The 142,655-nt window shown below is 42.4% G+C and overlaps 1 protein-coding gene across 4 annotated transcripts; it reads right to left on the minus strand.

The window, feature by feature from the left end:
- Positions 1-1,307: 1,307 nt before the first annotated feature.
- CLIP1 (CAP-Gly domain containing linker protein 1) lies at positions 1,308-85,840 on the minus strand. 4 transcript variants are annotated; one of them, XM_065889594.1, is made up of 25 exons: positions 85,756-85,840; positions 81,199-81,770; positions 68,607-68,731; positions 66,365-66,587; positions 62,412-62,609; positions 61,680-61,783; positions 59,328-59,388; positions 57,882-57,914; positions 54,748-54,852; positions 50,002-50,946; positions 48,346-48,462; positions 45,917-45,974; positions 45,318-45,401; positions 44,260-44,416; positions 42,475-42,640; positions 42,161-42,376; positions 36,162-36,278; positions 33,966-34,072; positions 29,193-29,313; positions 11,338-11,390; positions 5,339-5,456; positions 5,111-5,261; positions 4,525-4,574; positions 2,318-2,442; positions 1,308-1,533 (listed from the first exon to the last, which is right to left on the minus strand). In XM_065889594.1, exons 1-25 carry the CDS (start codon positions 85,838-85,840, stop codon positions 1,308-1,310), a joined length of 4,317 nt encoding a protein of 1,438 aa, XP_065745666.1. The 4 variants fall into 4 exon arrangements, with proteins under 4 accessions (XP_065745666.1, XP_065745665.1, XP_065745667.1 ...); XM_065889593.1 differs by lacking the exons at positions 54,748-54,852; positions 57,882-57,914 and adding an exon at positions 37,443-39,710; XM_065889595.1 differs by lacking the exon at positions 57,882-57,914.
- Between the last annotated feature and the right edge of the window lie 56,815 nt (positions 85,841-142,655).

The raw sequence follows: 142,655 nt of genomic DNA on the forward strand, positions 1-142,655 counted from the left end.
ACACATAGTTGATAATCTTGAGGAAAATACATCAAAGGCATATATACAATTATAGAAGTTCTTATTATACATGTCTCATGGAAGATACATTTATTTATTACTTTTTACATATTCTAGGAGACATTCAAATGAAGATAAATAGATTCAAACTGGTTGATAAACTTCTTGTGGTTGAGGTCCTTCAGTTTATTTTTTGTGATAAGAAAATCCAAAATTATTAATGTTGAATTTCTCATCGTACATTCATCTAAAAACACAGTAAAAAAAAAACGTGTAAAGATTGTAGATTGGTTAATTTAGGTGTTTTATAGTGGCTTATTATCTAATTAACTGACTGCTGGGGCTATCTGCTGGAGAAGGAAAAGAAAAATCTGGAGAGAATTCTCCCAGTTATTTATATCTGATAAAGAAATAAAACGAGAACACGGAGAACAAGGAGCTGCAAAGCCACACGATGCTATTTCTGGCCTAGTCCGTTAGGTCCTGATGAACATTTTACGTGTTTTCTTTTTCATAAAGGTAAAAATCTGAAAAGAAAGACACACTGTGTATGTTTTTTCCCAAAATAGAGATTTTACAAAAATATATACATATAATATATAGAAGCTGAAATTATGCAAAACCAATAAACAAAAAACACCATAGAAGAGTAAGTGGGTGCAGCATGGAGATTATAAAATGTCCCCACAGCAGTTTGGGGGCTTCCCCCTCCCTTTACCTGTTTCATGATTTTATAATCACACCTAAGTATCATCAAGCCTGAAATAAAGGCACTACTGATATCAGGTAGTGCAAAGAGCTCAGATATTTCTTTAAGTATAAAATATTTTAAATGAGTAGATGAATATGCGAAGTGGCACATTTTTTCAACTCATTCCAGTGTCAAAGTTTAACCAAAACATCTAAATATACAAACGCAGCCTGGAAATATTTTAGTGCAAATATGAAAAGTAACAGCATAATTTAAAGTTACTTAAATAAGGTATTGTGAGGGTAGGAGTCGTTCTCTGAGGTCTCCCTAGGGACAATTAATGTAATGGCATCTGGTGCAATGTCTTGTTAATACTTTTTAAATTCAAGAAGACAAAATCAGAGGTGAAAACTCACCTCCTGATTATTCTAACTGATACACTTATAAGGGGAGACTAAAAGGGAGATTTGTTGAAGATCAAAATCTTTCCTTAGATTTGTTGATGGGGGGTCAAAAATAACACGAGTTCTCCTGAAGTCTGCACACACAATGCTGGTGGTCAGCTGCCTAAACGCTAGTGCATCTGAGAAAGCCCAGTTCCGGATGTGAGGCTTCATCAGAAAGTCTCGTCGTCATTGCAGTTGGTCGCCCAGTGCCCGAACACCTCACAGATCTCACAGTAGGGGCGTTCCTCGCTCCGACTGCCGTGGTGTGTGGAATGGGGGGGGTCCTCAGACATCTGTGCCTGGGTAGGACAATCCTCTGTGTCGTGGAGATCAAAGCAGTCACATATGTCACAGAAGAGGCGAGGTTTCTTCTTGGACTGTTTCTCCTGGTCATCACTACAAATATTAATGTGCATAATCAGAAACTCAGCTCCATCAGAAGAAATTCAAGAGACAGTATCACTTGTAATGAACAAAAAGGAAGCAAGAATTGTGGCCAAGTCGGGGAGCCTCAAGTGTTTAAGTACTACGGTCCACGTTTTAAATTTTCACATCAAACCATTTTCACTCTCCTGCCAGGTTTGTGGAAGTCAAATAACCACAAAGCAATTGTTCCTCCAATCCACTGGAGAGCCTTTTTTTTTTTTTTTAATTTTACTGATGACGTATAGTTGTTTTACAACGTTTTGTTAATTTCTGCTGTATAGCAGAGTGACTCAGTTATACATATATATATTCTTTTTAAAAATTTTTTATTGGAGTATAGTTGATTTACAATGTTGTGTTACCTTCTGCTGTACACACATCAGCCATACATGTACATAATTCCACTCTCTTTTAGATTCTTTTCCCATATAGGTCACCACAGAGTACTGAGTAGAGTTCCCTGTGCTATACTGTAGGTCCTTATTAGTTAACTATTTTATATATAGTAGTGTGTATATGTCAATCCTAATCTCCCAATTTATCCCTCCCCCCGCTTTACCCCCCAGTAACTGTAAGTTTGTTTTCTACATCTGTAACTCTATTTCTGTTTGTACCATTTGTACCGTTTTTTTAGATTCCACCTAGAAGCGATATCATGCGATATTTGTCCTCTGTCTGAAGAACCTAACTTTAAAAACACACATTTATTTAGATGGAACTAAGGTTCCGCTCAGTATCGCTGGACGTGAAATACCTGTCGTAATTGTTCATGTCGTCACCGTTCCCATTCAGGGCTGCTTCCGACATCATCTCCACCTTCATCTTGAGATCCTGATTCTTCCTCTGAAGGTCCACTATTACCGAATTTAGGAAATCAATCTGATTTTTTAGGAAAAAACAAAAGCAGATGTGTAAAATGTCTGAAATGTGTTCGCTGGAGCATCAAGAAGTCTACAAGCACACTCTCAGGCTGTGGCTGCAGAGTATATGCTGGAGTCGCAGGGGCCCACAGCAGCCGTGACTCAACCGTGTTTTAGATTATGTTCTCAAACACACACACACACACACACACACAGTACAGAAAGCGTAACCAGTTACTTATTACACTAAACTATAACTAAGCCAGGACTTTTATGTTCTGTAGATTTCAAAAAGCTCATGGAAATTCTCCTCCAACTACAATCTAACACTCACTTATTAGTCATGGTGAGATGGTAAATGGGTCTTCAGAGAAAAAGGAAGGCGTTTTAAAGAGAAGGCTTAAGCTCTCTTTCACCTGAGGAGGTGTGGCCACACACTGAAGCGGCAGCATTCAGGCCACCTGGGCCCAGAATTGGGGCAGTGGGATAACAAGATGACTGCCCACCAGGAGGAAACGCTCTTGTCCTAACCTGGCAAAGCAAGGGCACTTTAATTTAAAATCAGTAAGTTTCGGGACTTCCCTGATGATCCAGTGGTTAAGACTGCGCTTCCAATGCAAGGAGCGAGGGTTCGATCCCCAGTCAGGGAACTAGATCCCACATGCCGCATGACGCAGCCAAGAAAAGAAAAAAATCAGTAAGTTTCTTCCTTCTTCTACAGATACAAAGGTATCATTTATCTAAATGTCCATTGGGGAAAAAAATCCCATTTTACAGTATTAAAAAATACATCTGTGTGTGTGTATATACTCATACATACACATCCACTTTTTAAAGAAATATCTGGCCTTTTTCTCCTGCTGGGGTAGGTATGAAACAAAGCTAGAAATCACTAGCTTTGTGATTCTCTGCAGAATCTCCCTTCTGCCATTGAAGGCAAGACCCACTGAATCTCATCTCACTTCTCAAACTGTAGTTTCTAAAGACTTTACCCTGTTAGCAGATACATATCAGAAAGGGGGGAAAAAGCCACAAAATGGATGTAAGTACAGTGGGAAACCACACACACACACACACGTGCTCACAAATTAGGAAACATAAAACAAACCATTTGCTGATTGGAAGAAAAGCGTTGGCAGTGGCAGATGAAACAAACGTAAGCGGAAAGGAAGGGGGAAAGAGAAAACATTGTGAATTAAGTTTGTGCTCATCAGACATACAAACTAAGCAGAGACAATGCTATTCAGGGTAAATTAGGCTGTGCGTTGAATCCTTACATGCCTTTCAAAGGAGATGTCATAACTAAAACAAATCACTAATGCACTGAGTTTCTCTTTTATTTAAAAGTGAAAGAAGGCTTTCGTACCTTTGAATTTTGAATGAGACAAGTATGTCCAAAATATATAATAAAAATTGAAAATAGATGTTTGTTGCTTGTGGGCTATACATTTCCAAAAACAGAACAGTTTGCCTCCATATAATACCATTTTTAAAACTAAGGCTATTTTGATAATTTTGGCTTTAGGAAACAGTTTTCAAGAGCCCTGTCTTTTTAAGGTAAAGATGAGGAAGGAACCTTTTATGGAGGGATTCTACTTCTATGAATTTATCCTAAAGAAATATTAGTATATCTGTAAAATGATAGGTGTTCAAGACAGTTCATTATAGCATTGTTTATAATACACCTAAAAGATCAGAAAACATCCCAAATGTCATGTCAACCAATAAGGCCTGATTAAATTATGGTACACCCACATAACGGAATACTATACAGCTATAAAAAGTGAAGTGCAGATCAGTTTATGTAATATGCCCCCATATGTGTAAAAAAAAGGAGGTGGAAAGACTGTTAGTCTTGGCTTGTATGTACATTTAAAAAAACCTCTGAAAAAATAAAAAAGACATTAATAACCCTGATTACCTGTTTGGGGGGCTGGGAACTGAGCAGGAGATGGTGTTTGGAGGGAGATTTTTTTTTATTTTTACTGTACGTATTTTTAACGTTGTTTAATGTTTAGAACATATGAATACATTACCTATTCAAAAGATTAAATGATTTTTAAAAATAGCAAGCAAGCAAAGCAAAAGGAAGGAATATTACCTGACTCTCCTGGGCTCTTTCATCCTCTTCTGCCTGAGTATCAGTATTACCTTATATTTAAAAAAAGAAAAAAAGTGGAGGGGGGATTTTTTAAAAATTGCAATCTTATTTCCTTGTTACTGCATTGAAAGGGCCAGTGTTAGAAACGCATTCTCATCTGGAATCCGCACATGTGCCTCCCTGAGAACACGTTTGAAGTTCCTGTCTCCTCTCTGGACCCCTCGGACACGGTCGTCCTCTCTCAGGCCGGCCCACTGCGGGGAGGAACGCCGGTCACGGTCACGGCCGTCATTTTCTCCTCCCCGGCAGGGCACCTGCAAAAGCCGCGGCTGCTGCTGGGGTGGCAGTTATCACCCACTGTCTTATATAAACGTCTGCCGATGCTCAGGACCACGGGAAGGTCCGGAAGTGGGGACCGGCAGGCGCGCCCCTCTGTTTGGGGCCTCATCCGACTACAGGCGGGCGGGCCCGGCACAGAGCGACCCCGTCGGCGCGGCGCAGCAGCCGCCTACAAAGGGTGCGCCCGCCACGAACCCCGCGTCCGGGGGAAGCAGCGGTGTCGGGAGGAAGCACGTGGCCATTTTACCTGACGAGCTGCTGAGCTGCCTCTTGTTTTCTTTGAGTTGAAGCTCCAAGTTCTTTACCTTGAGCTCAAGCTTCGCCTTGTCGGACTCTAGAGACTGAACGACTGCGCGCAAGGACTTGGCGGAGGCGTTCTCTCCCCTGAGCGCTGTGACCTGAAACACACGGCTTGGCTTAGCTTCCGGTCGGAACAGGGACGGGTACCGCCAGGGTCCCCGAGGTGGTACTCTACCTCATTCCTCAGCTTTTCCAGCTCTGCATCCTTTTCTGTGAGTAAGGCACTAGTAATACTGATGGATTTCTGCAAGGAAGCTTTTTCTTCATCTGCGTCTTTTATTAGCTTGGATTCTCTAAAAGACCAAAGAGTTAAAAATTCCAGAAATCAACCGAGAGAGCGGTCAGTAGACAACTGTCCTAGAACAAACGCGCAATTAACTTTAGCTAATATACAGGGATAAAGTATCACGGGGAAGTTTTACAGGGGGTTAAGGCTATTACGCTTGCAGAATGTTACTTGAAATTTTACTTACTGTGAGGGGAGAAAAAGTTTACCTATGCAGAGACATGCCAGAATCTGCATATCATTGTATCCGTTTGAATTTAAAGAAACAAGTTAATAACTTTGGAAGACGCAGAATTAAAAAACAAGACTGTTGCACCCCCAAAGAATTACTTTAAAAATCTAACCCCCCCAGATGAATTCCGTTACTTCTTGAATAAATCATTATCAAGCAATACCAACAATTAAAATACACACATGCAAAGCGATTATACAGATGTCATGCAGAGCAGTTTTATGCTGGAAGTATCGATTGGTTCTCACTAATTTCAGTAACTTTCAGCAAGTTCCAAGAGTGTGTTTTGGAGATCTTCTGGGCCAAAACAGTAGCAGAGATTATTACCACTATTCAAACGGAAGGATTATTACTTTTCGTCCATAGACTCTGAAGAGGACAGACATTAAGTTGCTCATAGAAATCAAAGGTAATGACATAAAGGCTAGAACGGAAATGTGAAGATGGATTTCCAGGTGTAGAATGGAAGCCAAGGGGCATCTGGAGGGAGAAGGTCAGCACACGGGATGTATGTTCTCAGGCTGACCCAGCATTTGGTTATCAGCACAGGGACGGGGACCGGGCTTTCCAGGAGACGAGAACATTTATCTTGGAGTCAGGGGAGTGGGAAAAGAAAGGGAAAGATGAAGGGAAGACAGGGGAAGAGGGCAAGACACGATGGAGACAACCCCAGAGGGCAGGCTACTATGTGTTTATAAATGTGTGAGTGTATTTAAATTTTTGTGGTGAAAATTCAAACGTGCCAAGGTCACAAAAGCCAAGGAAAGACTGAGGAGCTGTCACAGATGGGACAACTAAATGCACTGTGGTCTCCTAGACTGGATCCTGGGAGAGAAAAAAAGACATGAATGGAAAAACTGGGGAAATCTGAACCATGTCTAGAGTTTGGCTAAGAGTACTGGACCAATGTTACTCTCTCAGTTTGTATCAAAGGACCAGGGGATGTAAGATGTGCCCGTGAGGGGAAGCTGGGTGAAGGGAATGTGGGACCTCCAGGTACAACCTTTGCAGCTCTTCTGGAAACCTCAGATTTTGAAATAAGAAGTTTTTAAAAAATGACATGCAGTGTGAAACAAGAGGAAAAAAGACCTTGTATCACAAAAATATTTGGGGAAAACACAGCTGGAGAAAAATTTCCTGGCCAGCCCTCAGGCCATACAACCTACTCATTTGCCTCCACGTAGGTAATCATCAGTGAGAGTTCATGGCTTAAACCACAACAAACCGAATTACTCCCGGTTCTATTAGAAGTAGCTGGGTGAATGCAGAGCATGTAGTGGTTCAGTATGTCTTCGAACCAACTGGAGGGATTGGAAACTGAGGCCCAGGTTAGAAATGGCAGAATGTATGTCTGGTTAGTGAGACCCAAGATATCCGGCACACGAATTACAGAATTCTCATGGTTTATGGTAAACTGAAATTCTATTCTACACGAAGATGAAAAATATAAGTGTTGTATTTATCTCATTGTGTGGCTTACACTTACACCCCAGAATAAGTAGTAAGAAAAGAATCTGAGACTTACAGAAAATGTCTTGAATTCAACACCCAAGCATTATATGAACACTTGGTGCTGTTAAATTACTAACTGCGTAACACCTCGCTAGGAAATAGGATCCTGTTTAAGTAAAAACAACAACAACAACAAAACAAACAAAACCCCAAAGATTTAAGTGAAAGGAATGTACACAGGCATTTTTTCCACCTGGGAAGTAAATATCTGATTTTATCCAAAGATTCAATAACTCTTGGGCTCTTTAAGTTTCTATTAAACTTATTTGGTAGTTCACTCTATTATAAAAACTGTTTCAAGAGATTCACTTGTAAATCCAACTCAAATTTGAAAGATGCGATTTTAAATGCTTTTACTGAGAAATACCAGGATTTGGGGGTTAACGGATTTAGATTCTTCTGTAATCAGGACTCTAGTTAGTCAAGCTCTCACAGGTTCTTTGTGTTAGGGAGGGATGAGGCTGGCATTAGCCGGCAAAAGGAAAAAGGAGCAGGTATCTTTGCTTATCGCCACACACGTCCATCCTCTAAGTGAGGCTGCTTTCTAAGAAGATGGCAAGCAGATGTTTCTCATACGAAAGTTGTCAAAAGATGCGTGGTTAAAAAAGGGATCTGACTTGTGATTTGTATACCAAATGAAGGGACAAATAGACCTTGGCAGCTCATCTTTGTGACAGGTCTTCAATGTTAGTATCTTAGGTGATTTCTAAGCCCAAATCCCACCGTGCAAACCAAGAGGGGCTAAATTAAACCATTTATGCCAGCATCACTGACACCTGAGTCACACATCGCATTGACAGTGAGGCCTGTGTTACTTTAAAGCCATGCTGGCCCCAGTGACTTGGCGTTACTAAAAGTATCAAGGGAAGATAAACATAACATGAAAGAAGGGTTATAGGGGCCAGAAATCTTTCCCCCAAGGGAACATATTACCCAGATTCTTTCCTTACTACTTACATAAGAAAGAAATTCCAGTAATGAAGCAAATACCTTAAAGTGTTACTGGGCAAGCTTTAAAAATGCAAGATAACAAGAACCAAATATTAGGAACATGAAGAGAACTGCAAATGCAGTAAGGAGAACTCAATTTGCACTGAAGTTCTGTGCTGTATATAGATATAAAAAAGATATGTGTGCGTGTGTGTGTATGTATATACTGCTGAGAATATTTTACAAAACAAAAGCAAGGCACAGAGGGACAAAGGCAGCCAAAAAATATATACAACAATTTTGTTTACTAAAAATATATGAAATTTATTTATTATAACGTGGATAGACTTTCTTTAGTCTTACCATTAAAGACACACAGATATAGCAAAGGAAGCAAGAGTAGGAAAGGGAAAAGAGAGGGGTGAAATGAGCATTGATCAGTAGCGCAAGCTTGGAGACAGTCAGACAGTTAGCAACCCACAGTGAGCTGAATGAGCTGGAGTGGCAGTGACCTCTTCAGGACTGGTGGACGGGGACCGTCAGCCAGTTTTCCTTCCTGACAGGAATCTTGCCTTGACACACACAGAATTAATCCTGACTCTACAAGTCCACAGCTAAGATGATGGCTCTGGAGTTCCTTCTAGGACATCAAAAAGCCTAGAGAAGGGAGAGGAGCCAAACAGGTTCCCAAATCTGCTGTAGGCTCTCTGGCCAGAGGGACACACTTCTCTACTTCCATCCATTGGAGCGGTCAAGGTTGGCTCTGCTTTATCTACCAGACGTGTTGGAACCTGTTCTGAAAGAGGTTTCCCTAACTTGGAGACCACTTTCCCAAAGAAATAATTACATTTTTAAGCTAAGAGAAAAACTTATACTACGTGTTGCTTGCAATTCGATGCTAGATAGCAAAAAGACAAAGTACAAAAGGGTGATACTAATTTCTTAACGATAAGTAGTTTCACCCTACATCAGGAGTAAGTACTGCACTTCAACATAATGAACAACAGAGTTTGAATGAAGCAATCATATACTATGTTGACTGTGTATGTTCAGTTCTCACCTCTAAATTAAACTGTTGGCTAAGGTCTTGGTTCTTGCAATGAACCACTACATTTCAAATATCTTTATGATTTAAGTACTTTCCAGATTCTTAAATTAAGAAAGTATCCAATTCTTTTTAGTATTCTATGCTACAGGTACTTAACTATTACACACATAGACCTACATACTAATCCTTTACCAAACTGACCTTCAGAAGGCATTTAAGGCCCCCAAAATATTAGCTAAAATATATTTGCATTCAGATTTCTGAAAGACATAACTTTCCATGAGGATTAATTAACAATTTGATTAAAAAACAGTTCTAAATATAAGAAACTAGGTTTTAACATTTTTCACTCCCAGAAAAGTTATCATCTTTATCTGCGTTTATTGATTAAGAGTAATAATTATCCAGGACCTAAAATGGGAGCAGGGTGAAATAAGAAGAGAGGAATGGACAAGTACCCAAATTTGTTCTATCTTTTTAAGCCGTGAAAAAAGTCACATGTCTAATCACATTTTGAGAGGCATGTAATTTAGTCAAAGTCACATGAAAAGGACTGACAAAGCAATAGCATCTTTATTTTTAAAAGAGATTAAAAAGTAAAAATAAATAGATGTACAGTGAGAAAAGAGCCCTTGTAAAAATCTGAAGTCCTGGGCCTTGTGTCTGCATCTGAGCTCTTGGCCAAGTTGCCTAACTTGGGGGGTTTTAGTTTCATCATTTTTCAATGCAAGCCCCACCATATATTTCAGTGGTTTGTTTAGAGATATGAGAAATTTGTGAATTACAAGGGCTACATAAATGCAAAGGGATTACATCAGTACTCACACCAGCCTGTTTCCCTTGTCAGAATGCCTCAGGAATAAGTGCTATCAGTTTGTTCACACACCCTTGACAACTGCATACATGGGGTTCTTTTTAAAGAAACAAAGCCTTATTCATGGAAAATTAAATATCCCAAGGCCCCCACGCGGGGGAGCTGTGCTTGTACCTGGGCCCCAGGTTAAGGCATGGCAGGCCAGTCACCACAGCTCACAGGCACTGGGCGAACACCTGGCTGGACCGGGGGTGTGGCAGTCATGAAACACACATGCATTCTGATGTGAAACTTTAAAGAACAATGAGTCTAAGGATGTCTTAAAAAAAGAAAGGAGGAAGGCACCCCTGAACTGAGGCCTAATTTCCTTTAGAAGGTAGCTTATGGAACCCAAATATCTTTGTGGGCTAAATAAAGCCCTCGACTCTGAAGCAGCCGCCATACTGGCAGGAGGGACAAATGTCAGCATAAACGCATGCATCAGTGGTCAGTAAGGGAGACTTCCTCTGCTCTGACAAGTAAGGATAAAATCTCTGCAAGACCATGAAGGAATTCTTTTTCTTTTCTATTTCATTTTCTTATTATTTTTTAATTGAGGTATAGAAGAATTCTTGATTATACTATTCCTAAAGGTTTATTTTTCTTTTTGTAATTAATAAGACAAAAAACGCCTGTCACTGTTGTGATGTACTCTACAGCAAACCACGGTACAGGCTGTGGCTCTTAGCAACAGTATCACTATGCCTACTTGGCATGCAGAGTAAAGCAGAGAATTTCTCTAGACACAAACTACACATTTTAAAAAAGCAGACAGAGACCGTCAGAAAGCATAAGCACCAGGCTTCTACATGATGACTCCTGGGGGCCCGTTTATCCTTACTCAAAAGTGCTGGAAGCTTCCATGTGAACAGCATTCGATCATCATCAAAGAATAACAAATAACAAAGCTCTTTTTAAGAAAGTAAGTAGAAACATTTAAAATGTTTCCCATTATTACTGAGAAAATGAAAGTTTTATATAACTGAATTTATTTGCAGATTAGGTAACATTATAGCACTTTAGTTACTGAAACTAGGAGGTAAACAGTGTAATACGAGACAACTTAATTTAGAACATTTCTGGACAAACGCAACTGAATGTGGCTTAAAAATCGAACTATTCTTTCAGTAATTCATACTGAAACTCTTACAAATTTGTCAATTATGAGTACCAAACGATCACGATGCAATTTTCTGAATATAAGAAGGTCGTATGTTTTCTACAAGTCACTGTACACAGCGTGTTCTAACATTTTCCTTATTAAACACACACACACACACACACAAAACAATATATACAAAAAGAAAGCCTACCTCTTTTTCATTTCTAACAACTGATTATTGAGCACAGATCTCTCTTCTTCCAGCTGGGAAAAAAACACACACACAACAAAAAGGTCAGTTCATAACAGACAGGCCAGTTTCTCATCCCCCAGGTCACATTCCCATGCTCCAGGACTGCTAAAGCAACGGGCTTTCCTCAGAGGCAGTGAAAAAGGACCAAGTGTACATCAGGGACCTGAGAGTTAAAATATTAAACAATACCAAGTACATGCCATATCTTAGACATTCAATAAATGTTTCCTTCATTTGTTAGACGAATGAGTGAAAACTTCACTATTAACATTCTGGTTCCTTTACTGAAACAAAAGGAGTCAAAGGTCACTAACTTGTGTAGGGCTAGGAACAGGTAATTTATTCTACACGGGCCTTATCTTATGCCTACTATACCCAGACATTTCTTTCTCACCTATAAAATAAGAAAGTTACAGAAGGATTTCCAGTGGCCCTTTAGTTCTAAAGTTCTGTTATTCTGTTAAGGATAGAAAACAAAAGATTCAGCTAGTCAACCTTGTGAGAAAAGATTCACCTCTACCCACAATCTGTACCACATACAGTTTAGCCAAATACAGTACCAATTTTAACTCACACTGTTAATAAAACAAAGAGGTGACAAAAGCTCTTACATGGTTTTTTTTGAATCAAAGGATAACACCAAAGACTATGTAATGGTTTCCAACCATTTGGGAGTGGCCCAGAATTTAAGTCACTAATTCACGATAAGTAGTCGTGGTCTTATTTCTGATTATGTGTCAGTTATGTACATGCTTTGCTATAAAGGTCTTTTATACTTTAAAAGTTCTTAAATATAAACATGTATGTTTTGAACATAAGTTTATCAAGAAATCTATAGAGGTTAACAGTTTTTTTCCACTGTAGACTCTCTCCTTTCCTAGTCCATTAAGATAAATGCTTTTGCTGCATGAGTAATTCACAGATATATTTAGAAATTTGTAAAGAGTAAAAGGAAGGAAAAACAGTGGGAGGCAAACTTTAAAGGAATGAAACAAGAGGGAGAACATCTGGAGAGTGGGATGTGGAGACGAGAGGGGCTCTCATTTTTTTCTTTTGTACCATTTTATATGGTTTATATTTATTTTTTAAACAAGGAAGCTGTTTAACTTTTATAGTTAAAAAAATTTTTAAAGAAATAAACAAACAAGACTGGGAAATGACTACAATGAAGATATAAATGGGGCTTCCCTGGTGGCGCAGTGGTTGAGAGTCCGCCTGCCGATGCAGGGAACCCGGGTCCGTGCCCCGGTCTGGGAAGATCCCACATGCCGCGGAGCGGCTGGGCCCGTGAGCCATGGCCGCTGAGCCTGCGCGTCCGGAGCCTGTGCTCCGCAATGGGAGAGGCCACAGCAGTGAGAGGCCCGCGTACCGCAAAAAAAAAAAAAAAAAAAAAAAAAAAAGATATAAATGGATAAATGACATGGCAGATAATTCACAACAGGGAAAATACAAATAATTAATAAACACTTGGAAAATCATTCAACACTGCAAAGAACAAGTATGCAGAGATTCTCCCCATTTCTTGGAGGCTGAATTTCTTGTTCCTGAATTTCCACAGAACAGAAGTTTAGGATACTTATTGTACTGATTCTTCATAGGAAATAATGGTTTTTTCCGCTTCTGGTCCAGGATCCAATCCAGGATAACAAGCTTCATTTGGTAGTCAAATTTCTTTAGCCTGTCTAGTTCCTCATTCTTTCCTTGTCTTTTGTGACCTTGACTTTTTTTTTTTTTTTGGCTGCAGCTTGTGGGATTTTAGTTCCCTGACCAGGGATTAAACACAGGCCTTCAGCAATGAGAGCTTGGAGTCCTAACCACTGGACCGCCAGGGAATTCCCTGACCTTGATAGTTTTTTTTGACCTTGACATTTTTGAAGAGCACAGAGGCGAGTAGAATGTCCGTCAATTTGGATTCACCTGATATTCCCACATGAGTAGAGTCAGACTATGCACTTTTTGGCAGAAACACCACAGAAGTGATCCCATGTCCTTCTCAGTATGTGATATTAAGAGGCACACAATGTTGATTTTCAGTGAGGGTAACTTCAATCACTTGGCTAAAGAAGAATCTTCCATGTTTCTCCACTGTAAAAATACTACTGTTTTGTGGAGAGAGACTCTGGAACTATGTAAACATTCTGTTCCTTAACAAAATTTCACCCACTGGTTTTAGCACCAACTGATGACTCTTGCCGAAATAATTACCACGATGGATACCAAACAGTGATTTTCTAATTCCATCATTTCACGTTCTTACCAGTTGGCATTTTACCATAAGGAAGAGCTTTCCCTTTTTTAAAAAAAAAGGCATTCCTATCTATCTATCTTTCTGTCTATCTATCTATCTATTTATGGCTGTGTCGGGTATTCGTTGCTGCCCACGGGCTTTCTCTAGTTGCGGCGAGCAGAAGCTACTCTTCGTTGTGGTGCGTGGGCTTCTCATTGCGGTGGCTTCTCTTGTTGTGGAGCACAGGCTCTAGGCGCACGGGCTTCAGTAGTTGTGGCTCGCGGGCTCTAGAGCGCAGCCTCAGTAGTTGTGGCGCATTGGCTTACCTGCTCCGCGGCATGTGGGACCTTCCTAGACCAGGGATTGAACCGTGTTCTCTGCACTGGCAGGCGGATTCTTAATTACTGCACCACCAGAGAAGTCCCAGGAAGGGCTTTCATTTTTCCCTCATTTACTTATTTATACCTGTTTCCATGGCATATTTATATATCATGGTTTCTTATTTTATTCAATAGGCTATAATCCATTACTATCATTATTTCTTTTTTTTTCATTATTTCTTTTGATGCTCAAATTATCTCAGATTTGGCCAGTGGAAGCCCCTCCAACATGGTTCTGATAGGTTTCTGACTAATCCCCAGTTCTTTAAGCACTTCCTTGCTTTTTGGTACACAAGATATTCCAGGCTCATCTTTTAGTCTTTCTGTCTCAGCCCTGGAATCAGCCATTTCTCTAAGGACCTTTTAGTAGGGAAGAGTATTTAGAAACCAAAATCTAGGTAGTTAGGTATGCTCATTGATATTGGAGTGTTATTACTTCTAAGCCCTGTCAGTGGACTTGACCAAAATTTGAAACTTCTGCTCTTCAAAAGACACTGTTAAGAAAGTGTAATGAGAATACAGACTGAGAGAAAACACTTGCAAAACTCAATCTGATCAAGGACTTGTATCCAGAACATATTAAGAGCTCTTACAACTACACAGACTACAAACCAAACCTTAAAATGGGCAAAAGATCTGAACAGACACTTGACCAAAGAAGCAGCTCAAAATCATTAGCCATCAAGGAAACGCAAATTAAAACTACACCTGAGATACTTGGGTTATCACTTCTAGTTTCATTTCATTGTGGTCAGAGAACATACTTTGCAGGATATGATGAGACTTGTTTTATGGCCTAGCATATGGTCTACCCTGGAGAACGTTCCACGTGCACTTGAGGAGAATGTGTCTTCTACTATTGTTGAATGGAGTGATCTAAAGATGACTGTTAGGCTTAGCTGATGTTCAAGTCTTCTACTTCCTTGTGGATCTTCTGTCTAGTTGTTGTATCCATTACTCAAATAGAATACTGAAATCTCCAACTATTATTGCTGAATTATCTATTTCATCCTTTAATTCTGTCAGTTTTTGCTTTCTGTATTTTAGGGCTCTGCCATTAGTTGCATACATATTTGTAATTGTTGTATTTTCTTGAGGGATTGATCTTTTTACCATTATAAAATTTCTTCCTCTGTTTCTAGTAACAATTTTTTTATTTTTCGGTACGTGGGCCTCTCACTGTTGTGGCCTCTCCCGTTGCGGAGCACAGGCTCCGGACGTGCAGGCTCAGCGGCGATGGCTCACGGGCCTAGCAGCTCTGTGGCATGTGGGATCTTCCCAGACCGGGACACGAACCCGTGTCCCCTGCATCGGCATGGGACTCTCAACCACTGCACCACCAGGGAAGCCCCGATGATGCTTTTTAAAAATTAATTCTGCCAATGTCTGCATTTTAATCAGTGTTTAACTCACTTACATTTAATGTTATTATGCATAAGGTTACATACTTTTTTTTCCAATTAATAGTTTATTTTTTTAAAGAAGTTTCAGGTTCACAGCAAAATCAAACAAAAGGTACAGAGATTTCCCATAACTCCGTGTCTGCACACATGTACAACCTTCTTCATTATCAACATCCCACAGGACAGCAGTGCATCTGTTACAATCAGTGACACATCATTACCACCCAAATTTCCATAGTTTACATTAGGTTCACTCTTGGTGTTGTATATCCTACGAGTTTTGACAAATGGATAAAGACATGTATCCACCATTGTAGTATTGTACAGAATAGTTTCACTGCCCTAAAGACCCTTGGTACTATGCCTATTCATCACTCCCTCCCCCTTTTGCCCCTCACAACCACTATATTTTTGTCCCCATAGTTTTGTCTTTTCCAGAATGCCATATCTTTGGAACCATACAGTATGCTGCCTTTACAAATTGGCTTCTTTCACTCTGTAATATGCATTTAAAGTTCCTCCATCTATTTTCATGGCTTGATAGGTCATTTCATTTTGGTGCTGAGTCATATTCCATCATCTGGATGTACTTCAGTTTATTTATCCACTCACCTATTGAAGGACATCTTGGTTGCTTCCAAGTTTTTGGCAATTGTGATTAACTCTGCTGTAAACATCCATGCACAGGATTTTGTGTGGACATAGATTTTCAGTTCATCTGGGTAAATACCAAGGAGCCCAATTACTGGATCATATGGTTAGAGTATGTTTAGTGTTGTAAGAAACTGCAGAGCTGTCTTCCAAAGCAGCTGCACCGTTTTGCATTCCCAGCCAGGAATGAGAATTTCTGTTGCTCCACGTCTTCATCAGCATTTGGTGTTACCAGAGTTTTGGATTCTGGCCATTCTAACAGGTGTGTAGTATGATCTCACTGTTAACTTATAATTCCCTAATGACATCTGATACTGAGCACCTTTTCACATGCTTACTTGCCATCTACATGTCTTATCTGGTGAGGTGTCTGTTAAGGTCTTTTGTCCAGTTTTTAATTGCGCTCTTCATTTTCTTGTTCTTAAGTCTTACAAGTTCTTTGTATATTTTGGCTGACCGTCCTTCATTACATGTGTCTTTTGTAAAAATTTTCTCCCGGTCAGCAGCTTGTCTTCTCATTCTTTTCATGTTGTTTTTCACAGAGTAGAAGTTTTTAATTTTAAGAAAGTTCAGTTTATCAATTCTTTCTTTCACGATCATGTCTTTGGGGTTGTATCTAAAAAGTCGCCTCCATACTCAAGGCCATCTAGGTTTTCCCCTGTTATTTTCTAAGGGTTTTATAGTTATTCACTTAACATTTAAGTCTATGATCCATCTTGACTTAATTTTTATAAAGGGCATAACACCTGTGTCTAGATTCACTTTTGGGATGTGGGTATCCACTTGCTCCAGCAGCATTTGCTGAAAAGGTGATCTTTGCTCCATTGTATTGCCCTTCCTCCTTTGTCAAAGATCAACTGTCTATATTTATGTGGGTCTAGTTCTGAGCGCTTGATTCTGTTCCACTGATCCACTTGTCTACCCTTTTGCTGTACTCGATTATCGCAGCTTTATACTAAGTCTGGAGGTTGGGTAGTGTCAATCCTTCAACTTTGCTCTTCTTTAATACTGAGTTATTTGGGGTCTTTTTGTCTCTCCATACAAACTTTAGAATCAGTTTGTCGATATCCATAAAACAACTTGCTGGGATTTTGATTGGGATTGTGTTAAACCTACAGATTGTGTTGGTAAGAACCAACATCTTGACAATATTGAGTCTATCTGTGAACATGGAATATCTCTCCATTTATTTAGCTCTTTGCTTTTGTTCATTAAAGTTTTGTAGTTTTCCTCAGATGGACCTGGTACATACTTTGTGAGATTTTTACCTACGTATTTCATTTTGGGGGCTGCTTACGTAAATGGTATTATGTTTTCAATTTCAAATTCCACTTGTTCATTGCTTTGACATAAGAAAGTGACTGACTCTTGTACACTGAACCTTGTATCCTGCAGCCTTGCTATAATCACTTACTAGTTCCAGGAGTCTGTCATTCTTTTGGATTTTCTATGGCACGTGATCTGTGAACAAAGAGTTTTACTTTTTCCTCCCCAATATGTATACCTTTTATTTCCTTTTCTTACTGCATTGGCAAGGACTAGCAGTACGATATTGAAAAGCAGTAGTGAGAGGGGACATCCTTGCTTTGTTTCTTATCTTAGAAAGAAAGCTTTGAGTTTCTCACCATTAAGTACGATGTCAGCAGTAGTTTTTGTAGGTATTATTTATGAGGTTGATGAAGTTCCCCTCTATTCCTAGGTGGCTGACAGATTTTATCACAATGGGTGTTAGCCTTTTCAAATGCTTCTTCTGTATCTACTGATATGATCTCGTGGCTTCTCTTCCTTAGTCTGTTGATGTGATAGATTACATTATTTGATTTTCAAGTGCTGAACCCAGCCCTGCATCTCTGGGATAAATCCTACTTGGTCGTGGAATTGTATACTGTGCTCCAGAAATGGAGGAGACGGCGGTGAACAAAACAGAAAACTGCTGCTCCTCCCTCAGTCAAGTGGTCTGACTGAGCCTACAAAAGCAGGAGTATGTGTAACGGTTCCGAACGTCAGCACATCCTTCACTTCACACAAGCTAGTATTTTTCTTCACACAAGCTAGCAATTTGTTTTAAATCTATCATTCCTCCTTTTAAACATTGTTGGGTTTAATTTGCTAATATTTTGTTGTTACATACTATTTTGATTCCCCTTATGTTACCTACTAGAAAAGGCAAAACTATAGCACCATAAAAGAGAGAAATGGTTTCAGGCATTGGGAAGTGATTGACTATAAAAGGAGCATGAGAGAAATTCTGGGGGTGAAGGAAATCTTGATTTTGGGGTATATTATATGACTATATATATATATGTCAAAACTCATCACACCATATACCTATGAAGGGTGAATTTTATGTAAACTATACCTTTTTTTAACACCTTTTTCTTTTTTATAAATTTATTTATTATTTATGTTTTGGCAGCGTTGGGTCTTTGTTGCTGTACGCAGGCTTTCTCTAGTTGCAGCGAGCGGGGGCTACTCTTTGCTGCAGTGTGCGGGCTTCTCATTGCGGTGGCTTCTCTTGTTGCAGAGCACAGGCTCTAGGCGCGCGGGCTTCAGTAGTTGTGGCACGCGAGCTTCAGTAGTTGTGGCTCACGTGCTCTAGAGCGTAGGCTCAGTAGTTGTGGTGCACAGGCTTAGCTGCTTCACGGCATGTGGGATCTTCCCGGACCAGGGCTCGAACCCGTGTCCCCTGCATTGGCTGGTGGATTCTTAACCACTGCACCACCAGGGAGGCCCATAAATTATACCTTAATAAATATAACTTCGGGGGAAAAGGCGAGTTTGAGTAGTGTATACAATATTGCTTTTGTAAAAAACAAACTATATGTATATGCTGTTACACACATGAAGAGCAGTATGGAAAGGTACACCCAACCATTTATAATGTTGCCTCCATGAAACAACAATGGGAGGAGTAATAACTTTGAAATGGTATGTATTTGTATTGTTTCATGTTACAAACATGTATGATTATTTTTAATTTTAAAATAACATTACAGGGCTTCCCTGGTGGCGCAGTGGTTGAGAATCTGCCTGCCAATGCAGGGGACACGGGTTCGAGCCCTGGTCTGGGAGGATCCCACGTGCCGCGGAGCAACTGAGCCCGTGAGCCACAATTACTGAGCCTGCGCGTCTGGAGCCTGTGCTCCGCAACAAGAGAGGCCGTGATGGTGAGAGGCCCGCACACCGTGATGAAGGGTGGCCCCCGCTTGCCACAACTAGAGAAAGCCCTCGCACAGAAACGAGGAGCCAACTCAGCCATAAATAAATAAATAAAGCAAACTGTCAACAAGTAAAAATAAATAAACACTATAAAATAACATTACAATTTAAAAGGAATAGGGAATTCCCTGGCGGTCCAGTGGTTAGGACTCGGCGCTTTCACTGCCGTGGGCCCCGGGTTCAATCCCTTGTTGGGAACAAAGATCCCGCAAACCATACAGCATGGCCAAAAAAAATGGGGGGGGATTTTATTTTTTAGAGGTACAAAGATATTTACAGATAAAATGACAGTATTCTAGGATTTGCTTCAAATTAATCTATGATGGTGTGGAGGGTGAGTGAGAGTAGAATTGAAGCAAGAGTGACTGGTTAAGACTCCTCGCTTCCACAGCAGGGGGTGCAGGTTCAATCCCTGGTCTGGGAACTAAGATCCCACAGGCTGTGCGGCCAAGAAAACAAAAAAAAAAAAGAAAGAAACAAGAGTGACCAAGAGTTGACTGCCTTTGGAGTGGGGTACATGGGGATTCACTGTTCTGCTCACTCTGCTTCTGTGCGTGTTTGAAACTTTCTGTAATAAAAGGCTGAATAAAAGCGAGGGTTATTTTACAGAAAAATATTAAGAAGATAACATTACGGTGAAGACAGTATACAAGTGACCATGATTTGGGGAACACCAGACCAGAAAATCTCAAACAGCTGATCTAGCCACAAAACTGTCTTATAATACAATAAACATGGTGGGTAATTTGTTTTCAATCTATCACTTAAGAAAAATACTAGCTTGTGTGAAGTGAAGGATGTGCTGAAGTTCGGAACCATTACACAGTCAGACTACTCGACGGAGGGAGGATGGGCAGGTTTTTGTTCACCGCTGTCTCCTCCATTTCTGGAGCACAGGTAGGCACACAGTAGGCACTCAGTAACTACGTGTCGCGTAAACGACCGGGTCAGAGAACCGGTAAGCTGGTGCTCTCCTCGGGTGTGGGTTGGCAGTGACACTGAGGAACCAGGGTTCTCACAGGAGGAACTCTCTGCTCAGCCAGTCTGAGCAAGCTGGCGCTCAGCTGCTGCTTTTCTCGCCGACTTCCCCAGGGAAGTGGTTCATGTGTGGGCGACTTCAGCCTCTTCTCTGAGCAAGTGTTCTGAGGTCCAAAATAGCGGCGCTACCTTGACAGCACAAGACACATCCCCATCCCCTGTGTCTGCGGATTTCTAGTCTCGCCTCCCACACAGACTCCTGCTCTTGGAAGTGGTGAAGGTAACGAGGAGAGAGGAGAGGAGGATTTGGTCAATTCTGTGGACAAGCCCTTTCAGAGAAGAAACAATGAACATTAGCTGTCTTGCCTCGCACACCCAGACACACTTCTCCATGTACACAGAGCAAGAAGGACAAAGAGGGGAGAAAGAAGCAAATTTAATTTGACTTGAATTTAACAGGAGAAAGAAAAATCAAAGTAAATAAAAGAAAATGGCTGAGGGCAGAAAAATGTTCTTTACCACAAAGATATATTCCTTTCTAAGAACTCCCACAAGGCTTATACATTTATTTTGTAAAATTTTTAAGTAGAATATATTTTTTAATAAACATAGATGTTAATATCATTTTCTTAGGTATAAGTTAATTTTAATTTTAAATAATATCAAACATCACCCTGATATAAAAATGAGAAGGCTTGCATACTTCCACGTTCTTTCAACTCTGTCACCTCAAATTTTGTTAGTTATATTCTCTCTGTATATTTTTCTTTTTTCTCCTTTGTCTTTGATTTGTTTTCTTTTTGTCTTGCAAATGCTTTAAGCTTACCTTCACCAAATGATCAAAATTGACATCACCAATAATAGGATAAAGCAACATCACCTGCCTCCGGCCAGGAAATGGTAATCACTTATTTAGTCTTCCTGCTAAAGATGGATAACCTAAATGCCACCTGACAAACCCAAAATGAAGGATTTTATACAACATAACTGGCCTGTTTTCAAAAAAGTCAAGTCATAAAAGACAAAGGCAGAAGAACCATTCCAGATAAAGACAACTAAAGAGACCTGAGTCAATGAATGGAACGCATGATCCTGGACTAGATCCTGAACTGGGGGGAAAAAAACCCACAAAAACTATCGATATAAAGGATATCACCGACAACTGCCTACACAGGAATAGGGCCCATACATTAGATAATAGTGTTCAACTTCCTGAATTTGACAGCTGCACTGTGGTTAGGTAAAAACAAATCCTTAGCCTAATCCTGAGCATTCTGTGTTTTATTTTTACAACTTTTTGCAAAGCTTGAAATGATTTCCAAATAAAAAGTTAAAATCACAACTCTGTTCCTCATCTGTGATTCCCTAAACTGTTAGCTTAGGTGTCTATTAACCTGGATTTAGTGCTCACCTCCAGTCCCTTTGCCAGGCTTCTCCTGAGCTAGTAAGTCCTGTATATTGAGTCATGTCCTGCTTGGCCAAATTTTACCAGCAAGTAGCAGCTAATTTCCAGAAGGACTCATAGATGCTATAGCTTCTAAGTTCTTTCAAGTTTGGAAACACCTGTCTTCTTACCTGAATAATAATTGCTTGGATATGATGTTCCTGATCATATTTTCTGTCCCTTAGGACTTTGGAAACAGTGCACTATGTTTTTTTTGTTTTTTGTTTTCTGGCATTGAATGCGGCTGCAGTGGGCTATTTTTTCTCCTTTTTATAAGGAATCTGCTTTTTCTGCCTGGGGACCTGAAGAATTCTCTGTATATTTTCAGAAACGTTCATTAGGTCTGTTTCTGATGTACTTACCAGTTCTGATATGGTGTGGTTTTGGTCTTCAATTTGTTTCCTTAACTCTTTCCTCTCTGCTCAGCTAGTGTCATTTTACCATCTTCTCTCTGAACAGTTGTTTTATTTACATCACTTAAGCTTTTATATAACACAAAGCAATATTTTACTCTGGGTAATGTTTTCTCATGACCTGAATCCCTCATCTCTCTTTGGATTCCTAGGTTCTTTTCTTTTCTTCTTTCCTCTTTTGGTACAGTATGGAGTCACTTGTTCATCTTACCCTGGGCTGCTCTACCTAGACCTTCTATTTGCTCACATGTAATGTAAATGAATTTTCCTTTATGCCCCTCCTACTTTATCTGAGACCTCCAAGCTACAACTGAAAAATCGGGCACTGCAGTCTATATATTTCTCTAGCCAGAGGGACCTGGGGCAAGGGTGGGGAGAGTGCTGTTCGGGTGACTATATGATCTGCTGGAGGTGTCTCTCTGAGCTTTTCCCTTTAGTGTCCTACATCTCATCTACTGCATCAGAAAAGAGGCAACTCTGTTCCTGAAGGAGTGTGTGCTCAGCTTCAGCTCCAGGCAGATATTACAAGTTGGCTCTTTCAACGTCTACTCTCACCTCCTCTGTTTCCTTCCCTTCCTCGAGGAATCCAGCCTCACTCGTGGTTGGAGGTGACACTATTACAGAGATCTGAACTGTCCTCTCCAAGTGAAAAGATAAACCACGTGAAGAGGAGCGCTCTGCCTTTCCCCACTTGTCCTTCTGCCTGCTTCCTCCCGGAAAGTTTTGCAGTGCCTGGGGGTGTAGGAGCCACTGAGGCTGAGAGGATGAAAACTAACTGCTGAGGACAGCAGCAGAGCAGAGAGCGGGGGCAGGGTTCCCTGAGGACATTCTTGAGTGGCTGGACCCACGGGGACTACCTACCTGTGAATTTATCATCATTTGAGTAAAAACCCACCCATTCCCACCCACCCCTGTTTACTTAAGCCACCCTGTCGGCTAGACGGGCTACGGAAAATGACAACTAGCCATTTTTCCTGCTCTGGTAGAGGGCTGGGTGGCAGAAGCAGCGCTGGCCTCAAAGATTTTTCCCTGACTGCCTACTCACTTCTTCAGTCTAATTTTCTCCCAACTGGGTTGGGCATGGGGATGGGGAGAATTAGAGGGAAATTTCTGGGGATTTTGCTATTTGTTTTCCTTTCTCTTACCACTGTGAACAGTTTCAAACAGAGTCACAGGACAATTTTCTTTTCTTGGTTGTCAGTTTCCACGTTTACAGCGTGAACCTGATTGGCTTTGCTGGATTTTCCTGAAGGTGTTTTTAACAGGTGAAGAAGTGTGTTCATTTCACTAGGTGTGGCCAGCGGGAGAGAGATTCTGTGACCCAGCTTCACTCGGCCCTACTCGCCCGGTGGCCACCCCACCTCAACTCCAGATTAAAATCTGATGGCCCATGACACTACTTTTCCAAAATAAAACACGACAAGCTAAAAACAGTGTTTCCTTTCTAAACATTCAGGTCTGGGAATGCAGGTTTATTTAAAAGGCAGGCAGTGATTCATGGATCAATTTAGATGATAACCCCAGGTTTTTGTATACTGTATCTGTTATAACCTCTGTTAGGAAGAGGTGTTGATGAAATACAGTTACTGAGCCATCTCATATCTGTCCAGTTTCCATAAGCCAACTATGACCTCATTTTGCAAATAACCAGGGGAAAAACCAGCGCTATTCCCATAGTGATAGTTCAGTGTATCTGCAACCCTCACAGAGGAGAATACATGTGAGGTTTGGCAATGATACATCAGACATTTCAAAACTGACTCCCCAAGGTGACTGTTTCTATAGAAGAACTCACATCATTCTGATTATTTTTAGTATTCTCTATGAGAAGAAATAATGCTCTGCACGGTTTCCGTTAAGCTGGACACCACGGGACCCTGCCCGAATTCACTGTACAGTCCACCATCCACACACAGAGCAAATGTCCTGCTCGTGTGGTGACTGGCTTTTGGCAACCACAGCTCTGCAACGGAGCCATGAAACTGGAAGTAAGTGGACTGGAAGAAAGCAGAAAGAGCGGTCACACAGTCTCCATATCTTACGCTGTAAAACGGGACCTGAGGGCCTGGCTAAAGACGAGACAGTCATTTCATCACCCGTTCACTCATTCACTCGTTAAACCTGCATGTCCTGCTCTAGGAGGCCCACTGTCTCCGAGCTGTGCAGGGAGAGAGCCTGAGTGGACCACACACCCGGCTCCGAGGGTCACGCGCAGAGAGCCGAGGAGACTGCGACCCGGACCGGGGAAGGAAGCAGCCACCTGCAGACGAGAGGTGACGACGCGGCACGGGCCTCCAGCAGTGAGGGACAGTGCACGAGTAGGGGAGGAGGGGGAGAGACGGACAAGCAGACACCAAACGGCCAGGGACGGGGTGCGGCGGGAGATGCAGGAGACACGTGAGGTGTGGAGGAAGCCAGGGGAGGAGCGTTTGAACGTGGATGGTGGTGCGCACCGTCTACAGAGCGTGCAAAGAGCCACGTGCGTACAGCCGCAGGGAAGCGACCGCTCAAGCCAGAGTCCTTGCCGGCGTGCACTGGGGCAGCAGGAAGCCGACTGCAAGGGCTGGGGAAGGAAAGGGGAGTGAGAAATAAGGCAGAAAACAAACACTAAAAGTTTGGAAGTAAAGATAAGCTGAGAAGATAGGGCTGCAAGTGTGAAGGGTGTGGCGAAATGTAGAAATGAGGAGGATCTCCCCACCCGTGGGAAGACCCAAAGGCAGAAGGCGCGATGAGACGCAGCAGCTCCAGGCAGGGGTGGAGGCTTCAGGAGGGATGGGGACAGTCTGAGTGGAGAAAGAGGCCGAGACACCTGAAGCAAACGGATACATGAAACGTGGTCGATCCCTTCAATAAAATGCGACTCAGCCACGAAAAGATACGAAGTTCTGACGCAGCCTGCAACGTGGATGAGCCTCGAAAACATTATCCTCAGTGAAAGAAGCCAGGTGCAAATGGACACGCGCTGTATGATGCCATTTACGCGAAACATCCAGAATGAGCAAATCCACAGGGGCGAAAAAAACAGATTAGTGTTGCCAAGGGCTGGGAGGAGGGAGGGATGGGGAGTGGCTGCTTAAGTGGAGTTTCCTTTCGGGGTGATGAAGATGTTCCGCAACTAGACAGAGGTGATGGTCGTACAACACTGTGAATGTACTGAGTGCCACTGAATCGTACACTGTGAAATGGGTAAGACAGTACATTTTGTGTTACGTGTATTTGAACACACACACGCACACACACACACCCCCAAAACCAACCCAAAGCAGCATGAAATCAGTCAGGACATCAGGAAGGAAACAGTGTGAGAGCAAACTGTCAACAGCAATTATAATGACAATCTTCAAAACCATCAGTCATAAGAAAGGCTAAATTACGTGAGCTATTAGGTTGAACCATGTGAAACTGCAGAACAATAGCTACTTCATAGGTTCAATCTAATACAGACTCTTTTAAAAGACGAGGCGCTCTACGTGACATTTTATGAAGATTTCTGTCACAGGCGATGCCAGATTAACTCCAACACTTCTGCTTCTCACAACCCTAACTGACCCTGGTTGTCACTCCCCTCCCCTCTTAAAAGGAAAAACCCTACTGGGTAAAGGGGACTTAGAGAGGAAAGGAGAGGGTCTGATGGGGCAGGCAACGAGGAGTGCGCACACGGGGCTCTGCTTCTGGCTTAGCCAGCTCCACCCTGGAGGGCTGCCAGCGAGCAGGTAAGCCCCACAACTGTTCAAACACTTCCTCTCGGGGGACATGGCACCCGCTTGCCAGTCAAGGCAGACAAGGGTTTCTAAGAAAGCACAGAAGCTATCATCACTCTCCATGCCTTTGACCAACCTGTCCTGCTCACTGTTAGCCCTCTTAATTTCGGGACTCCTTCATCACCTTTTAAGGTGATAGAGAGAACGCTCTACAAAACCACTGTCACAGGGGAGCAGGGATTCTTTTATTTCAACAAATAATCTGACTTCCAAATGACAAACAGGAAATGAAATAGCCCTCTTCATGAAGATGGCTTCTCAAGGAAATCAAAATCCTTAGCCCATATTCCCAGTGAGAGTCTTAAGATGCAGGATAGGATGTCCCTTGCACGCTAGTGGTTAAGACTCTGTGCTTCCACTGCAGGGGGCGTGGGTTCGATCCCTGGTCGGGGAACTAGGATCCCACATGCCACATGGCGAGGCCAAAAAAAAAAAAAAAAAAAAAAGATGCAGAACAGATTCTGGAATCTCGTGGGTTTTCTAAGCAAAATAAATATTTGAGGCAGAAAAAAATTAACGGTAGAACTGCAAGTATATTTTTATAGTACTGTTTGACCCCACCTACCCCACTCCTAGCTCAGAAGGTTTTTTTCTTTTAATTTTAACAATAATTACGAAGTACATAGAAATAAGTTTTATTCTCTGTAAGGGACAGGAGCAGGCAAACAGGCGTACGAGTTAGTCAGACACGAGTTCTGATCTCAGCTCCTCCGCTGCCTAGCTCTGTGTCCTTGGTGAGCTGCTTCAGTTTTCAGCTTCAGCTTCCTTTCGTCCTACAAGATAACCTTACTGTCTCAGGTATGTGGTGATGATTCTGTGAAACAGCGGCAGAGCATCCGCTCAGTACACGGTCAGCAAATGTGCTGAGCAAAGGGACCGGGATGGAACTCGGGTCCCGGGTCTGTCCCATGTCAATCTAGTCTCCACTGTCTTCACTTTATTATTTTTTTAAATATTTATTTATTTACTTACTTACTTTGGCTGCGCCAAGTCTCAGCTGCGGCACGCGGGATCTAGTTCTCCAACCAGGGGTCAAACCCGGGCCCCCTGCGTTGCGAGCGTGGAGTCTCACCCACTGGACTACAGTCCTCCACTGTCTTCACTTTAGAAATGAAACACTGACTATGTCTATAGTACTACAATTAAAATTCTTTTTTTTTTTTTTAAAATAGGGTTTCTGCCAAACTCTGTAGTATATTTCTGAACAAAGTTGATCAATAGTTCGGCTCAACTGCAGCAAGTAACAAAGTGGAAATTCGTGATTTTACATAAGTAAGCAGCACCCTAGACTCTTGGAGATTATGTAGTAAGAGTAATAAAAGCCGATGATTTAATCAGTCTTCTTTAGCCTAAGGCTGCTTCTAAGTTATTTTAAGTGGGGGGATCCTCTCCACTCTTCTGCAACGTGGACACGTCCAGGGAAGCAGTATCTGCAGTCTTCCTTGGTGTCCACCGTCACTGTTCACGATCTCTAGTGTCGCAGCCTATCATGGTTTAGTTTACGGCCGCTTGTTTCTCTCTCCAGAGTAAACACAGGGCCCTACAGAGGGCCAAACAACCCCTGCTTTTAAGGGAAGTCACTGCCCTGGTTGTTTCATGCAGGTGCTGCTTTCTAACATTCTTCGAAGTCACTGAGCTTCAAATGTTTAGTCCCAAGACCTTTTCAAAAAGAAGGTAATTCAGATACCAAGGCAAAAGAGAAAGGGCTGGAGGATGGAGAGGAACCCTGAAAACCTCTGCCCAGGGAATCGTGATGCTTCCCGCTTAGTCTTTCCGGTTCTGAGTGACAGAAACAAGAAATGTAATCAACAGTCCGGTTAAGGTCAAAACGTGAGACAGGAGGCTGACCTCTGTGTGTTCTTCCCATTGGTGGATTCCACGCTCTCCGTCAAAGACGTTCAGTGAGATGAGATAAAAGGAGACGAAGAGACTCAGCACTTGGCCGAGATCCTTCCCTTGCAAGTCCTTACAGACACCCTGATGTCAGAGGCACCCACAGGGTTTCAGATGCTCTGGTCAAAGGGCTTCTGTTTTCCATGAACCCCGCTTTCTCACACAGTGACCAAAGCAGAGTGCAGCAACCCTATTTACGTCAACCCCCTTTGATCCTTTTCCTGACCCAAATCAGAAAATGACACATGTCTCCCAATGCTATTGGCTGAACGAGGTTGAGCACATTACTACCTTCTTTGGGCTTCCGTTTCCTGTTTTACACGTGGGGGTAAGGACAGTGCCATCTCATGGAACTACTGTGAAGACCGAGAGGACAGCTATCATGTATTCGTACCTGTCACACAGTAAAATAAGAGCCACTGAATGGGAGCTACTATCACCAGCAGCATCACTGTTGTCCTGGAGTCTGGAGACATGGGCCGTTTCTCCAGTGAAGTAGAAAGCTCTAACGAAGACTTTCAAGTACGAAATCAACTCTCTGAAGAGCGCTTTCACTACAAATGGCACCACGTCAATGGACACTCAATCTACTCCATCCAAATGAGAATTAATATTTGCAAAGTATGCTTGGGGAAAAAAAATTCTTTTCCCCTTGACGCGCAAAGCCAGAAATAATGACCACACAGTAAAATTCTCTTAAAAATGTCATTTTTGGGGACTTCTGCTCTGAGGTCAGACGTGACTAACAGCCTAGCGTTTTGATTCAAGAATAAAGCGCAGAATACAGCATTCTTTAAAATCAGTTTTGCTTCAGTGTTTAATAAACTTGTCAGGAGCCTTTGTAATTTAAATACGGAAACAAGGGGGTTGTGGTTAGCCTATCGTTCATTCCAGGTGTAACACACGTTCCGTACACCAATGCACACAAGTGCACATGTAGACACAGTTCCATTAGGAGATGCTTAAACATTTTTTTTAATTTAAAGAAAAGCAGAGTCCTCTTTAGAAACAGCTGCCAACCCTCACACCAAATCTGTCTTCTTGGAACCTTTTTCTTAAAATCAATTTTGATGAAAGAAAAAAAAAAAAACCTTCGAGAAAAAAAAATTTTGAAACCCAAGCAGTAGGGAAGAGATACTGTCCCTATCCATTTAAATACATTTTTGCCATAAGATCATCTGATAAAGATCTTATTTTCTACTTGCCTGCAAGTTCCCAGCGCTTTTTTTGGTTTTGTTTTTAAAGGACCTGTCAACTCACTCCTACCCAAGTCCTACAGCAGCACGCTTGAAAACCAGGAGACACAGAACACAGGTGACTTGAAATCCCATTTGCACCACCCCACCACATGGAGCACGTTCTCTGAGGAGCCTCCGAGCGCCCTGCCCACAGCAGCAGACACCAGCGTGGCCGGGCTGGGAATGCCCACCCAACGCCCACTGACCTTTTGATGACTTGTGACTTCGTCCCTGCTTCTCCCCAGCTCCTCGGCAAGTTTCACGTTCTCTTCTTGCAGGGCTGAAAGCTGCTGGGACTTCTGAGCTGCTGCCTGCTTTAGGGTTTCTCTGCAAGGACAGTGAGTGCAGGGTTACCATAGAAACAAGACAGGCAAGGAAACTGTGGGAGACGACCAGCTTCACAGCACCAAGGAAAATATATCTGGGTCACGTGCCTGATAGGCTCTATAACAACAGAAGGCAGCATTCTCTACGTGCAGGAGGGGCCAAATGGCTTTAACCTCTCAGGAGGAGGACTGCTGCTCGCATGTATTCCATTTTTTTTTCAAACCTGATAAACACTACATCCACTCTCTCATCACCCACACTTACCCCACTTCTAAATACTCCCCATACAAAAAAGCAGGGTCACTCTAAAATAAATGACAGATGAAATGGTCAGTATTCCCCTTACTTCCATTAGAAAATTATACTTAAACCTATCATGTTGATAAAGTGATTTACTTTGCTGCCACGGCACTGTTCTAACTGTACAAATCTGTAATGTTTTTGTTTTTTTTTTCTGGCAGAAATGCATATCTGATGGTTCCATTTGCCAGTATCTGTCAGAATCAAGTGCTGGCGGGAACCTGGGTATATTTTCAGGACAATTAGAGGTGAAATGCCCAAAGGAAATGCAGCTTTCTAATTACATAACAAGTGTTTTGTTTTGATTGTATTCTTTCCATACTGCTAACTTGAAATTAAAAGAAGCAAATAAAAATACAGCTTGCTAACCATATTATACCATGAATATCAGCATATAAAATGTGAACAGGGTAAATGTATTTATTAAACATCTTCCCATTATTAAGCTTAATTGCAAATATACATCCCAAATTATCCTTTACACGTGGACATTGAAAATAGTTTATTTGATTGTTGGATTTTAGTTTTATACCATAGAAGGTTCTGATGCAATTATGAATTTTAAGTCTGTGCTGGCTACATTCCATTTAGGGAGCTATCATACGTGGCTGAATTCTGAATCAAGTCATCTGGGTATGAATCCATCTGCTGATGCATGAACACATCTATTTTTAACTTCAGTTGTCTAATGGGTGGCAGTGCTTGGCATCTTCAGTTTTCTTGATTTTTAATTCTCCATGTACCTATAACATACCTATGGGGCTGACCTCATGAAGATACAGGGGAAGATGTCTACACAAAAATCCTCTTAGCACATTAAATTTGGCATTTTACAGAGATGTTTATTTAGCAAGTGAAGAAAAACTGAGAAGGAATTTTAGCCTCAGGTAATTAGTCATTCAAAAGCTGGGAGGCCTGATTTTAATTATGGATCAAAACACACGCGCACTACAGCTAAAGTTCATCTTCTGGCCAAAATCCATCAGCTCTTGACAAATCAGAAGATTTTACTTATGATGAAATCATCAGAAGCCAAACCTTTTACTCCCAAGTGGTCACCACCCTCATTAGGGGCTATTTGGTTTCAGCATTTGTGTGGCCTGTCAGTGATAAGTTCAAGATCCTGTTCTCTTTTAAAGATTTTCATGCTTTAAAATTTTTTAAATCCTTGGTTTCTGTTAAGAGCCCACAGTAAAGAAAATTAAAACAAGGAGTCAAAGAAATATCAAGATGCCCTAAGATTTATAAAAATGATATTTGTTCAATGTTTTAAAACCTGCAAAACGATTTCATGTACATTTAATCCTCAAAGCCCAAGGAAGTTAATGTTATTATTTATATTTTAAAGATGACAAAATTGAAGCTCAGGTAAGTGAAAAGATTTGCCCCAAATCAAGTAAGCTGTAGAACCAAGAGAACTGGAGTTAAAACTGGCAGACAGACCTCAGTTGTGATTTGAATATAGAAACACCTCTTTCCAGTTTTCTTCAGACCAGAGGGGTATGTACATTCCATAGAAGAAGGAGGCTCTAACAGCCCAGCTTCTGGACATAGTCTAAGGAATAATTCTAAAAATACCTACACATATAATTCTCCCAATTTTTAAAGATGCTTTTCTTTCTACATTATAAGATAGATATCCTGCAACAGAAAAGGAGACTGTCACAGTTTTAAAACTGAGAGGCAAACATTGCTAATATTGACTTGCAGACATTCTACTTAGGAATCTATTATAAACCTATTAATTACCATGCTAAATATATTCTAGATTTATCACTGTGCCCGGTGAGTAATTAAAGGCAAAAATTAGATGGCTTATATCGTTTTCGCTGAGAGTCAAAAATTACACACCAGAGAGAAACCATTTTATTCTCTCTCTCCAGCTAAAAACAGGAGCTGGCTCACCAAAATCAAGTTTTCCTAAAACCAGCTGAGTAAGTGACATAGAGGAAAAGGAACATTTAGCTGCAAATGCCGGGATTCCAGGGCCGAGGGCAAGTTTCTGTAGGAAGTGGTTCCCGTTAGAACTCCTGGGTCTGCATAGGTGTCCTGGCAGGTGAAGAGAAACACCTGAAAAGCTCTAGAGGCCATGAAGATCCCAGGTATGTGCTAAACCTCAAAAAACAAACAGCTGCTCCTTCCCTAGCCCAGAGCCCTGGGGAACAGACTAAGGAACAGTAAAATGACTGCTTTTTTCTTTTTAAGAAGCACTGCTCTCATGACACAGTACATTTATATCAGCTGGTCCCTGAAATGCGGCCAAGTCTCAGGCAGGGAACAATGAGTCACTGGGGGTGGGGGGCGCTTTCAACCCACTCCTCACACCTCCCTCCAGCAGCTTCCCACGTACGTCACTGCTGTGTCTCCCACTGCCCCTCCGTCCTGCTAAGAGTCCCGGCCTTGACCGGCCAAGTTACTGGCACAAGGCACAATTCTCGCAGCCCTGCTGGGCCAGGACAATCAGAACCAGCACAGGCACTGTCTGCCCTGTGGTCTGGCTCCCCCTGGCCCGAACTCCTCCCTCAGGGATCAGAGACCCGGGAACTGGGCCCGGGGAGGAAGGTGCCGGCGAGGTGGACGGCAGCGCAGCCCACAGGCTTTTGCTCCGGCTCCCTTGCGGCCGCGGGCACAAGGCTGAGCTTTCCTTATTCAATGGGGTCGTTCAAAGGGCACGCAGAAAGAGTTTCCCTCTTGGCAGAGGTGAGACCACGGCACACTGAGCGGGGGTGGGGGACATGACAGAGAGACTGAGGAGAGTGACACTTAACGCTAGACCAGTGCGATGACCCTTACAGGAGACTCCCAGATAGCTCTGCAGGAAACAGGAATTCCACCCAAGGCTGGGTCCCCTCTGGCCCCGCCCCTCCACTACCCAGCGCAGCCCAGAGAGCTCAGAGGTGGGTGATGGCAGAGGGGGCGTGGTGAGGGTATCTTCTCCCTACACTCAGATCCTCCCTCACCAGCTGCCTTTTGTGATGCAGATGATGGGCTCCAGACACTCCGGTGAGCAGAGCCACTTTGTCACGGTGCGGGGGGTGGGGTGGGGGGGTGTGTGTGTGACCCTGAACTGTAGCTGAACCCACCCTCTCTGAACTGATTTGAATTCGTTTTTCCTATCACAGTGACCGTTTCTATTTGTGCTCTTTGCCTTTGGCACACCAGGAGATTCACGCCTCTCCTGGTGGCCGATCACCATAACTGCATGTACACATCGGTGCAAAAGGAACTGTTGGGAGCTGTTTAAACACCACCTAGAGAAACATCACTAAAACTAAGACTGACGAAAGGATCCATCACCAACGTCATGAGCTGTCCATCCCCTCAGATGAGCAGCTCGGATGAGATCATTTCTAGGAGGATTTTAAGAGCTCTCAGAAGAACCGGACATAGTTACTGATTTAATCCGAGCTTGATCATCACATAGTACTGAGGACGGTGACTTGGGAACAGCAGTTTGGAACTGGTGCTTTTGTTTGTGTTTGAATCTCATCTATTCGTTTGATCAAAACTGGAAATAAATAATACAAACCCTCGGAGGGCAGGGTCCACAAACAATTCACCTTTGTATCCTTCCTAGACTGTATCCTTAACTGTACCTAGAACAAAGGACATACTCAAATGTTCACCAGATTGTTGGCTTTAAATTTTAGGTTCACATGGCTGATACAGTGTAGTTCTCAGAACAGATAAGCAAAATGAAATCTACTCTGTAACTGTCACTTACAATGCCAGATAAATAACCACCTGCAATGATGATAAGAACCAAACTCGAAAGGTGGTATTGACAAAGGAAACATGGGCAGCCTGTCTGCCTGAAATCTAGGCAGCAGACTGATGGGTAAACCTTGATTGGAAAGAGTCTCCCAAAATTCTGCTCTTTTAATTTCCACACCAGAAGATTAGATTACTCTTAAAAACCAAGACTACTGATAATCTCAAAAGTGCATGCTTTTTTTTTTCCCTGTAGAAAGAGTTTTGAGGGATTGATTAATAAAGGGTCTGATGTTTCCTAATGTTGAGATTAGCTACCATGTAAGCATACTACTTTAAAAAGCTCTGATTCCCCTTGGATTTTCACAAGGCTTTAACCAAGTCACATTTGAATTCCAGCTGTCCTAACTCATCAGCCAGCACACATTTCATTTTGATCCTGTAACTTAGCTATAGTTCTGACTTCACAGTGTAACGTTACAGAGGTGACTTCTAGGGTTTGCAACAGCGTTTGGGGGGCAGGAGGGAGACTATTACTTTTGACTACGTACTTGTCAAGTATTCTAAAAATAATTAGCATTGTTTTCCCTTTTGCAATTTTAAATAAGTGCCATAATTTCTCTCAAAGGAGGTAAACTTACATTTCTTTCTTGAATTCTTCCATTTTTTGGTTCTCTACAGTCAGAAGTTCTTTTGATTTGTTCAGCTCTTCCATATTTTTCAAGTTGTTTTCTTTAAGTGTATCCAACTTAAACACCAAGAGAAAAAAACTTGATGAAATTATTTCATTTTCCAATCACATGACTGGACAGACAAATCATTCATGAAAAGGTGCATTAGAAAGGTGAAATTAGTCATTTGCAAAACAAACAAACAAAAAGATCACCTGGGTGAAGAGATTATAAATCATCAAGTCTATTATAAACTGCAACCTCCCCCTTACGTTAGACATGTCCTGTACACCTGGCCAAAATGTCAAACTAAATTGCTACATAAATTAAAGCAAAAGTTTTCTTTCACCTTGTATACAATTCTCAAAATTTATCATTGAACTTGCTATTCATGTATAATCCATCTTAAAAAAAAACAAAAGGAAATTGCAAAGGCATGCCATCAGCAAGGATTACTTCTCTGTAATGAAAATAAACCTCTTTCTTCCCCAAAGACTAGTCATTTAGGATATGATATTTAGCAATGTCGGTACCAAACTTCTATGGTCCTCATTATAAAAATTATTGGGATATTTTTAGATGGGAAAAGATTTAGTTATTCATCTCAACTTCAATCTAAAAAGGAAAAGGCCATGTAGTGAGACTGAAAAGCACTCACTCACATTCAGCCCTATCACCTGCCCATGGGGGACATAGCCAGCCTAGGTCCTGGCCCCTGGTGGGAAAGCCAGACACATTACTAGAATGAGCGGGGATGTCCAACCACAGGCTCTGGCAGGTGGCTGGAGTTCAAGGTGTGCATCCCCCAAGGATGGGGAGCTCGTCACGGGCAATCCATTACACAGGGTGTGCTTCTGGTGCCTTGCTGGCTTTCTAGGACTTTTATAGTTATCTCCTACAGCCAAAGGTACTTCTGTTCTGTCACCTGCTACCAGTCAGGAGCCCTAGAAAGTGTCTTGCTAGTTTTAACACCACCATCTCCCTTTTAATGCTCCCTAACATTCCAGATTCATGGAATGTTCAGTGGGTCCAAAAACTGATTCCTCCAGTCTGTATTCTGGCTGTAACAAGGGGTATGGTTTAGAAGCACACAATTCTCCCTGAATCTATCTTCAAAGGTTAGAGACATTCCCTAAAATCTTCTCATTTATTTTAGCTTCTAATTTTGGTTATCATCTATTATTTTTGATGCTTTTTTTATATTTTCAGCTTAAGTCCTCTTCTGTTAGGACTGTCAATTCCTAAACGTACTTTTTAAATTTTTTTAAATTTATTTTTTTATACAGCAGGTTCTTATTAGTCATCAAGTTTATAAACATACCCTTTTCTATGTCAAGTTTTATTTACCCTATAATTATCTCAAAATGTTCATGTCTTTATGGATTTCAATCATTGACCTTCCATCGTGAGAAGGCCTGATCTTTACAGTAGCTATTCAATGCGGCTATCCGGATTTTCCCTGGCTTTAATTTCTTAACCTCTTACCTGACTCTCGCTTTAAAAAGCATTTCAAGTTCTACAGAACTTCACATAACTATTTCGGCGAAGCAATCTGCTTGAGATTTATGTAACAGCTTTCCAAAGAAAGAAAGGGTTGGTATGAGCTGGGGGTGGGGGGACTGGGAATCAAAGGAAGGTGCAAGAATAAGAAATGCTACTTCTGGACAGAATCAAAATTATCTTGAGGCCGCAAATCTATCCAAGACCCAGAAGTGACTGATTCAACATGAGACAAAAGGGAACCAGTACTGAATTAGGCCAAGAAAAAGGCCTATGTCAAACTCAGGGCTGCGGGATGGAATTCAGTGGCTCAAAGTTGGGAGACAGTTGAGGAAAAAAGCATATGTGATTTAAGATAAAAAATACAAAAGCTGGAGAATGTTATCGGTACCTCCTCTCATTAGTTCTATCACTGAACAGTTATCACAGAAAGCCACGCTGTTAGGGTTTTCCCCTCCTTTTTTAAAGGTTGATCCTACTAAATAAGTAATGAAGTAATACACTTTATTTAATATTATCATCCGGGTGTACGTTCGACTCCACTAACATAGATCAAATCTGTGTAAGGCCACACTTCAAAAAATAAACAATCCTGAGTTAGTGATCAAACACTCCGTGAAGTCGATAAGCTGTCCTTTGTACAAAAAGCCATGTAAATCTGATTACTTCGTTCTGCAGTTTTTCATTTGTTTGCTTGGAATCCTCCAAGGAGGCCAGAGTTTCCGTCTTCTCTTTGGTCATCTGTTCCATTATCTGCATGGCATCTTCTGCTGTTTGAGCAGCCTAAATACGAGAAAGCACTGTGAGAAATGAGGGCACCCCTCACCAACCCGGGGAGGTGACTAACACTCAGGCCATAGGGCTCAGGGTCTGTGTGGTGAAGGGAATCACACAGAGACGGTGAGCCAGTCACTGATCCCATGCCGAAGCAGACAGACCAAGACATCAAAGGTCTTTACTCTGAAGCAGAACAAAGTTATAGACCCTTTTTGTGCCATGTTTTCAACAGGCCAACTGTAATATGCAATTTGTGTATTTTCAGACCCCTCTAAACCTACATTTTCTAAGTTCCAAGTTCCACTAACAACAGTGCTCACTATTCTGACTCACGTTGGAGAGAAATGCTTAGCAATAATAAAGAGTAACATCCTTATGTGGCCGAATTTTTCTCTTCATCATATTTATTGTTAAAAATTTAAAATACTATTCTTGCTATCTCAAATTTGGGGCTTTTGAGATCACTTGGAATTTAGGTTGGGAACTTCTCAAAAATAAAAAGTATTTGGGCAATTACAGTGTAAGGCTCAAGTGTTTAATGAGAAGCCCTGAATGACAAAGTCGATGAGAAGCTGTAGGTAATGAACATAAGCATGGCTGTGAATAAAAAAGATAACACGCATATGGAAACAAAGCCTCAGCTGATAAGATACTGAAGAAAATCACCTAAGTGAATTAAAATCTTTTTAGGCACTTGCTTACAATTTCATGTGGTCTAATAAAGTTTATGGCAATTCTGCCTTTATATCTTCCCTGTTACCAACTGTGGAGGTTTCCCTGGAATCTTCCAATTCGGAAGGAATACACACAACGAAACAATTAAAAGTCACATAGAAGATACCTTGTTTTAACATGTGCCCATTTTACTATTGTTCTTAAGCCTTTAAGAACCACGGTTGCCTTTTTCACAAAAAGTTCGCCCTACATAAAAAAAAAATCTATCCTTTTTATTCACAGTTTGCAATTTTTTCTAATGGAGAGGGACAACTGCAATTAGACATTTAGTAAAGAGTTGCCCTTTCAGGTGGTGACAAAGAGCTTGAGATATCTAAGCCAGTGATTAAATGGGGTGGGTTTCCTTCTGCAGAAATGAAGACAAATCCCTCAGCCACTGCAGGGTTAGTGCACAGGGTTAGGCCAGGTGCTCAACACTTGAACCTCCCAGTTTACCGTAAAGGACTGCAGAGTCTCGAGCTCTCTAATTTTAAGAGCGAGCTTGCTCTTGTCTTTCCTCAAAATACGGTTTTCATTTTGAGATTCTAGGAGGTTGTCTGAGATATGGCTGTTGGTTTTGGCCAACTGGCTGATCTCTTTCTGAAGGATGAAGTAGCTTTCGGCCAGCTTCTCCTTCTCCTTCAGGAGCTCGTCCTTTTTCAGCATCATCTCTCTTTTCTCAGCCAGGAGGTTCTTGTTGTCCTGCATCACCCTGGCCCACTCGGCCAGGGTCACCTCGTGGTTCAGCCGCAGGTCATCCAGCATCTTGGTGAGGTAGCTGTGCAGCTCCTGCAGCTCCAGCTTGGATTTGGATAAGGCAGCAAAATCGTTCTTCAGAGTCTCTATGTTGGTGGCCAGTTGAGCCGTCTCTGCACTCAAGAGTTCCTTCTCCTTAACAATCTCCGCCACTTTCTGCTCTGAGTTGGTCTTGTCTTGGATTAGCACAGAGTTCTCGGACTGGAGCTCCTTGGTGCGCACTCTCAGAGCCTCCACCTCCTGCTCCAGGAGCGCCACTCTCCCGTGGAGTCTGTTGTTTTCATACAAGGATGACTCTTTGTCCTGGGTCCTGGCTTCTTTCTCCAGGATTAGGGACTGCTGCGTCATGTGGATCTTCTCATTTAACTTCTGACACTCTTCTTGCAGGTTCAACCCATCCTTCAGCAAGATGTTCTTTTCGGAACAGCAAGCCTTGAGTTCAGCGTTCAAACTCTCCTTTGCTTGCAGTATGTTAGCGTGTTCTTTTTCTAGAGTCTTTTTGGCATTTTGAGCCTCTTTCAGCATCAAAGCGAGATCACACTTGGTGGCTGCGAGTTCTTGGTTTTCCTTTTTTCTCTCTTGAAGCTCTTTCTTCAGAGCATCAAGATTACGGAGCAGTTTCATCTTCTCGTGCACAATGATTCTTCTGTTTGCAGACTCTTGATCGTATTTCTTTTTAAGGTTTTCTATGGCTTTGATGGAATTCTCTCTTTCTGCAAGTAAATCTGTATTTTGCATTTCCAGTACAGATTTTTCTTTCAAGAGACGATCCTGCTGCTTTTTGAGCTTAGTGATTTTCTGACAAACCATCTCCTTCTCAGAAGTTAGGTGAGTGATCTTCTCGTTCAGGTTCATCTCGATGTGGGCAGCCTCTTCCGAGCATTTGTTGAGTTTTTCAGTGATGAGCCTATTTTCATTTAGAAGTTCTTCTTTTTGGGCCAAGAGCCTTCTCTCAGACGAGGCCAAGGTTTCTTTTCCATGCAGAAGCTGGATGCACTCGGAGTCTGTGATCTCCCGACTGGTCTTAATTTCTTCCAGCAGCTTGGTGAGGCTTGTGTTTGTGGCCTGAAGGTGCAGAGTCTCCAGCTCCGCCTCCCTCAGAGCTTTGCTGGCCTCCTGCAGCTGCGCGCGGAGCCCACTGGCTTCCGTGCTGAGCAGATGTTTGACCTGGAGGGCAGCCTCCAGGCTGGCATTCAGCTTTTCCTGATCTTGAAGCAGCATGTCCTTCTCAAACTGCAGATCTTTGCTGTTTTGGAGGAGATGGTCTCTTTCGACCTTTAAGGCTATGCACATGTTATCAAGACCTGACTGTTTCTCCAAAGCTGACTTTTTCTCAGTTGTGAGATTTTCCATCTCCTGCACCAAGTTTTTCTGATCTTTCACTAGCTCCTCATAGGCGTTCTGAAGCTTCTGAATAATTTCATCTTTATCTTCAGCCAACGCAAGGTTTTCAGTTACAAGCTTCTTGATATGATCCTCCAGGTGATCTTTTTCTTCCAGATTCTTCTTAGACTCAGCCATCAAAATATCTTGGCTGAACTGGAGTTCCTCTGTGAGTGCCTGCAAGCTTGCTTTGGAAGCCTGCAAAGACTCATTTTCCATATTCATCTTCAAGAGTTCTTCCTGTGCGTTATTGGTTTCTTTAAGTAATTTCTCTCTCTCAACAGCCAAAGCTGCTTTATTGAGCTGTTCCTGCTGATAAAGCTTTTCAGCCTCTTGCTTTTCCTCTAAGACTTTCTCCTTTGCTAAATTAAGAGTTTCGTTTACTGACCATAGCTTCTGTTGGTCTTCCTGAAGTAAAGTTATTTTGGCCTCCACCTCTACAAGCTTTGACAAAAGTGAACCTTTTTCTAACTTTAAAGCATTTCCCTCCTGTGCAAGAAGCTGCTTCTCTGATTTCAGACCCCTCAGCTCTTCTGACATTAGTTCAATTTCTTTTTTGGCTGATGTTAATAAGTAAGTTAGCGACTACAGAAACAAAAGACGGAAAGAATGGAAGCAAAATGAAATCAAGCAGACAAATGCAAGCCCGAATAACTTAATGTAACCTAAGCCATAAAAGTTAAAAAAATTTACAATAACTGTCATAGAAACAATCTGGATAACAGGGGGAAGAAACTTGATGAACAGAGCCCGTAAAAGGATAATGCAAAGCAAGTTTAGCTTTGCAAAGTGCTGATATATCTACTGGTTTATCTTTGAAAAAACTTTTGAAGTATTCCTGATAGACACCTAGAAGATACAAACAGTAGTTTGACTTTGACGTCAGGGCATGAAATTCTTTCCTGCCATTCCAATTATCCAATTGTTTCTATTGTAGAAGGGATTCATAGAATTTTTTAAAACACAATCCAAAGAACTACAAAAAGTGAGTATACTTTAACCAACAGAGAGGAGGAAGGGCAAGGTATTATAAACTGTTGCTTTTCAAACTAAATGCAGAACCTTACTTACTAAAGGACCTGGCCTGAGACTGATTTAGCTTCAATATTACATATAACTTAGTAAAAATAGAGACTAATTTGCTAGTCTTTGGTGACCAAAATAAATGGGCTTTAAAAAATTGTATTGGGGGCTTCCCTGGTGGCGCAGTGGTTAAGAGTCCGCCTGCCGATGCAGGCGACACGGGTTCATGCCCCGGTCTGGGAAGATCCCACATGCTGCGGAGCGGCTAGGCCTGTGAGCCATGGCCACTAAGCCTGCGCGTCCGGAGCCTGTGCTCTGCAACAGGAGAGACCACAACAGTGAGAGGCCCGCGTACAGCAAAAAAAAAAAAAAAAAAAAAGTGTATTAGTTTATAAAGTAAATTGACCACAATGTCTCTACCAGTGCTGTCCAGAACTTTCCACAATGATACAAATGGACTTTATCTGCACTGTCCATTGTGGTAGCCACTAACCACACGTGCGGTGCTTGCGACTGAGAAGATGAATTTGTAACTTGAACTAATTTAGATTTAAATGGCCACATGTAGCTAGTGGCTACTGTACTGGACGGCACAGCTATAGTTCATTGGCTCTCAAACTAGGGAACATGGGAGCATTGTGGGCTCCATGAATCTCCTGAGATTTCATCTAAAACTTATTGAGTGTATATATCAGCTTTCCTGGGGAAAATATCTTAAGGTTTCATCAGATTCTCAAAAGAGTCTGTTGAGTCCCTGCTGTTGACAACATTGAGATTCACAGAAATCGGATATCCAGACAACTTTGGAGGGGGAACAATCCTGGCGTTTTAACCAAATGATCCTTATAAAAACAACAACAAATAAAATTAATGAGCCTTTACACAAACCACTAGAATGCTGTGGTTTGGTCAGGCTGCAACATTTTAAGGGAAACACTAAAAAACTAGAGTCTGCCCAGATAAAGGGAACCACAAAGACAAAAACTCTGGAAATTATACTCAGTTGTTAAATGGCTCATAAACCTGGAGACACATCACAGGGAAAAGAGAAAGCTTTGATGGACAGCATGTAGAAGAAAGAAAATTTAGGTATCTTATACAAGACATATATTACATGTCATGCTACACTTTTTATAAGTTTTAAATGGGCTCTGTTTCAAGTCCTATGTATGCTCTTTTCTATTTTCTTTCTACTAAACTCATATATATATATATATATATATATATAAAAACATTTCTCTGACACATTAAAAATAATTAAAGGCAAGTATTTGCTTTTCTTTGAGCAATTTAGATGGGAGTAGGAGGGTTGAATTCATTATGTTACCAGAGTCAAAAAACATACTGGGACACTGGTACGATCCTGACACCATAAAATGAAATTCGGTGTATCAAGTTCTACTCTACTTAGCAGTAGGATGTTTCCTCACAGCCCTGAAATCCAGCTTCCTTGTTAATGAGCTCGTAGTGCCTTCCTGGGGACATGTGAGAACCCTCTCTAGAGCTCTCCCTTCTACTTTATCCTCTAAGAGCTCTGTTCCTCCAAGCAGGCTCCATTCCCTGCCCACCTGCCTCATGTGGCCTCTGCCTCTTGCTTTTCTGCAAGATGTCTCTCCTAACCCTGGTGCAAGGTGGCAGCAAGATGGCCAAGATTAGAGGAACATGCCTTCCCGCAACAAGGAGTCTACTACAGGCAGGCAGACAGAGGTCAGGCAACAGCAGACTCTTCGTGACAGCTGGGGAGCAAGCAGCGCAGGGGGTGGTGGCCACACAGTACATTCGGGAGAAAGACCTGTAGCCATCACCCTCCCTGAGAAGGAACAGCGGCTGGTACAAAGCACTTGAAGATACAGGAAATGTAATTCACCCTCCTGCCACGCACCCTGAGGGCCGACACTGGTAACGGCCACTGAACCCATCCCACGTGCTGCTGCTTTCCAAGCCCCCTTGCAGCCCTGACGTGGAACGCAAGCAAACCGTAATTCGACAACACGATTCTCCCCACCACGTACTCTGGCTTTGTCGGCTTGCCTTCTCAGCTCCTCCGTCTCCTGCAGCAAGTCGCTGTTCTCCTTTTGTGCGGCCTTCAGCCGCTCCCCTGCATCCAACAGCATCTTCTGGAGGTTCTGCAGAACTTCTTCATGCTTGGCCTGTGTCTCAGAACTGGCTTCTTCATACCTGGCTTTCAGCTCTTGACACTCGTTGTGGCTCATTTGCATTTTCTTTTCCTGCAGACACCCCGAGTCAGGAGTGAGTCATTTGGTCATGCCCGTTCTGCCCCTCAACCTCCCCTGCCAGCCAACCGTCCCACTGATTCTCTCCTTACCAGGTCTGACAATTTTGTCAGCAGTTCTCTCTTTTCTTCCTCATGCTTTTTAGCTGCTTCTTGCTGGCTCTGTTCAGCTTTGAGAGTTACTTCCCCAATACTTTTCTGCAGAAGACTTGCATTTTCATTAGCCTTGGTGAGTTTTAGCTGTAATTCTTCTACATTTCTAGAACAAGTTTCAATACAAGGCGTCAGATTTTTCAAAAGAGTACTTTAAATTCTAGAGTTGTACTTTAAAATATTAATAATTGTCTTAATGATTATAAATGTTATGAGCAATTAATAACATCTGAAATAAGCAAAAAACAAAAACTGACTTGTCCTGAAGAATAATTTTAACAATTGTGATGGTTACAAATACCTTAGAGTAACTACTCCTCTAACTGGGAACATTTATTATTTTATGTCAGAAGATCAATAAGGAAAAATGAGTGAAAAGCACATTAGAGGAGGTAAGTATTTCGAGGTTTCCAAATTTTAGCAGACTAGATTATCAAAGACTCATTTTGGGGTTGCTTGAGAACAGAAGATACGAAAATAACAGTAATGTGACGTTCTAGCTCAAAGAGAACCACGTGGTCCCACAAAGATGTAAGAGGGCCATCAACCTGGAGAAAAGGCTGGCTCATGGACGGGAGAACAGGAAGGAAACTTGGACGGTGCCTCTGGATAAGCACCGACAGAAATGGAACTTCTCCAAGGCTCTGTGCCACAATCGGCTGGGCAGCTGTGCCCACCTCACAGCAGGACTGCCACAGTCGGCCAACCAAGGCCCATCTGCCCGTCACCCACCAACGCTGGGCCGTGCGTGAGTGCACGGCTGGACGTAAACTAACTCTGCCAAGTATTAATGCTTTCAGAATCAGAAGTCTACTGGGGCTAATATGTCCTCTAAAAGTTTTTGCCTTATAAAATAAACATTTGATTTTTATATGGCAGCCATTAAAAGAAAAAAGAAATCAAAGCAACGAGAGCCTCAGGATAAAGACGAGAAGAGAGATTACGATAACAGAAGCTTCAGTGCTGAGGAAGCAGGGTGTAGTGACGAAGAGCAGCAAGGGCTCTGGGACCAGACCACCTAGATCTGAAACCTCAGGCAAGTTACTTAACCTCATTAAGCCTCAATTTCCTTTTCTTTAAAATAGGAACAATAGGGGCTTCCCTTGTGACACAGTGGTTAAGAATCCTCCTGCCAATGCAGGGGACACGGGTCGAGCCCTGGTCCGGGAAGATCCCACATGCCGCGGAGCAACTAAGCCCACGCACCACAGCTACTGAGCCTGTGTGCCACAACTACTGAAACCTGCGCGCCTAGAGCCCGTGCTCCACAACAAGAGAGGCCACCGCAGTGAGAAGCCCGCCCACCGCAACGAAGATCCAACGCAGCCAAAAATAAATAAGTAAAAATAAATTTAAAAAAACAAAATAGGAACAATACACTCACCTGAGAGGATTATTAGGAGAACCAGAAAATATACTCTACACAAAGCTGTCAGCATAGTGTATGACACGTGGTCAGCCCCTCACACGTGTTATCTATCATTACACTGAAATAGGTTTAAAGTATTTTTAACTGCCTGTAAAAGATGTTATTGCCGTTGGTAAACTACTACCTTTTCTTTAGAAGTCACCAGAAAGTCTGCAATACACTGCGATAACAGAGAAAGAATGAGATTCAGGCAACTTTAAAACCTAACAGTCCTGAAGATTTAGGCTCCCCTCCCACCCAGACCTTGCTCGAGGGCCTAACCCAAAGCAGGCGCTCTTATTAATACTCATACGTACCTTTCTTTCAGACGTAATTCACCATTCATTTTTGTCAGCTGAGAAGAACTGTCTCCTGACATTTTCATTATTACTGCAATGTCGTTTTCCAGCTTTTCCTTTGCCTTTATCAACTGCTCTTCCCTTTCGTCTCTCTCTCTAAATTTTGCCTCCATGTCTGAATATATATAGAAAAAAATAGCACTGTTGTGTTATAATCAACAAAAATGTATTAACTACACCCTGTATGCCAAGCCTTGCTCTGGGAATATTTGCAAAGAGCGATCCCTGCCCTCATGAAAATTACATTCTAGCAAAGAAGACAGACAATAAACAAGATAAATAAAGAGAATAAATAGTACAATAGATAGTGGTAAGTGCCAAGAGGGAAAAAAATACAAGCGGAGAAAGGAGTCAGGAAGGAGTCGGGGAGGTTAAAACCTTAGACAGAGCCTCTCTGAGAGGGTGACATTTACGTAAAACCCTGAGGGAAGAGGAAGGCAGGCAGAGGGGAAAGCAAGAGCAAAGGCCCCAAGGCAGGAACATGCTTGACAATCAAGTATCACCAAGGAGGCCAATATGGTCGCAGTGGAAGGAACAAGGGGAAGAATAGTACAGGACGAGAGCACAGAGGTAAGAGGACCTGATGACAGTAAGGGCCACAGCTTTCAATGTGAGCGAGACGCGAGCCACTGGGCCGTTCTGAGCAGAGAAGCGACCTGATCTGACTTATGTTGAAGGGATCCCCCTGGCTGCTGGGCTGAGAACAGACTGCAGGGGTCAAGAGCAGAAGCAGGCAGCCCAGGTGACCAGCTGTTACTACAGCTTCGATTAAAGATGCTGGTTGACTCGGATCCAGGATAGCAGGGGGAGTAGTGAGATGGGGTGGATTCTGACTCGTTTGAAAACGAGGCAGAGAGAATTCGCTAAGGTTTACAGACCTCAAACAAGTATTTTATCACAATATAACACGAGTGAAGAATTTATGCCTGAATAGTAGATATGCTGTGACAACACACTAAAATTATCTCAAATCTTAGGAAGTCTACTACATTTAACGTGTAGAGACGTCTTCTTACCTGTTAAATTTTCTCTCAACTTCTCCAATTCAGAAGACAGCACATTAAACTGTTCCTCTTTTTGGTGTAATTTATTTACAGTTTCTATTTGGGATGAAGTTAAAAGTTTAATACATTTCATAGTTAATAAGCCATCTAAAGCCTGACTGTCTCAAAACCAAATCGAATCAAAAGCTTGAGATTTGGGATCACGGGAATACTCAAGAGTCCCATTACAAATCAAACCACTGAATAACGAACCTAAAGAAACAAGCAAGCAACTCTTTCTTGTCTCCCCAAACCTGCAGATTTGGCAGGCACCGGGCATCCCTTTTCCAGGCATCTCTTTCCTCCTTCCACTTAAAACTCAATAAAGCTATCAATGACTGAAGCTTAAGTAAGACAATACTTTTCCCAAGTACACCTACATTTTAATACGGAACAAGCTTTAAGTCAAAAAGAAGAATGAATGGGAGCTTGAGGCCTCAGGAAGCCAAGGGAACCCAGTAGTACTGTGCGCTGCAGGAACTTCCAGGCTACAGGCAGCCTCTATTGTTATGCACCCAAGGCCAGCTCCAGCTGGAGAACAAGTGAGCCGCTCACGTTCTGCTAAGACATACCTTGCATACTTCTCTGAACAGAGACTGCCTGCTCTGAAGCATCAGCAAAATTTTCTTTCTAAAGAAAAAGAAGTGGACATTCAGAATAGAAAGATTTCAGATTACAAAAATAAAAAGTTTCTGTGACTACAACATTATCTATTTTTTGTTGCTAGCCTTGTTTCATTAAAGCTAACTTACGCTTAAAACATGTAGGCATCAATTACTACCATATGCATACTGTGCACGTGTACACACGAGGTTTGCATGTGTGCTGCATGCGTGGGTGTGCACGTATGTCTGTACACGTGTGGATGTGCACACTTATGTCAGTATATGCATGTGTGGATACACATGTGGTGCCACATGTATGCTTTTTTTTCATGTTGCTACCCTCAAGTAGCAGAACCTCTCTTCAGAAATCTGCCTGAGACAGTGAACAGAGTTCCGAAATTTGTTTTTTTTTAATATTTCTTTTTTTCATTGAAGTATAATTGGTTTACAACATTGGGTTAGTTTCAGGTGTACAGCAGAGTAATTCAGTTATACATATATATTTTTTCAGCTTCTTTTCCCTAATAAGTTATTACAAAATATTGAGTATAGTTCCCTGTGCTACACAGTAGGCCCCTGTTGGTTATCTATTTTGTACATAGCAGTGTGTACACGTTAATCCCAAACTCCTAATTTATCCCTCCCCCCAGCCTTTCCCCTTTGGGAACCATAGTTTGTTTTCTATGTCTGTGGGTCTGAGTTCTGAAATGTTTTACATCTAAGAATAGTCAGCACCTAGTATCTTAAAACCAGATCTGTGTCAACTACCTTAAACCAAAAAGTCCATCGCTCACTCACTATCTTTTCTAAACATGACAGGAGGGCAGGATAAAACCACTCTCCTGATTTTCCTGCGACGAACTTTGAGGTAGATATAACCAAGTGAATTTTTAAATGAGTCTTTCTAATTAATATTTTAGTTTAAAAATGGGCTCACAAGCCACAAGTCCATCAAAGCCCACAAGCTGTCCACCTGTGTTACTCCCAAAGCCAGACCTCAGGCGGCATGTTTTCAGAGGACGTAGAGGAATACTCTAACTTAGAAAAAATAGTAAGCCATCCTGAAAGTTTGGGGAGGAGGGCAGAGAAACGACATGAAACTCAAAACACATTTTCTTAAAGGACACCATAGCAAAAAATGGTAATTTCCAGGTCAACTTTTCTCAATACGTAGCTGAAATATGCTGTATCATAACTGTCTGATAAAGCTCTCTACAGTGAAACTGTGCTGTTCAACTGGCAGCCACCGGCCACGTGGGGCCTCTAAGCACTTAAAACGTGGCTAGTGCAACTGAGGAACTGAATTTTATATTTTATTTAATTTTAATTAATTTAAATTTATAGAGCCATATATATGGCTTGCATATGGTAGTAATTGATGCCTACATGATTTAATGAAGAGTGCGGCTATATAGTTAACATTTTAAAAAGTAGAAATATGTAATATTGGCATTTAAATAAGAAAAAAAAAATCAAACACTTTTTTTTTTTTTTTGGCCGTGTGTCATGTGGGATCCTAGCTCCACAACCAGGGAATCAAACCCATGTCCCCGAATTAGAAGCACGGAGTCTCAACTACTGGACCAGCAGGGAAGTCCAAAAATCAAACAGTTTTATTCACCACTGGTATTAGCAGAGAAGTGTAAAACGTGGAGAACAGGAAGGTACATGTAAGGCCCAAGACAACTGACCCTTCATAGCTAATGTTTCTCTTATCAAGTTTTCTCCATGAGCCTACGCCTCTCCTTTCCCATGACATGTGGGCATCACCGGCACCTGCCCGTGGTCATGAGCCTTGACTAAGCTTGTGTTTTTGATGTAGGAGGCAAGGCAGAAGGGAGAACAGTTGAGAAAAAGACAAAAAATGTCCTACAACCTGGGATTAAGCAAAGAGGATATATATGAAAGGAAAAGTAATTTCCTGAGGAGGAATAAACTGAGGTGTAAGAGGGAATTCTGTGAACTCATTAATTAGACAGCACCCTGCCTTGCTAACAGAGGGTGCCGATGGTCCAGGAGAGCTTGCTGGCTTGCTGTCACAGGGCAGGTAGGACAAGGCATAGGGCAAGACCTCACTATATGAGAAACCTAATGTGCTGGGTATATAACTTGGAAGGTTCCTGTGTTTGGTGAAACTAAGTAGTCAATAACGTGCCAAAGCAATGCATTACCAAAGGCAAAGGACAGATTAAAAAAAAAAAAAAGTAATACTTACCTTTATTGCTAGTTTGGGTTTGATCCAGTTCCTCTCAGTTATTCATCAACCAATCAATACTTTGCAAGAGAAAGGAAATAGGTGCAATACGTCTTTCTTTATAGAAGTTTTTGTTTTTTAAACAGGAACAATTTTTGAACGGCCAGAGACCCTGAGATTCAGATTCCCAACAGGTACTTACCAAAATCTGAAGTTCTTTTTCCAAAGCCTCTTTCACTTGACTGACTTCACTCAAGTTTTCCTGAAGTTTATTAAGCATTAGCTCTTTTCCCTGCAGCTCTTTGGTGATGTTACTAGCCTACCATACAGAGTTACATGGTACAGAAACCAGTGAACGAAAGGAAACAAAAAAGAATGAGAAAGAAAACATAAAACAAATATAAAAAAATGTATGAGATACAAACATAATCAAACAAAACTGAAAGGAATAAAGGCATGGGTAAAAAGTCGTTTTGGTGTTTTTTTGTCTTTAATTCTAAGAAGCCAATGACTTTTCATACAATCAGTTCTAGATAAGACTGTCCAATGGCTAATTTTAAATAATCAAGAGTATTTTTCGATACCTGAATTTGCTCTAAAGCAGAATTTACAGATGCTTACTTTCTAAATGAGACAGTTGAGCAATTTCATCTTCTGGACTTTGGAAAACCTCAAGACAGGAATGGTGGATTCATGTGGACTGTGTTTCATTTTCTGTCTTTTTGTACACGCTTAAAGTATTTCAACATTTAAAATAAAAAATAAAATTTTAAAAATGTACTACACAACAGTCGTCAGAAATTGGCTTTCATTAAATCTTAATGTAAAAAAAGTAGACCAACACATTAGCTGCATATTCCATATTAATTTAATTTTTGTGTTTTGATTGGTATTTCAGAACCAAGTGAGGAGATCTGAGAAAAATCTCCTACGACTGTCATCTTCAACTAATGTGACTTAGCAATTTTTGCCATTTGTCTGTCTTCACCTCTCCCCATTTAACCATCACAACCCTTCCTTCTTTGCCAATAAAGCAGCTTCTCCCGCAAAAAGCTCAGCACATTCAGCATCAATACCAGCGCCTCCACTAGTGGCAGGAGGACTGGGAAAAAGGGCTCCTTCCTTGAACAATCCTTAAGCATGAAGGTGACATTTAGCAAGGCTAGTTAGTAAGAAAGGTAGCCAGCCAATGTCTCACATCATTTCCTATGCCTTGATCAAAAAGCACACTTGTCCAGTCTTTCCTCAAAAAACCAGGGACTAGATCACGTCCTCATTGTGACATAGAAAAAACTCCAATGAGACATAAGTAGCAACGCAAAGGGCTCCAGGCTCTTCACCTTCATTTTGCTGTGAACGTCATTTATCATAGCATGTTAATTCGCACCAGTCAAGTGCTCTCGGAGTTCACATTCTGTTTTACGTGTAACCTTACGGACAAGGCAGTCATGTAGGTGGGAAAGGAGGAGATGATCTTACAAGTTTCTATCTTACTCTTTCTATTCATTCACCTCAATGCCATCAGTTTTGGGGAGTTCTCTATTTTAAAAAGTTTAAAGACTGGAACCAGGCTTAAACAGGAGATCACAGCAAGCCCAGAGATAAAGTAGTAAAGTATTCAGATACTAGGAAACCAGGATCAAGCCACATAGTTGAGCCATTATTTTCTCTAATCTCCTCAGATGGAACCATACTCAAAATACTCAGAAGATACTACACTCAACTGGGAAATTCGTCAGCACCAGTTTTAACTAAGTCAAGAATCTGGAGGGTGAACTACCTCAACTGAAAAACAAGATACAATGCAAAATAAGGACAAGAAATGGAAAAGAAAAAGATGGAGGATGTTGATACAAACCTTGCCACTTTCAGCATTCTTTTCGAGCTCTAAATTTTTAATCTGTTTCTCAGCTGCCTCAAGCTGCTGTCTAAGGTTCTCGATTTCCGATTTACCTTCGGAACTGGCTTTCCGAAGAGCATCAATATCCAAGAGCTTTTCTTCGGCAGCCTTGAGCTGTGATGTAAAATTATCAATAACCTTGGTTTGTTCATTGCATTTGGCTTGTAGTACCTCTAGCTCCTTTACCTTTAGCTCAGCGTCCTGCAATTTGTTTAAGGTGTCCTCCATTTCTACTAGATGCTGGTCTTCCGCTTTGTCCAGCTTCGACTTGACAGCTTCCAGACTGTTCTCTTTCTCTTTAATGACTTTCATCAGTTTAGCCCTTAGGGCTTCGAGCTCTTTAGTGTGAGCAGACCTTTCCAAGTCTTGTTTATTCTGCAAATTTTCTATTTCGCGCTGGTAATCTAGTCTCATTTTCTCTATTTGTGTTTTTAGCTCGGCAAATTCTGCCGTCTCCGCGCCGACCCCCTTGCTGAAGGACACCTTCAGCCCCTCCATCGCCTGCTGGTGGGATGCGATGGCGGTCTCCAGCTTGGATTTCCACAGAGCTATCACATCCGAATTCTCCTTGTTGGCGTGATCAAGCTTGCTTTTCAGTGACTCGTTCTCTTTGGAAAGCTTCTCTGTGGTGGCCTGAAGAGCCTTTATCTCCTTCTGATGCGTTTCTTCCCGGGCTCCAAAATGCTCCTTCAGAGAAGTGATTTCTTTCTGATGGTCAGTATGGGTGGCTTCTAACTTTTCTTGCAAAGCGCTTATCTCTTGTAAAAGGGAGAGTGACATGTCGACATCCTCAGCAGGCTTACTGGACTCCAGCCTCCTTCGCAGCTCAGCTACTTCCTGTATTCTGAACGCTAGGTCTTTTTCTAGTTCCATTATGCGGGACTTTTCTGACACTGTGGCCACCTAGTATCAGCAAAGAGAGAGAGATCATTTAAATAACAAATCACTGACGATTTTCTTTAACCTTGAAGACCTTCAGTAACTACCCCAGCTCAGGGAGCAGTCAAGCCACCAAGAATTTCTATGTGTGGATCTAGTTGTGATAATGGCTTAAGCCCAGTTCCAGGAGCCCCAAATCAAATTTAGAGTCTTTGGCAAACTTTTCACCATTTTGAGATGCTAAAGGAAAATAAAATTGATATTGAGTTTGACTCACCCCCAAAATATTTCTTTTCCCTTTAAAGAACCTTAATCAGGAAAGTACCCACTAACTGTAGTAAGTTAATAGAAACAGTACCTTTCAAGGTTCCCCTACATCTGCCTTTTGGAAGAAGAATCCTTATGTTGCCTACTTCAACCAAGATGTATGAATGTTTGTCTATCTGATGGAAGTGACTTTACGGAAGTGTGCTGTCCCGTACAGCAGCCGTTAACCACACACGGCTACTCGGCACTTGAAACGTGGCTCCAAGTGTCAAATATACATCAAATAATGAAGACTCGGGAAAAACAGAACACATCTTGTTAATAATTTCTTTCTCTCTCTCTCTTTTTTTTTTTTTTTTTGGCCACACCACGTGCCTTATGGGATTTTAGTTTCCTGACCAGGGATCAAACCTGGGCCCTTAGCAGTGAGAGCGCAGAGTCCTAACCACTGGACCGCCAGGGAATTCCCAATAATTTCTTATACTGATTACATGAGGAAGTGATAATAGTTTGGATATATTGGTTTAAATAAATAAAATATATGACTAAATTAATTTCACCTGCTCCTTTTTACCTATTAAAAAAGTATGTTAATGTGGGTACCAGAAAATTTTTAATTATATATATGTGGCTCATGTCATAATTCTGTTGGATAGCACTGGTGTTAAAGGTGTAAAAATATCTATGAAATGTTTCAGTGAATATCACGACAACTGTAGAATAAAAGCTTCAAGTGGATAAAGAACTAATTTACTAACCTTTTTTAAAAAGGGCAAAGAAAGAATGATTACTTACCTGCAATGATACCTAAGAATCTTATACAGAGTCCCTCCTCGCTTTTAGATTTTGTAATTCCTTCACCATCTTGACGTACATGTCTCGCTCCCCTAATCCAGTGGTTCTCCGACCTTAGTGTGCGTGTGAGTTGCCTGGGACGTGTGTCTACGGTGCAGGCCCAGTTTTTCCCACGTGTGCTGATTCTACCTGAGCTCTGGGACAGAACCCGGGAATACGCTGCTATTTAAACTCATACCCCCAGGATGAGGAAAAACACTTTCCTAACCTGCGTCCTTTTGTTCTTAGGAAGTTATTTCCCTCTGCTGTTACGCAGTAAGTTTAGTACACAAAATATGTGGGAAATGGTAGCTTTGGGCATAAAAACTAATTATTGGACTAACCTGGGAAATAGAAGGGAACTTGAATGATTTAAAGACATCAGTGAATCCCAAATTTCATGGATCAGAAGTCCTCCGGAGTGAAGGCTCTGCTCTCTCACTGCCTTTATCGGGACAGAAGGTAACGGGTATGTTTTTCCTTCAGTCCCTCTGTCCACCTACAGGCTGTGAGATGGATAAGGACTGAAGTGTCCACCAAGAACAAGAAAATAAAGCACTTGGGGCTCCAGAACTGCATGATCAAATCATTAAGTATTTCAGAGCTGGCTATAATTGTTGTTTCAGGGCTATGGGTGCTTCCAAGACATTAATTCATTTACATACTCTTTTTCGGGGGGGGGAGGTGGGGAGTCCACAGATAAGGTGCATTATTAAACCCCATTGCTACAAGGTCCATAACATAAATAAATTTAATCCAACAGGGCACTAATTCTTAATCAGTCACAACAAAACCGTCAAACTGAGAAAATACCACATAAAAAATAAGGGGAAATCATAGTGTGGTTATGCAACATTTCCACAGCAGTTCCATTTTTTAATTTTATTTCCCAAAATCTGCCCTCAGGCAAAACTATCTATGTGTCTGCCTTTCCCACCATAAAAGTCAGGTATCATTTCTTATTCTTGCTAATGTTTCTACAGCGCCAAGCACACTGTTTATAAACTGGGCTTACTGGCTTAGAGGAATTCTGAAGCACTTCCCAAAAAGGAATGTAGGTGATGGGAAACTTAGATGGGTCAGTGGTTAGTTTCACACTTGGCAAACCAAGAACGAGGATCAACAGGAGACAAGGCTTGTTATAGGCAGATGACAGCTTGCTTGAATCTGAAATACTTAAATAAACCATGCTGTCAATGGATGCCTTCTTTTCCACAGAAAACAAAACAAAAACAAAAACAAATCAACACTGTTTGCTGACAAAGCTGTAACGGAGATTTGTTCAGAAGTAAAAAAATACATCCTTACTTCAACAGCCAGCCACACCACGGGAGCTCAGTCTTACTATGAGTCCCTTGTATTTCCCAGATCAAGTCTTTGGCTCTCGGGTAACAAAGAAACGGCACCAAACTACCAGGATTTTTTTTTTCTTACCAAATACACAGACGATATCTTTAGTTTTGAGGCCGACTGAGAACATTTTCTTTCTCTTAAAAAATAAAAACTCGTGACTTAGAGAAAGAAATATTACTCGATTTTCTAGATTTTTTAGATCAATGATTTCTCAAGAAGAGAAATTTCTACAAATACTAATAATTCAAAAGGAAAAAAATCAGGATACCAAATTTGATCAGAGACAGAATCATTTCTGAAATTTTAAAATTAAGGATCTGTCTGATTTAGCTATTAACAGTCAAATTCGTGACTTAAGAGGTATATAATACATACATGTTTTCTTATATGTGACTCAGATTAGTTCTTAAATCTTTTACCACAAAACTACTTCCATAATAGACAGACTCCATCCTGTAGTGGTTAAGAGCACAGACTCTGGGGTCAAAGGGCCCAAATAGAAATCCTGGCCCCACTATCTGTATTAGCTGTGTGACCTTGGACATCTTATTTAACCTCTCCGTGCCTCGGTTTCCTCACCTGTAAAATGGGGACAATACTACTACCTCCCCTGGGGTTGTGGTAAGACTGAATAAGTTAATACTTGTAAAGTGCTTGGAATAGTGCCTGGCATAAAGTAAGCACTATATGCGTGCTTAAATACATAAATAAGTGAAAACATGACTAATGCACTGGTTCTGAGAGCCAAACGCAGTGAGCTGGGGGTTGTAAGAAGCCATTCTGTTCCCAACACACTTTTTCCTCCTGACCACTGAGATTCTAACCTACTGGGTAACAGAAATTCAAAGAGATCGGGTGCGAAGAAAAAAAGATAGCTGGGGTGAAAGTCCCTAACTCTCATTAAAAAAGAGCCAACGTTTCAATTCCCTTTGCCTAAGAGGCCAGGGAAGAAGGCAGGAAAAGAGAGCTAAAGTGAAACAACAAAAAATTATTTAGAAAACCCACTAGGAATATGAGAACAAGAGGACCACTGACTGCTGGTGCAAACTGGAGAAAGGTATTTCCCGGTATTAATACGAAGAACCTCAAATGCAGCTGTGGACGTCCACGCAGTCTACACAGTCGCTGGGTTTCAGATCTTGATTTTGGTTGAGTTAACCAAAGGAATGAATCTTCACCTTGGACCAAAGGTTCCACATAAAACACCTGTGCCCACCCATCAGCCTACACTCACGAGCACCTGGGCAGTGCCAAGACCAAACTCAAGTTGAACCACTGGGTCAAGGCTTAGGCCAACTGCAGGGCCCGTCACCCGCGGTGTCCACCGTTCGCAAACATGGGTCTGCTTCATTAAATAGTGAAAACCATTACCCTAGTGTCTTCTAACTCCCTCTGGAGTTTGTCAGCTTTGGTCTTTTCAAAGAGCAGGCTCTGTTCAAGCTCCTTAATGCGGGCATGCTCCAGTTTGGTCTGCGTCTGTCAGTAAAAAGGAAGAGGAAGAAACACAACAGTGCCACCGTGACATGCCAGCACAGGAGGAGAGGGCGCGGCATGCAGGCTGAGCCGGCAGTACCTTCCGCCGAAGGATGAACAGAAAGGGTGATGGAGGAGGGATGAGGGTGGACAGAGATGAAGAGGCTGGGGGTGAGGATGAACACTATGGACAAGAGGATGAGGTGGGCAGGGGACATGGGCTAGTCTACTGAGAAAGAAAAAATGGAAAACACATGAGGCAAGGTGAAAGGTGTCAGATGCATGCAGCCAAATATGTTATATTGATAAGTGAAGTTTATCAGCACAAATTAGAATAGTTAATATTCCCCTAATCTATCATTTTCCCTCCTCCCCACAACAGCTACTTGACATTAATGTGTATGTAACTGACTCGGTGACTTAAAAAGTGAATTGACCCTCAAAACGATCATTATCACCCAAATATGGAAAAGATAACGTCATAAGTCTCTAAGTGTTCAGTTAGTCCCTAGAGCAGATCTTTGCACTTTGGCGTACAATTTGACGTGAGCGAGGGTCAAGTATTATACCTAACGAAGGAAATCTAGGACCTAGAGCTAAGGAAATCACACCAGTGGCCTTTTTGCTGAGATGAGTGAGAAGGGTCTGAGATTCTCGGCAACATTCCCGTATATGACAGGTGAGGAGTCACTAAAGCTCTCATTTCCTTCCAAGGGTGGACTTTCCAAAGACTGTTGCCAGAAAACAAAGCGGTGGGGGGGGGGGGGTGCGGGGATCAGATTTAAAAGAGAAAATTCAGTAATAATTATGCTTGAGGGCCTCCATCCCTGAGGTTCAAAGCAGGAGCAAAGTTGAACTGCAACTGGTAAGGGGCTCATAATCTTGATCCTAAGACAACTCATTCTTCTCAGTTCAGAGGTAAGAAACGGTGACTCAACAGAAAGGCATGAGTTTCAACTCCATGCAAAAAGAGCCGGTAAGGTCTTCACATGTTTCAAAACCTCAGACTCCCCATCATCAGTTACTTACATGGAAGCTGATGGAGGAGCCAGAGGGTGACCTCTTTCTAACAGGCTTGAGTGCATCAGAATCTTAATCAATTTGAAATAACCTAGATCAGTCTGAACGGACCTCTTTCCCCACTCACCTCTCCCATCCAAGAGGTTATCAACATAATCAACTGATAAAACCTGTTGACAGAGCTGCTCCCAGCAGCTTCTAGTTATTTTGTGGTTCCAACCGGTAGGATCTATCAGTCTGGACAATTAAGGGCAACAAGGAAATGACGACAAACTCTAAAGTGACAGAAAGGAGTGCAAAGCTTAAGGTGGAATGTTTTACATTATAAACATCTTTGCTCACTCCAGTGGTACTCTGGGGATTTCAGTGCATTCAAGAGGTCAGTTTGCTTGTGAACCAGGTATTAAAAAACCATCATAGAATATTTAAAAAGTAAATAAAGTTTTTTTTTGTAAAAAGTCTTCACCTGCTTCAGCTCTTTACATTCAAGAAAAATGAAATAAAATTCAAAACCTAATTGTCTGGGTAGTCCCCTTCGTCCATATGTACCTTAGACAGAGGTTGTTCAAGTTACCTGCTTTTACAAGAAAAGAATCTAATCCAGATCTACACAGTTGGGGTCACAGCCTCAAGAACAGAAAGAAATCCAAAATTAACAGGAAGAAACCAAAGGCAACAGAACCTTTCTTCCCTTGACACCGAGTTCAGTGTCCTCTGGGTGAAAGGTCACTACTTCCAGATAAAAAGCAAATGCCCACTGAATGTGATCTTCTCCCCATTCCGAGATCCTCCAGGTGCCTCCTGACTGGTGAGAGTGCACACGAATGATCTGGGCTCCACAGCTGTACTTGGTCAACTACCAGCAAGGAAGCTAGGGATCTGCTTCCCTTCCACGGAGCACAACTCTCCCATTAAAATTATTCCTTTCTTAGAACAGGACCGAGTATCCCAAGAGGAGAGCCCTGGGGCAGGGGATTGAGAGAGAAAGCCAAGGCTCCGCGAGAAGCGCACAGGAGAGGCGGGAGGGAGTCCCATGCAGACTGGCTCCGGAGGTAGCAGGAGCCTGTTTTGGAAGCAGAGAAGAGACCCAGATCACTGAAGGAGCTTTTCACAAAAAGGAGACCTTCAGAACAGAGGCTTTTTAAAAAGTTCAGTCTCGAGTTGTCTAGTTCAGCTGCCGGGAGGTGGTGGGAAGAAAAATTCTGTTTTAATCTTGTTCTCTTGTGGTGGTACCTCAAAGGAAGAAGTTTTTAGGTTTTTTTCAACTGGCATCTCAGCTGGCAGGGTACGCCGAGAAGCCGTGCTTTTGAGGCCACTGTGGTACGAACTAAACAGAGGGAGGAAGGAAAAAATACACCTCCGTGCCTAGTGGCACTGCTACTAGAAAAATCTCTCTTCAAGAATAATAAATTTAAAATACACAACATCTTCACTGAAGAATGCTTGCCTTTAGCCTCAAACTAGGGAAAACACGGCCCCAACAAACTGAAGTTTGAATTTCTCGTCAGCTGCACTGGCAGCCATTGGCCAGCAGTGGGAGCTCACACAAAAGGCAATCAGCCTGGGACTCCATTCCTTTATTTTTATGGGAATAAATTAAACTTGGGGAAACTTTCCCCCAAAATTTCTGTAACAACTTCATCTAATATGTTTTATGTTTCAGTCAGGTATCATCTATTTTGTAATAATTCTATTAAAACTAGAAGGCATTATGAATTAAGGGAAGAAGGCCGGGCCCCATACAAAAGTCTTTTCTTTCTTTTTGCCGAAATTCTTTAAAGAAACGTGTGCCTATGTGTTAAACAAATGGGTTTACAGAACTTAGTCATTACATACAGTTTCTTCAGGATTCAAATGTAACTGCTTTGAAAGCCCACATGCACAGAAATATTAAGGACAATGTCTCAAGATCAGATTATGCAGTTAGTATTTGAGTATATCAATAAGCATTTTAATCTGTAATCAATCTGTGTTAACAAGGGAAATATCCACACAGTTAAGTGCCCTCTTACATTCTCAGGATCTTCAGAAATCTGGCTCTTTTGCTATCAGTAAAAAAATAAAATAATTAACAACAAAAGAGAGATTCAACTAAAGTTTCAATATGTGTTAGGGTTTCAAAATAACTGATTAATTACAAGTTTACCAGACAGACTATTCTAGCCTAGTGCTGATGTAAATATTTTAACTGCCCCTCCTCAAAACATCATAGGCTGTATTTGACATGAATTAGATGATATGAAACTTCTAATGAGATTTTGGGGTGTTTTTAAATGGATGAGAACAACACAAAAGTCAGCTAAAGGACTGCGACTCTACATGAAATGAGGGAGGAAGATACCCATCAAATTACTAATAATCCAATAAATTCTGGGCCTTATAAAGCTAGAACTCAGAATATGTTTCCCTTATTCTTCATTGACTGTAAAGATACATTTATTCCCAAAGAAATCAGTCTTATTTGGAAGGGCTCTTGAAATTGAAGCATGGTGTGGGCAATCAATAGACTAAAATTGCAACAGTAGCAAAAATGTGTATTCTGAGAACTGCACAGACAAGTGAAACTTTTACTAAAATATTACAGCTTAAAGTACCAAAAATCTGCAAATTTGAAAATTTTTAACTTTATATTTGTCATACATCTAGCAGTGGTTTGAAAAGCATCAAAACTATTTAATTCTGGTGTCTTATTAAAAACTAATACGAATGACTGTTAAGAGAGAGAAACTTGATGCTAAAGGAAAATCTCTGTGAATTTAAAATACGCCATGGAATAAAGGAGTTGAAATAAAATTGTTCTTTTTCTGGTAATTACTAGAAAAAAAAAATCAGGGCTTCCCTGGTGGCACAGTGGTTGAGAGTCCGCCTGCCGATGCAGGGGACACGGGTTCGTGCCCCGGTCCGGGAAGATCCCACATGCCGCGGAGCGGCTGGGCCCGTGAGCCATGGCCGCTGAGCCTGCACGTCCGGAGCCTGTGCTCCGCAATGGGAGAGGCCACAACAGTGAGAGGCCCGCGTACAGGGAAAAAAAAAAAAAAAAATCAATTACTAGAACATACATTTATTGTCTATAGGGTTACAAAGGATTTATCCTGCTCAACTGAAAAGCAAAGCTGAGACTGTTCTGAACTATCGTGATGAAATAAAAAATGTTCTTTAAACTGCCATTTCAGATCATCGGAGGAAGGTGTAGAGTCTCACATAGGACACACTGCCAGATTTATGACTTGATTAACTCCAATTCAAGGTTTTGAATTCTGAAGCATGAGAAAAGGGTAGTAAAAATTTTACTCGGCCACTGGAGTTGGGACGGCACAGTGACAGGCTCGAGGGCAGCCACAGCCCACAGGCCGGGGTTCCTGCCGCCCCCCTCTGCTGCCTGTTCTGACCACAACAATTTTATCCGTATTTCTCAATACTGTACCCATAAAGGCTATAGAGAGCTGGTGGGGTTTTACCTCAAGATCGCCCTTAGTAATTGATTCTTCTTCAACCCGGAACTGAAGGTCCTCAACCTTCCTGTGGAATAAAATCAAAACAAAACACGTAAGAAAGTAACTAAGAAACACCTCTGCCTTATCCCAAAATTATATATATATAATCAATGTCCTGATGAATGTATCAGATGATGATGGAAAGAAATGCCTTAGAGACATAGAAAATAAAGAAATGCATCTTTAAGCCTCTAGTTTAAAGGGAAACTCTAAAGTTTTATCCAGGTATGGATTCCAGAAGGGATGAGGTAGAGTTGAGAAAAAGCAACTGGTTCCCCAGGTCACAGCCGCCAGAAATGGATCTAATCAAGGCAAGATCTCTTCTCCTCCTCCACCCCCTCCTCCCAGAAAAAAGAAAAAAAGACAAGATCAGCCTGAAAGGAAAAGGTTTGATTACCACAGAAACTGGTTTGAGAATGGAAGTCTATAATTTCTACTTTCCAATAACAGAACATAGGGGAAAATGGTACAGAAAACAAATCTCTCTTTATACCACCCCACATCAGGCATTCTAGCGTGAGGTTAGCAGAGATGCTACCCATGCAGAGATCCCCAGGACAACACGAGTACCTGTTCCAAGAGTGGGAGAATAAGGCTGTGAATAATTTGGGAGAGAGGCAATCAAGGATCCTATTTCTTTGCTTCTAAAATGCACATTTCTTTTTCACATTTAAAAATCTCTGATATGGGGCTTCCCTGGTGGCGCAGTGGTTGAGAGCCTGCCTGGCGATGCAGGGGACACAGGTTCGGGCCCCGGTCTGGGAAGATCCCACATGCTGTGGAGCGGCTGGGCCTGTGAGCCATGGCCGCTGAGCCTGTGCATCCGGAGCCTGTGCTCCGCAACAGGAGAGGCCACAACAGTGAGAGGCCCGTGTACCACAAAAAAAAAAAAAAAAAAAAAATCTCTGATATGGCACGTGGGTTTCAATTAATGCCATCACAAAGTCAATGAAATATGATACTAGGAAGATCTACAAAATCTGGGTAACACCCACATTGTGAATCTTTACAAAACTGGATGTAAGAGAAGGAAGAAAAGGAGGACAAATCTACATGCAAAAAAATCTTTCAAATTCACTAGCATTTCTAACAAAATTAAGAATAAAAAAATTCTACTTGGTTAAGTCAGAAATACAATCATAGGTTAAAGCCCTCAAGCTTACTGGAGAGCTGGGGGACATTTCTACTGCCCAGAAGTCAGCAGAGCAACAGCCGGTTTAAAAACAGAAGCAGGGCTTCCCTGGTGGTGCAGCGGTTGAGAGTCTGCCTGCCGATGCAGGGGACATGGCTTCGTGCCCCGGTCCGGGAAGATCCCACATGCCGCGGAGCGGCTGGGCCCATGAGCCATGGCCGCTGAGCCTGCGCATCCGGAGCCTGTGCTCCGCAACGGGAGAGGCCATAACAGTGAGAGGCCCGCGTACCGCAAAAAAAAAAACAAAAAAACAGAAGCAAGTGGTACAGATGCCTTGGCCTTCAGAAGGGCCTGTCACTATGTCTCGTTCACTCGTAGCCATTTTTAGGATGCAAGGAGAACTTCCTGTGTATAGTGCTTCTCTCTCCAGTGGGACAGCCATTTCCCTAGTAAGGCACTGTTACTATCCCCCTGTATCCCCCAGCACAGTAGTGCTCGTGACCATCCTAAAGAGCCCTGCATTACATCGCTGCGATCAGAAATGACAGGAGATGGCATTAAGTGCAACCAAGGACAAACAACGTCCCATAGCCCAGAGACAGTCAAACCGTTTCCACGCAGACACTTTTCCCAGAGATCTTGTTTGCTAATGGCCTCAAAAGACCTTTTATAAGAATCAAACTTGCTTTCTCTGTCTCACACAGTTTAGCACCTGATTTCATCCTGACCTGGATAATTCTCTAATTGAGAGTTTTGTTTTCCTATAAAGGTAATGAGTTTCCTGAGGTCAGGGCCCCTCTGTCACCCCCCAGACACAATACGATTTCATTAGATATGCAGAAGGAGTTTCATAAATACCAGGTAACTGGGCCTAGAAAATCCATTTTCCAGGAGTGGCTCTAGGCAGAAGCTGGGTTTGAATTAACTGACTCAGGCCATCCTCTAGAGGATGTTTGGCACACAGTAGGTGCTCAATAAATAGTTGTTAAATTAATCAGGGCACATTTAGCTGGTTCCAAACTTCTCAAAAAAGTCAAATCAAAGCAAACCCTCCTCAGCACGAGGAGTTCAATCTCCACTGAACACACAGAGAGTCCTTTGGTTCTAAGGATTTGACACCAACAAGGCTGTTGATGGGGAAGTTCTCCCGAAGGCTGTTTAAAAGGAGAACAGTTCAGGATCACCTTCTCTCCTCTTCAAGTTGGTTGAGAAGCTCCACCTTCTCCCTGTCAGCAGCTTCCACCATTGCTCGCAGCTGGTCCATCTTGGCCTCCAATTCCAGGACATGCTGGGGAAGGCAAGGGTGTCGGTGAGTGGCCTCCTTCTGACCCAGATGCATGCCCAGGGATGCCTCCAAAGAGCTACGGCTAAATGGTACCACTGTGGGTCGGCATTACTCAAAAAACCTTTTCGCATTAAAATGCTTTCTATGATCTCTTATGATAGGTTATTCTCGGCAGCACTCCTGGGAGCTAGATGATGAAAAACCACACCATTAAAGAAATAAAGGGGCAATGTTAAAACAACGCTCATCTTTTTTGAGCTGAAACTCGTACAAAGCATAATGTACAAAACAGGAGCCGTCGCCACTGGTAAGGTCCTAGTACACACGCTCACCTGACACAGACAGGCCAAGAGACCTGGACGTAAAGACCAAAAGAGCGCAACAGACTCGAGAAGAACAGAACTTCATCTTTATGATGATGCAAACTGGTACCCCAGGGCACAGCTTTCAAACAAGCCCAGCAAAGACATCTATGCTCCTTTCCAGTGCGCTCGAGACCAGCTCCCCGGCTCCAAGCACCAAGTACACTGTTCAGCCTCCTCCCTCAATTTAGAAACCATCACAGTCTCTGCAACAAGATCAGCTTAGAACCTGTCACCATCTCTGCAACAAGGTCAGTGCCAGACTTCACCTGGTCGTGTCCGTCCCGGGCCAGAGCTAGCTCCTGCTCTATCTCCCCCACGTGGCTCGTGGCCTTGGCCACCTCCGCCCTCTCTAGATCCCGTTCAGCCAGCAGCTGCTCAATGTGCTGCTGCTTCTCCTTCAGGGCCTCCTGGAGGGCAGTGGTGCCGGAGATCTTCCTGGCGTAACGGGAGGAGGTTTCGGTCAACTGCAAAGGAAAGTTAAAGAAGTGAAGGGCGATGATGCTATCAGGGATGCAAGGAGGGAGCGATGCATGCAGGCAGGTGTCTCCTCAGCAAAGCAAAAGCACTGCCCCGGCTCGCAGGCTTGCCGAGGCTTAGGAAAGGCTTTTCATCGAGGAAACAAGACAGCGTGTGCCTCCTGTCTGCCAATTTCACAAAGAACCCAGCAATGTAAAGAAGCCATGGAACAACCGGGAAGATGTTTAGAAGAAGTGGCTCAAAAGCAAAGGTGCCCTGAGCTCGGCTGACGGGGCCGGGTAGGAATCTAAAAAATTCCTCAGAACCCAGGTAACAAGCTTCTCTAGACTCCGTTTCGGCCTGAGCTTCATGAATAGTTATCTTCTTGTTATGACGGTCTGGCCAATCTTTTGATCCTTAGAGTTCGGGATTAGACCTGTTTTTCAACTTCTTAAGCTTCTAAATACCATTACGTGACCAAGAGGTCACGCTTGGAGTCACAAACCTTCTTTCAATTGATTACGTAGCTGGATCTCTGTCAGGATTTTCTTCATCTTTCTTTCAAGATGAAAGGCAGAGGTGACTTCACCCAGGAATCCAGCCATGAGGACCTGAATCCCAGTCACCAGAAAGACTTATAAAGACAAAAGATTAAAAGGAAACCTGTATGTGCCTTCAAAAGCATGTGTGAGTGGGTGAATGAGTGCGCAAGTACACGTAAGAGAAAGGAGGAAAAAGGGCATGGGAGAGAGAAAGGTGGGGGGAGATAAACCTGTGGAGAAAGAGAAGCAGGGGAAGGAAGGAGGGAAAAAAAATGGGGACTGGAGAGGGAACGGGGGGGGCGGGGGAAACAAGAGGGGAGGGAGGAAGAGTGGTGGGCTGAGGCGTGGAGAAAACGTGTTTCAGCGCTGTCACCCGTTCATCTTTGCAGCTTCACACACCCGATACCTCCTCGAGATGGCTAATCGTCATGTAAAAACACAGAGGATGTAACCTTCCATTAAATGTGCATAGGTAATGTGGGCAAGCTGAGTAACACGCTTCCAAGCTGGGCTCCGGGGGCTGGGAGGTGGTCCAGAAGAGGCCACAGCCCTTGGTGAGCGTCTGTCCACGGCCATTTACTTGGTGATGACTGGCTCCAGGTCGACGCCGCTCGACTTCGCCCTCTGCAGTCAAAGCCTCGCTTGCTGCTTGAAGGCTCTCCTCGTCCTCTGTCTAGCTGAGCCCCCGGCCAGGACGCAGACTGACAGTGAGGATCTGCCGTCAGTTCAGAGTTAGGCAGTTTGACAGCTATGAGAGTAAAGTACACCCAAACTGTCCTTCGTTGTTTCTATTTAGTGAAATTTCTTGAATTACTTAAGTATATGGGGGTGGTGGGGAATTCCTAGTCTCTCTTTTAACCATCTGACCTTGATTTTCCAATTTTACTATGTGGTTATACTTTCTCGTACTAACGTTTCTTCCTGAAGACACTAAATCTGAGGTTCCCAAACCCCGCGCAGAGGTACACCCCAGGGTACTGCAGCAAACTCACAGGGAGACACAAGGAAACAGAGCGACACCCGTTGGATACCATGCAAACTACTAGCTGGAGGGAATTCAGTTTCAACCTTGGATTGTACTACATTCCTTTCCATAACGTCATGTCTTTCCGAAGCCGGGTTTTGGCTACTGCCAGACCAAAAGCAAGTACTGTGCAAAAACCAATATGGCACAGGAAGTGAGGGTGGCAGTGTCCAGGAAGAGTCCAAGGTCTGACAGGATATGCAATGCCCAAGAAGAGCATGCAACCTAATACTAGTTCACTGTGGTTATTCAAGAATGAATTAAAAATATTCTTTTTCCTTTCAATTAATGTGAACCTTTTTTTTTTTTGGAAGAGCTATTAAATTGTTAGGACATAAATATTAAGTTGTTTGGACCTAACTACTTAATAAACAGAACTGTTAGCTCTTTCTTTAGGCCTACGGGCACTGTGAAAAAATAACTGAGACTAAAGGTTCTGTGGAACCAGAAAGGCTGGGCACCTCTGTACTCAATTCTTTCAGAAGATCGCTGTGCATTAAGGAATGTCCCCACTTTATATATATACACAAGGGATCACGTTGTTGAGGTGCATTTTTAAGAAGTCACGCTTTCAATTACTCTGTATTTTTGGTATATTCTTTTATGGTGATTTTTGGTTTAGAAACTATAGCCACGCTATACAAAGAGGTACAGAAACAAGCTGTTTTACAAGGCAAGGAGACTCATTTCTCTTTTGCTAGTTTTCTTCAAAAGAAAATGAGGTGAACTAAGAGGAATCAGAACTGTTCTAAAGAGTAAGAGGACCGGTTGGGGGAGCAGCGGGGGCGCTTGGGCATCTCCAAAGAAACGGACACTTAATTACAACGTAGTAAAAATTACACAAGAAATAATTCCTAATCCAGGGTAGATACTTTCACGGAATTGTTCCTGGATTAGTAAACTCGATTTCCACTTTAGAGCTTGCTGACCCACTCTGAACAAGGCTTCATCCAAACAGAGGGGTTTCTTCATCCATTTCACTCAAACATTCAAAAAGTTCTTGACAAGCTTTTCTCATAAGTCCATTTGTAATTTTTCTGTTGAAGATGCAGACTTTTATATGCAAAATGACATAGTACAAGCAGGTATTTATTTTACTTGAACATAAGAGGAACAAAGTCCAGAGAAGCATAACCCCTACTTTAAAGAAAGATGCTTCCGCTGTTGCCTTCCCTGCCCAAGGTCAATGGAGAGAAGGCAAAATGAGATCAAGGGCCAGCCGTTGCCTTCCCTGCCCAAGGTCAATGGAGAGAAGGCAAAACGAGATCAAGGGCCAGCAGCCTTACTGCCCGATCATGACACTTCACATTCTAACTCCTGTCTGTCGTTCATTGTCATAAAGCAGAGATCCTGAATTCAGACTGGAGTACAAGCTCATACTGCCACTTCAAATTTAAACAGTATTTGCCTCACTTCCAGTGAATAAACTAAAGGGTGGGGGGTGGGAGGGGGCAAAGCCAAAAAGTCATTGCTTTGACACTAAAAAAAAAAGCATGACATTAACAAACAGAATGAGATGCGGCCTATTTTGATTCTGATAATTTTCTGTTGCTGATCTAAATGGGAAAGAGAGGGAGAAAGTAAGAGGGAGTGGGGGAAGGGGGAGATGGAGACAAAACAAAACATGGCTTTTCCTAGCATCCTTTCAAGTTCCCTAAGTTCCCCTCTGCATCCTCTGGCCTGAGTCAGGAACGCTCCACACACCAACTGCTTTCAGTGGGTTAGACTGTATGAACATAATACTAAAATTCTAAGAACATGCCTTTTCTCAAACGACTGTAGTTCCTAAAATTGTTTGATGTCAAAGAGAAAGAGACCCAGGTCCTTGAAGAAAAGGATCCCTCCAATTCTCCTGTCCTTCTGATGCCAAAATAATTTCAGAATACTCAATCATCCCATATGTTAGACTAAGTAGTAGTTACTATAGATTCACCAAGAACTGTTATATCTTAAAATCTAAGGAACCTGAAAAGGGCTGTTAAAAAAATTCTTTATTTCAAACTTGTATTCTTGCTAGAGGTTTTTGTTTTGTTGCAAAATTTGTAAGGACTTTCACAAGCTACAGAGAACATTTAGTACAAGGGCAAGGGGAGACTTAACATCTCCTAAAGCAAAGCAGGCAAACCGACGGGGTGGGGGTGGGGGCATTTACAGTGCCTGGGACGCAGAAACACGCAGCGGGAGAAGGGAGGCTTACCAATCCTGTCCGACTGGGCTTGCTGCTTACAGAGGAGGCCACAGAGCTCATGGAGCTGAGAGAAGAGGCAGAAGGGCTGCGCGTCAGGCTGGCGGGTGTGGTCGCCATCACCCGCCTCACGGCAGCGGCCTTGGCTTTGGCTGGTGTGGTGGAAGGGAAGCCAATCCTGGTCACTTTGTGGACAGGAGCAAACAGGCCGTATTTGGGTTGACACTGAAAATACCTTTGGGGACAACAACAGGAACAGTAACAAGAAGCAACTTAATTACAAGAAATACAACTATAACCAAAAAGCTCTCCTGACTCGTAACTCGTGACTGGTTTGCTGTGAATTTTACCAACCAGCTGGGGTGGTGCACCAGCCCGTGGCACGCACTGGTGTGCAAGCTGATAAATAACCATAATAATAGTTTTTTTTTAATTTATTATTTTTTAAAATTATTGATTTATTTTTGGCTGCAGTGGGTCTTCGTTGCTGCGTGCAGGCTTTCTCTAGTTGCAGTGACCAGGGGCTACTTTTCGTTGCAGTGCGCGGGCTTCTCATTGTGGTGTCTTCGCTTGTTGCAGAGCAAGGGCTCTAGGCTTCAGTAGTTGCGGCACATGGGCTCAGTAGTTGTGGCTCACAGGCTCTAGAGCGCAGGCTCACTAGCTGTGGCTCACGGGCTTAGTTGCTCCGCAGCATGTGGGATCTTCCCAGACCAGGGCTCGAACCTGTGTCCCCTGCATTGGCAGGCGGATTCTTAACCACTGCACCACCAGGAAAGCCCCACAATAATGTTTTAGAAAACACACTAGGAAATAACAGTATGATACACAGAGATGGAATCACTCATCTGTTACTAAGATTTTACGCAAAGGGAAGGTATTTCTACTATCTGATAAACACACAGCAGAGGAGTGATCCCACTTAATAAAACCCTGCCAAACAAAGGGCAAGAGAAATCAAACAAGCACCTAACTCTGGCAGATTCACTCAGGTAAAGGTGGAGTAGTATCAACTGGTACTGACACTTGGAGATCTCACAACTCTAGCGAATTATAACAACTTAATATGAAGGATATCAATGATACGGCTTCATTATCGTTGCAGCACCAAGAGATTTTTTTAATCTCCTCGAGGCATTAATATTGTATTTGGTACATAAGACCTATACGTTTATAATCAGTCTGTAAACATTTTATAAGTAAAATGTTAACTACAACACTTTATACTACTAACAATAATGCATCAGAGACCACAACTGTGCCCAAGGCCTTCAAAGCATCTGAAGTGTGGGAAACGCCTCTTGCATTCATCTGCATGACTTAACTCCCACCCTATCCCTGTGAGGTGAGAGTGGGGTTATCCTCACAGTGGAATAGGTGTGCTTGCCGTCAGTCCTCTTGCCACAGGATGGAATCCTTGTCACCAGATATAAAGACACATTTTGCGTTCTCGTCCTAACAAAAGCAGCTTCCTTCTCCTCACTCCCCCTACCCTCCAATGCCCAGAAACTCATTCAGACGTTGACTGCTATCAAAGGGAGAGCAGCCAAAAGGATGATATAGTATTTCCTTTCTATTTTGAAAAATAAAATGAAAACACTATAGATGATACTATAATTGTAGAAACATGTCATTACACACTTGTCTAAATCCATAGAATGTATACCAAGAATAAACTGTAATATAAACTACAGACTTTGGGGGATAATGATGTGTCAATATAGGTTCACCAGCTGTAATAAATGGACCACTTGGGTGCAGGATGTTGATAACGGGGGAGGCTGTGCATGTGTGGGGCAGGGGGTAGAGGAGGGATATCTCTGTACCTTCCTCTCAATTCTGCTGTGAACCTAAAACTGCTCTAAAAAAAAAAAAAAAAAAAAAAAGCCTTAAAAATAAATAGATAGGGCTTCCCTGGTGGTGCAGTGGCTAAGGATCCACTAGGACAGCCCACGCACAGCAACGAAGACCTAACACAGCCAAAAATAAATAAAATTAATAGAGTTTTAAAATAAAATAAATAGATAAATAAACCAAACACTTGCTCAGAATCTACTCAGACGCACTGCACATATTACTAAAACAGACAGTCGAAAGACTCTGATTCTAGTCGGGGGGAAAACCTGTAGATGAGTCTTAGGAAATAAAAGTGCAGCTCTTCAAAACACTCACGTCCATTTTATTATACACGGTTGGCGGGATCGGCTTGAGCACCTTTACGTGCAAGAGGGAGACGAGATTCCAACTGCCAACAAACCTTGTTCCAGCGACAGCCCCATCGTTCTTCCCAAGAGGCTCATCCAACTCCACACCACACCACTCCCCCTTGGCGAAGTCTGTCTCCCCAAGAAACCGGACGACGCCAGCCTTCGTGCCACCAACCTGGAAGAAGAGAACGTTAAAAGGAAGAGATGAACATAATTACAATTTCACAGCTTAATCCTTTGCAGCTGCAGCCAATACTGTGTTCCATCATTTCTCCAAGCAGCTCTTCTCTTAACCTCCTCTCCAACTCTTCAAAGAGTTCTCTCCAAAGGTTAGCAAAGTCCACCTGGGTGACTTCAGTCGCCAGAGTGATCCGATACCTGATATAGTCCAATAATGAAATTGTCTAGGTGATGCGCAGTCATCAACATTTGGTCCAACTTAAAAAATACCTTATCACTCCGGAGGGAGGTTTCTGCTTCAAAATAAATATTTGCTACAAAAATAAAACACCTACGTCATTAAAGAAAAACAAAATTCATGCATAATCCACTGTAACAACTGCTGTGTTTATGTTCCCAAATGTCCTTTACATCATTATCCAGGTAAAGCAATAACACGTACATGTTAAAGACAAATATTCACACATCCACACACATGAAATGTAAATTCTTTAAAATATTTTAAATATTGATATTTTCCACTGTGAGGCTCTCCATTTCTTCACAACTATTAAAATGACTGTTCTTCACATTTTACGTGAACTGTTCAAAGCTGTGAATCTTTTTAAATGTCTCTTTGTCCCAGCTGTTGTTTGACATAACATGCAAACATTAATTATTTCCAAAATTATCCCATCAGCATTTATTATTTCTTCCTTTGCCATTATTTTTCTATTTCAAGTACTCATTTTATCATATCCTCTCTCACATGCACATAAGAACAGATCTGAGTCTTATTACAGTTTCAAAAGTTCAGTAACTGTGCTACTGCCATGGCATTTTGGTTACTGCTACTTCACAACCTGCATGATATTTCCTGGGGCTGGCTTTCCCTTATTACTATTATTCTTCAGAATACTGATTTTCTTGCTTTTAGCTAAGCTTCTTTTTTCTTTTTTTAAGATTTTTTGGCTGAGCCTCAGGGCTCGCGGGGTCTTAGTTCCCCAACCAGGGCTCGAACCTGGGCCCCAGCGGTGAAAGCACAGAGTCCTAACCACTGGACCACCAGGGAATTCCCTCTTTTTCCTTAATTAAAAAAAATTCCCCAATTATACAAGAGGCGAGTCACCGCAGGCAATTAAGAACATTATGAACAAAAAATAAATGTTATTCCTGTAATCTCAACACCCAGGGACACTCACTGCTGACATTTAAGCTTTGTTGAAAATGGAAAATGTTAAAGTCTCAAAGCTATATACTTTTTCTCTGAAAGACAAACTCTTTGTGAAACTGATTTAAGGAACCAAAGCAGTTACAGTTTAAGGTACCCTAGGCAGGAGAGCATGTGAAGGGTGACAGAGGGCAGGCAGTCCCCGGACAGTTCAGAAACATCCTGGTGTCATGACAGGTGTCACTGAGGAAAGATGGAGTTGGAGGCTGGAGAAAACTCCACGCAGGAACCGTTGTGTCCAGCACCGCAATCCACAGTGCACAGCAGGAGACACTCAACAAACATTTGCTGAAGAAATGAAAGGTGACCTTCTCCATAGGGAACTACACAGAAAAGGCCATTTTTCCATGTAAACCAACAAAAGGAAAAAGATATCCAGTGGCTGAGGCTGAATTTCATGGCTCAGAAGAGAGCAAAGGAAGAAATATGCTAACACAAACTAAGTAAGCATGGGCTCCAAGTTGAACAAATTCAAATGCCAGCTCTGTCTATGAGTTAGTCAAGTTGCTTAGTTTCTAAATCTTAGTTTCGGAACTTCCCTGGTGGTCCAGTGGTTAAGAATCTGCCTTTCAATGCAGGGGACGCAGGTTCGATCCCTGGTCGGGGAATTAAGATCCCACATGCCGCGGGGCAACTAAGCCTGCGTGCCACAACTAGAGAGAAGCTCTTGAGCCACAACAAAGAGCCTACGTGCTGCAGCTAAGATCCAATGCAGCCATAAATAAATCAATCAATCTTAGCTTCCTCATAAGTAAAATGGTGATAATTACAGGATTGCTGTGAAGATTAAATAAAATAATCCACATAAAACTGTTTAGTCAGTGCCTGACAGTGTGAGAGTCTGCTGTATGTTAGCAGCCAGTGTGTCCATGCTAAGGAAAGTACTAGTTGTAGATCTGGCAAATGGGACTTTTTAGCACTCTTATTGGTGACCATGGAATGTATGAATAGTAACCTATATAAAATTGGCCTCTGTTTTCTCTGTCCTCTTACACACCTTTCAGAGCAGCAGACTAACCAGCATCACATGAGCAGAACACAGCACATTAGCTAAAGATGATGCAATCTTTCCAGATAATCTGTTGAATTCTTTGGGGGTGAGTCTAAGCTACTGTCATGCCAACTGTTTTTCCAAGAGGCGTCTAACAGGCTGTGGGCAGTAAATTCTCCAAACAAACCGTGGCTTCACTCAGATCAGAAGCTTTATAACAAATTACCACAAACAGATCAGCAACTTTTTCTCTAAATGCAGGTAACAGAACATACATCTACCCCCCGCCAAAAAAAAAGCCATAAAGTTTGTTTCAAATGGATGACTACTAGTTCCTAGAATGAGCAGTTTTCTTATACTTTTTCTCTCACCTAACTTGAAATTCTTGACTCATATAACATAATATGCTTTCCTTTCCCCTCTGAAAGATCCTTAGTAATTATTCAAAATATCTTTAACACAGACAGAAAGTCACATCCAAAATCACTCACTTTTCTACTTAATCATTTTACAGTCAAATTTTTTTCTAAGCATTTAAACATGGTTTTATAAAGTTAAGTTTTACTTCTCATGTGTTCCAGAGAACCCAGAGTATTATAGCATGTGCACTTACATTAAGTATAAGCCACAATTTTCAAATCTATGTTTTAGGGGCAGATAACAGGATTTTTAAAAAATATTTATTTATTTATCATTCATTTGGTTGCACTAGGTCTTAGTTGTGGCAGGCGGGCTCTTTACTTGTGGCAGGTGGGCTCCTTGGTTGCAGCTCGCTGGCTCCTTAGCTGTGGCATGGGAACTCTTAGTAGCGGCATGCATATGGGATCTAGTTCCCTGACCAGGGATCGAACCCAGGCCCCCTGCATTGGGAGCACGGAATCTTAACCACTACACCGCCAGGGAAGTCCCAGATATCAAGATCATTAAAGATAAAAAATTTTACAACATTGAAACAAAAAAATGGATCCCTACGGCAAACACAAGTAACTACCATTCATTCTCTTTACTTTCAGAATATATACATATAACTCATAACACTGTGGTCAACCTAAGTCAAAATTAGAAGTCACTACTGGAGACCAAATTAATTTAAACTAGAAACTCAGCTAAAGGAAAACCTAGCTGTGGTCAGGCTTTAGCAAATCTCAGGTTTTTCAGCTCTCATTCATTCATTCAATATATATTTCCTGAGTGCTTGGGCCCTGAGGATACAAATATAAACAGAATACAGTGTTGGTCACTGACAGAAAAATTCAAGCAAATATTTCTAGTGAAAAGTGATAAGCTCTTTAAGAGGTTTCTACAAAATGCTGTGGGAACAAACACCGTTCTTGTAAACGCTTTTGAAAAATAAGAACACTGATAAATTCTGCTGGGGACGTCCCTTGTGGTCCAATGGCTAAGGCTTCACGCTCCCAATGCAGGGGGCCCAGGTTCCATCCCTGGTCAGGGAACTAGATCCCACATGTCACAACTAAGAGCCCGTGTGCCACAACTAAGGACTCCACGTGCTGCAACTAAAAAAGATCCTGTGTGCTGCAACTAAGACCTGGCGCAGCCAAATAAATAAATAAATATTTAAAAAGAAAACATTCTGCTGGGCTGATGAATGGGTCCACAAACAGGAAACAGGAAACCTTTCATCCTCTCTCAACTCTCCCATCTATTCATCAAATCTCAAACAAGCCATTTAACCTCACTGTGTCTCAATTTATAAAGCTATAAAATGTCCAGTGGGTGGTAACGAGGGACTGTGCCACAGGGATTTCGTGAGCAACTGAATTTCGTGAGGTGGCTTCTTAATTTAAAAAGGTAACTATGGCTAATTGGTATTTACCCATACAAATTTAGCCCTGACTTAAAACTTAATCACCTGTGAGATGATGACGTCCATATTTCGTATTACCTCAACTAGAGAGCAATCCAGCTTAGGGCAGCTCCACTGGGCAACTCCTGCAAGAAAGGTAAGATTCGCCTGGCCCGGTTTTTATCCACTGGTCCTAATTGCATCTCTTGTCATACTTTACAATGTTACTCCTCCCCTTTAAGGGTATAATGTGACAACAGTATTTAAAACCCTTTGATTCTTTTGACAATATTTTAGGAACACCTACTGTGTGCCAGGCACTGTTCTAAGTGCTTGGGAAAAGACAGTGAATGAGACAGAAAGTTTCCAGACTCTCATGGAGCCTAAATTCTGGTCAGAGGGAGATGGGCAATGAACAAATAAATAAATGAAAAGATCATTTTAAATACATAGAGGGGGACTTCCCTGGTGGCACAGTGGTTAAGAATGTTAAGTGGTGGGCTTCCCTGGTGGCGCAGTGGTTGAGAGTCCACCTGCCGATGCAGGGGACACGGGTTCGTGCCCTCGTCTGGGAGGATCCCACATGCCGCGGAGCGGCTGGGCCGGTGAGCCATGGCCGCTGAGCCTGCACGTCCGGAGCCTGTGCTCCACAACAGGAGAAGCCACAGCGGTGAGAGGCCCGCACACCGCAAAAAAAAAAAGAATGTTAAGTGGTTAAGAACCTGGACACAGGTTCGAGCCCTAGTCCAGGAAGATCCCACATGCTGTGGAGCAACTAAGCCCGTGAGCCACAACTACTGAGCCTGTGCACCACATCTACTGAAGCCTGTGCGCCTAGAGCCCGTGCTCTGCAACAAGAGAAGCCACCACGAGAAGCCCGTGCACCACAACAAAGAGTAGCCCCCGCCCGCAGCAACGAAGAGCCAACGCAGCCAACAATTATTAATTAATTAAACTATTGCTATTAAAACAAAAGACCTGACACAGCCATAAAAGAAAAATAAATAATAAATGAATTTTTAAAAACATCCATTTGTAACTGTTTAAACATTTAATAGGAACCAAAAAAAAAAAAACCTACGATCCCTGAGGCTGATGAAAGAGCTGAATATTTAGGTGCCAGAGTCACGCTCTTGTAAAGCACTGAGATCAAAAAGTACCCCACTTGACCACAACGGTATTAGCCAAGTTTGCTTTTCTAATCTATATGTTTCAGAAGCTACAAAGAGTCTCAGCCTCAAGATATGTTTGTAAGTATGCTTAAAGAATTCACAGAAGCAGTATTAAAAGTTAGAAGATGTGATCTAGCAACAGGCATTGCAACATGAGACTCTGGCCCAGGCAGTGGTCCAACTTTCCTCTCTTCAAGTCCCAAAGCTAGACAGCATAAGGTACCTCCTCGACCCAGAAACTCCCAAGCCCCAAGAGCCTACACAGAGTCCTCAAGGCAGAGATACCAGCTTTGACATGTTTGGCATAAAGATACTGGCTTAGGTTTGCAAAGAGAACCTAATTTCACACTGACCAGCCAGTGCCCAGGTACTGAGCCCCGCAGAAAACCCCCAGCACTGTGAAAACAGCACTGGTGTAGGCAGACAGGGCGCCACCGCACAGGAGAACAGCGTGATGAGATCCACACGTCAGGCGCATCACTCCGTAATTGTGTGAAGACCAGAACCAAGGAGAGACGGGGCTAGCAGCATGGACAGCGGTCTGGGGGTCCAGGGGAAGAGGATGATGGCTTAATGCAAGGCAGCGCAGGACAATGGGGCTGCAGAGAGGAGGACGGATAGTAAAACCAAAGACATGAAATCCAGCGGGCAGGTGGATGAGTTTATGCATTCCCAAGCCTCAAAAGTGAAAATGGCAAAAGCACACGAATCCTACCCTCTCACAGCTGAAAGCGACGAGCAGGAAGAGGAGCCCCGCTATCAGCTATGAACTCTACTGAGCCCGGCTGTGCACAGAGAGGAGGAAGCTGCCGAATCTAGCTTCTCATCAACAGTGTGATTCTCTGCGCTCCTTCCCAGACAACCCTACAAGGCTATGCTAAGCTTTAAGGCTTAGGAAATTGAAAATGGAAAAAAAAAAAAAAAAAAAGGAAAACTAAAATCAGAAAAAATGATTCAAATGATTCAAATCTGCAGCAATCCTCACTGCAAAGGAATTAGGCTAAGACTGTGGTGCTGGAAAAGATCTCAACATTCAGCCAAGGTGTCCAGGAAGAGTTAACATAATGTTAACATAATGTGAACATCTGGAGTCTTCTCAACCTTGGGCCATACAAAATAACAGATCCTTCTACTAACAACTACTCTATCAGCAATCAAGGGAAGCTCAGTTCCCTAGAGCTCAAACACCCCACCCAAAAAGAGCCCAAGAACCCCCCAGGTAGATGATGAACAAACGCCCAATATAAGTGCAATACCACAACCAGACTTGTAGATTTGGGGGTTATCAGTCACTGGTAAGAAGACTGAGAAAAACAGAAGAAATCAAATTATTAGAAAGGGCACACTTGTACACACTTTGTGGGAACATAAAATGCTAACGGCTTTTTGGACTGTACGTTGGCAATATTTATTATGATTTAAAATATTTATGTATTTTTTAACTCAGAAATTTCATTTCTAGGGAAAAAAGGCGGGGAGCAATCTAAATGTCTATGATTAAATTAGGTGCCCCAAACAGTGTGATATCAAACAACAGCTTATTATTTTAAATGAAGAGTTGTATTTATTTACTAGCATAGAAATGCCCCAAATCTATCAAAGTATACTGTAAAATGGTGTGTATATAATATGACCCCACTATATGTGTTTTAAATTTACATGTTATAATAAGTCTCACAAATAATGCTGAACAAATGAAGACACACAGAAAAGTACATACTAAATGAACTGTAGTTATTTAGGCTCAAACACAAGCAAAATAACTTATAAGATTTTTTTTTTAAATCTCAGGAAGATGTTTTTCCCTTTCACAGTATCCAAAAGACCTACAGATTTACACTATAGGATTCTTAGTTTAAGAGCCCTGCGAGCAGCTCGTAGAAAGATAAAGCTTGTCACTTTAAAAACAAAAGCCTAAAAAGTCTCCTTCTCATACTTGGTCATAAGCTAAGCATTCAGCATAGAACATACAGTACCGGACACAGAGACAACCATCCTGAAACAGAACGGCTGGAAGTCAGTCAAGTTCTCGAGAACCTGACATCACATCCCTGAAATAGTGCCTACACCCGAAAATGCAGCAAGACCATCTCCAAAACATTCCGAGTAACTGGTCATCCCAGGGATTCCCAGTCTGGAAAGAGGTGAGTCTGAGAGTCAGCTGGACCACAGCATCAGCCCAAAGCAGCTCATGCCACAAGGCAGATGAAAGCAATCTTCAACTAAGGAGATCTGTGGAATATTCGTGAGGACAAATGGGAAAACAGAGGGGCCAGAGGGAGATGGGAAGGAGGCAGGTGGGTTTGTTACAAGCAGCTCCAACTGACCCTCCTTGACCCAGCTCATCTACCCTACAGAGGCCCACCAGCGTGGAGGGGGGCGAGGACAGGCTTCCCCAGGCCAGGACTGCCTCCCCCAAGATGGGAGTGCCCAATACAGTCATAGCTCAGGAGCTCCCACCTGGATCTTCAAGAGGTCATTGGGCTAAACCTCACACCTGACGCAGAAATCCCCTTTCCTGCTCTTCCGGCGATGAGAGCAAGAACTGGAGAGAGCTGCATGGAGAAGGCAGCCTCCACTCCTGCCCTCTCTGCGCTCGTTCCAAGTGGAAGGCGCCACGAGGGCACTGGGGGCAGGACTGGGAATATTCTATACTGCTCCTCACGTAACAGTGACCTAACGAACTTAGTTCTATTGGAAGTTTTTTACTGAAGCATAACTGACTTACAATGTCACATTAATTCAGGAGTGCAACGTGGGGACCTGATACTCTCATATATTACGAAATGATCACCAGGAAAATTCTAGTAACTGTCTATCACCATACAAAGTTATTACAATATTACTGACTACCTTACCTATGCTGTACATGACATCCCTGTGATTTACTTATTTTATGACTGGAGGTTTGTACCTCTTAATCCCCTTCACCTAATTCGCCCACTCCCCCCCCATCCCCCTCTGGCAGAACCAGTTTGTTCGCTGTATCCATGAATGAGTCTGTTTCTGTTTCATTATGTGTGTTGGTTTGTTTCATATTTTTAGATTCCACATATACAAGGAAAATCATATGATATTTGTCTTTCCTCTGACTTATTTCACTTAGCATAATACCCTCTAGGTCCATCCATGTTGTTGCCAGTGGCAAGATTCCGTTTTTTTTATGGCTGAGTAATATCATTGTATATATATATCACATCTTTATCTACTCATCCACTGATGTACATTTAGGTTGCCAACAGAAGTTTTCTTTAATTAGGAGAATTCCAATCAAATATTTCAGATTTCTAAATCTAATTCCCTTTATACATGAATTTTGAAGTAGAAATGTTTTACATTCCTAAATCAAAGATTTCTATTATCTATTCTATTTAATGTGCTGCCTTCTATTCAAGGCAGCACACTGAAGTAGAAAAAACATATTAACTGGGAACAAGAGGCCATAATGATACGTATACACGTACATCACATATGACCTGAGGCAAGCTGCATTTCTTCTCTGGGCTTCAGTATTCTAAGCCAAAAGAGGCATTTGTTGATCTCAAAAGAGCCTTTCCAGATCTAAAATACTGTGATTCTAAGGTACTCCTTTAATTTCTCCTAGAAATACTAACCAAAACAGTAAATAATTTTACTGCCTCTAAAAACACTCTCATTAGACTTAAGACTCTTAGAGATTCAAATTCTGTTCCAAGTATGCTAGGTTTGAACATGTAATTAAAATGTTCCTACAAATACACCATTCAAGCCTCTACAAACCAACCTGCATCTGCAGATCCTCCTTCCTTACTATAAAAATGGAGGAAATCTCCGTCCGTCTCAGTCGAAGGCAAAGCAATCCCCGTGTGCGCTCAGGGTGCCATCTCTTCCCAGGAACCTCATCCCAACACTGATTCCCCACCACCACCACTGTATCTGCACCCTGTTCCTCTAGTCCAGATCAGTTTAGTCAGGATGTAAACACCCCGGACTCTGCCATCTTTAGAAAACATCTTCCCTAGATCCAATATTCCTCCAGCATCAGCCTGACAACTCTACTCTCCTTCAACATCTGACTTCTTCAAAGAACGGTCACCCAAATCCACTTTCAACCACCCCTGATCTCTTCTTTACGAAGCAGCTGGAGCGATCTTTCCAAACTACAGATCTAATCACATCATTTATCAGTCTTGTTGCTCTTAAGGTCAAAATCAAAATCCTTAACACGGCCTAAATTTACAGGCCCTATGTCACCAGTCCCCGCAGACACCACCTAGTGAATGAGTCTCATCTCCTACCCCTATGGGCTCCTCCGCCTGTGCGGAGTGACACTGGCCACTTCCCCAAACGTGCCAACTCCCTCCCATCTGGGGAGTTTGCCAATCCCTCTGCTAGAATGTTCCCTCTTGCCACTACCATTCCTCTGCCCGGCCAATTCCTACTCTCCTTCAGGTCCACTTCAATCCTTACATCCTCATGGAAGCCTTTTGTTGTAAGCTAAACCATCCGGACCTTATCATTTTGTCTGTTTTATCAGCCAAGCAGCACAATACCTGACTAGAAATTTAATCAACTGTTTCTTACTCTGGTGGAAAAGGAGAGCTACTTGTTTTGAAAGCGTGCCATATGCTATCCCATTTCATTTACAGCTAAGCACTTAGAATGGAATTGCATATAACCTGCAGTCTAACCTACAAAGCTGTCCTGTGCTAAGGTAACAGGCTTCTGATTTAACCAAAGCTTACTAGACAAATATGTACCATAAGTCTTAAATATTTTAGGCCCTTTGACCTAGTAATTCCACCACTATAAATTTATCCTAGGAAAGTAAGAGAGATACACACAAAAAATTTTAAATGGCATCCATGACAGCAATATCTATACAGTAAAAAGTGGAGGAGAGGGGAAGGGAAGTAAACATCAGTAAAAATGAAAAGAAGAGTAAGCATCAGAAAACCTTCACTGTTGGGCTTCCCTGGTGGCACAGTGGTTGAGAGTCCGCCTGCCGAGGCAGGGGACACGGATTCGTGCCCCGGTCCGGGAAGATCTCACATGCTGCGGAGCGGCTGGGCCCGTGAGCCATAGTTGCTGAGCCTGCGTGTCCGGAGCCTGTGCTCCGCAACAGGAGAGGCCACGACAGTGAGAGGCCCGCGTACCGCAAAAATAAATAAATAAATAAATAACCTTCACTGCAACAGTGGTTAGGATACATGCTCTCACTGCCGAGGGCCCGGGTTCAATCCTTGGTGGTGGAACTGAAATCCCACAAGCCGCTCAGCGTGGTTAAAAAATAAAATAAAAATAAAATAAAATTGGTATAGCAAGTGAGTATGAGCTCAACAAACAAGTTACAGATTGAGCCGCAGAGCACTGACATACTGAAATGATGCTCTAAGTTCTGAAGCATCAACTGCTGTAACTCATGACTATTATAACCAGAAGAAGGAACCTACTGACCTTGAAACTAAGAGATCCAGAAGGACCCCGTTGAAGGTAACAGGTATTAAAGGGCTCCCACAGGTGCATGGGGCCTTCTAGATTCATGATGCTACAGGACTGGGGGACAGAAGTCCCAAGCTCTAAATCTAAAACCTATAGTGAACGTACTATACGACTACAGGGAGTCACTGCCTTTTTCCGGGCTTAAGTTTTCTTGTCTGTAGGACAAAAAAAATCACAAAAACTTCCAATTTCAAAATTATACTATCAATCATCAGCTCTCCGTGACAGGTTCTGGAGTAAAAATACCTAAATTTTAATTGCAGAAGCACCACTCTTCAGGTTGTATGACCTTGGGCAAGTGATTGTACTTCTTAGGACCTCAGTTTCCTCACCAATTCTATGGGGGCTACTCCATATACTGCTGACACATTCAACGAGATGCACGGGACATTCTAAAGGCTAACAGCCATTCTTTTTTTCCCATTATATTACTGTAAGCCTCCAAGACTGATGGAATTTTTACGGATACAAAGGAAACTGAAGAGCACAGGGTCAAAGACTTCAGACAAACGTCATACCTTGAACTGAACTGACTAAAGTGTTGAAAAAGTCAGAAAATAGCTTTAAATTTTCATCAATGGAAAAACAGCTACCATTTCTTGGGAATTCTCTGGCAGTCCAGTGGTTAGGACTCGGTGCTTTCACTACCGAGGGCCTAGGTTCAATCCCTGGTCAGGGAACTAAGATTCCACAAGCCACATGGTGTGGCCAATAAATAAATAAGGTTCTGCTGTTTAAAAAAAAAAAAAAAAAGTTACCATGTCTTGAGTGTTGACTGGATACCAGGCACTGCTAAGAATGTCATATGCATCAGCTAATTTAATCCTCACAACAATGCTAGATGTTAGCACTATTATTCAACCTCATTTTCATAGATGAGAAAACTAAGAAGTTAAATAATTTGCTATGGTCACAAAGGCAGAGCTGGACTCAGCTTGTGTTTTTAGCACTGCTACACTGCCTCTCGTTTAACACAAACAAACAAAAATAAATCAGTCACTGTGTCATTCAGGGGTTCTAGAATGTACAGCATGTAGACCTTATACATTGTTTCCTGCTTATTAGCAAAAAAAAAAAAAAGAAACTACAGTACATTTCTTTTTTCTTAATATTTATTTATTTATTTGGCTACATCGGGTCTTAGCTGCCGCGCACTCTTCTCTCTAGTTGTGGCGTGCAGGTTCCAGAGCGCACGGACTTGGTTGCCCCTCAGCACGTGGGACCTCAGTTCCCGGACCAGGGATCAAACCCGCATCTCCTGCATTGGAAGGTGGATGCTTAACCAGTGGACCACCAGGGAAGTCCCTCCTTTCTTTTCCTAGACCTAAACCTGATCATTTAAAAGGCAGAGAAATTCTGAAATAACATCCTGTGATCTCTGAGTTTTCCAAGACACTCAAAGAAACAGGATCTCATATTTACCCACACACTATCCTTAAAGCAAAAATTAAAAACCAGAAAGAAAAAAAAAACCTTTGTTAAAAACATCTAAGTCCACCTCTCAGCTTGTTTTGTCAAGTAAAGTTACCTTAATATTTACAAGCTAAAAACTCAATATTCTTTTGACTAAACGAAGATAAAACTAGAATCGATCCCTGCAAACCTACGCTTATACTACGCACAAACTACGTAGCCAGTTTCTAATCTGTTGTATATTTACACATAAATGGAACCAGAAAAGCTGATTACTTACTCTATAAATGAATGGTCATCCCTACAGAACAGATTCTGAGCCCGCATGTGTGTAGTTCAACCCGTCACTCAGGTCAACATAACGACCTTGGAAGGTTCATGGACTCACCAATACTCGGTCTCCAATTTTGAGCTCTCTTTCTCCTTTCTTGATTGAGCCGGCCTCCGAAAGGTTGGAAATAGATTCACTGGTGGTTTTTGTAAGGTTGCTGATCTGAGACGTAGCTGAAGGTTCCTTTGCGGTTGGCTGGGGCGATTTATGGGGAATATTTGAGGGGGTGGCTGGGGAAGAGGACACCATGCTGGCTGTCGAAGTGGACAGAGGCGAAGTCGTTCTGGAAGCATGAGTTGTCTGCAGGCCATCGGCTTCATCTTCTGCCTGCACCTTCCTCGTCAACTTTGAAGGTCGGGTGAATATGCCCTTTAAAGGCTCACACTGGAAATACCGAATTCCTGCCACTGAACCATCATTCTTGCCTATGGGTTCATCTAAAACGATCCCGGCCCATTGGCCTGGTGCAAACTGGGTTTCTCCCAGGAACTGGATAAATCCAGGCTTATTCCCATTCACCCAAACTCGCTCCCCAACTCGAAAATCATCCACAAACTCCTCTTGTGTCTCAGCAGACGGAGTGCTTGACGCTTTTTCACTGGATATTGTTTTTTCTATTGGAGCTGCAACTGAAAACAGAAGAAAGGATCAGAAAAGATTCAATTTCATATTTAAGCAGACAACCCCTAAGTTAAAAGGAAAATAAACTAGACAAAGGGCCAAAAGCAACAGAAGTAGCCACAACTCTTCAAGAGGTACTCTGTTTATCTTTTTTTCTTTTTTTCTTTTTTTTTTTAGCAAGGAGGCAAAAAGTACTTGACCCATCACTACCATTTTCTTTTTTTTTTAAATTAACTTATTTATTTATTTTGGCTGCGTTGGGTCTTCATTGCTGCACACAGGCTTTCTCTAGTTGCGGCGAGCGGGGGCTACTCTTCATTGTGGTGTGCGGGCTTCTCATTGCGGTGGCTTCTCTTGTTGCAGAGTACGAACTCTAGGCACGCCGGCTTCAGTAGTTGTGGCGCACGGGCTTAGTTGCTCCGTGGCATGTGGGATCTTCCCGGACCAGGGCTCGAACCTGTGTCCCCTGCATTGACAGGCAGATCCTTAACCACTGCGCCACCAGGGAAGTCCCGCATCACTACCATTTTCAATGCTGTCAAAACTCAGTGAGCTGATAAGACTTAGTCCTTATCTGCAATTAAGATTGGAAGAAATCAAAATTGGGGAAAAAAGGAGTCCTTTTCCCAGAATTCATAATATAGGTCCGATTTCACTCTTCACCCTGTATCCTACACATGATGAGCAAATGCCCATTCAGACCCACTGAGACGGGCTCTATTCCCCCATGTGAGTGGTCAGTTAAAGCTGACAGGACTAGGCCCATTTAACCACAAACATTTGCAATTAACTTGATGCAGGAGGGGCTTCAGTGCCGCAGTCCCTACCATCATTATTCCAAGACTACTCCTTTGCTAGCAGAAATGGAAATCACAGCAGGGAAGAAAAGAGAGCATCTGGCCTCACTTCCTGTAAAGGCAAGACAACTTGGCAAACTCTACCCTACGGTAAAGACAGAGTTAAATTCTGCCAGGAATGTGATATTTACACTGGAAATACACTCACGCATTCACCCAGCAAGCGTTTATTAAATATTTAGCGTGAACTGGCAAAGAGAGCCTGAATTCTTAATGTCTGCCATTTACTGGGCATATCGTGATCCCAGGATGTTCCATGACCTCTCTTAGTTTAGTTTTTTCATCTGTAAAAGGGGAAAGAAGTAATATCTATCTTGAGGGGTTTTTTACTTTGAATGAGGATTAAATGAAATAATGTATTTATCCAAGTTATGCATCTTTCTTGAGTTCCTACCACTCCGGAACTAGTCCCAGGCATCGTTCTTCACCAGGGACAAAGCAAGACAGCACAGTCCATGCCTTCATAGAGCTCAGAGTCTAGTGGTGGAGAAGCAGACAGTCAAGGCACGCATCACGTAACTTCAGGTGGTCTAAGTGCTGTGAAGGAGACAGTGCCTCTGGGCAGAGCAGTCAGGAAAGGCCTCCTGGAGGAGGTGGTATCTAGTCTGAGGCCTGACTGACAGGAGTGAATCACACAGACTGGGGAGCAGAGTGGCCCAGCGGAGCGAGAGTGCGTGCTGAACATCTCTTTACCCTACATAGAAAGGGGGACTGTGGAGTTTCCATTTGTGGAGGGTTTTTTTTGCTTGTTTGTTTGTTTGTTTAGAAGACAGTGGATGCTCTCAGATAGAACAGATAATAATCTGCCAAAGACAGGGGCCAGTTTTTTTTTAGCATCAGTTCTGGTTTTGCACGTCAACAGTTACTCTTCCCAGAGTGCTGCAAGCATGAATTTCTGAAAAACGATGTTCATAAAAGTGTCTTGAGGGCTTCCCTGGTGGCGCAGTGGTTGAGAGTCCGCCTGCCGATGCAGGGGACGCGGGTTCGTGTCCCGGTCCGGGAAGATCCCACATGCCGCGGAGCGGCTGGGCCCGTGAGCCATGGCCACTGAGCCTGCGCGTCCGGAGCCTGTGCTCCGCAGCGGGAGGGGCCCCAGAGGTGAGAGGCCCGCGTACCGCAAAAAAAATAAATAAATAAATAAAATAAAAGTGTCTTGAATTCCTTGGCAATCACTTCCTTTTAAGCATGTAAGTTTTAGTATTAATAAGCTGCTTTAATCTTAATTTAAAAAAACCTAATGTGTGCCAAGTAATACTGGAGAAACCAAGTTGAATTACTCATGATCCCTGGACTCAAGGACTTCAAGTGCTAAAAGGTATGCCCGAAAAATACTAAAAGTGAAAAAGACAATTCTAACAGGGGTAGATATAACAGTGGAAGGCCTTATAGAAGGGTTGGCATTTGGAGGGGTCTTAAAAGAGGAAGGATTTTGAGGAGAAGGGGATGCCAATTTTGACTGACTTCCCCAGAGCTAAATAGTCCTTAAATAAACCCATTTCTTCACAATCCTTTGCTTTATCAGTAAAGCTTTCCTCTAAGATGTTGTTACCGAGTCTAAGCTCGTACTACTCACCACACAACAGGCAGGTAACCAAGAGACGAATTGTTGGGGCAAAAGAATAACGACTTTATTCGGAAAGCCAGCAGACCGACAAGATGGCGGGCTCGGGCCCCAAAGAACCATCTTGCCTGAGTTTGAATTCAGGCTCCTTTTATACTAAAAGGGGAGGGAGTAAAGTCAAACACTTCCTGGTTCCCATCAGCCTCCGGAAGGCATGGGTTAATTTCTTCCTCCCTGCAGTCATTCACAGGTGGGCCTGGTCAGGATGTTTCCTGTGAGCCGAACACAAAGGTATTTTAGCTTAATGCTCATTACCTGGGAAGCAGGGTTCCAAGAGATGGGCCATTATGTATAATTTAAACTTATAGGCAACATCCCTTTAGTGAGTAACTTGTAATAGAATACAAAAGGTTCTTCCCTATTACAATGTTCTATGGCCTCTCTGAAAAGGTTTTATCCTGATACATAAAATGTAAATAACTCAGGATCTCCAATGAGTCAACACATATTTACTGAGCTCCTGTTTCATGCCAGGCAATTTTCTAGGTGTGTGGATGGAATACAGCAGTGAAAAAAAAAGAAAAAAAAAGCAAACCCAAAGATCCCTTCCCTCAAGGAAGACCTATGAACGTCTTTATGGAAGAACTTGAAGAAACAATGTTGTACTTAATAGATTATGGTGGGCACCGGTCTGGAAAGGCTGAAAACATAAGATCTAATAGTATACAAATCACAGAAAAAGATGGTAAAAGCAAGCATCAGATGCTTCTCTCCTGCCTCTCTTACTAAAGACCTTAGGTGATCGTTATGGGATGGAAATGGAAATGCTGAAGGAGGAGATGGAGAACAGATGAGGAACAGGTTGTTAACGATAATAAAAGACACAAGTTCATCTACAAAATGGGGAAGGTTCTCCCTCATGAGCCAGACTTGAGCTACTGTACTACCTGCCCCCCTTGATGATGATGGCCAATTTCAGGTCAATGACTGTCATCATATCTTTTAAGCCAGATTAGTCTTTGTTTTCTCTATATATCCCTAAACCCCAAGAGAAAGGTCCTGATGAGTTCAGGAAGACACATGGGCAGAAAAACTGAAGAAACACTTTAACACTGCAAGGATCAAACACTGAAATTAACTTGACAACTATTTCAGAACCTTACACTGAATCAATGAAATAGACTCTTCACTGATTAAGACTACTAAATATAAAATTCTATGTCTTTTAATTGAAACTTTTTCAAGTATTTTCAACAATATGAAGTTTTATAAGATTGTCTTTTTGTTTTGTTTTGTTTGTTTGTTTGTTCGTGGTTTTTTTGCGGTATGCGGGCCTCTCACTGTTGTGGCCTCTCCCGTTGCGGAGCACAGGCTCCGAACGCGCAGGCTCAGAGGCCATGGCTCATGTGGGATCTTCCCGGACTGGGGCACAAACCCGTGTCCCCTGCATCGGCAGGCGTACTCTCAACCACTGCGCCACCAGGGAAGCCCTAAGATTGTCTTTTTAAATTTTTCAAATAGAAGTCTTCACATAGGATGAAAAACTTGCTGTTAATGAGAAACGTAAAGCATTACCAGAAGCAGGTGTCTTCAAGGCTGTGCTTCCAGGCTTAAGGATCTTCGTAGGGGCCTTAAGCCCGCTTGGTTTTAGCATACTCATTGTCCTTAGTATATCAGAGCAGTTTTTCCTTTGCCTGTTGCCACTATCTTTCCCCAGTCATTGATAGAACTGTGGGTGTTTCTATAGTGGAGTCAGTCTCTGGGTTAAATCTGCAAAGAGAAAAATATAAAAAGAGTTCAGAATCTATAGGAGAAACAAAGTAGAATGAGTTAATGCAAGTAGCTTTCACAGCCTAAACTTTTCCTTATGATAACCATCTCCACAATGAACCTAGGAACCTAGAAAATTCCAAATATCAAAAATATGAAGATGCTGCTGAAATAGATTTAAAAGCAATTTACTATCCTAAAGACAAGTAGCTAAGGCTGGCGATATATTCACTTTTCTTTATAGTATCTAATAATACCAGATCAGTACAGTGCCTAAAAACCACACAACCCATAGAAGAGGGTTCAGAAAAATGTGCACCAAACTAAATGGGGGGGAAGAGAAGGGAGTTTTCAGTTTTCACTTCATTGACTTCTATGTTGCTTAAGTTTTATGACCACAAGCCCGCATTAACTGTATATACTGTTTAATCCACAGAATTATACAATAACTCAGTATAAAGCCAAGTATATGTTAAACAAGAGAAAGGTTCAAATTCAAACCCTGTAAGAAAAAGCCGTATCTGGAAAGTACTAAAAGGAAGTTATCTTTGTCGTATCTACAGAAACACAATGAACTTCTGATTTACTCAAGACCAAGTGTGAATCTACAACTTCTGGCTCAGGCAAAACAGTACCTTGCCATTTGCTCTTTAAGAGAGGAGGAAGACCTTGGGATTTTGGAATACAGAAGAATATTTCTAGACATAATACCCAATAAAACAAAATTCAAAGAGAAAAATGCTATTTACTGACTCTCTCAAACGGCTGCATTTTGCATTTTTTTCTGGTAGTCGAGCTTGGATGATGACGCACAGACCTCACTCTCTGGCTCTCTTTACAAGCAATGCCAAGCATCAGTAAACAATCTGGCCACGGCTAACAGAGGAGCTGCTATGGTCCCTGTAGTGAGGTGAATGGTGGCCTCCCCAAAAGATATGTCCATCTGGAACCTATGCATGTGACCTTATTTGAAAGAAGAGTCTTTGCAGACGTTAATTCAGTTACGTATCTTGAGATGAGCTAGCTCGTCCTGGATCACCTGCCTGGGCCCTAAATCTGATGACAAGTGTCCTAATTAGAAGAGGAGATCACAGAGGAGACAGCCAGGTGAAGACCCAGGCAGAGATTGCAGCCATGTGACTACAAGCCAAGGATGGCCAGCAGCCACCAGAAGCTAAGACAGAAGCATGAGACGGATTCTCCCTCAGAGCCTCCAGAAGGAACCAACCCTGGTGATACTTTGATCTCAGACTTCTGGCCTCCAGATCTGTAAGAGAACAAATCTGTTGTCTTAAGCCACCTGGTTTGTGGTCACTTGTTATGGCGGCCCCAGGAAACTAATATAGCCATGTACGTTTTTCTATTCAAAGATAATCAGACTGGGACTTCCCTGGCGGTCCAGTGGTTAAGACTTTGCCTTCCAATAGCGGGGTACAGGTTCGATCCCTGGTCGGGGAGCTAAGATTCCCTCATGCCTCGAGGCCAAAAAACCAAAACATAAAAACAGAAGCAATACTGTAACAAACTCAATAAAGATTTTACAAATGGTCCACATCAAAATATCTTCAAACAAACAAACAAAAACCAAAGATGATCAGACTGAACGGAAATCAAACCGAGACAGCAGCCTCATTAGGCTCCCTCTGAAGACTCCCCATGGTTCTCAAGAGGGTCCAAGACGGCACAAAGTGTTTTTTACAAAGTCAAAGGTAAGCTGTGTGGCTTGGGGGAAGACTGGGATTAACAGAGAAAGCACTGCTGTGTGCCTGAAGACAGGGGTTGCCGATCCTGGCTATTAATACAAAATTCCTGGGCTCCTGTCACCACCATCACCCTCACCGCCAGGACGGAGGCAGTGTGCTGGGAGTCTGTGTGCCAGGCCAGGTGGTCCTAACTCAGAGTCGGACCTGAAGCCACATGCCTTACTGCCAGACCCTCACCATACACAGTGTGTAAGCCGCAAGCCGAGCTACCTGCTCCTGCTACTGCCTTAGACAGGTGGAGGGTTTCGCTGAGTCTCCTCTAGGCTATTTACTCGTGCAAAACTATTTGAGGAGGCTGGGGACAAGCTAAGTGCAGAGATTACCATGGGGTCTTGTGTGTTGGCTACTCTTCACCCTGGTCCCATATCATAAAGTGACAACGGTCAGGTAGTTAAGGACAGAACAAAGCTACTATAGCGGCGAGAAGAGAGGATGAAGTACTTAAAATATTTCACTCGGGCTAAAGACTGAATTCTTGGGCTCAGGTCAAGCACTCCTCCCTAAAGAAAAATTCTGAAAACTGCCACTAGCGACTAGGCCAGCCTCAGCCAGTTTCAAACCTTGCAGCTCAACATGCTAAGCTCACAAAACACTGGCCAACTTAAAGCCTCGGCCTAAGAAACAGAGGCGTGTGTGGTTATCAGGAACCCAAGAACGGTCATAAACCCAAAGTCTTATGTCTTCTGTTGTCTAATCTTCATGCCTCTAGCTCTCGGTCCATCTGAGCTACTTGAGTCCCAAAGCAGGGAACTGTGACCAAGATTTAATGAAGGAGAAAAGTGTAGTCTGTCTCAATAAGAGAATTAGGAGCAATTTAAAAAAACACTCTGTGTTTTTTGTGTCTTGGACCTATTTCTGAGCCTTCTAGTTTTCCACACTATTTTAATAATTATGGCTCTAATCACTGTTAATATTTCATAGTACAAGTTCTCTCTCATTCTTTTAAATTTTGTAAAATATACAGAAAAGTACATAAAACAGATATGTACATAAAACAGATATGCAGTTTAATGGGTGAAGCAAACAGCTATGTAATCACAAACCAGATGCAGAAAAGCCACTACCAGCACTCCAAAATCTCCCTGTGTGTCCCCTCCAGCCTCGCCTTTGTCTCCCAGAGGTAACTACTATTCTGACTTTATGGCAATACTCCCCTTTTAGAAAATAGTTTTACTGGTTATCTGTGCAACAATATGATTAGTTTGTTCTGCCTACTTTTGACGTATAAAAATGGAATCACACTGTACGTTGTGTCTGGTATCTTTCACTCAACATTGCTTATACTATATTTGCGTGTTGGTGTGACTTATTCATTTTCATTACTGTATGATGTGCCATTTCCTTAGTACCACTTTATTTTACTGCGACGGATACTTCTATAGTGATTTCAGTTTTTGGCTATTATAAGCAATGCTGCAACGAGCATCTTTGTGCACATAAACACATTTCTGTAGGGCATTTACCTAGGAGTTTAATTGCTGGATTATGAGGTAGGCACATCTTTAACATTTAATATCCCTCTCCTTTTCCCCTGCTGTGTATGAGTTCCAGTTCACCAACACTTGATATGGCCAGACTTTAACTTTGGCCAGTGTGATGTTGAGACATTCATTGTGGTTTTATTTTGCATTTCTCTAATTAGGAACAAATTTGAGCCTCTGCCTGTGTTCACTGGTCACTGCAAGTCTTCTTTTGAAAAGTGCCCATTCAAAACTTGTCTCTGTTGTGTTCAAGTCAGCTGTCTTTTACTCATTGATTTGTATATATTCTTGGTACTAATCATTATTGAGTTACATCTGTTGTAAATATCCTCTCCTCTGATTATTTTTCTTCTCGTCATGGTTTTTTGATGAATAAAAATTCTTCATTTAAAAAATAAATAAAACTAAAACCCAACAATGTTGGTTTTTAAAACTTCCAATTTAAGTTTCTTCTTCATGCATTATTAATGAATGCCAAGTCAGGCTTGCTTTAAAAAAATCAATTCACTGGGGCTTCCCTGGTGGCGCAGTGGTTGAGAGTCCGCCTGCCGATGCAGGGGACACGGGTTCGTGCCCCGGTGCGGGAGGATCCCACATGCCACAGAGCAGCTGGGCCAGTGAGCCATGGCCGCTGAGCCTGTGCGTCCGGAGCCTGTGCTCCGCAACGGGAGAGGCCACAGCAGTAAGAGGCCCGCGTACTGCAAAAAAAACCCAAAATAACCCTGCCTTATTTGTGTCTCAAAATAGCTGTGAAGGTAGGTGAACAAATATCTTTATGCCCATTCACGGACAAAGAGAATTAAGGTCTGAGAAAGTAAGTGACTTTCCCAAGGTCAATCAAATTAGTGCTGGCGCTTTTGGGACCTGGTACTTTGCTGAACAGATTCACTCTCTGAAGGAACTCTTCCCACAAGATGGTCATCCATTCATTCAACAAATATTTCCTGAGAAACTACTATGTAAAAGGTACTCTTCCATTTTCTCACTGGCCGGTGGGGTAAGCAGGAAAGGAGAAACCGCTGGGAGGCTCAGAGAGAGTGCTGAACACACAAAAATATTTGTCTTTGAGCAGAGAAACAGGAGCTTACTAGGGAAATGTAGAAGGAAAGCCAAGCAGCCCAAAGTACACGTGAGGCTTGTGGTCATGAATTTAAAGTGAAACCAGTCTCCCGTTATTTTTTCTCTAATAACAAGCTTCTGCTCAGGCCCAGATACGAGGAAGATAGACAGCTAAGTTCAACTACAATCAAAATTCTGCCAGTTAAATTAAAATAGAAGGGAAAAGCAAGGGAGGTGATGGTGATTTTAAAGGAGTGTTTTATAGGAGTGATTAAAATGGCACTGGGAATCTGAGATGAGTAAAAAGGGAAGTGAAGGGGCTTCCCTGGTGGCGCAGTGGTTGAGAGTCCGCCTGCCAATGCAGGGGACATGGGTTCGTGCCCCGGTCCGGGAAGATCCCACATGCCGCGGAGCGCTGGGCCCGTGAGCCATGGCCGCTGAGCTTGCGCGTCCGGAGCCTGTGCTCCGCAACGGGAGAGGCCACAACAGTGAGAGGCCCGCATAACGCAAAAAAAAAAAAAAAAAAAAAAAAAAAAAGGGAAGTGAAGACAGCGTGGGGTCAGAGTGAAAAACTGGATCAGAGGTCTCAGAGAGGATGAAGGATTGTCACAATGAAGACAATGGATACTCAAATGTGCATACAAATCTGGGGATCTTTTTTTTTTCTTTTAATGTATTTATTTTATTTATTTTTGGCTGCGTTGGGTCTTCACTGCTGCGCGAGGGCTTTCTCTAGTTGTGGAGAGCGGGGGCTACTCTTCGTTGCAGTGCTCGGGCTTCTCATTGCGGTGGCATCTCTTGTTGCGGAGCACAGGCTCTAGGTGTGCAGGCTCAGTAGTTGTGGCGCACGGGCTTAGCTGCTCCGCGGCACGTGGGATCTTCCCGGACCAGGGCTCAAACCCATGTCCCCTGCGTTGGCAGGCGGATTCTGAATCACTGCACCACCAGGGAATTCCTGGGGGTCTTGTTTAACTGCAGATTCTGACTTGGTAACTCTGGGGCGGGGCCTCAGATTCTGCTTTCCAACACTCCCAGAGGATATTAATCCTGCCATTTTGAGGACACCCCCTCCCCTTTGAGTAGCAAAGGGTCAGTGGATCAGAGGTGGTGTTTAGAGTGAGAAGCTTGAAGGCTCTGACCGTGGGGATGGAACTCAGAGGCCTGAGCGCTGAAGGGATTACGGGTAGGACTGTGGGAGTCTAAAATACGGGGACTGGAGGAGGAGATGTGGATAGCAAGAAGGAGGCAGAAGCTATAAGGAATGAAGGGAAGAGGCGGAGGCCAGTGGATATCAGCATGGTAGAGCCTCGAAGCGGCTGCGGTTTTTGAAGGCCTGAGAAGCAGCAATTTACAGCATCAGACAACACGGTCAAGTCTGAGGTAGGCCCTTGAGAGGGCTGCAGGGAAAACAGTGTCTTCAGAGACCAGCCAAGTTCTAGACAAGGTAAGGAGCGAAAGAGACTGTTCAGAGAAGAGGCTGGTGACAGAGAGAGAAGACTGATAATCGCAAACATGAACTATAGAAGGCCAAGTTCAAGAGTTTGGAACTGGGCTCAATTAGCAGATGAACCCAGCAGTACAGAGGTGAATAGTTAAGTATAAAATTATCTGTCTTACGTGGTACTTAAAAAAAAAAAAATGGATTTGTGAAGAAAGCAACCTAAACATGATGAACCTAAAATTTAACCCAAAAATGATGCTATGTTTTGTAATAATCAGTTATAAAAACAACATCGAAAGTCAACATCGTGGTAATGTCCAATGTCTTAAACTGGGTGGGGTGTACATGGGCATTCCCTCCATTGTTCATTATGTGCACACAGATCTCCTGGGGATCTTGTTAGACCGCAGATTGTTACATACGTATACACATACATCTCATGTTGAGTAATTCAACATAACGTGAACTACACCAGAAGAAGGAAGAAAGGTGACTGTGCATTGCCAAATTAAAAAGAAGCACAGCCCAAGAAGTCTAGAGAAAGAGTTAAAAAGAAAATGTGTATTTTACTCACCCTGGGAAAAGGTTCTCTGGAAAATAAACATAGGGCGTCTATGGAGCAGACTTGGAAAAGCTGGGTGAAAATCAGCATTTAAGGACATTTGAGACAATGCTCCAAAATCCTTTGCTCACATATGGGTTGGGTTTCTAAGAGCGACCAAAGGGAATTGTGCCTTTTGGCATTTCACTCGTTATAAATACACAAAGCTATATTTTATAAACTTCAATCTCTGAATTTGTTAGTATGAGTCTAATCTCTGAGTATATGGATTTAAAAAAAAGAGTTTCTGAGCTTACAAAGTGGAGGGTGAGATCGCTAAGACAGGAGTGACACAGAGACAGGCGGTCCTGCCAACCCTGATTTTTGTTACTTTAATGCAGTGGTTCTCTAAGTGTGAACCCTGCATGCCTAGGGCACCCAGAGACCCTTTCAGGGAGTCAAAACTATTTTCATAATATTGCTAAGATGTGACTTGCCTTCTCCTGCAATGTTGACATTTACAGAAGCAATAGTGGGTAAAAAGTGTAGATGCCGTAATCAAGGCAGTAGAGGCACACTGTACTATTCTTTTCTGTACTCAGTGCTTCCAGGGAAAAAAAACTACTTTCACATAAGAATGTGATAAAGCACTTGATAAAGCATAAAAATGAATAATTTTATTAAATTTCAACCTTGAATATGTGCCTTTTTAATATTCTGAGTAACAAAATGGGAAGTCCACGTGAACCACTTCTGCTACACACCCCTGCACAATGACCGTCTCAATAAAAAGCACACGTGCAACCGAGGGGCAAGCTCAACCAGCCGCTCTGTTCACGGAACACCATTTCCACCTGAAAGAATCCCTGACAAGCTGTGGTTACTCAGACTCGGTATCTCCAGCAGACATTTTCTTGAAAGTGAACTATGTGAGCCTGTCACTTCAAGGAAAACAACTATTTGTTGACAATGATAAAATTTAAGCTTTCAAGAGAAAGAATTCTGGAAAACCTATCCTCTGCTGTGAGCTTGAGAGCTTTGCAATACTACAGATTTTTCTGATGAGATCGATGGTGTTAACAAACATAATTTTTAATGTGCCAATGTTTGGAAGATCTCATAACTCAGTAAATCAATATTTTCCAACCAGAAATGTTACAAAATCCCATATGGGTTAAGGGTTCATTCAAAGCACAAATTAGACCAATGGATTTTTACGTAACAATAGAAGTTCATTCATATAGTTTGAAATGCCACCTTTAAGAAACTACAGCCTATCAAGTTTTTGGAGTAGTATGTTTTTTATACATAAATTTATTTCATTTATTTATTTTTGGTGTGTTGGGTCTTCGTTGTTGGGCACAGGCTTTTCTCTAGTTGCCGCGAGTGGGGGCTACTCTTCATTGCGGTGGCTTCTCTTGTTGCAGAGAACAGGCTCTAGGTGTGCTGGCTTCAGTAGTTGTGGCATGTGGGCCTCAGTACTTGTGGCGCACGGGCTTAGTTGCTCTGCAGCATGTGGGATCTTCCTGGTCCAGGAAGATCCCACCTGTGTCCCCTGCATTGGCAGGCGGATTCTTAACCACTGTGCCACCAGGGAAGCCCTGGAGTAGTATTAAAGAAGAAAATCCATAATTATCTGAAAATGCTCTTCCTTTCCTATAAATCTGTGAGGCCAATTTTCTTCATGTACTTCAATCAAAACAATGTATAGGGACTTCCCTGGTGGCACAGTGGTTAAGAATCGGCCTACCAATGCAGGGAAAACGGGTTTAAGCCCTGGTCCGGGAAGATCCCACATGCCGTGGAGCAACTAAACCCGTGTGCCACAACTACTGAAGCCCACGCACCTAGAGACCGTGCTCCACAACAAGAGAAGCCACCGCAATGAGAAGTCCACCCACCACAACGAAGAAGAGCCCCTGCTCGCCTCAACTAGAGAAAGCCTGCACGCAGCAACGAAGACCCAATGCAGCCAAAAATAAATAAATAAATGCATTTTTTAAAAAAAAAGTTATCACTACAGATTAAATGCAGGAGTTCACTTCTATTAAGCTTGTCTTCTGTTAAAGCCAGACATTTAGAGAGATTTGCAAAAATGTAAAACAATGCCATCTTCTCATTAAATTTTTTACTTTAGAAAATAGTTATCCTTCATTAAAGAAATATAACATGTATGGGTTTATTATTATGTCTAATAAATTAATAAATATTTTCAGTTTTACTTCCTAGTATGGTAAATATCAATAGATAAAACCTACAAATAAAAACTCCTTGGAGACCTCAATAATTTTTAAGAATGTAAAGGGGTCCTAAGGAAAAAAGTTTGAGAACTGCTGCTATAGGCATTTTTTGCTTTACATTTTGAGTCACAAAGGGCTTCCCAGTTTATAAGGCCTCCCAAAAGCATGTGCTTCTTCAGATAATTTTAGATCTGGACGCCAAGTTAGCAAGCACAGGATTTACTACTGTATTACCACTGATACAGCACTGTGCTAGGGGTTGATTGATGTAAGGAGACTGAACTTACAACCTATAGGAAGACCAGATGTGTGTACATAAAGCAACATGAATAGTGATGCACTGACACTGGGGTGTTTGCATATGTAAGACAGACATTTCTCTAAGGCAGATATCAGAGGGACCGGAGCTCTGAATCAGCACTTTTCAAAATGTGCAGCAGTGTCACCTGGGAACTTACTAAAAATGCAAATAATTTGGGACCCTCCCCAAACCGACTGAAACGAACTCTGGAGGGGGGCCAGCTATCCACATTTTAATCCCTTCTGGTAATTCTGAGGCTAATGTTTGAGAAACACTGCTGAACAACCAATAAGATCAGAGGTTCATTTTCTCAATTACATGCACATGAATCACCCACATGATCGATTTGGCAAATACCCCTAACAGAAGCCCTGGTGCTTTCACTCTATGCTTTTGTTTCAGGTTTTTCACTCAGCCTTGAATGCCCTTTCCAAGCCTAGTTATTTTCATCTGCTGAAACTTTACTCAAGGGCAAATTCAGGGATACAGCCAGCCCACAAAACCTTCTCCAATGAAAATGTGTTCATCCTTCAATTTCCCATAGAGCTGAGTCTGTATCTCTTTCCTATCACCTAGCACACTGAGCTGGCTGTACACGGCCTATTGATTCTACAGGTTACACATGCCCTGGGGGGAGAAACTGTATTTTAGTCATTATATCCCTCATGATACTTTATAAACTATGCTCACTACAAAAAATGAGAAAAACAGTCTCAATCGTTTAAATGAGTTTACAAACCAGTTGGGATTATACCCAATATTTAAAAAAGTTATTCTTGGTGCTTGCTACAGGTGACAGAAAAATATATGACACAGGGATAAGCTCAAGAATTTATGATGCAGTTGGAGAGAAAAGACCCACATATATGAAAAATAAGAACACAATGCAACTTGTGTGTCAAAGGAAAGTAACAGCTGTTGGCAGTCAGGAATTTTTAAAAGGCAGAGAGAAAAATTTCAGAAAAGACCGAGGAAGGGAGAGGAAAGGTATAAAGCATGTGAATAAGACAATGAGACGCTCAGTATGGCTGACATTAGGAGATTCTTGTAAGAAATCAATTTAGAAAGTTAAATGAAAAGGAGACTTTAAAGAGCCTTAGAGGGTGATGGTCTAGTCAGGTGGGATGGGAGGTAGGAAGGGAGCGGATGTGTGTATGCATGTGGCTGATTTGCTTCACTATGCACACAACGTTGTAAAGCAATTACACTCCAATAAAATAAATAAATAAAGAGCCTTAGAGGGAATTCCCTGGCAGTCCACTGGTTAGGACTCAGATTTCACTGCCGTTGCCGGGGTTCAATCCCTGGTTGGGGAATAAGATCCCACAAGCCACGAGGTACAGCCAAAAAAAAAAACTTTAAGACTCTATTGGTACAAGATAAAAGACGTCTAGAGTTTCCCTTTAGGCCCTATATGTATTTCATTTGTTCATTTCAGTTATCTTAACCTAACCACCATTACCAAGCAAAGATTTAAACCGAAGGTTGGCGGCCCCTTTTCCAGTGGCATGCCGAGTCTTCATTCACTCCAACCATGGCTGTTTGTAACAGCCGGGGGCTGGCTGCTGGGGTAGGTCTTAAATTTCAGGGAAGAACCACGAGCATCAGAAGACGATGATTAAATTGCGAATACAAAGAAAGGTTCTCATCTAAAACCCTTCGGATAACACCTTAGCGAGGATAAACTTGGAGAGGCTGTAAAGATTGGATACCACTGAACACAAATGACAAATTGCAGACTTCTCTACTACTCTTCGCACTGCGGGAGGGGAGGGGGATCAGATATTCCACAGCCTACTTTGCCTCGATAACTTTTGGTATCTTAGCGTAAGCTGCCCATCCCAGTTTACAAGTCAGGCTGAAAGCTAAATATTCTAGGTCTGCATTCTCCAATATGGTAGCCACTAGCCACTTTAAATTCTTTTAAAACGTAATCAAGTTAAAAATTCAGTTCCTCAGTCACACCAGCCACACTTCAAGCGCTCAAGAGCCACAATGCAACGTATAGAATAATTTCCACCATCACAGAAAGTTCTAATGGATAGCACTGTGCTAGAACCTCCAAGAACCCTCTACTGCCAAATGAACAGTGTCCTTCAAAGTGACCACCTGAGGAAATGGTAAGTTTATTTGAATAATACTGCTTTGGTCAAAATATTTTTAACTCTTCTTTTATTTTTTTTATTTTTTAAATTTTTAAAAATTTATTTATTTTATTTATTTTTGGCTGCATTGGGTCTTCGTTCCTGCGGGCGGGCTTTCTCTAGTTGCGGCGAGTGGGGGCTACTCTGTTGTGGTGCACAGGCTTCTCACTGCAGTGGCTTCTCTCGTTGCAGAGCATGGGCTCTAGGCTCGCGGGCTTCAGTAGTTGTGGCACACGGGCTTTGTTGCTCCGCGGCAACGTGGGATCTTCTAGGACCAGGGCTCGAACCCGTGTCCCCTGCATTGGCAGGCGGATTCTTAACCACTGCACCACCAAGGAAGCCCCCTTAACTCTTCTTTTAGAAATAACTTCAGAGACAGTTTATAAGTTTCACTTTATTAGTGAACCAAGGCGACAGTGACCATCTCAATACTCTTCTTTGGACTTGGCTCTTAAAACACTACTAGCTGTTTCCAAAACTTGAATCCAAAAACCTCAAAAATATCATGACGTGCAGCTACTGAACACAGCAAAACTTTATCCAAGGCATATGGGCCAATTCCAACAGTTTGGAAAAGTATTCATGAATGGCTTATCACTGTAATTAATGAACACCTCCCTAAATGAAAAAACTAAGTTCTGGTGTATTTTTTTCATTTATTTTTAAGGCAGTCACAGCACTTTATTATCCCACCTTCCAAACTATAATATTGCAACATATACCACACACATGAACCCCCAGAATCCTTTATTTACACCACTGACTGATGCCATAGTTCTAATATTTTTCAAGCCAAAAACCGTTTGTAAAATGTTCATCTCTAGAATTTAACAACTCATTTCTGAATAGTCAATGATAGCTACTGTTTTGCTCATACATTCTCAAATGGGAGACAGAGAGAGACCTACTTCCAAGAGCCAACTATGTAGCAGGGAGAAGAGCCCCAGGCCACAGGCAGCTCAGCTACACAGTCCCTTCTGCCTCCCTCCCTCTCAGTGAAAGGGTTACATTTCCACCTAAAAACCGGAAGCTTTGTTGCCAAACATCAACACCAGAGGAATAGTTTTTTTTGTTTTGTTTCTGTGTAACCTACAGGCTTAAGAAGACAATAAAGCCAAGCCTGGAATAAGCAAAAATTTTGAACTAGATTAACAGCCTCTGTTTGTGATTTAACTCCGAGATCTGATCTAAGTAACAAATATAAAAGGGCAAGATATTTATTTCAGGGAAGCAAATAACCTTAAAAGACCTATCCTCTTTGGTATTTCTTAAAAAGAAATGTGTGTTGTATTTCTTGAGAATGTCAGCTTTACTCAAAGTTGGGATTTCAGGAAGTAGGACTATTCTTCCACCCAACAAACAAATTGTCTTTTGGGACTTCCCTGGCAGTCCAGTGGTTAGGACTCTGAGCTTCCACTGCAGGGGACGCGGGTTTGATCCCTAGTCCGGGAACTAAGATCCTGCAGGTCACAAGGGGTGTGGCCAAAAAAAAACCTCTTCTACCCTCTATGAAGTCAAGGACAGGTACACATTTGTCTAGTGTGTTAGAAAATACAGGCATCTGGGGAGGTTTCATGAGATTAAAGCAATGCCGCGACATAGAAAACACCACAGATACTAGCTATTACTAAGAATCCAAGCACCCCACTTTCCTCTCAGAAAGAACCTCTCTCACTACACATCACTGGACAGGAAATTACATACAAATCACTCATCACTGGACAGGAAATTACATACAAATCACTCTCCCATTCTAAACAAACAAATTTTCAGAGGTCGAAGATACTGTTCAAGACTATAACCTTCTCAAAACACAGAACACATGCTTACTGCAGTTATCCCTTTTAATAAGCAATTTAAGGAGCAATCACCTATCATCTGCCGCATAAAGGTAAGAACATTGAAAACATCCAGATAAAGAAAAATTTTACTTTTTCTTTATCTGGTTGTTAGTTTAACTGGATGTTAGTTAGTTAGTAGGGAGAAAAGACCCTACTAATGAAGCCCCAGTTTGGAGGTGACGCTACTGCCACCTAACACTTTATGCAAGACACAGAGAGCAGGTACTGCTCCAGCCACCTCAGGAAACTGCCGCAGTGTCATTTCAAGATGCCTCTGGGATCACTCCCCATCTGCTAACACCCACCACCATTCAGACCCCATCCTGATAACCCTTCCATGAAGAGGTCTTGCAAAGTGAATAAAAATTCAAAGTGAATGAAAATTCAAAAGTTAAAGATTCAAAAAAAAAAAAAAAAAAAAAAAAAAAAAAAAAAGTTAAAGATTCAGTTCTATTCTCCCTGCATAAAGAATATATGCTGAAGGCTTCCCTGGTGGCACAGCGGTTAAGAATCTGCCTGCCACTGCAGGGGACACGGGTTCGAGCCCTGGTCCGGGAAGATCCCACGTGCCGCGGAGCAACTAAGCCCGTGCACCACAACTACTGAGCCTGTGCTCTAGAGCCCGCGAGCCACAACTACTGAGCCCACGTGCCACAGTTACTGAAGTCCACACGCCTAGAGCCCATGCTCCACAACAAGAGAAGCCACCGCAATGAGAAGCCCACGCGCCGCAACGAAGAGTAGCCCCCGCTCGCCGCAACTAGAGAAAGCCGCACACAGCAACAAAGACCCAATGCAGCCAAAAATAAAAATAAATTTATTTTTAAAAAATATGCTGAAAGCACAGAAATGCTTTCAATAGTGAAAACTGATCTAAAGCAGTTAAATATTGTCCCCATAGATAAAACTGACTTTAAATTGGCAATTTTGAGTGTCTACGACCTACGTGTACAGGACGACTCATTTCTAGAATGCCAATTGAAAGAGACTTATCTGACACATCTGGAAGGGAACACACTCAGCAAATCTAAAAAAGCCTCCTAGTCTCAAAGAAAGTAAATGTTTTAAGACTCTAGGTCATGTGTGTTTAGGAAAATAGGGACATGTGACTGTTACAGAGGGGAAAAAATAGGGAATACATAGGACAATGCTTTAAAAAAGAGGTCTATTTCAGAAACTGGGATGTTAAGTCTCCCGAATACTGACATGCTTTTCGGGGGAAAAAGCAGTAACAACAACAAAAAGATTTTGCCCACTTCATCTCTCAACTCATGGGAATCAAACTTAGGAAAAGGGTCCAATATCTACTTAAATAAAAAACTAGGAGGGGGCCCTCCCTGCCAGTCCAGTGGTTAAAGACTCCACGCTTCTAATGCAGGGTGCATGGGTTCAATCCCTAGTCGAAGAGCTAAGATTCCCACATGCCGTGCAGCCCCCCCCCAAAAAAAGGAGGGAATAATTTATCAAGTGCTTGCACCCAGTACACAGGAACACAGAGGTCCTTGAAATTTGTTTAAAGGAGGACAATCCTTAAGAAATTTATATTATGTATTAACCCTCAGAGACTAGATTTCTGGATATCTGTGTGAACCAACACCTCTTCTTCCAACTCCCACTAAAACAAGTACAAAGAGCAAAGCAGGGGCTTCCCTGGTGGCGGAGTGGTTGAGAATCTGCCTGCCAATGCAGGGGACATGGGTTCGAGCCCTGGTCTGGGAAGATCCCATATGCCGCGGAGCAACTAGGCCCGTGAGCCACAACTACTGAGTCTGCGCGTCTGGAGCCTGTGCTCCACAACAAGAGAGGCCGCGACAGTGAGAGGCCCGCGCACCGCGACGAAGAGTGGCCCCCGCTCGCCGCAACTAGAGAAAGCCCTCGCACAGAAACAAAGACCGAACACAGCCAAAAGTAAATAAATAAATAAATAAATAAATAAATAAATAAAAAGTTAAAAAAAAAAAAAGAGCCAAACAATATATTCAGAACCAAATGGTGACAACCTCTCAATTGTGATATATCAGAATTTAGGCCTCTGGGTGATTAATTTATACCACTGACAAACCAAGTCTAATCATTCCAAATTGTTACTTGTCTAGTGCTATATATACATTTTCACAGAGCAAAAATATTATGTTTATTTGCAGGGAATGGGAAAATTGACAGCAAATTTCATAGCTGATTGAGCCACTGGTTATCTACATGCCTATTCACACAGCAAAATACTTCTGCTCTACTGCTGAGTTTTCTACTTTCAAATGTCCTGCCAGAGGATACTTTAAAACAGTGATATTCTTAACATTATACATTATTTTTCAATAAAATACAGAGAGCCCAATGTCCATATCTTTACTTTTTATCTAGTGAAGCCGCAGAAAAGTCGACACAAATCTAGCAAAATGGGACAAACCGGTACCTCATGGTGGCTGCAGAATTGCAGACTGTCTGCCAGGCCTCACCTCATATCCGGGCAGAAGTTGGGCAAACACTGTGAGCAATCCTGGCTGTGAGGTCACAATGCCGGCATCACAAACAGGGATTCTGATGCCTGTCCCCCTCTAGGATGCAACCTCACCACATTACAGAAAAACCAGAAGGTTCCATAATCCTGAACCTGGAGCTGATGACCCAAAACATGCACCTTCTCCCAAGAAGGTGTCCTCCCATGTAAAGTTAAGCAGCAGCATCCTCCACTACGGACCGGCACAGGCAGTGCAGGTGAGCAGAGAAAAGCTCATCCACCTGAAGTTAAGTACCCAGCTCACCACCAGGAAGGTATTTTTATATACCTCAAGTTTGCAAGTTTTTATTTCAGTTCAGTTTCAAACACCCTTCCTTAGTATTCTGTCCTGGAAAATTAAGCTATATTTAAGAATTCTGAAAACTGAGGAGGATGTAAATCATACACTTAAGATATCACCTGGGTCTTGCCACTCTACCACATCGCTAACTTCACCGATCCCAATATTTATTGACTAAGAGGAAGAAGGATTATAATGTGTAAGCTAGAGGTTCATTTCGAAAATGCCACAAGTACAAAGCCTCACCACAGCTCCACAATAGTGTATCTTTGCTAAGAAAGTCAAAATCGCCAGATTGCTGTCATTGCTGTGGTTCCCCCCCCACCACCCCCATGAGTTCTGGAATTTTCAAGCCAGCACAGAATAAGAATTAGTGACATTTTATTGTTACTTCTAAGAGGTTAAACATTCTTAAATTGGAAGGAAATGTAATAAAGGATTAACAGTAATTATCTCTAGGTGATGGGATTACTGGCAGTTTTTAATCTTTGTGTTCTCTGGGGTTTCTCAAATTCTATTTAATGAACAGATATAATTTCTGAAGCAGGAAAAAAAATTTTAATGACTTTTTTGGAGCCACAGTAAAATGGGAAGCTGACTCTACTGTGCTATGTGCACAGGAACAGGAAACCAACAGGCCACTGTCAGCAGTGAGAAGTGGGTACCCATGGGGAGAGGCTAGGTGTTCACCAAGCCGACTTCCTTCTCTTCCAGGAGTCACAGACCTTGTTTCCCAGCTCCCTTTGCAGTTCAGGGTGACCACGTGACTGAGTCCTAGCCAATGGAATGAGAGCAGTGCCTGGGCTGTGTGCACTTCTAGGCCTCCCCCATAATATCTTCCTATTCTTGGCCCTTCCGGTGGCTTGATGGAGATGAGCAGGGCAACCTCAAAAGCATGGATGGAAGACAATGTCATCCCAACTCGGAAGAAGCTTGAATCCCTGTATCACTTCTCTTCATTCCCCCATCAGAAAATACCTACCCTGGACTTTTCCATAACTGAAAATAAACTTTCATCCACTTAAGTCATTAAAATTAATGGAGTTTGCTACAGCAGCTAGCTTTTCTTACCTAAGACAGTGGCAATGAGATAAAAACTCTTGCTAAGAGCTTTGGAATCATCTCAGCTAAGTAAACTCAAAGAATCTTTTAGGATAAGCACCTGAGACAGAAATGCTTCACATCACAAAAAGCATAATTATATGAAAGATAAATAAACGCAGTGGTTAAGAATCCACCTGCCGGGCTTCCCTGGTGGCGCAGTGCTTGAGAGTCCGCCTGCTGATGCAGGGGGGACACGGGTTCGTGCCCCGGTCCGGGAAGATCCCACATGCCGCGGAGCGGCTGGGCCTGTGAGCCATGGCCGCTGAGCCTGTGCGTCCAGAGCCTGTGCTCCGCAACGGGAGAGGCCACAACAGTGAGAGGCCCGCGTACACCAAAAAAAAAAAAAAAGAATCCACCTGCCAATACAGGGGACACAGGTTCAAGCCCTGGTCTGGTGAGATCCCATATGCCGCGGAGCAACTAAGCCCGTGCGCCACAACTACTGAAGCCTACGCGCCTAGAGCCTGTGCTCTGCAACAAGAGAAGCCACCACAATGAGAAGCCCGCGCACTGCGAGGAAGAGTAGCCCCTGCTCGCCACAACTAGAGAAAGCCTGCGCACAGCAATGCAGACCCAACACAGCCAAAAATAAATAAATAAATAAATTTATTAAAAATAAATAAATAAATGTACTGTATTTTTTTTTTTTAAAGCAAAAAGACATTTTACTGGGACTTCCCTAGAGGTCCAGCAGTTCAGACTCCGTGCTTCCACTGCAGGGGGCGAGGGTTCGATCCCTGGTCGGGGAAGTAAGATCCTGCCTGCCGCGTCGTGCGGCCAAAAAAAAACCAGACATTTTACTGACAAGAGCAAAATATGTTTAAACAACACATAAGTCTGACTGTATGTAAGATAAGACTCATGATGAGTTGGTAAGTGTTCAAGAGTTAGGTGACGGTACTACTCACTTTACTTATGTAAATGTCTGAAATTTCCCATAATAAAAAGTTCCTATTATAGAAGATATTTTAGTAAAATCCAAACTCCACCTTCTTCCTCACCCCTTGTAACCTAAAAAAAGCTTAAGCAGTTTACAGAAATGAGAGGTTCCTCAAAATAGCAGTTCCCCACAACAAGCATGGTATAAATTACGTCCAAATGAAAAGAAATAATAGTCTTCATAATTCTTCTCTGATTTCCTAAGGTTTTGTTTACTCTTTGGTTGTTTTGTGGGTTTTGTTTACTGTTATAAAAAATGTGTTTTTTTTTAAAAGTAGGAAGAGGGTTAGATTAGGAAATGAAACACCTGGATTCTGTCCCAGCTGGATGACCTTAAACTAGTATTTAACCCCTTCCTGGAACTCGGCACTCTCATCTATATAACCTAAGGATACTCATTACATAAGATCGGTTTCTAACTCCGTCCTTTCGTAGTTCCACTGTTTCAGATTTCAAATCCAAACTCCCTAAGTGAAAGGGCAAGGATTCACAAGTGAAAGGACTTGTGGCTCAAACTTTGCCAAAGAGGGAAGGAAGAACCACACCTGATAAGATCGGCCTCTAACAAGCGCAGAGTCTCCAGCTGCTCTCCAGCTCGGCACCGCGTCCTCCGAGGCAAATCACATCTCCACATGCCCCCTCAGTCCCTTCACAGTCCGTTTTGCCCCATCAGCTAAATGAAAATACTCCTCTATTTACTAAATCTGGAAATTCTATCTGGAGGCAAAGGAGAGTTGAAGAATTTGCAATGAATTTAATCTGCCAGGAGAGGGAGTTTAACAGTGAGCCTCCAAAAACAAGCTGCCCCCGACTGCAGAGTGAGCACCTACCTGGACGCTCAGGTTTCTGCTCGACCCTGCTGGGTGCCCACGAGGAGACCGGGCATCAGACAGGTTAAGTGACTTACCTGTAGACAGCTGCACTCTGAGACTTCTGAGCTCCTGTCTATTTCTAAAATGTTAAAAGTCCACGCACTTTGTAATAGAAAGGAAGGGGGAAAGAAGTTCTGGTTTAATGGAAAGTCTAGTTGAGAGAAAGATATTTCTGAAGCTGATTTTCAAGTCAAGCTAGAGAGAAAAACTCAAAGGCTGTGTTCTAATATCAGGTTCCTGAATTTGGGAAGTTCATTCACAGCTTAATCCCCTCCCCTGAAGTCAGGGTTACATAAGTGTCTGTTGCCTGCTGTGTCACTTGCTGTCCCCCACCCCCAATACAGGAGACGCCTTGTAACCTGAGCTCCTCTGCTTCAGTCACTGAAAACACTTACACAACACCCTGGTCGCTTTCCAAACCGACTTGTACTTCTACTAAGGAAAGCCAAGTTATTCCATTTTTTCCCATCTTTCAAGTTTCATTCACATTGATATTTCTGTACATACGTAAAACACAAAGTTGAAGATCATTTTCGTATTTTCTTCAATTTCTGAGTAAAACAAGGAAGGTCAAGTATTTCAACTTCACAGGATAGCAAAGCACAATCAATAAGCTGGCAGGCTTGCCTGGGGCCAAGTTAAACATAACTCATCTCCTAGGTGAACAGAGCTGACAGTCCTCGTGTGGGAACTGCACAGTCATGCCTATTTATACACCCAAGGCCCACATTCCACTGCTCCACGCGGCACCCCCCCCCCCACGTGTAAGGGCTTCTGGGGGACACAGGAAATGAATGACTCTAGAAGAATACAAGCAGACACGCCGCCTCCTCCGAGGTCTTTTCTGACCGCGCTTCCTGCCCTATCTCCTCCTCAGGACTGCTCTAGCCACCGTGCAGTCGGCTGTAATTGAATGATGACTCATACTCACTCCTGTTTGGCTTGCACATCACCCTATGACTAAGTTTCTCATGGTAGGGGATGAAATTTGCCTCTGCATCCAACGGGCCTAAAAAAAGTATCTGATACTCAGCAAGAGTTCAAAAAAGTCCTGAACTGACTCAACAAAACAAGAACCCCAAAAATGATGCAATTTCCAAACTAAAGCATCATCTTCTACGCATTTGATGAAGATGACAATATTATAAGGTTTCCCAACCCTGGAACCTCCTTTAAAAAGTAGGCCAATGAGGCTATGGGCAAACTGTTCAATTACCACCTCCAGTGAATGCTATGTAAGAGCTGTAAGTCTCTAAAATTAGATTACCTTTGTCGACACAGAGATACTTGCTCTGTCCAACAGAAATACAATGCGAGGCAAATGTGTAATTTTGAATTTTCTAATAACCATGTTTAAAAATTTTTTAAAAACCAGGTGAAATTAATAAACTATTTTTGTTAACCAAATATTGATATATGCAAAATATTACTTCAAATGTAATCAATATAAAATTATTAATAAGCTATTTTTACATTTTTTTCCTATTAGGTTTTTGAAATGCAATTGTGTATTTTATACTCAGATCTCAACTTGGACTTGCCAATAGCCATATGTGGCTTATGGCTACTGTACTGGACAGTGCAGCTCTAGAACATAGGCTTAAGGTAGATTATAAGGTAGCTCTCCTCTTGACATCGATAATGAACTTGCCAATCAGATACCCCAAGTCCCCGTGGGTATGCAACATTCGTCTTTCCTATCTTATTACAACACACATGTGAGGGAAAGGAAAAAATGTGTTAACTCTTTTTTTTTTTTTTTTTTTCTTCGGTATGCGGGCCTCTCACTGTTGTGGCCTCTCCCGTTGCGGAGCACACGCTCCGCAGCCATGTCTCACGGGCCTAGCCGCTCCGTGGCATGTGGGATCATGCAGCCCATGTCCCCTGCATCGGCAGGCGGACTCTCAACCACTGCGCCACCAGGGAAGCCCCAAATGTGTAAACTCTTGAATGTAAAACTGAATAATTTAATTGCTCTTAAGGTTAAAAAAAGAAAAAATAACATTTCTAGTAAGAGGACCCTTTTTTTTTAATTTTTTTTTTTGTAAGAGGACCTTTAAAATATCTATTTGACAGGGATACATGATGTACAAAGAAGCCCTGCTTATAGCACAAGGCACTGCCCAGTAAAAGTGATAGCTCAATGCAAACAGTTTGAAAACACACCCACACAAAACTCAAAGCAAAGTACAGAGATTAAATTACAGATGAAAATTTAATAAGTGTGTCTCAAGACACAAGAAAGGAACCTGAGAGGTAGTGACTGGCAGATTTAAGGGCAATGTAGCAGGAGGCAGCGTTTCAAGCACGAAGAGGGGCATGAAAGCATCATTCTACTGCAGTGGCATCACGCTCAGCTACTTCTGGCTTTCTGATTGCAGAAAACCAGCACAGAGTCAAGGAAGGGTGGAAATAAGAACCTGTGGAAAGACAGGCCTGGAGACTGGGGGGAAAACTGTAGGAGAGAAGGAGGGGCTCAGGATGAGACCGCACTGTCAGTTATTCATTTCTTACTAATCTGTTATTTTTTTCCCCCAAACTTCAGTAAATTGGCTTTGACTTAGGAATAGTCTAATGGCTATAGTTTAAAATATAAGACCCAGGGAAGAAAAGCAATGTCTGAACATCTGGGATACATGTCAGTCTACTTAATGGAGACACAGAACACTCCTCGGGGGATGAAGAGGGGAGCATCTCCTCCAGGGCGAGGGCTCAATGTGAGGGAACGATGATGAGTGACGTGAAGCCACCTAAGGTCAGCCTAAGGTCCGGGCCTCCCAGAAGCTTGCCCCTTGAACACAGAAAATGCGTGTGATGTCACAAACACAGTTTAGGGCACAGGCCACCAAAGAGCCACTGCTTCACGTTACTGGGATAGCAAGTGAGATAAACTAAAGTGAAGAGTGAGCAGGGAATTGGAGCCATTTGGTTTTAGCAGCAACTAAGTGGTTGGCTTAAAGGGTAAAGCGAGAGGTAAGTCTGCTGAGGCTGGCTGATGACAGAGAGGGAAAATCCAGACGGCCCCTCTGTTTCTTTATTCCACCATCTTCAGCAGAGCATTCCAATACTCAGGAAGAATGGAAAGATTAGCCAGGGGGAAAGGTCATACAGCCCTCTCAGAAATAAACATACACAAGAAGCGAAAGAGAGAAAATGAGAGACTCTATCTTCCAGAGAGGTGACTGTCCTTCGGAGTGCTACGCCTAAAAGGGCGGGGAAGTGTCTCAAATTTGTTCAGGAGGCCAGGGCATTTGGAAACAGTGGTGTTCTTAAGAGAATACCATGAAATACTGAGATACAGTACAAAGTCTAAAACATCTAAATGTATCCATAGCAGCAGAAGACTAAGACAAACTAAGAAGCCCTATACAAGGTGAAAAGTGAAATTAAGAAAACCACTGTTCATTATTTAATTTCTTGTTTACACTGGAAAAAGCAGCATCTCAGTCTAGCCTAAAGATTACTAGCATTCTCCAACAATCACCTGGCTAAAGAAACAGAACCTTCTAAGGACTGAAAGTTGCCTGATATCTCTCTCACAGTTCATTCACGTTATTTTGGTACTGCTTTTGATAAATTTACAGTTAGTCCACAAGCTGAAGACAGAGCTAGCAATAATTGATATTCGTGGAGTGCTAAGTTTATACTTTTCAGAAATCATTACAAAGCATGACACAAGGGCTTCCCTGGTGGCGCAGTGGTTGAGAGTCTGCCTGCCGATGCAGGGGACCCGGGTTCGTGCCCCGGTCCGGGAAGATCCCACATGCCGCGGAGCAGCTGGGCCCGTGAGCCACAGCCGCTGGGCCTGCGTGTCCGGAGCCTGTGCTCCGCAATGGGAGAGGCCACAACAGTGAGAGGCCCACATACCGCAAAAAAAAAAAAAAGAGAGAGAAGCCCATTTAGACACTAAAGGGCAATACAGCCAGGAAGGGTCAGAAAATGAATTGGCTCAATTCAAATGGTACTACAAGGGAGTTGCACTTCCAATGTCTAACTGGTAGAGCTCTTACAGGGCAATTTACAAAGTCAGTGTTCATCTGAGAATATCACACAATATTCTCAAAGTGTTCATTTGAGAATATCACACAATAAGGTGCTGAAGGTAAACAGAAAGTTTCACATCTTTCCATCAAAGTCAGAAGTAGAACGTTAAATGATTAAAGACTCAGTTTAGGATGTTTGCCAAATAAAGTCAGAATTGGATGTCAACAGAGACACATAACCCCTTGAAAAATTATTATGTGCTCGAAAATTATACGTTTTTAAAACTTGACGTGTATATGACACAGTACCGAATACAAGTCGTACCCAGGGTTTTGAAGTCTACAGCAGTTTTTAAAAGGAGGGGGAGGGTGCCAAAACCCAACCAAAGCAAAAGGAGCTGGAACATTCGGCAAGTTCTTCAAGATGGAACACTGAGCCATGATGCATCGGCCTGCGATTATGAGTGTCTTGGTACAGCTCAGTTTGAGTGAAGGTTTATTTTCTGTTCCTGTTACTTAGATAAGCAGATAATAAGCAGCCTCCCAAAGTTCCTCCATCTACAAAAGAGTTCTTTTAAAAGGAGGGGAGGACTTCCGTGGTGGCGCAGTGGTTGAGAGTCCGCCTGCCGATGCAGGGGACACGGGTTTGTGCCCCGGTCTGGGAGGATCCCACATGCCGCGGAGCGGCTGGGCCCGTGAGCCATGGCCGCTGAGCCTGCGCATCCGGAGCCTGTGCTCCACAACGCGAGAGGCCACGGCAGTGAGAGGCCTGCATACCAAAGAAAAAAAGAAAAAAAAAAAAAAGGAGGGGAACGTAAAGCTAAGCTATGCTGCTCATTTACACAAGTTTTGACAAAATTCCTGTGACTTTGTAACTCTAATACCACCAGCTTAGAGACGGGATCTTGAAAGGAACTGAAATTACTAGGCCTGGTTAGTATCTCCCAGAAGAACTTAATAGGTCAGCAGCAGTCAATTATACTAATGTGTAAAAAGGAGCAAATGTGCTTAATATAGCATCATAAAATTTTAGAATCAGAAGAGACCTGCAATCTAGTTCAACTTCCTCATTCTACCACTGAGGAAACTGATTCTGAAAAGTGAAATCACTTGTTAAGGTCACAGTTACTTAAGAGTCTAGGACTTAAACCCCAGTCCCCAGTTTAAAGACTCCTGACCCTAAACAATGCTGATGAATAAAAGTTTCTGATCTGTTATAAACAGCAGTGAGATAAGTCAATCTCAAGGCAAGTTAAAACTCGTTTCCCTTTCCAGTCTTCACAAAGGAATAGAAGTAAGCATATTTTCGCTTGCCCTGAAACAGCCACACATTGCCTATACCAAAAGCAAACACTTCGCAACTGTTTGTCCTGGGGGGGGGGGGGGGGGGGGGGGGGGGGCACAAAGACAACACAAAGAAGAATCAATGTCTTCCTTACTGGGTTTTTCTGCCTCTTCATAAAGATTTTCTTGCTTTTACTTTGCAAATGAGCAAGTTTAATAGTTGCAGGTCGGGAATTCCCTGGCGATCCAGTGACTAGGGCTTGGCCCTCTCAATGCCAGGGCCTGAGTTCAATCCCTGGTCAGGGGACTAAGACCCCACAAACCACATACTGTGGCCAAAAAAGAAAAATAAAATAGTTGCAGGTCTTTAGAGCAAATGGAAAAAATAACCACATTTCTGTTTTCACGATACTGAAGGATACTCGGCTACTTCGAATTTATTCATAAGTCCCTACGACAGTTTTCCGTACAACCACCCTAGATGCTGTCAAAGGAAACTAGGAATTGTTTCATTTGGATCTTAACACGCAACTTCATTGTTGGTTATTTTTTATCTGTTTAGGTAATCTACACAGACACACAGCAAGTTCTATCAGACCTTAGAAAGAAAGAAACCCCTTTTAATTAAACTGTGGGAAATAAAACTGACAAATATACCAAAGGGCCTGAGGTTTAGCAAGGCACAAGTTCTGACATGGGGAGCGAGAGTTCCTTTTCCATGCTGGATATTTAGCTCCTCATAAATTCAAGTTCTTCAGGGAAAGCTGTTCATTAAAAATGTGCCCTTCAGGGCTTCCCTGATGGCGCAGTGGTTGAGAATCTGCCTGCCAATGCAGGGGACATGGGTTCGAGCCCTGGTCTGGGAAGATTCCACATGCCGCAGAGCAACTAGGCCCGTGAGCCACAACTACTGAACCTGTGCGTCTGGAGCCTGTGCTCCGCAACAAGAGAGGCCGCGACAGTGAGAGGCCCGCGCACCGTGATGAAGGGTAGCCCCCGCTCGCCGCAACTAAAGAAAGCCCTCGCACAGAAACAAAGACCCAACGCAGCCAAAAATAAATAAATAAAATTTTTAAAATGTGCCCTTCAATAGTGGCAAGATGTTCCTCCTCAAATTAACTTTCTAAAACATGACAGAAAAAAGGTTTTCATTTCCCAGACTAGTAGAAGTGGGGTTTTCCCCCATTCTGACTTAAATGAAAGAAGAAAATTGAGGTGCTGAACCCCGACTTCCTTCAGGGATGGGAGGGCGGGAAGACGCAAGGGATTAAAGGGAAGGGGAGAGAAGAGTTCTGACACTTAGTTTTACAGACATTAATTCATTTAATAGTCACGACAGCTATGTGAAATAGTTACTATCCCCAATTTAGAGATGAGAAAACTAAGCTCCAGAAGGTGAAGCAGTTTGTACAGGATCTTCCATAAAGTAACAGAGCTGGGATTTGCTGTCAGGCAAGGACTGAAGTCTTGCCCTTAACCTTACTTCCGTTAACAGCTCTGGGTTCTCCAAGAGCAGAATGCACGCCTGTTTTACTGAACTTTGTATCTCCAACATCTGGGCTAGTGCCTCGCAACAGCAGGTGCTCAAAAATGCCTGATGAATGTATGAATTAAAAGATAATTGGTAGGACTCCCCTGGTGGTGCAGTGGTTAAGAATCTGCCCACCAATGCAGGGGACATGGGTTCGAGCCCTGGTCCAGGAAGATCCCACATACCGTGGAGCAACTAAGCCTGTGCGCCACAACTACTGAGCCTGCACTCTAGAGCCCTCAAGCCATAACTACTGAGCCCACGTGCCACAGCTACTGAAGCCTGTGCACCTAGAGCCCGTGCTCTGCAGCAAGAGAAGCCACTACAATAAGAAGCCCGCATACCACAACGAAGAGTAGCCCCCACTCGCCGCAACTAGAGAAAGCCTGCGTGTAGCAACAAAGACCCAACACAGCCAAAAATAAATAAATAAATAGTTTTTAAAAAAAAAAGATAATTGGTAAATTTAGCAACAAAAAAAAACGCAACTCAAAACTCTGCAAAGAACTTGAATAGACATTTCTTCAAAGATTATAAAAATGGCCAATAGGGCTTCCCTGGTGGCACAGTGGGTAAGAATCCGCCTGCCAATGCAGGGGACACGGGTTCGAGCCCTGGTCTGGGAAGATCCCACATGCCACGGAGCAACTAAGCCCGTGCGCCACAACTACTGGGCCTGCGCTCTAGAGCCTGTGAGTCACAACTACGGAGCCTGCGCTCTAGAGCCCGCGAGCCACACGACTGAGCCCGCAGGCCTAGAGCCCACGCTCCGCAACAAGAGAAGCCACCGCAACAAGAAGCCTGCGCACCGCAAGGAAGAGTAGCCCCGCTCACCACAACTAGAGAAAGTCCGCGCGCAGCAATGAGGACCCAACGCAGCCAAAAATAAATAAATTAAAATAAATAAGTTTAAAAAAATAAAAAATGGCCAATAAACACATGAAAAGACGATCAACATCACTAATCATTAGAGAAATGCATATCAAAACTACACTGAGAAAAAAAAAAAAACTACACTGAGGGCTTCCCTGGTGGCGCAGTGGTTGAGAGTCCGCCTGCCAATGCAGGGGACACAGGTTCATGCCCCAGTCCGGGAAGATCCCACATGCCGCGAAGCGGCTGAGCCCGTGAGCCGTGGCCGCTGAGCCTGCGCGTCCGGAGCGTGTGCTCCGCAACGGGAAAGGCCACAGCAGTGAGAGGCCCGCGTACCACAAGAAAAAAAAAAAAAAAAAAAAACTACACTGAAATAAGACCTCACACCCATTAAGATGGCTACTATAAAAAAGAAAAGAAAAAGTGTTGGCAATGATATGGAGAAGCTGGAACCCTTGTGCACTGTTGATAGGAATATAAAATGGTACAGCCTCTGTGGAAAACACTCTAGTGGTTCTTCAAAAACTTATGAATTACCATATGATCCAGTAATTCCACTTCTGGGTATATACCCAAAATAACTGAAAGCAGGGTCTCGAAGCAATAGTTATACACTCATGTTCATAGCGTCATTATTCACAATAGCTAACATGTGGAAGCAACCCAAGTGTCCACTGAGAGATGAATGGATAAGCAAAATGTGGTATAACCATACAAATGGAGTATTATGCAGCCTTAAAAAGGAAGGAAATTCTGACACATGCTACAACAAGGATGAACCTTGAGGACATTATGTTAAGTGAAATAAGCCAGTTACAAAAAGACAAATACCATATGATTCCATTTATATGAGGTATTTAAGAGTAGTCAAAATCATAGAGACAGGAAGTAGAATGGTAGTTGCCAGGGGCTGAAGGAGGGAGGAATGAGGAGTTATTGTTTAATGGGTAAAGAGCTTCAGTTTTGTAAGATGAAAAGAATTCTGGAGATGGACGGTGGTGATGGCTGCACAGCAACGTGAATGTCCTTAATGCCACTGAACCGTACACTTAAAAATGGTTAAGATGGTAAATTTTATGTTATGTATGTTTTACCACAATAAAAACAATTTTAAAGAAAATAACTGGGGACTTCCTTGGTGGCTCAGTGGTTAAGAATCCACCTGCCAATGCAGGGGACATGGGTTCAAGCCCTGGTCCGGGAAGATCCCACATGCCGCAGAGCAACTAAGCCCATGGACCACAACTACTGAAGCCTGCATGCCTGGAGCCCATGCTCCACAATAAGAGAAGCCACCACAATGAGAAGCCCACACACCACAGCGAAGAGTAGCCCCCGCTCACTGCAACTAAAGAAAGCTCGCGCACAGCAACGAAGACCCAACGCAGCCGAAAAATAAATAAATTAAAAAAAAAAAAAGATAACTGGTATGCCTTTGTATGCCCTTTTTATCCTAAATGGTAACATACTATTTTTCTGCACTTTGCTTTTATACTTAATATTTTGAAGGGAAAAAAAAATGATAACTGGGATATTTTCCAAAGAAGCCATACAATGACAACTAAGCACATGAAAAGGTACTCAACATCACTAGCCATCAGGTAAATGCAAATCACATCACAATGAGATATCACACTTCATCCTCACTAGGATGCCTGTAACCAAAAAGATGATAACAAGTGTTGAGGACGATGTGGGAAAACTGGAATCTCGCTCATTGCTGGCAGTACAACCACTTTGGAAAACAGTTTTTCAGTTCCTCAGAAGGTAGGGTTCCCACATGATCCAGCAGTTCTATTCCTAGGTGTGTACCTAAGATGAATGAAAACATATGTCCACACAAAAACTAATACACACATGTTCACAGCTGCATTATTCATAACAGGGAAAAGTAGAGACAACCCAAAGGTCTATCAGCTGATGAACAGACAAAATGTGGTAATATCCACACAGTGGAATGTGACTCAACCATAAAAAGGAATGAAGTAGCACTGATATATGCTAAAACATGGATGACGCTTGAAAACATTTTGCTAAGTGAAGTCAGTCACACTGTATGATTCCATTTATATGAGATGTCCCGAATAGGCAAATCTCTAGAGATAGAGAGTAGGGGTTGGGAGAGTAAGGAGGAAATGAGGAGTGACTATTAGTGGGTACAGGGCTCCTTTTTGGTGTGAAGAAAATATTCTAAAACTGAGTGTGTTGATGGCTGCACAACTCCATGCAAAAAAGGTAACTGGGGAGGGAGACGCAAGAGGGAGGAGATATGGGGACATATGTATATGTATAGCTGATTCACTTTGTTATACAGCAGAAACTGGCACACCATTGTAAAGCAATTATACCCCAATAAAGATGTTAAAAAAAAATGTAAAAATAAAAAATAATAAAAAAAGATAACTGGGGGAAAAAAAGATAACTGGTATACCCAGAAGTGTTCCTACTTACCACCTACAACCAGATATTTTTGACCAAACATCATAAAAAAAAAAAACTTGCCAAAAACCTTAATGATTATAAAGTGCTAGAGACCAGTAAGAGGGACTCCTTCTCAGGACAGGGAAGCCTTTGCCTGATATAAACCCAGACACCTTAGCTCTATTTCCTGTTACCTGCCCTCAAACTTCAGAGCAGTAGACTGTCTGCTATCATCTCAACACACTACCTTTATGCCTTTGCTCAATCCAGCCTAGAATGTCTTCTCTAACCCACCCCTGCCTAGACACTCTCCGTCTCCATCAATGCCAAACACAAGAGCTAATTCCCACTTCGGAAGCTTCCTTAATCCCCTCTCACACACACACACCCATGCCAAGAGAATGGACCCTCTTCCAGGGCCCCAGCACGTCTCCACCTTAGCCTCCACCTGGCCCACAGTTAGCTGTCTCACCTGGTGAGACAGAGTCTTTGCAGCACTCAACAAATGTTTGATAAATCGGTATTTCTGGGGTTTTCGCCCACCCCACAGGACACTCTCTATTGGTCACATTCATCTGAAAAGCTTTACTAAAAATGTAACCATTCGCAAAATAAGCCAGGTGACTCACAGGCAACTAGTGATCCTGGACTAGTCTTTCCTCTGTCTCCTCGGTTTCTTTGGTATTTGAAAGCACCGACTCCCTTAGCACTATGACTGTCACCGAATCCCTACATTAACAGAGTAACCCCAGCAAGTGGACAGGGCAGGTGTTACCCCACTTGACAGAGTGAGAAGCAGACTGAGAGAGGTCAAGCAACTTGCCCAACTTCACATGACTCATGGAGTTGGGGCTGAAGCAAATCCAGGACCTCAAACTTCTTCTCTTTTTTGTCTTTTTTGGCCAAGCTGCGTGGCATGCGGAATCTCAGTTCCCGGACCAGGGATGGAACCCGTGCCCCCTGCATTGGAATCGTGGAGTCTTTACCACTGGACCGCCAGGGAAGTCCCTCAAACTTCTTAACAGTAGTTCTGATTCCCCATGTTGGTTTACCCAGAATATTTCCAGTGAAAATATTACACTTTTAATTACTTCAAAATAGAAATATAGATCCAGCCATAAATATATTTTTTAAGTATAAAGAAAAACAGATTAGAAGTACATACTCTAGAACACTGAAATAATCTTCTCTGAGCAGTAGGATTATGGATAATTTGCTTTTTTCTGTGTTTTTTAATATGTGTGCTTTATATCTTATGCATTGAAACCACATATTATAGGATAACCAATATATGTTATTAAAATGTAAGAGCCCTTGTAAAACTGGTACATAAGGGGAAAATAAACCTGAGAACCTAAAAAAGGAACAACTTCACTAGAAGAAATTTTCTAAAATCTGAATCTGACTCTGATACTAGATTCTCAGTGTCACAACCCAAGCAAGCCACGTATGCCTTACAACAGAAATTAGCAATACTTTTTTCCAGTCACCCATGTGTGAAAGAAACTTAGTGATAAAAGTTGTCTTTCACTTAAACTGTAAAAGAAAAAAAAAATTACCCTGCCTATAAAGTTTATTTTTTATAGTGTGGTAAAGAGAAGTCTAAATAGGTTACTTCCTGCCTTACGATATTAGAAGGCAATATCTCCAGTAAGAAATCATTCTATGGAGGAAACCAGATAAAGAGAGAAGGCAGGAGATAAAATGATTTGATTGAAAGATTTTTAGAGAAATTTCCCTAATATCTCTCATTTTTCCTGAGAAGACAGGGAAAAATTATGCCAAATATTTCAGCGCACTACTTGACCAGGGATCTGTAGAATCAGGAAAAAAAAATCTCATTGAAGTTGTCTTCCCTTTTACAACAAACACAAATTTTGGATGATTTGCACCTCCTGAACATCCGGATCTTCAGGCCTTTAGCTTCAGAGAAGATACAGTAAATCAAGGACTTGGCAATTTTAAGAGTAAAAAATGGGCAGAGTTAAAACTGGGATCTAACCCAAGCTATACTTAGACATAAGTAAGCAAAGGAGAATACAAATATCAAACTACTTAATTCAAGTTAGAAGAATAATATATTAGACCTTATGCTTATATAAAACATTAGGGCAGCAAAATGTCTGTCTGTAGTCTCACTGGAATTCCTAAGAGGCAAATGAGAATACAACTCCCCAAGGAAAGAGATAGCAGAAGGGGTTCCCAACAGGGATTCTGTAATAGGAGGACTTCTTTTCTAAGATTTTGCAAAGAACACTTTTAAGATTTTGTTGCTGAACCACCATAAGATAGACAATTAAAAAACAGACTCACCCACTGAGTTAGTGCTAGTGGAATCTGCCCTTCTGGAAGTGCCAGATGGAGATTAAAAAAAAAAAGCTCTTTACTAATTGTAGCCAAGATTCCTTGGTACTTGGTGCCAGGGCCAGGATATTAACCCAGATGTCTTAGCCAAATTCAAGGTTGGTTAATTACAGTCTGCCAACCCACCCAAAAAAAAAAAAAAAAAAAAAAACAACTCCTCTGTTCCCCTGATTTGAAATCTGAAGAAGTCACTCTTGAAATTCTTGTACAGCACCATCAATATGTTTTCCCTTAAAAGTGCATTGCAATTCAAATGCTGACTTAAAGCATATGGATTCCTTGAGTTCCATCTACATGGGAAACATATACTATGCATATTAAAAATATATAAGATGCTATATTAGTTTAAAGCCTGCCTAAACAGTTCTCTAAAAAATTCATATTCAGAGTAATACTGTCACTGCCTTCCAATTAAGATTGAAGAGACTTAAATAAAAGTTTATATTAAACACAGATTTTGAACCATGAAGCTTTTAAGACTAAAAAGGAAGCCTTTACTGCCAAGAGCACAATTCCAGGAAAAAGCTATATTTGCAAATGTCAGTTACAAGGCCTCCCAGGGTTGAGCAAAAATCCTGCATACAAACAGGAAAGTATACACTTAACAGCAAGTCTGAACATCAAGTACTGGTCTGGCCTTTCTGCCAGCCATTTACTCAAGGTTCCACTGCCAACATATTCTGTGCATTGCTTAAAATAATATAAACTAAGTTCAATTTCTAGCTCTGTATTCACTGGCTGTGCGGCCTTTTAGGGAAGTTAGTGAAATTCTTTAAGCCTTACTTCCCCCATCTTTAACTTTTTCTCCATCAAAATCACTAATAACATGGCACAAAATTCTTTATCTTTCACTATTTTAAAATATTTTAATACATATTTTAAGGGCTACAACCTGCATGGCCTTAAATTATCTGTCTCCTCCCAAGCTCCCACCTCAGGACCCTTGTCCTTGCTGTTACCCCTTCTTAGCATGCTCTTCCCTCTGGGATCTACATTCCCTCACTTATTCTAGATCTTTATTTAAATGTCATTTTCTCAGCTAGGTCTCTTATCACCCTATCTAAAATTTCCATTACCCTAACTCTTGTCCCCCAAACTTCATATTCCCCCTTTCCTGATTTATTTTTTCTTACCATGTACCACTCTCCAACATTTTTAATGGTTATTGTCTGCCTCCCCTACTTGAAGGGGAGTTTCAAGAGAGCAGGGATTTCTGTCTGTTTTATTTACTGTTGTATCACCAGCACCTGGCACACAGTAGGTACTCAATAAATATTTGTTGAGTGAATACCAAATGAGACCTAAGTACTGCCCACATACAAGTACACCATAGCCCCACAAGCTCCCTTTGGGAAGACTCCCACAGATTTCAAAATTACTGAAAAGGAGAACTACTGGCTTGCAATGATTAATAAACAAGTGTCCATTCTTTATATCAGAGAAAAACACTCAACCTCTCACATCATTTGTACAAGGAAGAGAGGGAAAGAAGCTGATAATTCAGATAAAGTGGAAAATTATATGAGGTGAAAAGTCTCACTTTAGTTAACACTGCACAAAGTTTTCTTTTAATGTTAACAAATATTAAGCCATCTTCCTGTGACTTTACTACACTACTTTCAGTTTTTTTCTTTAGCTTTAACTTCTATAAAGCCAGTCCTGAAACTTATGGACCTCATATTTTCAATTAACTAAATAATAAATATTTACTGAGCACATGGGACTCTGCAGAATTCTGTAGAGGGTGTTATAAAGTGAAATACAAAGTCCTTGATAGATAGATAGATAGATATATACACACACATATCATTGATACACACACACACACATTGGGAAGAACAGAAAATACATCTGTAAAAAACAATGAAGAACATCTGGCAGCCAATATGTGACAAATTCAAACGTGCCTACCTTTGTATGGAGTATAAGAGGCCCAAGTCATCTCTTACACACCATGAGTTGGGTTTGGAATCCCAAAAGAGCACGTAAAAGCAAGAGTCAAACATGACTGACTTAATGAGTCACATAGCACACGACAGACTCAATGTTAGACACTAGGCTAAAAAAAAAAAATTTAAAGTAAGTAAGAGAAGCACCAAATTCTAAACTCCTAAAGAACAGAAACCAGATCTGCCTATGTCATACTGAAGCACAATTAGGAGCTTAAGCAATTGCTGAAAAAAAGAGGGAAGGGCCGATCTTTATCTTTAGACAAAATACCTTTGCAAGGTCCACCCAGTTCGTTTTTTACCCTTTTGAACAATACCTAGTGGGAAGCCTAAGCTGTACTTTACCACTTTCTCTGAACCTCAAAAACCTAGGATAAGCTCTTGGCCAAGCAATCACCCACTTTCTTTGCTTTAAAAAGGGCCAGCCACAGGCTTCCCTGGTGGCGCAGTGGTTGAGAGTCCGCCTGCCGATGCAGGGGACACGGGTTCGTGCCCTGGTCCGGGAAGATCCCACAGGCCGAGGAGCGGCTGGGCCCGTGAGCCATGGCCGCTGAGCCTGTGCATCCGGAGCCCGTGCTCCGCAACGGGAGAGGCCACAGCAGTGAGAGGCCCGCGTACCGCAAAATAGTAAATAAATAAATAAAAATAAAAATAAAAAGGGCCAGCCTTGGGCTTCCCTGGTGGCGCAGTGGTTAAGAATCCCCCTGCCAACACAGGAGACAAGGGTTCGAGCCCTGGTCCGGGAAGATCCCACATGCCGCTGAGCAACTAAGCCTGTGTGCCACAACTACTGAGCCCGCATGCCACAACTAGAAGCCACCGCAGTGAGAAGCCCGCACACCGCGCAGCAACGAAGACCCAAGGCAACCAAAAATATGTAAGTTTTTTTTTAAAAGACCCTATAAAAAGGGCCAGCCTTGCTCCTTGCCAGAGAGGCACTACACTAATTTAATTACTCAGCACCTGGAGTCAGAATACCTGAGCTCAAACCCTGACACCACCACTTACCAGCTGTGTGACCCTGAGCAAGTTTCCTGACCTTTCTATGCCTCCTCTGTAAAATGGGGATAATAACAGCACCATCACTGGGTTAGGTTAATGAATGAGATAAAACATATAAGAGACTTGCCCGGGGCATGAGCACAGGAAGCCCTCAATAAACGTTAATATTTCCAGAGAAAAATGCCCCAAAGCTGAGGAGCCACATACCTGCGGATTCTTGCAAAAGATTATCATTAAACCCAAAATTCTAACACATTTGGTCTCCGGACTTGTGCATACTATAGGTAACAGCAGTAATTAAATAAATAAAATAAAAACCAGTAACACCCACCAGAACCAGAACCATAAGAGCAGCAGCAGTAACACTAATACTGAGCTCTTACTGGCCAGGCACTGCCCTAACCTGAAACAGGAAGAAGGCAAGGCCGTTGAATCCAACAAAAATAACAACAAAAAGCCGCATTTTCTCCACCCTCCTTCTTAAAAACGGTAATTGGCGCCCAGGTTTTGCTAAAAGCAGGTAACTGAAGATTACAGACTTAACGTGCAATTTCTTCACATCAAAGAGGTGGGGCTGGGAAGGGAGCAGGGAGGGAGTGGTGCTCGGCTCCTGCCAGATGGAAAAGCCACATGAAGTGGAGAAACAGCCGAGTTCAAGGTTTCTCCCCAGATCGAAATCAGATTTCTGAAGCCCAGGACCTCCAAAGGAGGGGAATCAGAAGGCTCTGCTTTTAAAATAACCTCTGAACAAGTGTCATCTGTCTTCCGAGCCAATGCCCCGCCGAGGCAGAAGGTTCGGGTTACGGGGCAGCGGTGTTATTTCAGAAATCCCTGTCACCTCTTGTCATCCACCTTCTCCAAGAATCAGAGTCCCACTCGGGGGCGGGGGGGGCTGGGGGACAAAAGCCACGGCCGCCCAGGCCCCGGGCCAGCAAGGCCAGCCCGCCGGCCGGCGCCCGCCACGGAGGCCACGGCCAGGTTGCCCTCCATTCCGGCTCGCGGGCACCGCGGCCAAGGGCCCGGGGCACACTCAGGTGCCCGCCGGGGCAACAGGTCCTGCCGGGCCTCGGCCCCCCGGGCGTCCGCCCCCCACAACCCCCCTCCGGGGCCGAGGAGAACGGAGAAGGGTGCCGGGGAGGGAGCGGCGCCTGGGGCGGCGCAGGGGCAAGGAGTCCAAGCTCCATCTTGAGGCGGGCGGAGGAAGGGAAGGCCGGGCTCGGCGCTGACAGGGCCGGCCACTTTTCCGGCTCCGGGCGGAGCACCCCAGGGACCGCCGGCCTCCACGGCCATCGCCCTGGGGCTCCCTGCGGCCCCTCGGGGTCGCCCCGGCGCGCGGGACTCGGTCCCCCTCTCGGACGCCGGGCCCGGCCCCCGGCCCCGAGCCGGGCGGGCAGGAGCTGGCCGGACGGAGCGGGAGGGGAAAGGTGAGGAGGGGACGAGGAAGGGGAGAGGGCCCGCGCCGCGCCCCGCTCACCGCTCGCCGCCGCCGCCTCGGTCGCCGCCAGTCACCGCCACCTGCCCCACTGCAGCAGCAGCAGCAGCAGTAGCAGTAACAGCAGCCGCGCGGCCACCGCCTCCCGCCTCCCGGCTCGTCGGCTCCGGGCGGGGGAGAGCGTGACGCGCCGCCGCGGGGCCGGGCGGGCACGCGCCGCCTGGAGAAGACGCCGCGGCGGCTCCTCCCCGCGCGCTCGGCTGCCGCGCCCAACCCGGTCGGCCCCGCGCCCCGAACCTCGCGGCCCGCACCCCGCGGCCGGCGTCGGGCCTGAGCCCCCTACCGCCGCCTCTTTGTCTGCACCCGCCGCGGCTCGGGGGAGGCGAAACCCAGACCGCCGGCACGCCCGCCGTCCGGCCCTCAGACCCTAACGAGGACCGGGATGGGGAGGAAGGTGCTAGGGAAACCCGAGAGGCCTGGACTAAGGGGCTTCTCATCATCACGGTTAGTTCCCCATTTTCTGAAAGTGTTCCCCAAATTTGCAAGTCACACCCGATAGCTCCATTCAGTCTTGACCACACAGCCTGTTAGTTTGGAGCCGATTCCCCCCCCCCACCCCAAATCCCGTGGGTGAGAAACCCTTTGAAACAAGCTAGGAGGAGCTGCTCACAGCTGGTTAAGTTTAGGGAGCATCCTCTCTGCCCTCCTCGCCCTCCAGAGTGAGGGCTCCCTGGGGGAAACGCTGAAAGGCGCTGCCTACAGCAAGTGAAGCTTGGGAAGAACCATCTCTGCTCTCCCTTTCCCACCAGGGAAAGAACGAGGGTTAAAAATCCCGTGAAACAAGCCCAGCACTTGCACCGTTAGTTTGAGAAAAGCCTCTTTTATTCGCCCCAGCCGCTTGGACGGAAGCCCTGGTTGATGTCCCGTGCTCCCACCTCCCCCCAGGGATCTCCTTTAAAAGCTTTTGAAAGGGACTGAAGGGAAGGCAGCAACAGCCTGCTCCGGGCTGCTGCAGCGAGGGCGGCCAGCATTTCACTCCCATGGACCATGGCAACCCCCTAGAAGCTTGGCAGCTTCTGGGAGGAATTTGCAGCTGTCAGGGATGCCCAGGATTTTGCAGCGACTCAGGGGTGGATAAGGGGCCCGGGGCTTCCTCCTCCTCTCCGGTAGAAGGGAATAATCAGGAGGGTGACCCCTTTGCTGACCTTTATTCAAAGCACCGTGCTGCCTGGACCAACAGGCGTGCACAGAGTAGGGGGAGCAAACAACATTGAAAATGAATGGAATTCTGAACAAATAAGTAACTTTATCTGCTGGCCCCTCCCCTCGATTCACCTTTTAAGTCACAAAAATTCTGTTTCCTAATTCAACATCGCTTTAGCTTGCAAGTTGCGAGGTCAAAGTGTGGTGGTACCCGGATATCCAGTATCGGTATTCCTAATCTGAAAGGCACACCTCACCCTCTCACCTGAAACTTTTCAGCTCTCGTACACAACCTGTGTAATCACAGATGCCGTAGAAAGAGGCAAAGACCACTGTTAAACGTGGGGTGCCAATATAAACACTTCCGATTTTCTCTTTGCTACTGATTCTGCCGAGCCTATCTTTATTTCTAAATTATATTTTGTTCCTTATGGACTTTTTGGCATTATTTTTGATTTTTAGAATATTATATTAAAATAGTATTCTTCTTGACTACTGAGTTTTTAGTGCCCACTTAAATTTTGTGACCAAGGCCTGGTCCCTGTCCTACAGCCAGGGCATTGACTGTGTTCAGTCCCACGGTGTGGCTGGTGTTAGGACTAAAGAAGTTGCTCAGTCCTATTTCAAAATAAGCATTCACATTCCGTTTTTAGAGCTGAGCTACTGAGCTTTTTAAAATGTATATCTGCTGTAAGAGTATTGGAACAGCTCAATGGAGAAAACTTTGGAAGACGGAGGGAAGTGGCAGAAGTTGAAAGCCAGTAGAGGTACCAAATCTTCATTGTACAAAGTGGGGAAGTCATTAAATACTTTTTTTTTTTTTTGCTAGAAAAAAAGGGTTTACTGGGGCTTCCCCGGTGGCCCAGTTGTTGAGAGTCCGCCTGCCATTGCAGGGGACATGGGTTTGTGCCCTGGGCCGGGAAGATCCCACATGCCACGGAGCAGCTGGGCCCATGAGCCATGGCCGCTGAGCCTGCGCTTCCGGAGCCTGTGCTCCGCAACGGGAGCGGCCACAACAGTGAGAGGCCCGCGTACCGCAAAAAAAAAAAACAAAAAAAAACAAAAAACAAAACAACAAATATTGAATCATGTTTCACACTTGAAACCAATATAATGTTATATGTCAATTATACCTCAATAAAAATGTTTAATGTAACTCCTAAGAGATAGTCCATAATTAAAATAATCTTTATAAAGAAGACATAGGAATTCATTTTCACTATGCTATTTTTTAAGTTACATCTACTTTTATTAGCATTGTTTCAGAAACTAGAGTCAAATTAATTTCATTCACTCATCCATCAAATATTTACTGGCCCCCCTGCTGTGTCCCAGGCACTGTTCCAGGTATTGGGAGAGCACACAGTGGAGATCAAGTACTTATCCTCCAACCTTGACTTTTACTGCTATGTGCTTTACTAAATCAAGGTGGGATAATCACTGTTTCGTGAATTCCACTGGTTTTATGCCCACGGTGGTGGATATAATGCACCAGACCATACTCCTTGTCAATTTCATTCAACTCTGCTAAAAATTGAGAGAGAGATTTATAAAGTCAGATACAAGAAAAATGTTTTAAGTTAACTCTGGTGTTTAAGGAGATACTAACATTTCCTTGCAAAGGTAAGGAGCTAGTGCTGGTTCATTTAATCAACAAGTGACTAAATCCAGAGCAAGACAGTGTCTTAAAATGCAAAGAAAGGAAACCAAAAAATAAATCCCACAACACAGGATGAAGCATTCAGACTATTGTGGACCCAAAATTAATTTTATCACTGAAACCAATTAAGACTGTCTGCCATATCTACTTTATAAAAACAATGCTGACTGTGGTGGTTTTGTGGAATCTTTCAAGAAGCAAAACAATGAAAGAATGACAAGCTACTAAATTTAAATGCATAGATCACTTCTCAAGGAGAACCATCTTATGACAACAAAAGCCGTATTGTACACATTCAGTTAACAAAGAACAATATCGGTAGGGCACCACACATCATGATGTAAACTGTATTTAAGGACTTCTAAATACACTACTGCTTTGAGTGCGTGTACTTTCATGATGAGGGGGTTGAACAAGATGACTTATGAAGTTCCTACCACAAACATTTTTAAGATTCTGTGACTTTTATCCGATGAAGCAAAACATTTGTGAAATCAGTGGTTGTTGCAGCAGTTTTAATCTAATGCAACAAATATTTGTTGAGTGCATGAAAATTGATTCTACCTTCAGCAAAAAATCAAGCAGACTCAAACAAATACACATATATACATGTTCACAGCAGCACTATTCAGAGCCAAAAGGTGGAAGCAAGCCAAATGCCCAAGAATAGATGAATGGATAAATAATGGTATATACGTACAATGCAATATTACTCAGTCAAAAAAAAAAAAATGAAGTACTAATACCTGCTACAACCTGGATGAACATCGAAAACGTTACGCTGAGGGAAAGAAGCCAGACACAAGAGGTCATGTATTGTCTGATTCCACTTATACGAAATATCCAGAAAGGATATTTATATGAGATAGCCAGAAATATCTAAAGCCATAGCAAAGAACATAGATAGTGGTTGCCGGTGATGCGGGGGAGAGGGAAGTTGGAATCAACAGTTTAATGAGAGGGAAGTTGGAATCAACAGGTCTCCTTTTGGGGTGAAAAAATGTTTGGAACTGGGGCTTCCCTGGTGGCGCAGTGGTTGAGAGTCCGCCTGCTGATGCAGGGGACACGGGTTTGTGCCCCAGTCCAGGAAGATCCCACATGCCGCGGAGCAGCTGGGCCCGTGAGCCATGGCCGCTGAGCCTGTGCATCCGGAGCCTGTGCTCCGCAACGGGAGAGGCCACAACAGTGAGAGGCCCGCGTACCGCAAAAAAAAAAAAAAAAGTTTGGAACTAGATAGAGGCAGTTGTGGCATACTAAATGCTACTGAATTGTGTACTTTAAAATGATTAATTTTATATTATGTGAATATTATCTCAATAAAAATAAATACATAAATAAATGAAAGTAATAAACACTCAAAAAAAAAAAGGCAAGTAGAGAATGGATGATAACCAGGTAGGTGGGAGATTTTGGAAAAGAGATTTTTTAATTGGGGGGCTGTTTGGACTAAAGTCCTTCCCAACTCTAAGAGTCTATTATTTCACAGACTGAGATCTTCCTTAGTGTTTAATCACAACCATATTAGCTCTAAAAAGTCTAACTGTACAAAAGAGATAAAAATTAAATTTGAACTATAAATTAAGGAAATGTGTACAGGGAATTGTCAGCTTCTGCAAGGGCTTGTATTCAAATAAAATGACTACATCTCATTTAGACACCTTCTAGAAGGAAAGGCTCAAACTAAATAGGCAGATTTAATACTATCCTCAATCTTACATCATGGAAATAATAAATAGTTTTTAATTGATTTCAAATAAAAAATTAAGGGACTTCCCTTGTGGCGCAGTGGTGAAGAATCCGCCTGCCAATGAAGGGGACACGGATTTGAGCCCTGGTCCCTCTCATGCTGCGGAGCAACTAAGCCCGTGCACCACAACTACTGAGCCCACGTGCCACAACTACTGAAGCCCGTGCGCCTAGACCCCGTGCTCCACAACAAGAGAAGCCACCGCAACGAGAAGCCCGCACACCGCAATGATGAGTAGCCCCCGCTCGCTGCAACTAGAGAAGCAGCAATGAAGACCCAGCGCAGCCAAAAATAAACTAATTAATTTTTAAAAAACAAATAAAAAATTAATACTAGATTAACTAGTTTAACTCATTAGTACTAAATTAACTTAATTGATTTCATGCCTCACAGTCTGTGTGGGTATGTGTGTATGTCTTTCTGAGTATACAATTATTACATGTGAAGAGGTCGATTGGTTACACTTGGGTTTAATGGTTGTCAATGAGACTCAGGATTTCCTGTGGAAAATATATTAATATTAATATAAATTAATATTTTATCATTATAAAAAAAGGAAGGTACAAAACAGTGTGCATAATATGCTATGTTTTTTCCTTAAATAAGCAAGGGAGAGATACATACATACTTGTTTAATAGAAGTTGTCTTTTTTTTTTTTTTTTGGCCGCGCTGGCATGCGGGATCTTAGTTCCCCGACCAGGGATCCAACCCACGCCCCCTGCATTGGAAGTGCAGAGTCTCAACCACTGCCCACCAGAGACGTCTCTGGAAATATTCATTTTAAATAAAATATTAATGCACATTTCTTGTCATGTTCCTCACACCTGACCTTGACCCTAAATAGCGCAAGGCATCCACTTGCCATGACTGGGAGGCGGGAGAGAAAGTGAGGTTGGGTTGTTGCCCAAGAAGAGAAAAGGAAAAGAAGTTTATATGCAGGTTTTGACATTCAAAATAGGATCTTTGCTCGCGTGCCACAACTAAGACCCGAGGCAACCAAATAAATAAATATATAAATAAATATTTTTTAAAAAATAAGATCTTTGTAATAGCTTTGTTGAGATGTCTTGAAAATTCACATACTCATTAAAGTGTACAAATCAGTGGTTTTTGGTATGTTACATGACTAACTTTTTTAAATTGTAGTAAAAAATATATAACAAAATTTGCCACTCTACCCGTTTTTAAGTGTACAATTCAGTGGCATTAGTTGCATTCACAATGTCATGCAACCTAAAATAGAATTTTGTAGAGAAAAAAAAAAATGGCTTGGTATTCCAGCATTGTCAAGCAAGAAAGGATTATTAAAAATTTGTTTAGCTCCCATTTGTCGGACCAAGGGCCTGGAAGACCAGAGTTTCTGCTATGAGGTACAGAAGAAACTCCTGTCCAACATTAAGACTTAGGAGGCTGGACATGGGAAGAAAGAATATGGCATCAAAGAAATAAGAGAAAATGCTGTACTTCCAGGCCTGGGAGTTGATGGAGGGAAAAGATCAAGAGAGCAGGTAAGTGGTGCTTCCCCAGTGGCGCAGTGGTTGAGAGTCTGCCTGCCGATGCAGGGGACACGGGTTCGTGCCCCAGTCCGGGAAGATCCCACATGCCATGGAGCGGCTGGGCCCGTGAGCCATGGCCGCTGAGCCTGTGTGTCCGGAGCCTGTGCTCCGCAACGGGAGAGGCCACAACAGTGAGAGGCCCGCGTACCGCAAAAAAAAAAAAAGAGAGCAGATAAGGAAGGCAGATCTACAGGTTGAGATCTGGGGCAGGGAAGGGGGGTGGCCCCCAGAACTAGACTCTTTGTCCCTACTCCACATTTGAGAGTCTGGAAGAAAACCCTTAGCCTTTCTATGCCAACGTTGTTAGGAAGACGAGTGGCAAGGTTGGGCATAGGTAAGATCTAGTTTGCACTTCTGAGCCTCCCTTAGACATGAACGGCTGGTTGAGAGTTTTGTGCACCTGCTCTGGGACCCACTGTGGCAGCATCATGGCAGAGACTCAGAGGTGCCAGCTGTGCCAGAAAGAGGAGGGAAGGCTGAGTCAGCAGGAGGAGGCTCTGAGCCAAGAAAGAGCATATGTTAGGAACAGACTCCAAACAAACACTGAGACACAAAATCAGGACGGCTGCCCTCAAAGAACTCAGCTGTGTCTGACATTGCTGATTACCACCCTGAGATCCTCTCCCTTCCTTTGACTTAACAAACCCCAGTTATACTTTACATGACAATGTGCCCAACAATTTATGCTCACTTACTCAGGCTTTTCCTAGGAAATTCGGCTAGAGGTGGTTCTGGGAACGCTTTTGCTTCTCTGATAAATGGAGACAGACACAGATGTACTGTCTGGAGCCAAAGCAGCTATGTTGTCATGCTGAGGTAGTGAACATGGAGGCAAAAACCAACAGGCCAAGGTGACAGAGAAGAAAGACTGAAAGAACAGAATTCCTCTCCTAGAAAAAGAACTGTTTATCTGGGGCAAATATTTGATAAGAACAAAAATAGAGCTGCTTCGGGCTTCCCTGGTGGCGCAGTGGTTGAGAGTCCGCCTGCCGATGCAGGGGACACAGGTTAGTGCCCTGGTCCGGGAAGATCCCACATGCCACAGAGACTCTAGGCCCGTGAGCCTTGGCCACTGAGCCTGCGTGTCCGGAGCCTGTGCTCCACAAGGGGAGAGGCCACAACAGTGAGAGGCCGTGTACCGAAAAAAAAAAAAATAGAACTGCTTAGAATGATAAAATAAATACTTGAGGGCTAACAGACTTGTTGAAAAGGAACTTTGTGAAGAAAACAGAAATGGCTACTGAGGATTTTTATTGTCTTACTATATGTTGTGTGTAGCTGTGTATTACTCCAATTTTTTAAGAAAATGTATGTCTCTATGAGTTTGAATTTGCTTTTAGGGGGAAGCCATGTAGTCCTGAGTCGTTCTCCAATGTAGACGTGGGTTCAGGGGAAACCAAAATTTACTTATAGGAGTTTTTCCTCAGTGAAGAGTCCTCAGATGACACTTGCATGGTCTGTAATGTATATAATCCATATATGAATACAAGCACAAATAGTATTTTCACATATAAATCCTCTCATTAGTCTGGACTTTGCCAGATAAGGTAGTTTATCATATTTTTATTTAACTTTCTGCATACCTAGGTAGATCTCAGGTTGAACACTGATGCCAAGTATATGAATTATCCATTTTTATTTATTTATTTATGGCTGTGTTGGGTCTTTGCTGCTGTGCGCAAGCTTTCTCTAGTTGCAGTGAGCAGGAGCTACTCTTCATTGCGGTGCGTGGGCTTCTCACTGCGGTGGCTTCTCCTGTTGCGGAGAATGGGCTCTAGGCACACGGGCTTCAGTAGTTGTGGCATGCAAGCTCAGTAGTTGTGGCTCGCGGGCTCTAGAGTGCAGGCTCAGTAGTTGTGGAACACAGGCTTAGTTGCTGCACGGCATGTGGGATCTTTCTGGACCAGGGGCTGAACCCATTTCCCCTGCATTGGGAGGCGGATTCCTAACCATTGCGCCACCAGGGAAGTCCATGAATTATCCATTTTAAAATAATTTATTTTATTATTTTTATTTATTTATTTATTTCTTGCGGTACGCGGGCCTCTCACTGTTGTGGCCTCTCCTGTTGCGGAGCACAGGCTCAGCGGCCACAGCTCACGGGCCCAGCCACTCCGCGGCATGTGGGATCTTCCTGGACAGGGGCACGAACCCGTGTCCCCTGCATTGGCAGGTGGACTCTCAACCACTGCGCCATCAGGGAAGCCCAATTTTTTAATTTTTATACGGTGGTTTTTTTGGCCATGCCACACAGCTTGTGGGATCTTAGTTACCTGACCAGGGATCAAATCCAGGTCCCTGGCAGTGGACGTGCAGAGTCCTAACCACTGGACAGCCAGGGAATTCCCCAATTTTTATACAATTTCTAAAGGTTACTTTCCATTTACAGTTATTACAAAATATTGGCTATATTCCCCATGTTGTACAACGCATCCTTGAGCCTATCTTACACCCAGTAGTTTGTACCTCTCACTCTCCCCTCATATTGCCCTTCCCCACCAATTATCCATTTTTTTCCTCAGCATCTTCAACCTGTCTCTCTCTACCAGTTCCTCATTATCATGTAAGTATGTTCAAGCTTCTCTTAAAAACAAAATGAAACAGGGACTTCCCTGGTGGTCCAGTGGTTAAGAATCCACCTTCCAATGCAGGGGACACAGGTTCTATCCCTGGTATAGGAACTAAGATCCCACATGCGGCAGGGCAACTAAACCCGCAGGCTGCAACTACTGAACCCGCGTGCTCTGGAGCCTGCACGCTGCAGCGAAGACCCAGAGCAGCAGGACTCCCTTTACACATCTTCACTTTCCCAGCCAAGCTTTTGAACAAGTTCTCTATGCCCGAGGTCTCTGTTTTCCCACTTCGATCTGGGAAACTGTTACTGCCAACATCATCCACGACAGCCATGTCATTTAGTGAACTTAGTGAAATGGCTCTCATGGATGACTTTGGCAACAGTCATTTCAGCTGAGCAGTGGAAGCAAGAATTCGACCTACTCAACATTTTAGCATTTTCACTGTTGTCTATTCCCTCTGTGGTATATTGCAAAAAGTGGCTACAATTACTCATGCCAAACTCGATTAGAAGAGCTACATAAATAACCTGCAACTGATTTCAGACTCATCGGGGAGCCAGTTGAGACCAGAAGAGCTACATAACTAAGCACAGTCTAAGTCTACAGAATTATGAGCTAAATAAATGGCTGAAGTTTTAATCCACTAAGTTTTGGGGTGGTTTGTTACTCAGCAACAGCTAACTGGTACATCCTCTTTCCATATCCCCTTCTCATCCTTTCTTTTCTACAACATCACACTTTTCTTATGCTCCTCCTTCCTCTCTGGCTGTTGCTTCTCAATCTCATTGGCAGGCCTTTCTCTATCTACCCCTTAATATTGATGTTCCTTAGGGATCTGTTTGAGTTCCCTCTTTTCTTCTCACCCATCATTTTCCTTGGGATAATCTCACCAGTTCACTAGTCTTCAGTTACTACCTATATACAAATAATTCCCAAATCTACACCTCCAGCCCAGAATTCTTGACTTTCAAATTAGTATATACAAATGAATATTAGACATTTCCACTTCAATTTATTCAATAATTATTTATTGCTTGTGTCATGGGTACGAACTGCATGTATTCAATACTGAACTGCTAATTCCTCCTCTAGGTTCCTTATCTCCTGTCTCCATGCAGTTAGTCACCAAGTTCTGCCAATTCTATCAAATTTGTTGTAAATCCATCTAGCTTTCTCTATACTTACTGCCACTCTAGTCTAAACCACCATCAATTTCGGTTTGTTGCAACACAAAAAATGATGCCCTTTCCTCTGGATAAAATAATACATATGATTATTGGTCTTCCTGACTCGGTGTTACTGCTCTGCAATCCCATCCCTGCCTTGTTATCACAGAGGTTTTTTGCTTTTTGTTTTTTGTGTTTTTTTGCCACGCTGCACGGCATGTGGGACCTTAGTTCCCCGACCAGGGATCGAACCCACACCCCCTGCATTGGAAGTTCAGAGTCCTAATTACTGGACCACAAGGGAAGACCCCAGAGAGGTCTTTTTCTAAGGCAAAGTCAATATAACTCTTACTTAAAACTTTTCCATGGGACAACAAGCCTTTATGTGTCTCTAAATGTGATGCAACACAAAGCACACAGCACCTCTTATGAAGTAATATCGCCCAAATAATTGAACCTGGATCTAATCTGGCCTTTAGGGCTATCTTCTAGTTTCCAAGAAATCTAGGAGATAGAGGAAAAGTTAAATAACAAATTCAGAAGGTGGAACATTCTATAGGACAACTGGCCCAGTTTTTTCAACTAGTCAATGGCATTTTAAAAAAAGAAATAAGAGGGAGGATTTCCCTGGTGGTCCAGTGGTTAAGACTCCATGCTTCCAATGCAGGGGGTGAGCCCTGGCCGGGAAACTAAGATCCCACATGCCACATGGCTTGGCCAAAAAAAAAAAGGAGGGGGGACTTTTATACACTAAATAACTACAAAACATTGTTAAAAGAAATTAAAGAAGACCTAATAAGTGAAAAGATGTTCCATATTCATGCATCAGAAGACAATATTGTTAAGATGGCAAAACTCTCCAAATTTCCCCAGATTCAACACAGTTCCTGTCAAAATCCAAACTGGATTTTTTTCAGAAATGGAAAAACTGTTCCTAAAATTCATATGGAATTGCAAAGGACTCTGAATAGCCAAAACAATCTTGAAAAAGAACAAAGTTGGGGGCTTCCCTGGTGGCGCAGTGGTTGAGAGTCCGCCTGCCGATGCAGGGGACATGGGTTCGTGTCCCGGTCCAGGAAGATCCCACATGCCGCGGAGCGGCTGGGCCCGTGAGCCATGGCCGCTGAGCCTGCGTGTCCGGAGCCTGTGCTCCGCAACGGGAGAGGCCACAACAGTGAGAGGCCCGCGTACCGCAAAAAAAAAAAAAAAAAATTATTCAATTTGAGACAGATATAGAGAACAAACGTATGGACACCAAGTGGGGAAAGCCACGGGGGGTGGGGGTGGGGGTGTGATGAACTGGGCGATTGGGATTGACATGTATAAACTGATGTGTATAAAACTGATGACTAATAAGACCTGCGGCATAAAAAAACAAACAAACCGAAAAAACAACTAATACTAAACTTTCTTTGGGTTATTTGTATGGAAATATGTTAATATAAATGTTTCAGACATTAAAAAAAAAAATAATTCAAGGATGCAAGTTCTTAGACGATTGGATTACCACCCACAGACTCATTAATCTTCACTGTACTTTAAAAATCAGTACAACAAAAAAATAAAAATAAAGATCAGTACAACAAAAAGAGAAAGCCACATCCCAATATTTTTATAAATATAGATGTAAAATTCTCAACAAAATACTAGCAAATTGAATCTATCAATACATTAAAAGGATTATACATCACGTTCAGGTGGGATTTATCCCATGAATGCAAAGTTGGTTTAACATCTGAAAATCAGTTAATGGAATACACTGTATCAATAGAATAAAGGACAAAACCCCACACAATCTCAATGCAGAAAAGGTATCTGACAAAATTCAATACTGCTTCATGAGAAAACATTCAACGAACAAGGAAATCAACATAACCCATCCCACCATAACTGATGAATTTTCAGTAGATCATTTGTTTTGTGCCTGCAGTTTTTCACGTATTTCTTTGTAAAATACACTTGGTTGCAACTTCTTCAAAGCACAATAAGGTCTATCTTTGCCTACACACCCTACATACAACTGAGAGTGAATCATTCACACAAAGCATATTAAACATGAGGGTAATTTTGCGCTAAATAAAGAATGAGCTTAGGAGATTGCTTTGGTTCCTCAAAAATGAAACACAGTTCATGGTGAAGGAAGCCTAAGTGAGGACAAAACACAGATATTCACGAGTCGGAAGGGACCTTAGAGATCAGAGTTTAAACTCTTACCTTGTGCGTGAATCCACTTCTCTGCCAAGATGCCAGCCAGTCTCTAAAAGGTAATAAACAGGTAGGATATTTCAACTTCCAAATCTAGTCACTTAACCAACAAGAATTTATTGAGCATTTACTAATGTGCCAGGCAATATTCTAGGCACTTGGGACATATCAGTGGAAAAAAAGATCCCTGTGCCTGTGGAACTTAAATTCTAATAGGAGATGGAAGTCAATAAACAATAACCAAGGGTTTCCCTGGTGGCGCAGTGCTTAAGAATCCACCTGCCAATGCAGGGAACACAGGTTCGAGCCCTAAGCCCATGCGCCACAACAACCGAGCCTGCGCTATAGAGCCCATGAGCCACAACTACTGAAGCCTGCGTGCCTGGAGCCTGTGCTCCACAACAAGAGAAGCCACTGAAATGAGAAGCCCGCGCACGTCAATGAAGAGTAGCCCCCTCTCACCACAACTAGAGAAAGCCTGTGCGCAGCAATGAAGACCCAATGCAGCCAAAAATAAATAAATAAAATAAATAAATGTATAAAAAGTAAACAATAACCAAAGTAATTATATAATATGTTAGAAAGTGAAAAATGCTTACAGAGAAGAGAGTAAATCAAGGGAAATTGGGAACAATTGGGTGGTGTGTGTGTGAGTGTGTGTAGACTTTTAAATCGGTGGTCAGGGTGGCCTCACTGAGAAGGTGAAATTTAAGCACAGACTTGAAGGAGCTGAGGAACGTAGCCAATTGCATTTCAGGGGAAAAGCAGTCCAGGCAGAACAAATTCCCTAAGGCAGGCCTGAGACACCTCTCCTCTGATTGCTCTAACGTGAGGTTCTTAACTGTGAGTCCGCACACCTGTTGGATAGAATTCAGGGAAACTTAACATTTCTTTCGATTATGAACGCTGCCAACACTTTCTGCTCCTACCAGTGCCTGCTGTGCCTGTCCTGATTTTGATTCTCTAAGTCATGAAACCACATTACGTTTCAACCACCCTAACATAGTAGGGCCTCAGGATTGCATTGTATGTTCTCATATAAAAACATTAAAGGAGGATAAACAACAAGGTCTTACTGTATAGGACAGGGAACTATATTCAGTATCCTGTGACAAACCATAATGGAAAAGAATATGAAAAATATATATACATATGTATAACTGAGTCACTTTGCTGTACCACAGAAATTAACACAACATTGTAAATCAACTATACTTCAATAAAATAAAATAAAAAATCAACAGAGGGACTTCCCTGGCTGTACAGTGGTTAAGACTCTATGCTTTATGTTGGAAATTCTAGAACAGGCAAAATTAATCTGTGGTGACAGAAAGCCGGTCAGTGATTGCCTGGGGCAGGGGCTGGAGCAGCTGCAGAAAGGCGTGAGGAAACTTTTGGGAGTTGAAAATGTCCCATGTCTTGATTACACCAGTGTATACATTTGTCAAAACTCACAGAGTGGTATACTTAAAATGGCTGTGTTTTACTGCATGTAAATTATACCTTAGTAAAGTTTATTCAAAATCAAAAAAAAAAAAAAAGACTCTATGCTTTCACTGCAGGGGGCATGGGTTGGATCCCTCCTCAGGGAACTAAGATCCCACAAGCCACACGGTGCACTCCCCACCAAAACAACAAACATTAAAGTAAACTGAACCAGTACAAGTAACAGAATTGTACTTGGTGCAGAGAGTCAAAGATCAGGACAGGCATGGAAGGCTCGAGGTAGGAACCAAAGTACACTTGTTAGAAGCCTGTGAGAAATTTGCCCCAGGTCTAATCCCACAACCTGTCGTAATCCAGTTTCATTTGTCATTCTCACTTATGACTCATGAACTAGCCTCCACCAAAAACTTTAAGGACTCACTCTAGCATGATGTCACCACTCTGGAGGAGGAATCTCAGCTGTCCACAGTGATAGAAACCTGAGTCAGGGTTAGACCCTTGCTTTTTCAGTAATTCCTTATATTATAAAAATCACGGGGGCTTCCCTGGTGGCGCAGTGGTTGAGAGTCCGCCTGCCGATGCAGGGGACGCGGGTTCGCACCCCGGTCCGGGAGGATCCCGCGTGCCGCGGAGCGGCTGGGCCCGTGAGCCATGGCCGCTGGGCCTGCGGGTCTGGAGTCTGTGCTCCGCGACGGGAGAGGCCGCAGCGGTGAGAGGCCCGCGTACCGCAAAAAAAAAAAAAATCACGGGACTTCCCTGGTGGTACAGTGGTTAAGAATCCACCTGCCAATTCAGGGGACACGGGTTCGATCCCTGGTCTGGGAAGATCCCACATGCCCCAGAGCAACTAAGCCCGTGCGCCACAACTATTGAGCCTGCGCTCTAGAGCCTGCGAGCCACAACTACTGAGCGCATATGCCACAACTACTGAAGTCCGCGCGCCTAGAGCCCGTGCTCTGCAACAAGAGAAGCCACTGTAATGAGAAGCCCGCGCACCGCAACAAAGAGTAGCCCCCGCACACCGCAACTAGAGAAAGCCTGTGTGCAGCAATGAAGACCCAACACTGACAAAAAAAAAAAAAGAACGATGAGTAAAAGATATAGACATTTCACAGAAGAAATAAAAATTGAGAATAAATCAGATTTATAATCTAGAAATAATGCATCCTATGCATATATTTCCATAAATATTCAAAGATTTACCTCTAAAAGTGTTCACTGCAGCACTGTTAATATTGTAAACAGTATTTAATAAAATATGGTATACTACTATACATCCATTAATAATAAAAATTTAGATTTTAAATACTGACAAGGAAAGTATAGTATAATCTCACTTTTGTTAAAACACACATTTATATATACAACACATTAATAAAAAATTCTTAGTTACATGTATTTGCTCAGGAAGAAGATATACCAAACTCTGAACACAGTTTTCTCTGAAAGTGGTGATTATAAAGGACTTTCACTTTATAATATCCTGTTTTGTTTGAATTTATAAAACTAATATGTATTATATTTATAATCCACAACAAAATCAAGAATTTCCATTTTGGGAAAGAAAAAAAACTGGGGGATTTAGAAAATTATCTGGTGAGAATATACATTACTATGAAGAAAAAATGTTGTATGTTTTCTCTATGGGTTATTTTCCTTCAAATTTATGGCTTTATTATTCCTTCTGCTTACCATTCTAAAAGTAAACTGTTTTTTTGGCTGTGCTGCATGGCATGTGGGATCTTATTCCCCGACCAGGGATCGAACCCATGCCCCCTGCAGTGGAAGCATGGAGTCTTAACCACTGGGCTGCCAGGGAAGTTCCAAAAGTAAACATTTTAAACAGAGAAATCAAGTATTTTATTTTATTCTTTAAATGGTTATGAAAGGATCTAATTTAATTGTAAGTAAAAATGTCTTAGAAGTTGGATCTAATGGACAGACACTGAAGGCTAGCTAATAGAAGGGTATGGGAGGTGAATTTTACAGAGAGGCTGTTTTCTAAATTATAAAATCTACAAATTCTAATTCCAAGGGTGGATGACAAAGACATGCTCAGCCAGAGTATGAATAGGGAGTGATGAAATAAAATTCATATATTAAGGCAAGACAAGAAAAATTTAAACATAAAATTTTTCTCTGCTGGTTTGGGTCTCCTCTCTCCTCTCTCGTGTGTATTGTGTATCCGTATTGTGTATTAACCAGGTCTTCACAATGACAAAAAATACCTGCTCGACTACAAAGATCAGTTTTTCTTCTTCTGGCTCCAAACATGTAACTCCTTAGATCACTTTACTTATTGAAGACCTTATTAATGTTATTACCTGTATTATTTATATTCTGCCTATTTTATAAGATTATTGTTTCTTGCCTTACCAAATGTGTGACTGAGCCTCTGATAAAAATAATGACTAGGTGACTTGAAACGATTAATCAAATATATAGTTTGATAAGATCAATGACTGTAATAGTGTAGCTCTAGATATGGGAAGAAGCAACAAGAAGGAACCATTTCTTGGACCATAACAGACCAGTAAGACAGGTGGTCCAGAGGCCTTTGGTTACCGTTAACAGGGGCCTAGGTCAGCAATAGCACATTGAGTGGCTTATCAACGAAATCCTCACCTGACCTGGAAATGAGCATTCCTAGTGCCATGGGACAAAGTGGTCACAAAATGCCCCCCAAAACCTTAGTCAAAATTAAGACCAAAAGGGAGGGGATTGTAAAATAAAGAATGTTGCCCACCATTCAGTTCTACAAGGACCAAGTCATTGGCCACTGCAGTCACTGACCTACAATATACCCTGAAAGGAATTCAGGGCAAAGATCAGGATGAGACATTTTGTGCTCTGGGAAAACTGGCAGAACTGGCTCTTGGATAGGGATTTTCAGGAGAAAATTTTATGAACCCAGTTTCTTGCATCTTCCCACACTTAGAAAAGCACTAAAACCATTAACTAAGGTATCTGTTCCTTTCAAACAGCAGGAAACTTCTACTAAGATGTGTGCACATACCCCTTCACCAAAATCACATACATCCTGACCTCTCCCCTTACCTCTTTGGAACAGTCCTCAGAGTTTTTCTGAAAGACTGTCTCCCAGGTTACAGTCCTCAGGTTGGCTTGGATAAAACATTCCATTTCTTTCTTAGATTGACTATTGATTACTTTTTTCATCAATAAGAGGGAGAACTTTTAGCTTAATCTCATTTTACGGCCTCACTCCATTTCCGCCAGCTCCCTCCCACAAAATGCAGTTATTTCTTTTTTTTTTTTAATGGTTAAGATGTAAATTTTATGTGACGTATTTTCCCACAATAAATGTAATTTTTTTTCACACACACTGTATTTTATTTTTACAAGAGATAAATAAACTGACACCAAGCAGTGTAGATGGATGACCACAACGAAAGCAACAATGATTGCAATTACCAAACACGAAACACACTCATACTATGTCATAATATTGACATTCAGTCCAGTGATCCTCCACTGTAACAGCTCCTTTACTCTGCAGTGAAAGTTGATTTGCATATATACATATACCTATATTTTTTGGCGGTACGCGGGCCTCTCACTGCTGTGGCCTCTCCCATCGCGGAGCACAGGCTCCGGACTCGCAGGTTCAGCGGCCATGGCTCACGGGCCCAGCCGCTCCACGGCATGTGGGATCCTCCAGGACCGGGGCACGAACCCGTGTCCCCTGCATCGGCCGGCGGACTCCAACCACTGTGCCACCAGCGAAGCCCCGATTTGTATATTTTTTGCCTCTGAGTCCTTGTGGGATTTTTTTTTTTTATTCAAACAGAAAGTCACAAAAATTATAATCATCCTCATCAGTTCACTCAGTCCCATGTAATTAATTTTTTTTCTATATCTTTTGTTAGCGCTTTTATGAGTTCATCAGTTTTCCATTAGAGTTCTGAAAATGCTTATTCATTCAGTTCAGCAGTATAGTCAGTTACCAGAAACCTGTACTTGTCAGTCTTTTCCATGAATTCCTTGAAGATGAAACCCTTTTATAGGAACATTTTTGCGAAAGCATCAGAGTACACCCAGAACTGTCTGTAAATGACAAAAGACTTAAAAATGACCACAGTTAAAGATTTGATGCAAGTTCATAATAATGCAATTGACAAGGAAATTTAGTTATTTCTGAGGTATACATTTTAAAGTAATAACTAGAATTATGACTTATAACATTACACCAGAACATATAAGATTTTTAGAAATTTCATGTAATGTCTGAAACATTTATATTAACATATTTCCATACAAATAACCCAAAGAAAGCTTAGTATTAGGTTTTTTTTGTTTGTTTGTTTGTTTATACTGCAGGTTCTTATTAGTCATCACTTTTATACACATCACTGTATACATGTCAATCCCAACTGCCCAATTCATCACACCACCATCCCCACCCCACCACGGTTTTCCCCCCTTGGTGTCCATATGTTTGTTCTCTACATCTGTGTCTCAACTTCTGCCCTGCAAACTGGTTCATCTGTACCATTTTTCTAGGTTCCACATACATGCGTTAATATACGATATTTGTTTTTCTCCTTCTGACTTACTTCACTCTGTATGACAGTCTCTAGATCCATCCATGTCTCAAAAAATGACTCAATTTCGTTCCGTTTTATGGCTGAGTAATATTCCATTCTACATATGTACCACATCTTCTTAATCCATTCGTCTGTCGATGGGCATTTAGGTTGCTTCCATGACCTGGCTGTTGTAAATAGTGCTGCAATGAACACTGGGGTGCATGTGTCTTTTTGAATTATGGTTTTCTCTGGGTATATGCCCAGTAGTGGGATTGCTGGATCATATGGTAATTCTATTTTTAGTTTTTTAAGGAACCTCCATACTGTTCTCCATAGTGGCTGTATCAATTTACATTCCCACCAACAGTGCAAGAGGGTTCCCTTTTCTCCACACCCTCTCCAGCATTTGTCATTTGTAGATTTTCTGATGATGCCCATTCTAACTGGTGTGAGGTGACACCTCATTGTAGTTTTGATTTGCATTTCTCTAATGATTAGTGGTGTTGAGCAGCTTTTCATGTGCTTCTTGGCCATCTGTATGTCTTCTTTGGAGAAATGTCTATTTAGGTGTTCTGCCCATTTTTGGATTGGGTTTTTTGTTTCTTTAATATTGAACTGCATGAGCTGTTTATATATTTTGGAGATTAATCCTTTGTCTGTTGATTCGTTTGCAAATATTTTCTCCCATTCTAAGGGTTGTCTTTTCATCTTGTTTATGGTTTCCTTTGCTGTGCAAAAGCTTTGAAGTTTCATTAGGTCCCATTTGTTTACTTTTGTTTTTATTTCCATTACTCTAGGAGGTGGATCAAAAAAGATCTTGCTGTGATTTATATCAAAGAGTGTTCTTCCTATGTTTTTCTCTAAGAGTTTTATAGTGTCTGGCCTTACATTTAGGTCTCGAATCCATTTTGAGTTTATTTTTGTGTATGGTGTTAGGGAGTGTTCTAATTTCATGCTTTTACACGTAGCTGTCCAGTTTTCCCAGCAACACTTATTGAAGAGACTGTCTTTTCTCCATTGTATATCTTTGCCTCCTTTGTCGTAGATTAGTTGACCATAGGTGCATGGGTTTATCTCTGGGCTTTCTATCTTGTTCCATTGATCTATATTTCTGTTTTTGTGCCAGTATCATATTGTCTTGATTACTGTAGCTTTGTAGTATAGTCTGAAGTCAGGGAGTCTGATTCCTCCAGCTCCGTTTTTTCCCTCAAGACTGCTTTGGCTATTTGGGGTCTTTTGTATCTCCATACAAATTTTAAGATGATTTGCTCTAGTTCTGGAAAAAATACCATTGATAATTTGATAGGGATTGCATTGAATCTGTAGATTGCTTTGGGTAGTATAGTCATTTTCACAATATTGATTCTTCCAATCCAAGAACATGGTATATCTCTCCATCTGTTGGTATCATCTTTAATTTCTTTCATCAATGTCTTATAGTTTTCTGCATACAGGTCTTTTGTTTCCCTAAGTAGGTTTATTCCTAGGTATTTTATTCTTTTTGTTGCAATGGTAAATGGGAGTGTTTCCATAATTTCTCTTTCAGATTTTTCATCATTAGTGCCTAGGAATGCAAGAGATTTCTGTGCATTAATTTTGTATCCTACAACTTTACCAAATTCACTGATTAGCTCTAGTAGTTTTCTGGTGGCATTTTTAGGATTCTCCATGTATAGTACCATGTCATCTGCAAACAGCGACAGTTTTACTTCTTTTCCAATTTGTATTCCTTTTATTTCTTTTTCTTCTCTGATTGCTGTGGCTAGGACTTCCAAAACTATGCTGAATAATAGTGGTGAGAGTGGACATCCTTGTCTTGTCCTGATCTTAGAGGAAATGCTTTCAGTTTTTCACCATTGAGAAGGATGTTTGCTGCGGGTTTGTCATATATGGCCTTTATTATGTTGAGGTAGGTTCCCTCTATGCCCACTTTCTGGAGAGCTTTTATCATAAATGGGTGTTGAATTTTGTCAAAAGCTTTTTCTGCATCTATTGAGATGATCATATGGTTTTTATTCTTCAATTTGTTAATATGATGTACCACATGGATTGATTTGTGTATATTGAAGAATCCTTGCATCCCTGGGATAAATCCAACTTGATCATGGTGTATGATCCCTTTAATGTGTTGTTGGATTCTGTTTGCTAGTATTTTGTTGAGAATTTTTGCATCTATATTCATCAGTGATATTGGTCTGTAATTTTCTTTTTTTGTAGTATCTTTCTCTGGTTTTGGTATCAGGGTGATGGTGGCCTCATAGAATGAGTTTGGGAGTGTTCCTTCCTCTGCAATTTTTTGGAAGAGTTTGAGAAGGATGGGTGTTAGCTCTTCTCTAAATGTCTGATAGAATTCACCTGTGAAGCCATCTGGTCCTGGACTTTTGTTTGTTGGAAGACATTTAATCACAGTTTCAATTTCATTACTTGTGATTGGTCTGTTCATATTTTCTGTTTCTTCCTGGTTCAGTCTTGGAAGGTCATACCTTTCTAAGAATTTGTCCATTTCTTCCAGGTTGTCCATTTTATTGGCATAGAGTTGCTTGTAGTAGTCTCTTAGGATGCTTTGTATTTCTGCGGTGTCTGTTGTAACTCCTTTTTCATTTCTAATTTTATTGATTTGAGTCCTCTCCCTCTTTTTCTTGATGAGTCTGGTTAATGGTTTATCAATTTTGTTTATCTTCTCAAAGAACCAGCTTTTGGTTTTTTGATCTTTGTTATTGTTTTCTTTGTTTCTATTTCATTTATTTCTGCTCTGATCTTTATGATTTCTTTCCTTCTGCTAACTTTGGGTTTTGTTTGTTCTTCTTTCTCTAGTTCCTTTAGGTGTAAGGTTAGATTGTTTACTTGAGATTTTTCTTGTTTCTTGAGGTAAGCTTGTATAGCTATAAACTACCCTCTTAGAACTGCTTTTGCTGCATCCCATAGGTTTTGGATGGTTGTGTTTTCACTGTCATTTGTCTGTAGGTATTTGTTGATTTCCTCTTTGACTTCTTCAGTGATCTCTTGGTTATTTAGTAATGTATTGTTTAGCCTCCATGTGTTTGTGTTTTTTACGTTTTTTTCCCTGTAATTCATTTCTAATCTCAGTGTTGTGGTCAGAAAAGATGCTTGATATGATTTCAATTTTCTTAAATTTACTGAGGCTTGATTTGTGACCCAAGATGTGATCTATCCTGGAGAGCGTTCCGTGCGCACTTGAGAAGAAAGTGTAATCTGCTGTTTTTGGATGGAATGT

Source organism: Phocoena phocoena, chromosome 13 (assembly GCF_963924675.1).
Source record: "Phocoena phocoena chromosome 13, mPhoPho1.1, whole genome shotgun sequence".
NCBI lineage: Eukaryota > Metazoa > Chordata > Mammalia > Artiodactyla > Phocoenidae > Phocoena > Phocoena phocoena.

Coding starts and splice junctions, on each gene's coding strand:
- CLIP1 (XM_065889593.1), bottom strand. CDS start 85,840: ATGAGTATGCTAAAACCAAGCGGGCTTAAGGCCCCTACGAAGATCCTT. Junction 61,784..62,411: donor CCCGGGACGGACACGACCAG/GTGAAGTCTGGC, acceptor TGCCTTCCCCAG/CATGTCCTGGAATTGGAGGC. Junction 11,391..29,192: donor AAGTCACAAGTCATCAAAAG/GTCAGTGGGCGT, acceptor TTTTTTTCCCAG/CTGGAAGAAGAGAGATCTGT.